The following is a 112,586-nucleotide window of genomic DNA, read 5'->3' on the forward strand; positions in this document are numbered from 1 at the left end:
ATATGATCAGAATGATCACTGTATAAATAACTGGATATAGAGCTGTGTATATGAAGGAAAAAGCACAGAAATGCTGCAAAAAGATTTTGTGATGCTGTGTCTGCTGGCTTCTCAGCAAAGCACGAGTAGAAGAAAAGGATATGTATTTATATATTCCCTTGGCCAAGTAGCTGAGAATGTATTTCTTAGTAATCTTGCAAAACATCATCAATCTTGCCTTGTTTTTTTACCAGACTTATGTTGTATGTAAAGTTCTCCAATCATACAGAAGCATCAGACAGAAATCAGTAAATTTAGATGGTTTTGGATGAGCGAGACCAGCTTGGAGCCTAGTTAGCACAGGTAGGGCATGACCCATGTGAAACTCTGCTGCAGCAAGGCAATTGGTAGAAAGAGGTTTTTCAGAAATAACACTTGTTCTTTCTTTTGTTATAGATGTCCGAGACTATCTGACAACTAACAGCTGAACGTAACCAGTACTTAGAGAAACTGAAGGAAGAGGGGTCTGTCTGGTAGTGAAGAGTCCAGCTTCTTTCTGAACAGGTGAGAGACTGGAATGGGGTTCTGATTTGTTAAATAGTATAGAAATTGTAAATTACGCTCCAGGCTTTTGCCGGGTAAAGAAAACATTTTTAGGTAAACTTGTATTTTTCCCTTCCCTGCCTAAGCTGCGTCCGCTCATTCCATCGTGTTCACTGACATTTTTCTTTGGGTTGAAGGAAAATGTTGCTTTTCTTCTGGCTAGTTTTTAGAATAGGGATGTGAAACTGGAACACTGGAACACTTAAAAATTTGAGAACCATCTATTTAATTCATCAATACATTAATATGACAGTGACCTTGCTGTAATTCTATAGTTTTAGGGGTATCCAAATCAACTTCTTACTTCCTCCTAGATTATCACCATAACTACCTTTTATATGGGGAACAACCACAAAAAAATATCCAAACACAACATACTTCTTTAAGTGAAGGTTTCATGCAAAAATCCTCTGTAGTCATTTTTATATTTAGGATATCTGGAGCTGCAGTAAGAATGCTATTCTCTCCTTCATAGATCCAGACCTTGGGCCAGGAGAAACAGACAGCCCAGCTCGTGTACAGATTGCAGCACAAGGAGGTGTAGGGGAAGGTAAGTGCAGAGATGCACCTGAATGAGTTGCAACACAGTAGAGTAAGTGTCAACTTATGCCTAACAGCATTTTATCTGCAGTCACGCAGCATTTTAGGTAGAAAAGCATTTCTGCACGTTTCCCATTGTACTCAATGGGAGGCACTCAAAATGGTCTTGGTGATTTCTCTGCACCTGAAAAATGCTATTGGAGAATATCTATCATGAAGCTATTGTACATAGACGCTTATTGTGTTGCTCGTTGAGAGAGATGTCATTATTCTGACAACCAGTACTTTCCTCCTAAAGGATTTTTCCTTCTAAATATCTGTTACATTATTTCCTTATGAAGACAGTGGTTAGCAGCAAAAATGTACTTTTTTAAATGTTATGATAGACATACAATTCACAAGCGGGTGTTGATGAAACCAAAGGAGCAAGAGAGGGGCTCATGTCCCACCTTTCATTTGTGAGTGATCTTTCCATGTTGCGAGTGTTACATATGTGTTCCATGCCTACACAATGCTTAATGAAAATAAGTAATAATAAGTAAGAGGCTCAAATTGGTTCAATAGTAACATTTTTGCTTTCTCTTTCAGGAGAACCAGGAGCTTCTCACCAAAGAAAGCCAAGAGAAGAGAATGCAAGTGCTACAGATCCGTAGTGTGTCAGAATTTGTACTATTAAAATAAATCTCTGATTTTGTGGGGTGAATCTATTGTTTGTAGAAGTTTTGGCCTTGGAAAACCTTCTTTTAACAAAAGTGGGATTGTACATAAATTATAGATTTGGAAAGCTTAAGTTGTCCCAATAAAACCTTGATATAGTTTTTTTTTAATTTTGTAATTTTCATACATTTGTCTTTATCAGGAATATGCCAGTAAGAAGCAGAAGAAGAGAGAAGGATAAAGCAGAAGGGATGGAATTGAGATCAGAAGACAGAGGAAGACAAGACATTTATCTCTGACACTCTCACGGTAAGTATAGCTGGAATGGGGTGTCACATAAATCAAGAAACTTTCCCTACACGCTGTTCCCACCGGACTCCTGCCCCAGTAACTAGCCCACAGTGCACATACACCATTACGACAGAGCTATGGGGCTCTGGGCTACAGCTCCAGCCAACAGCAGCACCAGGGTTCTCTGTTCTCGGCTGCAGTCGCACACAGGGAACCTGCCCTCCCCTTTACCCACACAGGGAGCCTGCCCTCCCCTTTACCCACATAGGGAGGGAGCCTTGTGTGCAAGAGCATTCGTGTTCTCTCTGTGGACTTTGCAGTTTGTGATCTATTAAAAAAGGGCAAATATTGATACACAAAACAAAATTACACTCTGCAACAGTAACACAAAATAATTTAAAGAACAGGTAAGATGTTTTATCTCTTCAGAGTGACAAACAAGATTTCTCCAGGTTGGCATTTAAATGACACAGTAAATGGTCGCTAGGGTTTCTAGTGGATGTTGTTCACTTAAGTAAAATAAAAATAAAAGCTTTTGTTTATTGTTTACAGGAAACAATAAAAAGGCAAATGCTAAATGTATTATTTCCCTAAGCACATAAAATAGACAGAGCCTGTTCTTCTCCTTCTATGGGGCAAAGCTGAGAACCATGTGTCAAGTGACGCTTTACCAGTGGAAACAAAAAGCTGCGTCTGGAAATTTTAAGGGCTGAATTACTTTTCAAAAAATTGTAGTATAATGGGCTCATTAATGTAATGCTTTGTTATCATTAATGCCTTCCTCCCAATGAATTTCCTACAAACACAGACCAGAGATATTTAAATGGTATAGGCATTTTATTTGTCCTGTCAGGTATTCTGGAAGATATGAAGGCTGTGTCAGACAAAGAGTTTCCTCTACCAGAGGATCTACACCACGGGGAAAATGCCAATCCACTTCCTTCGTGCCCGAATTCACTTTGACAGGCACAACATCTGCCTGTGCACAGACTGGGTGGATTTCATCATGGATTTTCTGTGCATTTTCGCCCGTCTGTACACTAGCAGGTAGATGACCTGCCTGTCAATGCACAGTAATTTCGGGCGAGGAAGGATTTTCTCCCCCAGTGTAGATTTGCTTTGTAGAGAAAACGCTTCTTCTGACAATGCATTTATAGGAATCTTAGCATTGCTCAGAGAGCTCTTTTAAACACTTTTTTTCATTCAAAGCTATTAAGCTATTTTTAATCTTCTTATATAATGAATTTTGAAACAACAGTGCCACCAGGTTAGTTTTTTAACTGGGAGAACATTTTCAGAAAATATGGAAAACAGAAAGGATCTGATGCTTCTCTGCTCCGGAAAGAAATCCAAAGCCTTAGATTTCCTTTCTCGTGTCTTTCTTGGGCAGAACAACAATTCTCTGTTTTTTTTTCTGATCATAATCTCACCAGCTGTACAACTGGAAAACTGGCCACTAGATGGCGCCATTGTTAAATTTATTAAAATTATAAACTCCCCTGGATGGGGTTTTATTGTTGGGGGACTGGAGTGTATAACATTTGACAAAACAATCCACAGGCAGATGGCACTTCTGGACACCTGGTCAAGGGGAAGAGCTGTGAGCTGGAGCGGTCATTTTTTCTGAATTCCTACTGACTGTATAACATTTGATCTAGGACCTTACTTCATGAAATATATATGGTGCAAGATTGGAAATATTTAAGGCATGTTTACATTATTAATTCCCCATTGTTTTAGGATCGCTGTACTGTAACGGTTGTGATGCCATTTATCCTGCTTGGTTCCCTGCCAGAGTAGAGCCCAGTACAATTGAGCACAGATTCAGTTGGCATTGTAACACTGATTATGCCCCCATGGGATTATCCAGTAATAGAGTAATGTTATATTTATTCATCCCGGCACATCTAAGGACTTTTTAGTATTGCTTGCAGGGGGACAGGGCTTTTTTCCTCTTGACCTATATACACTGATGTTGTATATGTAATTACATCTATGTTATCATTTTGTCTCTGCACTGGCAGCATCCTACTCAGCTGTCAGGTTTTTACCTATTCCAGAATCAGTAGAGAACAAAACCCTGTACTTGTTCCCAGTAATGGAAAATTGAGACTGTGTTTGCTGTCAGGAAAATGTTTTTTTGTAGTTACATTTTTGCATTGATCAGTAAATAAAAGTGTATTTATTATTTTACTATTGCATCACATAGATACAAAGTGCATAGTGATCAGAGAGATTTGAATGTGGGTTCAGTACATGAATAATGAAACATTGCTTTATGTGTGCACTAGACATTTGTGGGTAACCAGAAGTTCCAGGTATATTTGTGCCGAGGGAATCAGTCCATTTGTGTATACCTATACCTCACTAGTGCAAATTGGCTATCCATATTGACGCACCAGGCTTCAGTTTAACATAACATGCCTGGGGGTTAGAAAGGGGCTATGGAGAGAACGTTTACTTTGTCTGCTGGAGGGAGCTGTTGGTAAAGCATTGTGTTTAACAGGCATAGTTTGGGGCAGGGTTGATCCCGTTCTACCGGTAGATCCCATTAATGTTCCTGGTAGACTGCGATCGTCCATAGAGGAGGGGACGTGGAACACTAATAGCGTCGACAGCATACCTCCCAACTGTCCCGTCACCCGATTTTTGGTGGCTGTCCCGGATAGTTGCAGAGATGTCTCGGATTGTTGTAGATATGTCCTGCAGAGTCCTGGTCATCTCTGGATATTTACGGCTTCTTCTGGAGATCTTCTTCTCTTCGGGTCTTCCGCTTTTTCCGGCACTTCGGGTTAGAGCAGCTCTATCTGATGTGTTTTCTGACCCCAAATCTGGCATGATGGTTTACAATTTGAAGTAGTCAGTGAGACAGATGATCGGATGCCACTGTGCTTGTGCTGTTCTGGCATCTGCTGCTGTAGTGTAGGCTTGGGTGAACAAACGCTGCTGCTGCTGGCTGCTAATCTTCTTTGCTAGGCAACTGAACTCTGCACTTCTTCTCTACTTGACCCCCCCTAAAGCTGCTTTTAGGTGCTTTTATAGAATGTATGGCCCTGTGTGACACTAGATGCAAGTTAGCTAGCTGTTTGGCGCGTGTATGGCAAATTACCTGTGTGAATACTTTTCAAGAAAGTTTTTTAGAACTTATATTTGTAAATGTGCCAACCTGAACTGAAACCTGCCCATGCAGGCCATACTGAGAATCATTCACTGACTTTGATAAGTAGCAGACAGACTGATGTACAGCACTTTGAGAACAAACTTTCTTCAAGCAAAGCACAGAAAGTGTAATTGTAAACGGGGGTAAATTAGTAGTATAAATTAAGAAGGATTATATTGATTCCTTTCCTCTTCCAAAAGTTCCATTTTGGAATTAAATTAGATTAGTTAAATTTAATTAAATTAAATAGTTCAATTAAATTAGTTAGATTTGAGTCACCATCTGTAATGGTGTAGATTTGGTGATCAGTACGGACACTCCTGATGAGAAGGGAGAACATGTATTGTAGTAACACAAGCCCACCCAAGGGCACTTAAGCACCAACACCTAACTTCCCTGTAGGTGGGTCTTGTGCAATAAATATAATTTTGGTACTGGATTTTTTTATCATGTTCCATGCTGCACGTTCCATGTAATAGTTTTGTACACATCACTTACCTAGGGTATAATAGTGCATCAGGTTCTCTCTTAACCTTCCAAGGAGGGCATGTCTGACACTTACCTGACTAGGAACAAGGAGACAGCTCATACTTAAAAATGTTGCCACTTGGTAAGAAACCCAAACCACCATTCTTTCCTTAGTCCCAACGCCTTTCCTTTCTAGAATACATCGGTAAAGGTATGAGCTTCGCTCTTACAAGGAGACAGCTCATACTTGTGCTATCATTTGGGACCCTGTTGGACACTTGATCACACCTATTTGATTAGCCATGTATGGTCAGGCCCTATTTTCTATATAGACTGGCCCCAAAGCTGCCCTGAGGTGGCTTTCACTATGATGCCCCCTTCACCCCTTTGTGTTACATTTACAGAGCTTATTTGCTAATGTTTTGTTTCCCCAAGCAAAATGGCTGCATAGTAACCCTACACGGTGTAAACTTTGTACACACAGGCATCTTCTTATCAGCCCAATGAATATTGTGTAGTGCATTTTATCCTTTACTGATTTCGTCTCAGGGTTTGAGAGTGAGTGAAGACAAGAGCCAGTTTGCTCATGTGCATTATATTTCCTAAGGTGTGGTACCTGATAAGCCAGACTATGAGGGGAAAATTAGCTCTGTTCCTCAAATATAGCTACTGAATTTTGTAAAATCCCTTTGCACTGATTTTTTTTGGTAATTTTTTATAGGATTACTCTTACTTGTAAAAGTTGAAGTGTAAGTATTCTATTAAACTCTGGTTTTGGGTTTATATTATTAATGCCTTTTTTCTTTCCCTCCAGCTTTGTGATGTGTTTTTCAGCGGGTGCACTTAGTATACATAACATGATGGGGAATGGTGCCAAGAATAACCATTATACACAGAATTTCCAGTCTGTTAGCCCAGGGTGAGTACGCTTGTTGGAAAAGCCATTCCCACAGAAGGACTGTGTCTCTCATACCCACAGGTACTGTTTCTTTATTGCAGATTTCATCCATTCTCTCACTCCCTCTATGTTATCATTGCCAAATGAGACAATTACCCAGAATAAAAACACACACAGTGGCTTTGTTGTTAATCTGTGAAATCACAGTTTTATTAGTAATAGAAATTTAGCTTTTTGATCCTGAGGAAGGCAAAAACCCTTTTCAGAAGCGTGGACTGATCTACTTCACTAGAGGGAAAAATTCCTTCCTGACTCCTTAACGGCAATCGGATTTTCTCCCAGGATCAATGTGCCATATATCAAGGGAAGAAGGGTGAGGGAAACAGAAAGGAATATGGCAGAATAAAAAGGGCGCGCAATCAAGCTGCTACGTGAATACTGCATTCCGCTTCATTCCATGGGACCTCAAGCAGCCTGCAGACCCGGCTTCTACAGTCTGAGGGATGGAGTGAAAAGGAATGCAGGATCTACAGAGTGGCTTAAAGGTGCACCAGTGTATAAAATCATATTTTGGGAGAAAGAGAAGACACCTTTTGGGGAAATGCAGTAAGGACATGGGAAATAGAAAGCAATATGGATGCATACACAGGAGCGCCTTAAGCTGCTCGGTGAATACTGCATTCCACTTCATTCCATTGGACCTCAGACAGCCTGCAGACCCGGCTTCTACAGTCTGAGGGATGGAGGGAAAAGGAATGCAGGATCTACAGAGTGGCTTAAAGGTGCAACTGTGTATAAAAAACATATTTTGGGAAAAAGAGAAGGCACCGCTGTGGGAAATGCAGTTAAAACAAGGGAAATAAAAAGCAATATGGAAGCATACACAGGAGTGCCTTAAGCTGCTAGGTGAATACTGCATTCCTCTTCATTCCATGGGACCCCAGGCAGAATGCAGACCCGGCTTCTACATTCAGAGGGATGGAGTGAAAAGGAATGCAGGATTTACCAAGTGGCTTAAAAGTTTTCCTGTTTATGATGCCATATTTTGGTAGAAAGTGGAGGTACCTCTGATGTAACCACAGTTAGTATAGGTGGGGCACTGCTGATATTGCAGTGGAGTAAATGAGAGGCACTGCTGGTTTGTGAAACAGAAAGGTTATGGCTGCATACACATAAGCACCTTAAGACTGCTTGGTAATAGCTGCATTCCATTCGATTAGATCCCATGAAGCTTACAGATCCCGGCTTCTGCAGGCCGATGGATGGAATGAAAAGGAATGCATTATCTACTGAGTGAATTAAGGGTGCTTCTGTTAATGATGCCATGGAGGAAGTACCACAGGAGGATCTGCAATGGCAGGGGAGGCACTGTTGGAGGAACTGTAGTGGGTGGCAGGAGACACTGCTGGTAGTATTGCAGTGTAATAAGAGGAGGCCCTGCTGGTATAATTAGAGTAGAAGGAAGGGCATACATTGCTGATGGAATTGCAGCAGATGGAAATTGAGGCATCACTGTTGTAATTATAGTGGTAGACGGAGATGTTACTGAAACTGCAGTAGCATAAATGGAAGGCAATTGTGATAAGGGAAACATAAGGGATAGAGGAGAAGGCACTGGTGGAATTGGAGTATTCTTACTTGAAAACACAATTGATGGAGCTGACGGTTGGTGCCTTTTCTGAACACAGCCTGTAAAAGCCAAATAAAATAACTTCAAACTCAATGCACATTTTTCTCATCTTGACTAGTGGTATTTGTGTAGAAACCCTATAACACTTATTGGCACATTAATCACAATTCTAGCATTGTTCTACTCGGTGCCCCTTCACCCATAACACAAGGAATCCTAATACAGAGTTATAGTTGTCTCAGGGATCAATATTCCCATTGAATCCACTTCTCCCTGATATACTGTATACCCAGTGTACCTTGTTCTCAAAACCACTCTGCTCTGACACGTACCCCTGCAACCATAACTCAAGGAATCCTAATGCTAGACATTTCTTCTTCTGATTTGTGCTACTTGTCTTTCTACTCAGGCCTTTTCTTACCCATCATCCCAGTAGGACTTAAAATGCTGAATAGTCAAAGTCCTGAAAGGCTTTGTCGATCTCTCTCGCCATTTCAGCAGGGGGTCCTTTGGGCTGCGTCAGATTTGCCGGCAGGTTGGTATACTTCTCATCAAAATATTTCACATCCTCCGGTCCGTCCAGGCTGGGAATGAACGGAGCCATTACCTTCCTCTCAATTATATCATCCCAGTCAATGTCCTGCAAAGTAACAAATGCTCATTATTAGATGTTCTTAAGAAAATGGGGCTTTACAGCCATCATTAGAGCTGAGGATAATATCTAAAGGTATAGCCCAGCAGATCCTAGATTTATTTAAACAATAGAGACACGGGACTTACATGGAAGAAAGGATGTTCTGCTACATCTGCAGCATCTCCTGGGGTAGAACCCAGTCTCTCCTCGGCATTCTTCTTCAACAGCTACAAGAACAGAAAATATCATTTACATGTACAGAAGCTTTAGGCAAACTCACGAGAATTAGAAAGAGGTCATTGTAATAAACATAAAGTGTAACACTACTTACCTCTGATATAAAGCTTAATGCTCCAGAGTCCATGGATGCGGGGTAGCATGGTTCATCCTCCACGATGGAATCATAGATGAAGTCCCTGTCATATCCAGTGAAGGGTCTCTGAAATGGTTTATGGGAATTTATTAGGAGGCCAGGTTTTTAATACAGAGTGTTTTATGAGGTTAGATAAATAACAGCAAATATATTTCTTTCTGTGAACTTCCAGCATAACTGGCCATTGGTGCTTTTTGCTTACCGTCCCGAGGAGCATTTCGTATACGATGACTCCAAGAGCCCACCAGTCGACGGCTCTTGTATACTCCTCCTCCATCACTACTTCTGGCGCCATATAAGCGGGACTTCCGACCATGGTGTTGGTGCGGTCTCCGTATCCGATGCCTTAATTAAAAAGACAAATTGTAAGTGTTTTTTATGAAGGTGTTTAGGCCAGAGTATGCCCTAAATGAGTCCCCTTTGCTCTGGGTAAATATACAAGGCCATCCTTACCGGTTTTGCCCATTCCAAAATCTGCGATTTTTATGTATCCATCTTGGTCCATTAGGAGATTTCCCGGTTTTAAATCTCTGTTTTGAAACAAAAGATATTGTGACACATTAAAACTGCTGTGCTAAGCCAAGCACAACAAATCCTTTCTTCCCTCAGATGTCCAAGTAGTGGCTTTCAACCTGAAGCTGTCCTGCTACTAAATTGCACAAGCTACAAACCCTAGGTTGTACTCACTACTAAAGGTACCTACCCCTTTATTAACTCTTACCTGTGGATGACATCCTTGGTGTGTATGCCTTCTAGACCGAGCGTTATACATGCAGCATAGAACCTGCAAAGATAAGGAAAATAGTACATTTGGTCCTTATATGCTGCATTCATATAGGAATTTTAATATTTAGTGTAGCATAACAATCTCCCAGTCCCATCATCCTCCCCAAGTCTTCAGTCTCCTGTAACTCTGGGACATTATGTATAAAAGTAATTTATTCATACTTAGTTGTCGCTAGGTCGAAGTGGCCACTCTTCTGCAGGTGACTTCTTAGGCTGCCTCCTGGCACAAACTCCATGAGAAAGAACAGCAGGTAGTTGGTGTTGAATGTCGCATATAAATCCACTATAAAGTTGTGTGGATTGACCAATTGCCCGATATCCTTCTCTGCTAAAATGCTGAAAGATGAAAGAGAAAATGAGTTCAGCATAGTGTTAAATGCAATGGTAACAACGGTGAAAGGAAGAGATGTGAGAAAGAAAAGTAAAAGAAAAGATTGTGAGTCAGAAAGTGCTAAATAAAAGGCCTATCAGATTTTGGAATCATCCCCATAAACTCACTCTTCTATTTCTTTGGTGGAGGCGATGTTCTCCTTCTTCAGCACTTTCAGGGCACAGAAGATTTGTGCCGGTAGATACTCTACAAGAAGGACCTGAAATAAGAGAGTTAATTTAGTGTCATTGTTACCCTGTATGTGCAGCTAAATATCCAAGTCCCAATTAAAGACTGAATCAATTACCTTTCCAAAACTTCCCCTGCCTACAACATTAATTCGCCGAAAGTCTCTTGGTGCGAAACTGCTGAACTGTAGCACCCTGAAAAGAAATAAACAGGAATTGTGTTTTGTGCAACTTGAAAAACTTTTATTTATATATATATATATATATATATATATATATATATATATATATATATATATATATATATATATATATATATATATATATATAATGACTGTATCAATTTATAGCGTCTTACTGTGTACTTTCAGCCTCCTCTAATGGTGTCTCTTCTTCCTTGCAGAACTCTGATTTTGGAATATCCTGAGGGCCCTGGGATGTTTCGTCTTCATTGGCTGGAACATCGCTATTGGGATTAGTTAATTGAGGTAAAAGATCATTATAATGCAATTGTACAGTTACAGAAAGCAGGCTAAGCTGTGGTCTCATATATAAAATGCTATCTTACTTTTCCTCCTCTCTCTCAGGCTGTTGTAGCTCAGGGTTGACAGATTCTGCCTCCTCAGCTTCTTCAGCTGCAGGTAAGTCACTATGAAAATGTATTAAAATTATTTATTAAAATGGTATTGCTCTTATTTGATGAAAGTATGGGGGGGATACAGGGATTTAATCTGGCCTCTGAGAAACTCCAAAAAATCCTTACCTGTCTGATGGCACCTGTGGCTGTTCTACCTCTGGCTCAGGTTCTTCAGCAGAATCATCCTGTTGATGCTGCATCAAATCAAAAAGGGACAAATGTGCAATTAATGAATGTGGTGATGAAAAGGGCAATGCTTGTGTTCAGCCCAAGAAATGAATGACATCAGTGTAATGTACTCACTTGGGAGGAATCACTGGCGGGTTCTGAAATAACTTGAACCTCAGTGACCTCAGTTGGGAATTCTACACCGATGTCTCCAGCATTCTCTGTTGTCTCCTGTACTGCTTCTGAAAATAGAGAAAATTTGAGAGATATAAGGATGTGCTGCTATGATGACACACAGGTTCCCCACATAATGGCAATAGGAAAAAGGTCAGAGACCGTTGTATCTTACTTGGAGCATTCTCTTCTTCCCTCCACTGCGCTATCTCCTCATTCAGCTTGTGGAGAGAGGTGTAAAGGTCTTTCACCTTTTTCTCGCTGCTGTTCCTCAGCTCCTTCACCCGGGCTCTAGTCTTGCTGTTCTTGGTGACACGGAACAGCTTTTCCGCCCCTGCTGCTATCCTCATTTCTTTCTGGATCTTAATTAGCAGCTCCTTCTTCATATCTAACAAATACTTACCCATACTTACAGAGGGCCCCAAAAATTCAAAAGACTGACTGATGTCAACAGTCTATAGAGAATGGAAAAAATGTAGAAAAAATTAATAAGCTCTTGAAATTCTACCAAACTATAATTAGTATTGTACAATAAAACATTATGTTTGTGGAGAAATGTAAAAAAAAATATTTATTGTAATCTGAGGCAATTCTGTTTGCATTGACAGTTTGCTTTTATTTTATCAGGTATGAAACAGAAGAACAGCTTTATATTTCCATCTGCCTTACCTCAGTATGCCGGTCCCGACATGAGATGCCACACACTTTGGCGCCCATCTTGAAACTCCTGTACAAGAAAAGAAAGGTTGTTATAAGTCACTGCTTTAGTGGAGATAAAGAATACAAGTGTGTGTTGCTGCTGGTAAATGACAAGCTGAAGACAAGCACGTCTCTGTAACCTCACAGCTACACACCTGAGCAGGTAGGGAAAGGGAAGCTGATATGGAAAAAGTGCTAATAATATGATCATAGGGGGGCGTGGTCTGCATGGAGACCGGATAGGCAGCACAGGCCGCACGCTCCGTTTCAAGGGAGACTCAAACTGCAGATAAACTGCGCTCACCTGCGCTTTCAGCAGTTTTACCGGACGGGTGAAGCTCCCGGGATAACCGCCGCAGCCTCCGATGGTGAGGAAAAGCAGGCGCAATCACTCTGTGCGCACCTCACTATCTCCGCGCATCATGGCCAATAAAGATGGCGCCGAGCGCCATGCGGCGCGTCAAGCCCCAGACGATATGCAGGGCCCTGGAGGAGCTGCTGCAGAGAAGCTAGCTCGTTTTGCTAGGGGTCCGCTGTCACAACCTACACCAGCAGGTATGTCCACCCCTGACAGCAACACACTGGAGTCTACAGCCCTAGAGCCAAATACTGCTGCACTCTCCTCCCCTGACAACTTGCAACCTCTCACAGAGCCTACCCTAACAGAGGTCCTGCAGGCTATAACTTCAAACCACACTGCTCTGGTTGGAAAGATAGATGAACTCAGGACAGACTTTGCCATTCTGAAACATGATGTGCACAAGTTAAGGGAGAGGACAGGGGAGGTGGAACGAAGGGTCAGTGACATGGAGGATTACACTACACCACTGCCTAACAGGTTGCTGGCCACAGAAAAGCAAATAGCGTTGCTGGAAAACAAAGCAGATGATTTGGAGAATCGCCTGAGAAGGAATAACATAAGGATACTGGGCCTTCCTGAGAGGGTAGAGGGTAATGCCACAGAAAATTTTGTTGAAAAATGGCTGGCTGACACGTTTACCCGTACCACCTTCTCTCCAGCCTTCGCGGTAGAGAGGGCACACAGGATACCGGGCAGACCACCTCCACCGGGGGCCCCTCCACGCCCTTTAATTGCCCGTCTTCTGAATTACCGTGACAGGGACTCGGCCTTACAAGCGGCTAGGAGAGCGGGAGAAATACTTTTTGAGAACCACAGAATATCACTTTATCCAGATTTCTCTTCAGAAATTCGGAAACAGAGAGCAAAGTTCAATGAAGCCAAGCTACAACTCCGACAAAGGCAAATTCCATACGCCATGATGTTTCCAGCGCGACTGCGGGTAACAGACAAAGGCAAAGCCAATTTCTTCACTACACCAGAGGAGGTCATCCAGTGGCTGGAGATGAGGCCACGGCAGTCTCCACGAAGAGAATAAGGAGCTTCGTTATTCTGCTTCGAGTCGGCTTGACACAAGTTTACTCTTAGGATTACAATGTCGTTGTGGCTGCAGTGGACTGTATACTGGTTCTCTTTTTCTCACTGACTGTACATGAAGGAACTTTTCTCCGGAAAGGTAACGATACGGTATTTTTTGCAAAGCAGGACAGTTGTTAAATCATTTTTTCCTCCCTGAGCGGATGCGACAGGCCCAATGACATTTCCGTGCGCCTAGTAAGGGCGAAGTGTGAACACTAACCCCCCCTTCACAGTTCAATTTATTTTAGTTAGGGGTTAAGAGCAAACTCACTCTCACAAGGTTATGGAGTGCGTGGGGTGGGAATGGGTAAGGGTTAAAGTTATGGGGTGTGATAGTAATGTTAATTTTTACGGTGTCTTGCGATTCATGACCTATTGTGATTCCATGTCAATGTGCAGTTTTCTTTTTACTGTATCTCCCCCCGTACCCGTCACATTTCCTATCTGTAGGACTGATGGCTACCATTAGCGTAATGTCATGGAATGTTAGGGGTATGGGGGATGGGATAAAACGTAGACTGGTTTTTGATTTTATTAGAAGGTACAAGCCTCAGATAATTTTTCTTCAAGAGACCCATCTACTAGGTACGAAACTGTTATCCCTGAAAAGACCCTGGGTAGGCTCAATGTTTCACTCGTATTTTTCCAGTTATTCTAGGGGAGTGTCTATCTTGTTGGCCAAAACCTGCCCTCTAACGGTAGAAAAAGTAATTTCTGATAAACGTGGAAGATTTATCTTCTTACACGGCAATGTATTTGGCAAGAAATTTAATCTAGCGAACATATATGCCCCCCCTCCACCTACGGAGGAATTTTTTAGTGAAGTGACAGACACAATGTTACGTCTGCCCATGGCACCATTTCTCCTTATGGGTGACTTTAACTCGTTAGCCGATGCTGAACTGGACAAACTGCATCCTCCCCGTGTATCTTCAGGGCATTTTAACAGGTGGGTCTCCTCTATTAATCTGGTGGATTTATGGAGAGTGCGCAATCCCACTATCAAACAGTTTACGTGTTACTCCCCTGGTTCCAACAGCATGTCAAGAATAGATCTTGCTCTGGGTTGTCCTGAGATGAATAAATGGGTTAAAAAGGTTGAAACACTTACAAGAGGCATCTCAGATCACTCCCCCCTGCTTCTTACTTTCACGTACTCACAAGCTCCCATGGATAGATTGTGGAGGTTGAGTCCCTACTGGGCAAAGCATACTCATTTAAATGAAATCATCAGTACTAGTATATCAAACTTTTTGGCTGTAAATGGTGACGAAACCCCCCCGAATGTAAAATGGGATGCTTTCAAAGCCTATATTAGGGGTGAATTTATCAGCAATATTGCAGCCCTCACAAAAATTGCACAAGCAGACATAGCCCAAAAGACAGCAACAGCACAGGTTAATGAAGAGTCCTATATCAACTCTCCTACAAACCAATTGTATCAGAGTTGGCAGGCTAGTCAGAATGACTTGAAACTTGCCCAAGTGGAGCTTGCAAAAAAACATATGCTGTATCAGAAAGGTAATATATTTGAGCACGGGGATAAAAACGGGAAGTTATTAGCGCTGATAGCAAAGGAAGACATATCTAGCATGGTCATACCGGCTGTACGGCTTCCTGATGGAACAGTAGTGTCTTCAATAGACAAAATAAATCAGAGGTTTACGGATTTCTACACTGACTTATATAGCCCCAAAATAACCACCACCCCAGAAGAAATAAGAGAGTATTTGCGAGACTTGTCTATACCAAACCTGACTGAGCAACTTTCTTTGGAGCTAGCTGGGGACATCACGCTAACAGAGGTTGAGACGGCCATAGCTTCATTCCCAGCCGGGAAAACTCCAGGTACTGATGGCCTACCAATGGAGTGGTACAAACAGCATGTTAAGCTACTTGCACCTATCCTGGCAGATTTATATAATGGGGTTCAAAAAGGGGCTCCGTTGCCGACCTCGATGAGGGAATCTTTAATAATCTTATTGTTAAAACCAGGTAAAGATCCGTTAGAATGTAACTCGTACAGGCCCATTGCACTTCTTAATGCTGATGCAAAAATCTTAGCTAAAGTCCTGGCAACACGCTTAGCGCCCATACTCTCTACCCTAATTTCCCCTGATCAGACAGGTTTTATGCCTGGCCGATCCACGGATATAAACATCAGGAGACTGTTCACAGATATTTCCATTACACACGATAACTCTGGTAGTAGACTGATTGCCTCTTTGGATAACGAAAAGGCCTTTGATTCAGTTGAATGGGAGTATCTGTGGGCCACGCTGGGCAGGGTAGGCATCCCCTCATCGTACATTAACTGGATCAGAGCATTATATCAATTACCTGTAGCAAGAATTCGCACCAATAGCAAATTGTCCACTCCATTCCCGATCCTTAGAGGTACTAGGCAGGGCTGTCCTCTCTCTCCGCTGTTGTTTGCACTAGCCATGGAACCTATGGCCTGCCGGGTCAGGTCCTCCCAAGTAATTGAAGGGCTGAAGCTTGGCGATCTAACTGAGGTCATCTCAATGTATGCTGATGATACTCTATTATATTTACCGAACCCTCACCGGGCATTAACAGAAGCTCTAGCCATTATAAATGACCATACCAACTATTCTGGACTCAGGATCAACTGGTCCAAGTCAGTGCTTTTTCCGGTAGACCCTCTCCCTCCGGACAATCCCCAAAGGACTCTGGGTCTTAACTGGGTGTCCACCTTTAAGTATCTAGGGATTTGGATCCATGCTGATCTAACTAAATACACAGAACTTAATATTTTGCCTCAAATAAGATACATGGAACAGAAAAGGAATGCCTGGGCGAATCTACCGCTATCTCTAATAGGTAGAATAAATCTACTTAAAATGGTAATACTGCCGAAATTAACTTATGCATTTCGTCAATCCCCCATGAGAATTCCACACACGGTCTTTTCTAAACTAAAAAGCCTCATGCTCATGATGTACTGGAACAATAAAATTCCCAGATTAGCTCTCACCACTTTACAACTTCCAATTCGGCAGGGAGGATTAGCAGCCCCCAATCTCTTCCTTTATTATTTAGCAACACAGTTGGTGGTTGTGAGGAATTGGGCCATTTCTGATGGCACGAATGCGTCCATAATACTTGAAGCTAAATTGGCAGGATCCTTTGAAGGATTAAAGAATTTGCCATATCGTGGCGCCTCTTACAATATTAGTATCTCCCCCCTGATGAAGGACACAATAAAGGCCTGGCAGTTGGCTCTTAGTTATTATCCTAAACATCGACATCAATGCTCTAGCTTTGCCCCACTATGGTGTAACCCCTATCTAAAGCAGCTGGAGTTAATCCCAGACCCTCAGCTCTGGGCGAGATATAATATAAAATACATCTCTAATGTCATAGCAGACGGTAAACTTCTTGATTTTCAAGCCCTGAAGGTAATCTATACTTTACCGAATACTATGTTTTTCAGATATCTGCAATTACGACATGCCTTTGTAACTCAATTTCGGAGTGACACTGTAGACATTGCACTGAATGGCTTGGAGGCTGGGTTACATAAACAGGTGTTGGGCAAGCCACTGTCGTATTTTTATGCGCAATTACAGGATGCTAGGAGTGCCCCACTTAGCAAACTTCGAATAAAATGGCAACGTGACATTCCTGAGCTCACGCAGGAAAACTGGGATGAATCACTTAATTTCATTTTTGAGGGAGTGATTAGCAGTAAAGACAGAATGACACAAATTAATTACATGCATAGAGTTTACTTTACCCCACATCGTCTGCATACGATAAATTCTTCCATTAGCTCGGAGTGCCCCAGATGTCAGCACTCACCTGCGGATTTTTTTCATATGGTGTGGATCTGCCCTGTGATAAAAACGTACTGGAGAGCAGTTGTGCAACTCATAACAGAAAAAACTGGTATCTTTATACCATTGGAGCCCAGAGTACTTTTATTGAGTCAGGTAGAAGACGTGTCTCCAAGGAGGGCACACTGTACCTTAATTTCTATACTCTGTATGTATGCTAAAAAATTGATTGCGCTAAACTGGAAATCTAGGGGTGGACCCAAGGTTCATGACTGGGAACAGCTTGTGGATAATTCTCTTCCAATGTACAAACTTACATATATGAAAAGGGGCTGTCCTGAGAAATTTAATAAGGTGTGGGGATTGTGGATTGAACAGGACCCTGAGCTTGATCCACCTTGATTTGTTAACTGTATGCTCTGTGTTCTCATTTTCCTTTACCTGTATAATAACATCCAGGGGCAATTGAAGATGTTACGGGAACGACTGCTGGTTTACTTAACGGTAACATGTTGCACAGTAATAAAGTAGTAAATAAGGTAATGGATACTCTGTGGATACCTAGGATTGCTGATGATAGAACTGTATTGTAATGACATTCAGTGATATGTTTAGGATTTGAAGAATCTCACAGACACCAAGTTATTGCTTTTGTTGTTTATGTTTTATTTTTAAATCTAAACTGTTTACATGATACACATAGTATGGAACAAAAATTGTATCTATGGCAGATGTGTTAACCGACTGTACCATATATTTCAATAAAAAGAATTGTTAAAAAAAAAATAATATGATCATATCAAACTTCTCATCCCTATTGGTTTAAACTGGACTAGTCAGAGCAGCCAATCATTTCCCAGCTGCCATTGTTAATGTCAGAAATGTATGTTTAAATGTTGTACATTACTGCAATTGGCAATGTATGCCAGTGTATGAGCCCCTCATTGATTTACTTTGGAGTTAGAATGATTAGCATTGCTATTTTAAAGTATAATGTCAATATGGAACTCCTACCGCCAATAGTGACACCGTACACATATTATAGAGGGGGAAATGATGTCAATAAGAGGTAGTTAGAATTGTATTGCTTATAATGTCATAATTAGGGCTGGCTTGTAACAAGACAGAACCCATAATGCACTTCAGTCATATTAATGAAGGAATCATCTTAATGCTCCCATAGAAGCCTCTTCTCCCTGCATGTACCCAATGTGCCTGCTTCCCATAACCAGCTCTGTTCTGATTAGTGTCCCTGCACCATAACATAAGACATAGCAAATGGAGTTAATAAAACAGACAGAAAGATGTTTTTTTACTTGCATAATATTGGATTAGTGGGTTTAATATTGGAAAAGTGGCTGTTAAACCTGTTAAAGGTATGTTTGCATATCAAGAAAGAATGAGTGATAATAGGAATCCTCTAATTAAAAAACTATTATTTTATATCACTTCAGGGCTGTGGAACACAGGGGCATTTGTCCCCTAACTAAACCATTGATTTGTGGGCAATCCGGCCTAAACGCTAGAAGTACAGAAGCAGAAGGCAGTTTCCAGAGATAATGGCGGATCCCCTCATATGTTTTACATGCAGAATTGTACAGGTTAGTAAAGGGAAAGATATTTTTGGGAAATATTAAAAAATATTAGAATAAGTTATTGCACACGTATTGAGTGGCGGTGAGTCAAATGTAGAGACATAAAATATCTAATAATAAAGGTTGTCTTTATTTCGGTACAAAGTGGTGCTATCATTTTCACGTTGTGATTTTGTTACTGGTGTCATTATTTCTTTTCAGACCATCTACTATTCATCTCCCAATGTTATTTCCAAACTGCTGTGTGATTGTTAGGGCAATTAAGCCCTAGCAACCAAACAACAGCTATCACTCCAAGTCGGGAGTGATCATACAAAATATCAAGAACTGAGTCCATTTTTAAACTCTTTCTAATTCCCATGTCCCTTTCTGTTTTAATTCTGCCCCATAGATGGCCAGTTAGAATGCCAGTCTGACCTGCAGAAAACTACCCTGTGTAGGTGTACTTCATTTTTTTGAAGAAGACGAGCACAGGCCTGGGAAAGAGATGTGGGACATTACAAATTGCCCCTCCCGAATTTAGGGCAGGTTTGCTGTAAAAGAAATCATAAACTTTATCATTTGGATTTGCAAGAATACCTCTTACCTCAGTTGTCAGATGAAAAAAAAAAACCAAATGCCTGAGGTGTTCCTGGCTTTTGGCCAAAATAGAGGGGCCGGCACAAGGCCGGGGTACCCTAGCGGGTCTCCCTCTTTAAAAACTGGCTCTCCTTATATCTGTTCAGCAAAGAATCTTAAAATCTGAACTAAGTAGATGCCAGTATAAAAACAATCCAAAAAGCGCTGGTTATTTGCCAAAAAATAGCAATCCGCCCACTGTAGCAATCTGTATAGGGAAGAGAATAAATTGACAAATTAGTTTCAAGAAAAAATATTTCCTATAAAATACAAAAGAAAGCAGAGATCTGCCCATTTTACCCTACACAGGCAGGCACTTTATACAATACAGTAGCTCACAGCAGCCAATCAGAAATGAGCATTGGTATAGTGAGAATGAATACATAGTACATAAGATCACTGGCTATGTGCAGATTTCCCAGTGTTCATCTTTGCCTACCCCCTGCTATAGGAAGTATTTAAGGAATAGCAATTGTTATTATAATCAATACTGCCCCTACCATGTACCCTGTTGCCCCCCACAGCCAGGACATTTGAGGGGAAAGGACATGAGACATGAAAGGAAAAAACATTGCTATGTATTCCATGGAATTCATGTTAAGGTTGGTATCAGAACAGGTTAGATACCTGGGGCAGAAGGACAAAACTCTAAGGAGCCTGTTAATATTGGGCATACAAATAAAGTATTTATAGTGAGGCACAGGGGTCCCCATATGTTATCTGGGCTCCAAGGGAAAAAGTTTATATTTCCTGTCAGCCCCTGCATAACTGCCAAATCCTGGGTCTGTCTCTCCCAATTAGCACTAAGATTAAAGTCCTCTCCAAAGCCCATTTCAGGGGAAAATTCTCTAAAACCAGTAAGAGTAACAACATCCGCTAGTCTGGGGGGGCATCACCCAACTATTCCCCCCCCTTTTTTTTTACTAAAATAAGGGTTTTTTGTCTACAAAGCTCTCACATTTACCACTCCAACCCTAGGGGTAACGTCTCCTCTCATCTCTGCTCTTAAATCATGAGACGTATAAATAAATGTTTGTGTGTAAATGGAAGAAGCATTGCTATTTATTCCATTATATTCAACTACATGTTAAGGCTGGTATATAAGAGCAGGGCAGATACCCAAGGGGCTGAGGTGCAAAACTCTAAGAAGCTTGTCAATACTGGGCATAAAAATAAGTATTTGATCATGAGGCACAGGTATCCCCAAATGCTACCTTTTTATGGGGTTGTAGAAAATGTGTACATTTGCTGTCAGCCGCTGCATAACTGACAAATCCTGAGTCTGTGTCTCCCAATCAGTACTAAGATTCTCGGCTTCTCCAAATCCCATTTTAGGGGAAAATTCTCTAAAATCAGTAAGAGGATCAACATCCGCTTGTCTGTCCCCCCCTTATTTTACTAAAATAAGGGTTATTGGTCAAAAAAATCTCTCACATTTACCACTCCAACCAACCAACGGACCAAACCAACTGTCAAATCCCTTAGAGCAAAGTCACCTATCTGTGCACTAAGATTAAAGGCATCTCCAAATCCCATTTTAGGGGAAAATTCTCTAAAATCTCTAAAAGCAGTAAGAGGATCAACATCCGCTTGTCTGTCCCCCAACTGTTACCCCCCCCCCCCCGAATATTTTACTAAAATAAGGGTTATTGGTCAATAATTCTCTTACATTTACAGTCACCACTCAACCAACAGACCAAACCAACTGTCAAATCACTTGGGGTAAAGTCACCTCTCATCTCTGCTCTTAAACCATGAGACTTATAAATAAATGTCATTGTGTAAAAAGAAGAAGCATTGCTATTTATTCCATTAAATTCAGTTACATGTTAAGGCTGGAACATAAGAGCATCGCAGATACCCAAGGGGCTGAGGTGCAAAACTCTAAGGAGCTTGTCAATACTGGGCATAAAAATAAGTATTTTATCATGAGACACAGGGGTCCCCAAATGCTACCTTCTTATGGAGTTACTGTAGAAAACATGTAAATTTGCTGTCAGTCCTGTATAGCTGCCAAATCCTGAGTCTGTGTCTCCCTACCAGCACTAAGATTTAAGGCATCTCCAAAGCCCATTTTAGGGGAAAGTTTTCTAAATTCACTAAAATCAGTGAGAGGATCAATATCTGTTAGTCTGGGGGTGTCACCCAACTATTTTCCCTCTTTTCTCATTAAAATAAGCATTATTTGGCAAAGAATATCTCCCAGAGGGAATATACACTTACCACTCACCACGATGGAAACCAACGGACTGAACCAACTGCCACAGCCCCAGGGTGAAGTCAACTCTGTTCCCTGCTCTTAAAGGGGAAGTGTACCCTGTAAGTAAGGTTCATAAGAGTAAGGTTCATATGGCATTTATTTCCACTTAGATGTGCAGTACATGCATAGCTTATTACGTACACAGAGCATTGCTTTGTATGTGTGGCCTATTGGGTCAGTGCAGTTACTGTGCTGCCATATCTTTTTGATCCATACATTTTTCAGCCATGGATTCAATCACTGCTGCTGCTCCAGTTGTTTTTCATTTATAAAACATTATTTCCCTTTTAATTGTGCCATGCAGAGACTCATTGGTCAGACAACAGAACCATGGGGACACAGGAAAGTACAGAGGGCATGGGAGAGATTAGTTTGTGAACCTTCCTTCATGTGCCATCTTGCTCCCCAAAAACTGTTTCTGTCACTGTTATCCATAAGAATTTATGAAGGTTCACAGAATGGCAGTAAAAATGATTTGGGAAGGGATGATGTCTGAGGAGGACTTTGTGGAGGAGGCCAAGATGCTTATATAAGTAGGACCGATCATTTGCAAAATCTGATCATTTGCCCAAGCCCTGTAACCCATAGCAACTAGTGATATATTTGTGACCATCACCTGTCCATATCCTGCCTTTATAATACCTTCAGAACCTATAAAACTGTTTTTTTTTCTCCTGTGACCCCCAAACATAATTTTCTCTATTTCTCCAATAGGCTGCTTGCAACTGCCTGGTGGGGTAATCATTGGTCATCAAGGTTTCAGATTTTGGTATGGCCAAGTAAGTGCAACTAATTTTACGTTCAGAAGCCACCATAATGAGACAATTTCAAGCTCCACCATAAATGACTGTATAAAGCAGTGGTTGTCATGCTTTATTAATACAAGCCTCACTTGAAGGTCCATCCTCTGGTCAGGGTCCCCTTAAGATCATGAAATGGTTACAGGAATAGGAAAATTTTGGTGTATCGTTGTTTCATCATATCATGGTTTCAAAAATATGAAGTGAAGTGGGGGACAGCGGTTAGCCAAGCTCTCTGGTGGATCAGTCTAATCACACATTACCTTTCTTTTCTCTCTCATTTAGGAGTGTTCGTGTGGGAGGTGTTCAGCAAGGGCAAGATACAATTTCCACATTTTTTCAACTCCGAGGCTGTGGATAAAATCTCAGCTGGACTGAGGCTCTTCAGACCCAAGATGTCTTCCGAAAGAGTGTACATGCTGATGAACAACTGCTGATAAGAGGTACGAGGAATAAGGCTTTTCTCTAGTCGGCCCTCCTGTCAGTGCAGACGTATGAGCAGGGCCGCCATCAGGGGGGCACAGGGAGTACTACTTTACTGAGCCTAAAGGGGGGACCGGCTGTGCTGCACTTTTTGAAATAGCCAGGCCCCCCTTGACAGCGCTGAAGCTGTGCCGCATCTTCCCTAAGCCGCCCTAATCGCATTCCCTGACGTAAAAAATAGAGAGTATGACTGTTCACGTTGCTACACATCATATTATCTTTAACGCAATGTCTCTACACCAGTCTTATCACCATTTCCTGGTGTAGTGCAGTTAGTAACGTGAGACACCGCCCCTGGGGTTTTAGGCCGCGCCCCCTGGAGGGCACGCATGCTTCCTGCAAGTTGCGTGAAACTTTGAACCACGAGGGTCATAGAGCCGGTAGGCTGCACTTACCAGCAGTGTGCTAGCATCCCACACCATCGGAGCTTCATGGGTGAAATCTGCATGAGTCCGGAGCAGCACAGCATTAGCCAGCATGCTTGATCAAATCCTCAGTGGCACTCTCCGGGTGAGTTCAGGCTGAAACCTGCAGCCTTATCCATGTCCTGGAAAAGGGGGGTCGCACACTATTCACCCACCTCTAGGCATGAGACCATTGTGTACTCCTTAGCCCAGTAACTGCAGCCTGAGGAAGATATTTTAGAAGTAGGCTATTTGTACCATTGTATGTATGTATAATTTTATTTGTAAAGTGCTCCTTGAGGGTAAAGCACTGTACAACAAAACACCATTAAAATAAAACTGCCAATTATAGGGGTCTCAGACCATAGGCGGAGGGTGATTTTTTTTGTTTGAGGAGGCTGAAGGTGGCCATACATGAGCTGACTTCCTAACCCCCCCCCCCCAAAAAATGTCAAATTGCTGTAAGTGGTTTTCTGAGCATTTTTGTATTTCTTTTTTTTGAGCTCCTGAGATTTTAGTAGTTGAAGGGGTACAATAATTTTTAGTATGTTATAAAATGGCCTGTTCGAAGCAACTTTTCAATTGGTCTTGATTTTTTATTTTTTATAGTTTTTGAATTATTTGCCTTCTTCTTCTAACCCCTTCCAGCTTTCAAATGGGGGTCACTGACCCCATCTACAAAACAAATGCTCTGTAAGGCTACAAATGCATTTTCACTGCTACTTTTTATTACTCATCTTTCTTTCAGGCTTCTCCTATTCATATTCCAGTCTTTTAGTCAAATCAATGCATGGTTGCTAGGGGAATTTGGACCCTAGCAACCAGATTGCTGAAATTGCAAAGTGTAAAGCTAAATAACTAAAATAACTCAAAAACAATAAATAATAAAAAAATTAAAACCGTTGCAAATTGTCTCAGAATATCACTCTCTGCATCATACTAAAAGATAATTTAAAGGTGGACAAACACTTTAATGTAGTTGTAAGTGTTAATACCAGTTCTCTGTGAAGCTCTCTTTGAGTGTTTCAGCCCCAACTACCTATGCAGTTTCTATGTACTACTGTTATGCAGTTAACCCTAGTTAACCCTATGCAGTTGTTGGCTTTATGGTATTATCAGTCAAAATGCAAATATTGCAGAAACAACTAAAAATAGAAAAATAATGTTAAAAAAATGCTCAACCCTAACTTAGTCGTTGAAGGGGATTTAAACCTCACAGAATAAACTACTAACTAAATGGTTAATTAATGTGTAGTTTGGCTAATCACACGTATATGATTTAAAGGGGAAGATTACTTTTAAGGTATCTCTTTTGTGAGTTGCAGAAAGTTTATGCTCAATATTATATGTTTTTTTATTATTGCCCTTCTTATTTTGTCTTTTCCCTAATCATTATTATAGGTCAATGGCCCTGGCCACCCGTTTTAACCTCAGCCCCTACTGCTTCACTACCACCTTTCTTTTTTAGTCTGGCCCAGCAGTGAGTGAACCACAAAATATATAGTTTTCAAATTGTGACACATACCAGACACTCAGCAACTACTGTCTGGGCGATGGCTTGACTTAGCCTGGCTTTTTTGCCTAGGCTTCTCCTTCACTGAACGCACTGCTTAGCGCACTGAAGAATGCCTCTATATTCAAAGGAGAGCAGAGACCTTTGATGTCATATTTCATTCACCGACTGAACTCTGAACGTAAGTGCCTTCTACTTCCTGCCTGCTTTACCTTGCCTGCAGTTTAAGGGCGCTATTATTTACGAGCAGGCAACCACCTAATACAAAACAGGCGGCCTATTTCAAGAAATTAGCAGTGTTGCACGGCTCACAAAGGTGTTTTTTAAACACAATTTTTTAAATGTATCAGGGGGGTTTGGGGAGGCTTAGCCTCCCCAAGCCTTAATGAAAATCCGCCCATGTCTCAGACCCATGTGACATTAAAGTTGGTAAGAGGTGACCCCTTTGTAAAGGAATTGCTTGAATCTCTCACATGACTGGCTTGTTTTGCTGACTATGGCATATTGAACTGTTTGCTTATGGTCACATGGCTTTCTGTAGCAATTAATAATTATTTGGGGTTGTGAGGGTGGCTGCGGTCTTATTTATTTATTTATTAAATAAAGATGTTTTGGGAAAAAAATAACTTTTGCAGCTGGAATGGATCAAGGGACCTTGGAAATGTGGATTACTCTTTGCCACATGGCAAGGGAAAGGGTAAACAACTGACATCCAAAATGTTAAGAACATGTCAAATAGGATCCATCACCTGTTTCTTGTATGGTCACATGGCCTTCAGTCTATAACCAGTAACACATTCAGATTAATAGGAAATTCTGCATTGTATCATAAAACATCTTATAAGTTAAATATCATCCTACAAGTTTGTGTAATGCAGCGGACTGGCGTCAACATTTTTTATGTATTGGGGGTCCTGAAAACCAATGATTTTTTAAAAAAAAACTTTTATGGGGGTGCCAATGTTTTTATGGGGGGCCCTGGCAACATACTCTTTTTTTAACTTATAAGGGGGATTTAGTTTTACAAGTTACAATAATTTCCAGACAATCAACATAAGAACATTGCCTGACCTAAGAGGAGAAAAAGAATAAAAGTGTGAAGATAGAGAAGTAGAACGTACGGTTCTAGAGGGGAGGGAATGGTTTATATATTGTCCATGATTCTGCTATTGGAGTACAGCTGCTGTCAGCTGCATTTTGTGGTTATCTGGTTTGACTGGACGTTTGGTTTTAGGATGTGGTTTGCTTGTTTTGTTTCCAGTCTTGCCATCTTTGTTGGGTTAGGTCTTTTTTCCTTGTGGGGGTTAGTTTATGGTTGCCACTTTTTGGAAACAGCCATTTATTTGGCTTCCACGTATTCATATACAGGTATGGGATCCGTTATCTGGAAAACCGTTATCCAGAAAGATCCGAATTGCGGGAAGGCCATCTCCCATAGCCTCCATATTATCCTTAATAATTATTTTTTTTTATATGATTTCCTTTTTCTCTGTAATAATAAAACAGTACCTTGTAATCCTTATTGGAAGCAAAACCAGCCTATTGGGGTTATTTAATTGATAAATGATTCTTTATAAGCTTTAAAGTATGGTGATCCAAATTACAGAAATATCCATTGTCTGGAAACCCCCATGTCCCGAGCATTCTGGATAACAGGTCCAATACCTGTATAATTAGTCCTTACTGGAGGCAAAACAAGCCTATTGGGTTTAACCCTTTAAGTGCCAGTAGAAATTCGCATTTCATTTACACTCAGTGCCAGACGTTTTTTGAACTTTTTGTGGTCTCTCATTTTAGGGATATTTCATGAGGGGATTTTTAGTTCACCTAGGAAAACTATACATTGTTTTTTTCTGGAGAACCTGAGCTTTCTAAATCTGCGTTTTGTGTATTTCCACTTTTGGAACTAGATTTAAATCTCTAAATACCAAAAAAAAGTAGGCCACAACAGACAGGTATTTTTCACACGTCAGCTGCTCTATAGAGGCCCCTGGGTGATTGCGCCACAGGGGCCACTGGATGCCATCTTTTTCTCATTGCCTAGGAAGGAACGGGGAGCAGGACCGCCATCAGAAATTGCAGGGCCCCATACGAAAACATTTCCTGGGCCCCCTGGGCTGCACCGACCACAAGCCCCACCTACAGGTCCGCCCCCCACCACACAGTAAAAAAACAAAATAAAATATTGGTGGCTAGGATTCCCACATGTTAATAAATGTTAACCACATGTTAATAAAAAATATAAAGATATTGGTGGCCAGGCCCCCCCCATTAAAAAATATTGGTGGCTAGGACCCCACATGAGAAAAAAATTGGTGGCCAGGACCCCCCCCCCCCCCCCACACACACACACATTATGAGAAAATTGGTGGCCAGGGCCCTTTAAACATCCATGCCTTCCCTAAGTCAGCAGCTCTCAGAAAGTGTGGCGGGCCCCCCTTACCCTCCGGGCCCCATACAACTCTCCCCCCTGTCCCCCCCTGATGGCTGCCCTGACGGGGAGGGAGCTGGCAGCTTTAAAAGCCTCTCCCCAACACTCTATGGCACTGAGGTACTTTTTCCACAAAATGTAGATTCTACTATCTGTGGCACTTCATTAATTAATGTTTCAATGTTTTTTTAGTAGACTTAATGTATGGAGATCCAAATTATGGAAAATCCCCATATCTGGAAAACTCCAGGTATCAAGCATGTCCTCTTACCTGTACTCAGCAAATGTAATTTATGACAGCAGGTGCAGTGATTAAAGTGTTATTTTCAACACCAACTGCTTTTTTTACCCACAATGCAACATTTCCCCCAAATTCCAGTGTAATTACAAATCTGCACGTATGGGTCATACCAAATCAAGTTGGGGCTCACATATTCCAAGTCCAATTGTATCACATTAAGGGGCATATTTATCAAGGGTCGAATTTCAAATTGAAAAATCTTCGAAATTTGAATTCAGACCAAACTAAATTAAGTCGAAGTTTTTTTTTCTGGTCGAATAGGCCCATTTTTGATCGATTTGGTCAGTATTCGGCCGAATTTGAAGGAATATAGCATTTGATCGAATTCGATTAGAAGATTTTTCAAAGTCCACCAATTAACTCCATATAGATTCTAGGAGGTCCCCCGTAGGCTAAAACAGCAATTCAGCAAGTTTTAGATGGCGAATTGTCAAAGTAGAAATTTTAAAGAGACAGTACATGATAAATTTCGATATTTGAATTTTTTTTAAATTTGAATCAAATTTGGACTATTCCCTAGTCAAAGTCTCACCTCGACCTTTGATAAATCTGCCCCTAAAAGTACGTTTACATGTGATTATTTGGGCACAAGTCTATTTTCTCTACCAACGCAGTTCAACACAGGTTCAGGGTGGTAATAGCTCCAGCGTTCCCTTGTGTCAATAGGTGCACTTGCACACGATTCAGCAGAAGAGGCAGGACAGATGCAATGCTGCTTGCTAGCAAGGAGTGGAAACAATTTGAACTACATACCTCTAATGCATAGCATCCATAAATACAACTGCACTGATTTTAGCGTGACCACACTTGCCTAAATGACCCTCAGCTTAAACGGGTGGTTCACCTTTAAGTTAACTTTTATTATGTTATAGAATGGCTCATTTTGAGCACCTTTTCAACTGGCCTTCATAGGTTTTCTAATTATTTGCCTTTCCAGCTTTCAAATGAAGGAGTCACTGACTCCATCTAAAAACAATTGATCTGTAAGTCTACACATTTATCGTTACTGCTACTTTTTACTACTCATATTTTTATTCAGCCCTCTCCTATTCATATTCCAGTCATTTATACAATTCAATGCATGGTTGTTAAGGTAACTTGGACCCTAGCAACCAGATTGCCGAAAATGCAAACTGGAGAGCTGCTGAATAAAAAGCTAAATAACTCAAAAATCACAAATAATAAAAAAATTAAATTGCAAATTGTCTCAGAATATCACATCATACTAAAAGTGAATTTAAAGATGAACAATGGATTTAATATTCCAACCCATTTAATATTCACTATTCATTATGTATGTGTTTGCCATGCAGCTGAGTGCAAACTATTGGTTTTAAAGGTGACCTGTAGTGTCTAGTACACCCACATGCCATTAAATTATACACCTCTAAAGGAATGTGCTTTAAAAATGTGCATTTTGTTCTCCCCTTTCTATCAGAGCACAGAGACGACTACACTACACTCCGGGGCAGCTTTTGTCAGACAGAACGCATTCTACAAGCCAGATCCAGTCTCATGGGTAGGGATGTCACGGAATGTTCGCCCGCGAACTAATTCGCGCGAACATCGGCCGTTCGCGTCCGCCGAATGTTCGCGAACGTCGCGTGACGTTCGCCAATTTGGGTTCGCCTTAGCTGGCGCTTATTTTTGCCCTCTCACCCCAGACCAGCAGATACATGGCAGCCAATCAGGAAGCTCTCCCTCCTGGACCACCCCCACACCCCCTGGACCACTCCCCTTCCATATATAAACTGAAGCCCTACAGCGTTTTTTCATTCTGCCTGTGTGTGCTTGGAAGAGCTAGTGTAGGGAGAGAGCTGTTAGTGATTTGAGGGACAGTTGATAGTAACTTTGCTGGCTAGTAATCTACTTGATACTGCTCTGTATTGTAGGGACAGAACTCTGCAGGGATTTGAGGGACAGTGAGTTTAGGTTAGGTAGCTTTGCTGACTAGTAATCTACCTTCTACTGCAGTGCTCTGTATGTAGCTGCTGTGGGCACTGCTTCTGATCTCATCTGCTGACTGCTGTAATAACCCAATAGTCCTTGTAAGGACTGCTTTTATTTTCTTTTTTGTTTTTTTACTTTGCTACTATAAGAGCCCAGTGCTATTAGTCTAGCTGTGTTGGGGAGTGGGACTGGTGTGCTGCTCCTCATAGTAGTTCACCACTACCAGCACCAACCAGAGTCAAAATTGTTACAAAGTATCTTATTTGCACCTGTTAGCTGTTCTGAGCTCTCTGCCAAAAGCTGATTAAGTTAGAAACTGTTTTTTTTCTGGCTGTTCAGTTCAGAGAAAAGAGGGACTGGTGTGCTGCTCCTCCTAGTAGTTCACCACCACCAGCACCAACCAGAGTCAAAATTGTTACAAAGTATCTTATTTGCATCAGTGCAGAGAAAAGAGGGACTTTCCAGTACAAAAGAGGGACAGGGGGTTGAGTGGTCAAAAGAGGGACAGTTGGGAGGTATGCAAGTGCCACCTAGCTGTGTGAGCTTTTTCACATTCTGTCTAAATAACAATAATAATTCCGTGTCCGTAAACATCACCTGAGTGATGTTTTTACAGCAGCAATAATATATTCCGTATCCACTACTGTATACGTTGCCCTTGCAGGCATTGTTTGCCCAGTCTTTAACCAAGTGCCACCTAGCTGTGTGAGCTTTTTCACATTCCGTGTCCAGAAACATCACCTGAGTGACGTAGTGTGATTTCTGCCCTTTACAGCACAAAACGCAGCGCTGTGTCAACAATGTATTTTTCAGATACATTTTTGCCCTTGATCCCCCTCTGGCATGCCACTGTCCAGGTCGTTGCACCCTTTAAACAACTTTAAAATCATTTTTCTGGCCAGAAATGTCTTTTCTAGCTTTTAAAATTCGCCTTCCCATTGAAGTCTATGGGGTTCGCGACGTTCGCGAACCATTCGAATTTTTGGACGCAAGTTCGCGAATATGTTCGCGAACATTTTTTCCGCCGTTCGCTACATCCCTACTCATGGGTCTACATTTGCCATCTGATGTGACAGGTCAGTCGGAAGGGAACACTGCGAGCTGCATCGGCATCCAACAAGATAGAAACTTACAATGTTGAAAAAACTTTTTTCTTATTGAAATACATTGACTGTTGGATGTATATGCATGAACCGAAAAAAAAACATGACAAGATTAGATCATGGAGATTAGTCTCCCATCGACAAATCTCCTCTTCTTTGGGGCGACTAATCTCCCTGAACTGCCTCCCGCCGGCTAGAATGTAAATCGCCGGCAGGATGGCAATTGTGCGCTTCGTTTTCCGAAGTCGCCCAAAGTTGGCTCACGTGGAAACTTTGGCGCGACTTCGGAAAACAAATCTATCCGAGTTCCACCCCTCTGGCAATTATCATTCTAGTCGGCAGGAGGCAGTTCAGGGAGATTAATCGCCCTGAAAAGAGGCGATTTATCACCGGGCGACTAAATCTCCCCTAATCTGAGCATGTGTCTCTGCCCTCAGGGATTCTGCTCAGCAGGGACAAAGATAAAAAATGTATCAACTAAATGTATCAATTTAGAACAGTTTACAGGGTCAGCAACCCCCCCTCCAAGAGCTGCTTTAAAAGGTGAAAAATTACACTTTACATTCAAAATTAGAAAAACAGTTACACAGAAAATAGAAAGTAACTGGAAAAAGTCTTTATTTCTGGTAAATTATCTGAAATCAACTGAACTGAAAAAAGTGTCGGAAGGTGAACAACCCCTTTAACACCATCTATTAAAAACTTAATCAGACCTCACACCAGAGGAGACCCTCAGTTTCACAACCCTCTATGCTGCTTCATAAAGGGATTCTGGGAGGGATATAGCTTCCTTCTTTTATTTTCCCAGTAATCATGCTACATATAGGGGCAGATTTATCAAGGGTCGAATTTCGAGCTCATGGGAGTTATTTAAAACTCCCATGAACTCGATATTCGACCAATTGCAATCGATTAAAAAAACATCTAATTGCAAATTCGGTGAATAGGATCAACCCGAAATTTTGAATCGAACTTGATTTGTTTTTTCTCCGAAAAAAACTTGAATGTCAGGAAGGCTGCAAATAACTCCAAATTGATCCCAGGACATCTTCCATAGGCTAAAAGGGACAGTGTATGATAAATCTCGAAAATAGAATTCAAATTTTCTAAAAAAAAAAACTTGAATCGAATGTTAACAATTGCCTAGTCTCATTTCACAGTTTTCGCCATAAAAAAACTGGAAAATTCAAATACGAAATTTGAATTTTCACTCCGACCCTTGACCCATAGTGTCAAAACTCAAATTAGATTACAGGGTATACATTCAGTTTCATATTTAAACTATTATTTTGCAAAGTTTGGCCTTATTTTAGATAAATATAAAATATGACATCAGACATAGAATGACATGAGTTACATCTATGGTTGTTTATGTAATTTACTATCCTTGTTGGCTACTTTATTGTAGCCCCCCGGGTGAACAACTCCCCCTAGGACACAGTTTTTGGATAAAAAAGGCAGCAGAGGACTTTATTAAACAAAACACAATTTATAAATAATAACCAATGTATAAAAGTTTGTATAACAAACCAGCAAGGCCAAATTCTTGTACCACCTCATTACAAATACTCTCCTCCTCCAACCACACCTGACTCCTACTAAGTTTTAACCCTGTCCTGCCTGATTTACAGTACCAATGTTACTTGATTTACAGGTTCCCCTGACCTATCTGTTATATTTTGGGTAGCCAAGGATGAGTAGAGTATAACAATGCTTTATTATTATTAGCTGGCTCATGCAAGCATTACACAACAGTAAGCTTTCACTTTTAAGCTACCAGGAAGTATGCACCATATAAGTATGAGCACAGTGACATCTACAGGCAATTTGCATGAACACCACATATTCCCCCTATAGTAGGAAAGCATTTGGACAACTATAATAAACAGCAACATTAAACAGTATGCATTTTAAAGCGATAATATACATTATTCACATCACATAGTCCTTGGTCCATGCAGGTAGTTTTCTGATTCTCTCAGTACGCCTTATAGGTTCACTTTAATATATGAACAGGAGGACGGCACTCCGGTAAAAAACAGGTTTTTATTGTAGAGTACTGCAAGGGTACATAGGCCTTACGCGTTTCGGGAACACCTTCCCTTAATCATAGGCATACAAAATGGATTGAACACATGCATTATATACTATAGATGTCTAGCGACCTCTGTTGGTTATCAGAGTCCTTACAGCTAAAAAATATATACATATATTTTCTTGTACTTTATTATGTTTTGTAAATCAATAAAACCAACCACACTCTGTTAAAATGTATAAATGTATAAAATGTATAAAACCAAAGAAGGGAAGGGAATTATCTAGCCTTGGAAATTGCATATAGTTGTCAATTGGAGTTGAAGTGTAGCAATGTGATAATACCTTAAATCCTTACTATAGGGTTTATCCTAAGGCAAATCAACTCCTATATAATTTAATTTAAATCTTGTTATTTTGATTTTTTTTTTCCTCTATATGCTGTATTTATATTTGAATGTACTAAAAAATATAGGTTCACTTTCCTCAGGCCTATTGCAGTTGACATCAGGAGTAGGAAAATGTCCTTCTCCAAAGTCATATCTAACAGGAGCAAGACGACTTGCATTCCATATGCGTCCATCAGACAGTTCATATGTGTATGTTCCTCGCTGGCGTCTCACTTCAAATGGTGTAGTAATTTTTGTCCTTGTTTCAGTATTCCTGGTTTCTTAATTCTGTCTTAAGATCCAGGCTGAAAGTGCACTTCTCTGGCACCACGTTTTCTGTCAGTATAAGCCTTACATTTGGCTTGTTGACGTTTCACAGTCAGCAGTAGATGATTTTGTAGGAACATTATTTTGTGGAAGTTTGATGTCTGCAACATGTAACTTAGTGCGCATCTGTCTGCCATGTAATAATTCAGCTGAAGATGATTGGGTTGTCGCATTGCGCGTTGCTCTGTAGTTATGTATGAACTCTGTTGTAAATACTTTCCAAGATTTCCCAGTAAGATTTGCTGTCTGTAGTGCTTCTTTCAGACTTCTGATGAATCGCTCGATTTCTCCATTTGCTTGTGGGTAATACACTGAAGATTTCCTATGCACAATTTCTCTCAGAAAGGATTCAAACTCATATGAGACAAACTGTGGTCCGTTGTCTGATATTAACTCCTCTGGCTTAACTTCTCTGCTGAAGACTGTAGACAGAAATGTTATTACTGTAGCTGATGTTATATGAGAAACAAATGCAATTTCAGGCCATTTATTGTAGTAGTCTATCAAGGTTATAGCAAATCTGCAGTCTATAGGAGCATCTGCAAAAGGACCAACAATATCAATAGCAAGTTTTACCCATGCTGAATCAGGAAATGGTACTGGTTTTACATCTGGTCTCAACGTAACTTTGTGTACAATGTTCTTTGCACAACCCAGTAAGGTGTTGCTTTGTGGTGAAATTTAAGACACTGGCTGTGTGGCAGGTACTGGTGCTGTAGTAATGAGACCATCAACTAATTGTAGGTTTAATGCAGCAAGTGTGGTGTGACTCACCACCAACCAAACCCAAGGCCTATTCAAACCCTTGTTCAAGTTAAAAAGATCTAAACCAAGTTTATTTATGGACCTAACTGTAAGTTTGGCATATCTTCCCCACCAAGCCACATCATTTGTACTGCATATACCCCCTCCATTTGAAATAGTATAAAATTAAAAGGTTTAAGAAGCAATGTCCTGCCACAAAAGAAACTAGGATTTATACAATCCAAGACGGGACTACTAAATCCTAATGGTACAGTAAGTGGCACAGTGCATCACTTAACCCCCCAGCAATGGGCACAGTGCATCCCCTCATCCTCCCCCCAGCAATGCGCACAGTGCATCCCCTCACCCAACTCCCAGCACCCCCAAGTGGTACAGTGTATTCCTTCACCCCCCCACCCCACCAGCAAGTGGCACAATTAGGGTTGCCAGCTGGCCGGTAAAAATGATGGATGATCCCAATGTTATTAATAGGAAAAAAGCATAAATATATAGGAAGGCCGGTATTTTTTTCCAGAAAAGGTGGCAACCCTAGGCACAATGCATCCCTCACCTCCCCCCTCAACAAGGGGCACAGTACTTTCCCTCACCCCCCCCCCAGCAAGGGCACAGTGAATGCCATCAGCCCCCAGCAAGGCACAGTGTATCCCCAAGTGGCACAGTGCACCCCCCCCCAGCAATGGGCACAGTGTATCTCCTCACCCCCAGTAAGGGCCACAGTGTATCCCCAAGTGGTACAGTGCATCCCTTCACCCCACTCCCAGTACCCCCAAGTGGTACAGTGTATCCCTTCACCCCCCCCCCCCCAGCAAATGGCACAATGCATCCCTCACCTCCCCCCAGCAAGGGCACAGTGCATTCTCTCGCCTCCCCCTCCCCCCCCCCAAGGGTTACAGTGTATCACATCACCCCACTCCCAGCAAGGGGCACAGCAACACCCTCCACAGCCGATCGTCCGAGCATCCAGTGGAACCATGAAATGATGAAGTTAGTAGTGGCGCTCCGCACCCAGCCTACAACACGAGTTGGCAAAGCTCATACCATGGGAATTTAGTTGCAGATTCCACGAAGAATTAGCCACACAACATTTTCCGAAGCAAAGCAGCAGCCAGCAATGCACAGATACGCTCTAGTGTAATTCTAGTGTAACGTTACCCCTGCTTGTGTCCACCCACCTAGGCCACAACATCTGGTTTATAGCGAAGCATCAGCACGGCCACATATACGTATTGTATTAAATTGTATAGACAATGCGCCTATTTACTAAAAATCTGTTATACAGTCAGGAAATGCACTACCTCGTGCCTTTTAAATGACGTGAGAGGTATTTAATACCCAGCCCCTCCCATTTCTTAAACCGGCAGCCAATGACTGTACCAGACCTCAGCGTTGCATTTTGCCACGCCCCCCGCGTCCCTGCTTTTGGGACTGCGTTCAAATCTTTAAAAAAAAGTACACATCGCCATAGTAACGGCATTCCAGGAGTCTATCTGATTGGATGGTAAAAGGCCAATGGGAGCATGGATGGGACGGGTCACAATACTTTCAAAATTGTCTGTGTAAAATCCATACGCTGTAGCGGAGCTGCTGGGTGTGTGTGGATCGCTCTGACCCGGGGAAACATAAGGGCTTGGGATATAACAGCGAGGTATAACAAGGGACCGGGCTAAGTACAGGTAAGTGCAGCTCCCCGATCGCTCTCTGCATTCAATCGTCTTCTACCGCTGTGTGCAGGAGTATCTCTTAGCCATATATAGGCTGTTTAGAACTACAATTCCCATCATTCCCGGCAGGATGAGGGGGGGGTTAGTTCAACAGCAGGAGATCCTCAGGTCGTACATTTACGGCTTATTGTAAATAACGTATATAGTTACTCCTTCTGGCTTTGGGGTTTGAGCACTTGGATGTTTGTTGGGGATATAAAGTAGCCGTGCCTGTTAATAGCAATGCCAATAGGTATTGCTAAAGCTGTTGTACAAAGCCACTGCTGTGGTTGCTGGTGTGAGCATCCCCATTATTTAGCATTTTCCTTTTTTATTGTCTATGATACTCCTTTGTTTGCAAAGTCTGTAACCAAACCATAGTGCCTAGATCATTGGCCCTTTATAAAAATGGCACGTGGTACCTCATCTAAAGTAAAGCTGCCATATTTAATGTTTAGGGGTCATTGATCTTTCAGGGGTGCCACGGCTCCCACAATCTGCCAAGAGCTGTAGTTCAATATCCGCTAGAAAAGAGTGAAGTGCTGTCGTGCATTGCTTATTTAGTCTGAGCAGAACTGAATATACAACAGAAAACTCACAGAGCCCAGAATCAACTGGTTCATAATACCCAGTAGAACACTGTTAGGGCAATGGCAAAAGGGAAATAATTTAGTCTCTTTAATTTTTAATGTAGTGCCAAAGTGCCCAAAAGCAGCACCACACAGATCTGATTGACAATTGACTCATGTTTGACTGCTATCTCCCCAAAAGTGACATTCTTGGCTTTGGTGTTGTATATACAGGGTGCTAAAATGTGATGCCCCCGATACCATTGCCCTTAGATTGGTGTGTGTACATATATATGTATGGCCAATGATAAAATTGACTGGTCTGCATCCCATGGTCAAAAAAATAGACCAGCCTCTAGAGCAGTGATCCCCAACAAGTAGCTCGTGAGCAACATGTTGCTCTTCAGCCCCTTGGATGTTGCTCTCAGTGGCCTCAAAGCAGGAGCTTAGTTTTGAATTCCAGGCTTGGAGGCAAGTTTTGGTTGTATAAAAACCAGGTGCAATGCCAAAACGAGCCTCAATGTAGGTTGACAAACCACATAGGGACTTCTAAATGGCCAATCACAGCCCTTATTTGGCACCCCAAGAACATTTTTCATGCTGGTGTTGCTCCCCAACTCCTTGTACCTCTGAATGTTGCTCACGGGTTAAAAAGGTTGGGGATCCCTGCTTTAGAGAATAGTCCCCAGGAGAACTGGAGTGTGAGGCTTTGCTAATGGGGGGGGATTCTCTCAGCCTGGTATCAGCTGACTGAAAAGCATGCATTATTGTCATTCGTGGCTCCCTATTACATGCATAGAAAATGCTGGTGGTTGGTACAAAAAGCACTCCTAACCACAATTGAAGGCCACAACAGATTATCATGAGCACTTTTTGGGCAACTCAAAAGTATTGTGTGTAAGTTAGCCATAAAGAATTTATTCCCTGTTTACTGGCTACTCGGTGCACTTAACCCCATACGATGTTAATGGAGATGAAAACTCACATTTATTGGGTTGCCTATTTTATTGACACCACCCAAAGATTAACACCTCCAAGTGGATTTGGGGTTACTTTTCTTTTAAGGAAGAAGGGAAGTTTTTAACACTATGGGTACCATGATATTGAACCATGGCCAGTTTAAATGGCAAGTCAACCCAAATGTACTGATAGGTGGCAATGTGGTGATGTTCGTGCTATAGTTTGATGCTTTATTGTGCTTTCTACTTGGTTATTGTTGTGGTACAGCAAATACAGGTATAGGATCCTATAGTAAATAAAACCACTAACCCTAGACCCAAGGCCATCTTGTTTGCCGAAAAGGGCACAGGCTCGGGTACTATCCTTTGAAAACCATGCCACCATCTGTTCCGATTTCTTTGTGATCCTTTTTTGTGGTCCAGGACAGCCTGCATGCTTAGTAGTATAAAAATCTTCAAAAAAACTTCCAGATTTTTATTCTACTGCACATACGCACTGTTCAGGAATGCGCAAAGCATCCATGCGACATCGGAAGATATATCACAAAGGATAATACCCCGGGTCTAAGGTAAGTGATTATATTTTATTGGATCAAACATGGGGGTGCTGCCCATTGCACTACAACATGGGGTTGTAAATTTTTTTTAATGCAAGGCATGCACTGGCCTGGGCAACAAGAATAGCGATTTGACTCTCTGGGAGTGGCCAATATGATGTGTTTTAACTTGACTTCTCTAGAAACAAAACAAGGCTGAATTTTGTAAAGTTATGTCATTTTAAGCACATTGATTGTGCTAAAATATAAAATAATGCTGTCTTTTGTGCAGATTTTTTGCATCTTGTGCAGTTTGGGATCAGAAGCCATCCTTGTGTCTCAGTGCTACTGGCCATGGGGCAGCAAGGACCGGCTGGTGTTCTCTCCAATGCAATGTGTACCATTAATACTGACACTACATCAGTGATGAACATCTGGCCACCTTCAGCGACTGTTGAAGCATTGATAAATATGGAAGGGCAAATGTGGGGTTTCAAGTTCCTCTTTTGAACAGCTAAAGAGTCATAGGTGGTGCAGTGTTGCCTTTATACAGTATTGCTTGAATCCCCCCCCCCCCCAATGTTACTATTGTATTTTGAATTCATCTCCATAATGTCATTGCTTGTTCCAGCTGTATCCTTCACCATGATGCAATCTCTTCGCCCATCTCGCCCAGTGGCTTCCAAACTCCCAAAACTGGGGAAGCCGGTTCTTGCAGAAAATAATCAACCCAGCAAGGTGAGCCTGGTGATGTTCGTGCTATAGTTTGATGCTTTATTGTGCTATCTACTTGTTATTGTTGTGTTACAGCAAATACGAATGCAGGTATAAGATCTGTTTTCTGGAAACCCATTATCCAGAAAGCTCGAAATTACAGGATGGCCATCTCACATAGATTCCATTTTAATGAAATAATTCAAATTTTTAAAAACAATTTCCTTTTTATCTGTGATAATAAAACAGTAGCTTGTCATCTGCAGCTGTCAGCCTGCATATTTTTTTCAGGCTGAGAGAATCGGATCTGCTCCATGTCCTATCTCCATTCAATTGAATAAGTCCCACTTGTGTGCAGTCACACTCAGCAGAGGTCAGCCCAAATACACAATAGGCCGACCTTTGCTCTACTGTGTCTTATTCAATTTAATGGAGATAGGGCATGGAGCAGATCCGATTCTCTCAGCCTGAAAAGAATACCCAGGCTGACCGCTTGAGAGACAATGCTTTGTCACCCCTTGGCCCTAAACCTTAGTAGCAGTTAGGGCCCTATTTAGTTTACTTGTGACTCATTTTACTCGCCAGAGGTTGAATTCCACCTTTGTGTATGGTGGTATTGTGAGAGCTAATTCTTTTTTTAAACCAATGCTAACAAGATTAGTTTTAATGTGTACATTACACATGTGATCTTTGTAAGAGCAACAAAGGACTAAGGCTTATCTGCTTAAAAGCGTTAATTCTGACAGATGAAGCTGCAGAATGATGTGCTGCCTTCCTCTTTCTAAATGTGGGACACTGAGCATTGCAGTATTCTCCTATGGCAGCAGCCAAATCAGAGTCTGTAACTAGAGGTGTATCAAGAGAAACCATAATGTTTTTTAAGCAGCTCCCTCTAGTGCCTGGGGAAACTCTGTGTTCATGTGCAGCTCCAGTGTATTTCCAGCATCGTTCAGATTGGCATTAGCAATACTTTGTGCAATTTATTTTATGAGACGTTTATATATTTTTTGGTTTACAGGTGGAGATCAATCAGACGAAGCGTTCTCCTTCCTCTCCACAGGGAGGTGCAAAGAAGAGAGCAGCATTTGGGGACATTACCAATGTGAGTATCCTACAGTGGAAGCATATTCTAGTTTATGGCCAAACATGAGAACTTTCTTGGCACCAGACCAGATATTTTGTAACTTGGCTCAAGACCACCTTAAGTGCTCAACTATACCAGAGCTAGGGCATATGGAATCTGGCATGACTTCTCTTATCCTTTGTTCTTATCATGCATGTTTTGAGAGGAGCTTGATGTTTTGCAGCAGTAATTAATTGTAAACTTCCTGATCTACAGGGGGTGCCAATAGATTAGTCAGGTTTAGTTGCATCCTACCTTATTTTCGGTATGCTTATGGTCTAACAATACTCAGCAAAATACTAATATTAATTGAAGACACTGGTTCTTTTTTAATATTATTTTTATCTGGGATTAAGCATATACAGTACTTAACATTTTTGCCTATTGTAATAGGACAACAATACTTTTGTGTTCCAAATTGCTTGTTATTTTATGTATTTAATTTTTTTGTGAGAGGAGAAGGCAGTTTTATCATTTAAACCTCCTATGTAATGAACTCTTTCTTATCTGTTGTTTTGATCCATCCAGGCTCACAAAAACCCACAGTTACTTCAGAAGAAGAAGGAGGGAAAGAAAGAGGGACAGAAAGTTGCCATCAAGAAGACTAAAAATGCCCCCACAAGTGATGTTACTAAGAATAATGAGCTGAATATCAAAAAGTGAGTTTCTAATGTTATGGCTGTCTTGAACACTGATACTGAGAGGTAAAGTGATGTCCTTGCCAGGGGCTGTTTAATATCCACCTGTATCAATATTTAGGTTGAATATGGAGACTTCGATTTTTATATGAAGCAATCAGTCACTCTTAGAAAACTCTGTAACTTGAAGTAGTAATTTTCTCATAAAACCTCTGCTAAAAGGGGAAGTATGACTAATATTTATAATTACTACATTTATATTTCAGTTGAATAGGAGCACTTCCCTTACTTAACATTGAAGAAGTAAGTTAGCAAGGACATGTGTCTGCAGCCACTTAAGAAGCTCTTCAACTGAATGTGATAGACCTTTTATGTGGACTGGCAGCCTACAGGAGGTTCTGCTTGCCAGTACATCTGTTTTTTATGTAACCAAAACTTGCCTTCAAGCCTGGGATTAAAAAATAAGCACTTGCTTTGAGGCCACTGGGAGCAGCATCCAAGGGGTTTGTGTTGCTCACAAGTCACTGTCACTGGTAGGGAATCCCTGCCATAGACTATACTTGTATTTACTTAAAGGGATACTGTCATGGGAAAAAAAAAAATTTCCGAAATGAATCAGTTAATAGTGCTGCTCCAGCAGAATTCTGCACTGAAATCCATTTCTCAAAAGAGCAAACAGATTTTTTTATATTCAATTTTGAAATCTGACATGGGGCTAGACATTTTGTCAATTTCCCAGCTGCCCCAAGTCATGTGACTTGTGCTCTGATAAACTTCAATCACTCTTTACTGCTGTACTGCAAGTTGGAGTGATATCACCCCCCTCCCTTTCCCCCCCCCAGCAGCCAAACAAAAGAACAATGGGAAGGTAACCAGATAACATCTCCCTAACACAAGATAACAGCTGCCTGGCAGATCTAAGAACAACACTCAATAGGAAAAACCCATGTCCCACTGAGACACATTCAGTTACATTGAGAAGGAAAAACAGCAGCCTGCCAGAAAGTTTTTCTCTCCGAACGTGCAGGCACAAGTTACATGACCAGGGGCAGCTGGGAAATTGACAAAATGTCTAGCCCCATGTCAGATTTCAAAATTGAATATAAAAAAATCTGTTTGCTCTTTTGAGAAATGGATTCCAGTGCAGAATTCTGCTGGTCTAACACTATTAACTGATGCGTTTTGAAAAAAACATGTTTTCTGATGACAGGATCCCTTTAACTAAATTGGCAGCTTGTGAACCTGTGTATGACAGCAAGTTGATTGCCTTTGACTATCTATCTAATGTGATAGTCTAGTGCAGTGATCCCCAACCAGTAGCTCGTGAGCAACATGTTGCTCTCCAACCCCTTGGATGTTGCTCTCAGGGTCCTCAAAGCAGGAGCTTATTTATAAATTCACAAATATAAAGTTCGCAAGGATCGATCAAGACTGCAGGTTAACTGGTCAAGCTTAGTGTTTGTTTAACACAACATGTTTCGAGTCTCGTGGGACTCTTTTAACCTGCAGTCTTGATCGATCCTTGCAAACTTTATATTTGTGGACCTATTCAGCAGCACACACGGCGGAGGTGCATCACAAGGTTTCGACTTAAAAGTTTTTCGCAGTTTGTTTGAGGTAACAGCACCATTTGTTTTTTGACTTATTTTTAAATTCCAAGCTTGAAAGCAAGTTCTAATTGCATAAACACTAAGCGGCACATTCACCAAGCTCGGGTGAATGAATAGAGTAGTTTTTTGTGCTCCTCGACTATCGAATTGGTGTAAATTCGCCTGAGTAGAACGATTCGAATAGATCAATCGAAAAAACGCTCTATCCTTCGATCGAATATTCGATCGTGCGACTATTCTCCCATTCGAATATTCGCCAGCGCGTAAATTTGCCCGAATTCCCTATTCGATTCTATTCCCCAGTCGAATTTTGAGGGATTTAACCCCTCGAAATTCGACCCTTGATACATCTGCCCCTAAGTATAGTGCCAAGTAGAGTCTCTTGTAGGCTGCCAGTCCACATAGGGACTACCAAATAGCCAATCACAGCCCTTATTTGGCACCCCAAGGGACTTTTTCATGCTTGTGTTGCTCCCCAACTATTTTTACATTTGAATGTGGCTCACAGGTAAAAAAGGTTGGGGATCCCCGGTCTAGTGCAACCTAGATCCAAAGTGGGTAATTGTTTGGCTACTGATGAATAAAAAAAAAAGTAAACATTAAAGAAAATAATAAATAACCAATTATATTCATGGTCTGTATGTAAAATCTTGCTTTGGTCATACAGGACTCAGAAGAAGGTAATAGTAACTGAAGAGCCCCTCCCTGAAGTAAAAGAAGAGAAATTAAGCAATGAGGAGAGAAAATCTGTGCCTGCCAAGGAAATACCTGCTGAGAAGGTATGTGGTGTTGCTTGCTCAGTCAAAATGCTGTTCCACCAAACTCAATGTACATATATAACTTTTCTCTCTGTCTCTCTCTGTAGGTTCTTCCACCAGGTGTTGAGGATATAGACCAGGACTCTCTTGACGACCCATTTTCGAACTCAGAATATGCAGTGGATATTTTCAGCTATATGCGGGACAGAGAGGTAATGGATTTATTGGTAATAGCCTAGGGCTCTGTGGCTTATTTACTTGCTTACTATGAACAGCCTGCATTCATTCATACTTATTGTTCCTTGCAGGAGAAGTTTCTGCTTCCCAACTACATGGAAATGCAAACAGATATTAGCAAGGACATGAGGGCCATCCTTGTGGATTGGATTGTGGAGGTTCAGGTAAGAGGCAGCTTGGGATTTGCATGACCCTTCCATATTCTTTATGGAGAACCAATTTTAGGCATGTTGCACCACAGGCACAAATACCTAGTTGTAATATATGTATTAATATGATTATTCAACAGGTTGCGTGAGATGGGACATCTTGCTAGAGGCCTAATGTTTATTTATTTATAAATTACACATAGCAATATGGGTGATTTCTAATGTTGGCCCTCCCCATATCACCAGAGCCGAGCTGGAAAACTGGTCTGCGAGTAATTCTGCAGTAACATGACACCCTTTATCCTATCCCCTTGTCAATAAAGTCTATTCTGGCAAAACAAACTGACATAATGACTCAAACCCCCAACGTTGTCTCTCTTTTGTTTCACTCAGCATGCCTCTGCTTGCACCATTGTGTTGCTCTGAACTCCTATGTTGCGTTCAACACAATATTTGTAGGTCCTTTCAATAAGGAACTGCCCTATAGCTCTCTGTCTTTGCCACCCCCAGCATAACTCAAGGGCAAGGACCCCAACCTTTTGTATTCATGAGCCACATTCAAATGTAAAAGTATTGAAGAGCAACACAAGCCTCTGATTGGATGTTTGATAATGATCTGGCAGCTTTGTTTGGCAGTACACCTTTTTTATGCAACCAAAACCTGCCTCCAAGCAGGAGCAAAATCCATGGAGTCAGTTTTGCTGATTACTGGGGATCACTGCTCTAGGGGTGTAATATAAGCTGCGGTGGTGAGAAAACCTGTCTGTAATTCAGAGAACATGTGATGGAAATATATCCATTTTCTAGCTGATGAAAGAAAAGATAATATGTTAACATACAACTGCTGTTATTTTTATCTGCATGATTGTGTGCGATTGGGACTCCAACCAAAACGATGGCTTATCCCCTCTCTTCTGCAGGAGAACTTTGAGCTAAACCACGAAACCCTATACTTGGCAGTGAAACTGGTGGACCATTATTTAGCAGTGTCTGTCATCATGCGGGAGAAGCTCCAGCTCATTGGTTCAACTGCCGTGCTCATTGCATCCAAGTTTGAGGTAATCACAAGTGAACGTGTAGTAAGTGGTTATTTATTAATAGTGGGCACATTTCTTGCTCGTTTCTTGCTTTGTTACTAAACAGTTTCTTAGAATATTCCATTAATGTGCTAGTCTTGTTTTCCTGCAATGTTACTAATGTAACTTCTCGTGTCCCTTTTTCAGGAGCGTTGCCCACCCTGTGTTGATGATATCCTGTACATCTGTGATGATGCATACAAAAGGGATGAAGTTGTTGCTATGGAGATGGAAATCCTGCAAAAACTTAACTTTGACATCAACATCCCAGTCCCATACCGCTTCCTGCGAAGATTTGCTAAGGTACCAGAGTCTGAGTGGCCATTCTTTTCTTAAAGGACCAGTATCTAAAAATTCCATTCCAAATGCTAAAATAATAGCCATACCCTAATACATTGATATAAATTACCAAGCTGTTTTTTTCAAAAAAAATTCAAAATAGCCTTTCTCCATGACTCTCTGTAAAATGACGAAAAGGCGACCTGTTCCCACATTGTGCTCGCTCCCGACGTGTTCCTCCACACAGAACCGGAAGTGAGGAACAGGAAGTGCTGGGCGGGAGGGAACCAAATCGCTGGGCAGAAGAGCGGGGCTAGAGGCTGCTCTAAGAAATGCTTCGTGGGATCAAACGGAACAGCTGGACAAACGAGCGGGGAGAGATACAGAAGGGCTGCAGGGGGGGGGAGACATAAATTGTGAAAGGCTTGTGAAGAGAGTCTGCGGGGCGAGAGAGCGAGACATGCTGTGTGGAGGGAACAGAACGGCTGTTTGTCCAGCCGTTCTGTTTGATCCCACGTAGCATTTCTTATCTTAGAGCAGCCTCTAGCCCCGCTCTTCTGCCCATTAAATTCTGTTCCCTCCCGTCCAGCCCTGTAGTCTCTCTCTCCCTCCCCTCGGCAGTTCTCTCATGGTGCTCGGACTGTCACCACCTTACCTCTGTGTTCCGACTTCCGGTTCTGTGTGGAGGAACATGTCGGGAGCTAGCATGCTGTGGGAACTGGTCGCCTTTTCACCGTTTTACAGAGAGTCATGGAGAAAGGCTATTTTGACATTTTTTGAAAAAAACAGCTAGGTAATTTATATCAATGTATTAGGGTATGGCTATTATTTTAGCATTTGGAATGGAATTTTTAGATAAAAAATGTTAGTGTTTTTTTTGTACTTAAAAAGTGATCTATTTTCTTATTTAATATCTAATTCAGTGCTGACACTTAAGAATATGATCTCAGTTTTACTATAAAACTTATTTTGTTTTATTTTCATTTTTCTAACACAACTGATTATAAGCAGTGCCTATGTACAAATCTGTTCTGGCAGAGTGAATACGTTCCCCAAAAAGCTTACAATCTAAGTATGTCTCACCATGTAAGCATTTTTACTAAATCTCATCCGAAGTGACTTTCACACTGGAGCCAATTCCCATCTGCTGTTTTGGGAACAAGCGCCACTTTTTAGAAGAAGGCGGCTCCAAAATGTATATCTGCTTTTCTGAGCACTTTTGCAATTAACAATTTTATTTTGTTCTTTCTTCATATTAGCAGTTTTTATGTTTACAAAATTATATTATGAGTAACAAGAGAGCCCCCAGCTTGCGGCTTGCCACATTAAGCAATAGAACGGAGTAGAGAAGAATCAGTAGAGGCTTCCTACATATTAAGACTTTGGTGTCTATCCAGACAGAACAGCAAGGGGCACTCATGTCAGAAAACAACTGCTAGCAAAATGTTTGTAAAGTGCAAAAGTGTTGAGAGCACACTGAGATAAATTGCTCCTCCCATCTGCAGAATCATTTTCTGTAGGTAGGGTTTTCTGTATTGGCTGATAATATTTCAGTCTGTCACACAAATTGTAGCTTGGTTGCTAGGAACAGAGACCCAAGCAACCAGTTAACAATGTTATTGCCAAAAACCACAGTCTGCATCATTCTATTGCTTCCCCTTCTTTAATCTCCTCTGTGTTTGTTTTTTTTTTATAGTGTGCCCATGCCACTATGGAGACTCTGACGCTTGCCAGGTACATTTGTGAACTCACGCTACAGGAATATGACTTTGTGCAGGAGAGTGCATCTAAGGTGGCTGCCAGCTGCCTTCTGCTTGCTCTGCAAATGAAGGGGTTGGGTGGATGGGTGAGTTCTTTAAAGTTGCTTATTTAGAACATTTTAGGCAAAATTGCGTGTTGCTGCAAATATTTGATGCAGATCTTTATTTTTTTTTACTTCTTATTTCCCCAGACTGACACATTACTGCATTACAGTGGGTATCAGACCAAGGATTTATGGCCCCTAGTAAAGAGGCTGAATTTCCTGATCACATATCCAGCCAACGAGACGTTAAAGGCAGTGAAGGACAAGTATTCACACAGGTATGTACTAACCTTGTCCATTATGGATGTTCCTCGTCTCAGACGGTGTCTCTAAGCAATGCCTTTCCCTTTTATTTGACTGACAAGTGACAGGGACTCGCATTTTGACTCACAGCCCCTTTAGCACTGCTGTGGTAAGAATGCAATAGGCCTGGTGTGTGCCACTGCTGTAGCTTTGGCTGAACTGTTCGACACAGAAGTTAAAGTGCCCATCGTAGAACCATGAAACCTGCACATAAAGCTCCATGTTTAAATGATGTTGGCATCCTTATCTTACCTCCTGACCTAGAGATTGTTTTGTTTTTTTTCCCTGATTTATTACCATTATTACAAAGAGTTTAAAGCTGTGATCAGAAGCTCTACATATGCCACCTCTGCATGTGACATACCCATACAACAAACATAACCCATATTCCCAAACAATAAATACTGGGAGCCATCGAGTTAATCCTTTTAACACTTTAGCTTGTCTGCCTCTCCTTCCAGAAACCTATCTGCCACCCTTCAATGGCTTTGTTTTAATGTTTACCTGTTTTATTTGCAGGGTCTTCTTTGAAGTGGCAAAATTGCCTCCCTTGGACATGCAAAGATTAGCAGAGCCCCTTCAGAGCTAACACTTGGCCACATTGTCCCAGGATCTCTTCTCCTTGCCCTTGTGTATATATAGGCTGTAAATATATTTACTTGTATGTATTTTCTGTCTCTAGGCAGGTTTTTTTTATGCATTTTATATGAACTGTGCATGAGCTTCAGATATCACAGAGCCTCGTGAGATGCTAATGTTAAGTAAAAAAAAAAAACTGAAGTCTGTAATATCTGTGTTGGCTATATTTATTTCTTTGAAATCTACATTGTTTCTAGTTACATACATAGTTACATAGTTGAATTGGGTTGAAAAAAGACAAAGTCCATCAAGTTCAACCCCTCCAAATGAAAACCCTGCATCCATACACACACCACTACTCTCACATAAATAATATATACCCATATCTATACTAACTATAGAGTTTAGTATCAGAATAGCCTTTGATATAATGTCTGTCCAGATCCAAGAACAGAAAAGGATTAAAAAATACGATAACAATTACATATGGAAATAACTTTAAAACCAGTAAAATGTGTTGTGAATGTACAATGGGAAGTTGTTGAGAATTACATATTTTAATTGCGTAAAAAAAAAAAGTTTTGGGTGGCGTTCCCTTTTATCAGAATGCTTACAGAGGTGTGACAGTGACTCCATCTGCCGAGGGCCTTGCAGATGGGCTGGTCCCCCAGTATTTACTCCAAGAAGGAATCGTCATTTAGAGGAAATCAGCTCCCAAGTCACCAGCCACAGGCGTGCCATGAAACATCTAGACATTCTTCCTTCCCGTGGGCCAAAAGCATTTGAAGTTTTCCTGGATTCTTTACGTGAATTTCCCTGGGTGAGAACTTGGTAAAGCTTAGTAAAGATGCCGCCATTGATATTCCAGGAGGAAGGACGCTGGAGTTTCCATCTAAATTCCATCACAGCTGTCCTACTGAAAAGTAATTGAACCTCCTGGCAGGGAAGTTGGGGCCAGAGTGGGAGCAGATACTTGTGCATCTGGGCTTGGACCAGACTGACCTGTACAGGTGTAATGAGCAGAACTGTAACAGTATGCAATCGCAAATAGTGGAAAGTCTGGTGTTGCAGCTATGGCAAGCAGCAGAGGCAGACTTGTCTGTTATGCAGTATAACTATAGGCAAAAATGTGCCCTTGTCTGCAACCCATCAGTGTGCTTTAACTGTATTAAATGCCTATAAGCTGGTTGCTATAGGTTAAAAAGGCGAACCTTTGACCATGATTATAACCCTCTATATATGAACATTAATGTCACTCTCACACCTGCATAAGACTGTTTGTAGGACCCCTACTAATCCTCAGGTAAATGCATCCCATTGTTTTTACCCTGAAGCTAGTCCATGGACGGTAGTACATAGTAGTATGTAACAGGAACAATCCTTTACATTTACTAACATGCTGTACAGAAAGATATTCCAATCCAATTCAAGTTTAGGTATTCCCCTGTACTGAGCTGAACATTGTCATGATGACTTAAAGTGGCAGTATATACCTATATACACCACTGTGCAACATGATAACATGAAATGGAACTTGTGGTTCTTCTATTTCAATGGAAAATTGTTTTGTTTTTAACTTAACTATCTTCCCTCGCCCTCCCTAATCCTCCAAGTTTATTGAAATATTATAAGTGAGCTCTATATAAAAACCCCAGTCATTCTCCCAGCTGCAAAAGGTTCAGATAAGAAGGGGTTCATTATACAGAGGGCTTATCTGTTTCTCACAAAAATCAGGAATTTGCAAAGTGAAAGAGCTTTAATTTTCAGTCATTGATCTTTTTAGTGCCAGATATAACAAAACCATAGATACAGTATTTCTTCACACCATCATTTATTTTTACATTTTTTTTAGTTATCAGAAATATAATCTTACATCATTGTACATGGAATCAATAATAAAACTTGCTGTAATTACAACCTTTACGTGCCCATTGTCTTATTAGGAAGGGGAGGGGAAAAGTAGTGTTAGCCGGGGTCTTTCTCTTATAGTCCTCTGATTTAGGATTCACTTGGTTGCTGTTTGACCCTCGAAAGGAATGCAATAGGAATAAGAAAGGAATAGGATTTAGTGGGTGACCTTAGCATGGTTGTACATACCAGGACTAGCCAGATGAGAGATATACAGTAGGTATGGGACCTGTTATTCAGAATGCTCGGGACCTGGGCTTTTCCGGATAATGGATCTTTTTATAATTTGGATCTTCACACTAAAAAGTCATGTAAACATTAAATAGACCCAATAGGCTGGGTTTGCTTCCAATAAGGATTCACTATATCTTAGTTTGGATCAACTACAAGGTACTGTTTTATGATTACAGAGAAAAAGGAAACCATTTTTTAAATCTGGATTATTTGATTATAATGAGTTAATGAGAGACAGCCTTTCCGTAATTCAGAGCTTTTTGGATAGCAGGTTTCCAGATAATGGATGTCAGGAGTGCCCGTTGGGGCTCCCGTCTCCAGCAGTGTTGCGTCCAAGAAGGTGGTGGCCATGACCCACGTGGACCGACGCCTGACGTCACGCGCCTGGTGCGAAATTTAAAAATAAATGGACTTCCAGGTCACAGGTTCAATGCCCGATTATAGGAATTGCTGAATCATTTTCCTGGTTTTCCTAAGTTTCCTGGATTCCTGACACTTTGCTAGACCCTGATTCTTGTTGCATGCCTTATTGAACTCTTGCTTGAACTTGCCTATGCTTATGTCTGACCCCCTTGGATACCGCAGACTTGGATTTTAACCCCTAAGCTTCCTCCTTGGTCCAGACTTCTCCGCTAGAAGCTAGGCCCCTGACATTATAATCAGGCCATGGACCCCACTGAGGAAGCTCCGCCTGCTGTGGAAAGAATGCTCTGGGGGTTGGCGACTCGCATGGAAGCGTATGAAGCTTCCATGCATACGGCAAGTACTAGAGGCGCTTCTCTCCCACATGCCTTCTGTGTCTCTGGTCGCTGGAAATCCTCCCGCAGCAGTGACTTCCCCCACATCGGTTTCATCGGCTGGTGAGCTGCGCATTCCTCCTCCACCTCCCTATAATGGGGATCCTCAAGCCTGCAGAGGTTTCGTCACTCAGTGTTTGATCCAGTTCGAGTTTCAACCATCACAGTACTCCAGTGAACGAGCCAAGGTGGGGTATGGGATGTCCCATTTGGAGGGTAAACCGCTAGATTGGGCAACACCTCTCTGGGAGAAGAATTCTCCTCTGACCTTTGATGCTAAAGATTGATGCCCCGGGTTGTGTTGCTAATGCCTGCTCTGGCACCACATTTCAGAAACCCCTCCTTCCCGCTCCTGTATCTCCTCCTCCTGTCACACCCTTAGAGGAACCTATAAAGATTGGTCGGATGCACCAACGAGAGAAACTAAGGAGACGGCTGGCTGGACTGTGTCTATATTGTATCGGTAAAATCCATTTTGCCAACAACTGTGAAGCTGACAAGTTCTCCACTGGTGAATGTTACACGCAGGCAGAGCAGGGCACATGCAGGCAGAGTAGGGCATGCGCAGGCAGAGTAGGGCACACAGCACAAGCAGGCAGAGTATGGCTCAAGCAGGCAGAGTATGGCACACGCTGGCAGAGTAGGGTACACACAGGCAGAGCAGGGCACACACAGGCACAGTATGTCACACAGGTAGAGCAGGGCACATACAGGGAGCATATGGAAGACAGAACAGAGCAAGAGACAGGGAAACCTATCAGGACCACTCTAAGATGTACAGTGACACAGTGCTGGTGCGAATAGGTGAACAATGTGGGCAGTTTCAGTCTAGGTCTCAGGTGTGAACAGTACAGGGCTTTAAGGGTGTGAACAATAGATGTGACACGTGTGAACAAAAGGGGATTACAGGTGTGAACAATACAGGGGATTTGTTTGAATTTGAGGTTTAAACAATGCAGGGGCCTGTTAATCTCTGCAGTGATACCATTTAAATTTTACACATAGTAAGCAAACACAGCAGGTAGGTGGGGGGCCACACAAGGGCAGGCCACCAGATGGACAGCCCTGGTCAGGATGATTAGGTTGATCTACTCCCCTGGGCGGAATTCTCTCATAACGATTGTCACGCCTACACTGGTAGATCATCCTTCTTGACCGTGTATGGGCAACATCCACAAGCCTTCCCTCAAGACTTCATCTTGTCTGATGTTCCAGCTGATGATCATGTAGCTCACTTGTCTGCCACTTGGTCAGCTACTGAAGCAAATTTGGAGAAAAGTTCTTTGTCCCACAAAAATTATGTTGATCAAAGATGGAAAACTTCTCCTTTATATAAAGTTGGGGACAAAGTGTGGCTTTCGACAAGAAACATTCACCTCAAAGTTCCTTCCCCCAAGTTGGGTCCAAAATTTGTTGGTCCATTCCCCATGGATATTGTTAATCCTGTGGCTGTCAGACTTAAGCTTCCCCCTGAGTTGCAATCCCTAACGTGTTCCATGTATCTCTGGTGAAACCGGCAATCTTTAATCACTTCTCTTCAGAGCAATCTCCTCCCTCCTGCTCCGTGGATGGTCAACAAGAATACAAAGTGGAAAAGATTTTGGACTCTAGAATCTCTAGAGGGTCTTTGCATTTCCTGATCCAATGGAAGGATTTCGGCCCGAGGAGTGCTCTTGGATTAGACAGGCTGATTCCCGTGCTCCTCGACTGATACATGAGTTCTACAAGTAGTTTCCAAAGAAACAATGTGATGGTGGTCCAGTGCCCCCCCCTGGGGGAGGGGATACTGTCTGGAGTGGTTCTGTCTCCGGCGGCGTTGTGTCCAAGATGGCGGCGCCCATGAACCATGTGGCGCAATGACGTCACGCCCCCAGCGTGAAATTTGAAAATAAAGGACTTCAAGGTCACAGGTTCAATGCCCGATTATAGGAATTGCTGAATCGTGTTCTGGGTTTCCTAGTTTCTTAAAATACTGTTTCCTGGATTCCTGACTCTTTGTTAGACCCTGATTCTGATTCTTGCTGTCTGCCTTATTGAACTCTTGCCTGAACTTGACTACACTTATGCCTGACCCCTTTGGATACCGCAAACTTGGACTTTAACCCCTAAGCCTCCTCCTTGGTCCAGACTTCTCCTTAAGGACCCGATAGCCCCCTGACAATGGATCCCATACCTGTATAAGTGAAAGGACAGTCAAGGTTGTTTGCAGTAACCAGTTCTTGGAACCATTTGAGTCCAGGAACCAAGATCAAGCAGAAATCACGATTTAAAGCTCAACAAATAAGAAAAATAAGTCAAAACTTTGTTCTCCTAACAAATAAACAATTGGTTGATATGGTGCTTCCATTAACTCCTACATCATTTATTTTTATAGCAACATCAAGGTAAGCAGTGCTTGCATTAAATTACCAAGTAAAGTTTACAAAATAATAGGGATGCTCTGAATCCAGGATTCGGGTTGGGATTCGGCCTTTTTCAGTAGGATTGGGATTCGACTGAATCCTTCTGGCCGGCCGAATCGAATCCTAATTTGAATTTACAAATTAGAGGCGGGGAGGGAAATCACGTGACTTTTTGTCACAAAACAAGGAAGTAAAAAATGTTTTCAATTTCCCACCCCTAATTTGCATATGCAAATTCGGATTTGGTTCAGTATACGGCCAAATCTTTCACGAAGGATTCGGGGGTTTGGCCGAATCCAAAATAGATTCGGTGCATCCCTAAAAAATAAAAATAGGATGGGAGAGGTCTCCTTACAAGAGCTTACAATCTATAGGGTTGATTCAAACAATATGCAAAACATATTTTCAGTACAAGCCTTGTTCATTGAACTTGTGTTAAACTAAAGGTTGTGCCGCCCCCCACCTTTAACAGAACAGTATTGTTGAAATCACAGTTGCCTATCCGTCCTTTTGGCAGAATGGTGCCTCATCACAGACCTGAAAGGTTTGTTGTGTTTGTCTAAATTTGTCTGATTTATCTAGTACTTTGTGTAGAGGACACCCATATCAATATATTTATTTTGTTACTCAAATCTGTGCCCTACATGTATCAACTGCTGTCCTCTTACATCTTATAATAATGATTACTTATTATGATTGCTACAATATAATCAATATGAAAATAATCAATATGAAAATAATCAATATAATCAATATGAAAATAAGCTTTAATCAGCTGAAAGTATGGTGTTGGCTTATAGAATACTGTGTAGAGAAAATCCCCTCTATGCATGTGACTCTCTTCAAAGAGCAGAATGTGGGTGAAATTTTTGGGTGGATTTGATTTTTATGGATTTTATGGACTGTAGTCCTGTGCTTTTATAATTTACTGTATGTTTAAAGTGAAGTATAAATCGTACTTATGTGAAGATTATATTTTTGGCAAAAGTGAATGTTCACTGTAACCAGATTTCTACAGCTAAACAAAATGTAGAGCAACACAGAAAAGTATAATTTCCATCATTTGATTTCCATTTCTTACCACAAGATGGCAACAGGTGGAAAAGGTTTTTGAAACAAGAGGAAAGCGTCTCACACTACTCAGTATCAGCAATGAAACAAACATACACAAAAATATTGCAGCAGGGGCATGAGTTAGAGTCGTAGTGCTTTACTAACTGTTAACGGAGACATATAATATAAGTGCCAGCCCTCCCTCAATCTTGGCAATATTGAATAATATATGGTGCTGATTTCACTATGGACAAAGAATTAACATTATTTTTAAAAAATGCCCCATTATTAGATCTTCCCATAGATCTGCTACAATTGCTGTCCCTGTTTGAAATGGAGGGCAGAGGGGGTCTTAACAGTCTCTGCCAGAAGCACAGTACGAGGGGGATAGCCAATAACACTTGGCTCAACAAAGAAGGACCGCTCAAGGTTCACTCTCCCTTTTTGCTGCTCCAGTCGGGTGCTCTGTCCGCAGCGTCCCCACTGCTCAAATCCAATTAAACACCAAGAAAAAGGACGGCACTCCGGTACAAAAGAATATAGTTTTATTCCATACTCCTGTAAGGATCCAACGCCCTACGCGTCAACGCATAGGGCGTTGGATCCTTACAGGAGTATGGAATAAAACTATATTCCTTTGTACCGGAGTGCCGTCCTTTTTCTTGGTGTTTAATTGGATAGCCAATAACAGCCTTGTAGTCACACAAGCTGTCCAGCTGATGATTCCTATCCTACAGTGCAATGTGCTGAGTGCCACCAGCGCATCCGCGCAGCCTGGGAAAGGAGGCAAAGCCTGGGAAAGGAGGCAGCAGGAAGTGGAAAAGATGGGTGGGATTAATAGAGTTTTTGTGGAAATTTTTGATAAATCTATATTTTGAAGTGTATACACTGGCACATTCTGTTTTTTTACACAATATGTCCTCCATAATGTATTGTAGTTTCCATTTCAATAAATGCTATTATCTCATAGTTCTCCACACCCCTTTAATTTGTGTACGTGACATAGCACAATAAAATAGTGATTACTCAGCATCAATATCAAATATGAAAAAATACAACCTGTTAAGGACAAGCCATCATTCCGGTCCTAAACAGAACATTATCACTTTGTATTATAAGGGATAATGTACCCCCTACTGTAAATGATAAGGATATTAGAAGTCCCTGAGGGGTTCTGTGACCATATAAAGACACAAGGCTGCAGGCTAAGTTATATTGGGAACTGAGTATCACTCATGTATTATAAGGAATATTATACCCCCTACTATAAATGATAAAGATATTACAAGTCACTGAGGATTTTTGTGACCATATAAAGGCAATTATAAAACATATATCAAGGCCATATGCTGTCTATGGGTGAGCACCATGCCTAGCTCCAATAACCATAAGTAAATAATTAAATAGATATGCATGGTTACTCATTTAAAGCATTTATTAGTGAACAAACACCATAACAGTTAATTACAAATTAGTGAAAAATAAACTCATATCATACCACATGGCAGTGTCTTCCCCCTGTCTGCATACCTCTTGTTAACCACTCCTTCCAGACGCATTTCACACCATTCACAGGAGGTGATGAAGCACCCAATGATACGAAACATGTCAGGAGGGAGTGGCTAACATGAAGTATGCAGACAAGGGGGAAGACATGGTGCCTCTATGCCTGAGGCAGGGCAGGCAATTACTTTCACTTTCCATTCAGCACTAACTAGATGTCACTGCTCTCTCCACATTCCCCCTCTCTCTTTACCATTTAATTGTGTAGTCAGGGCATGGGGATGGACATCAGATCTCCCATTCTGGTGAATAAACAAGATTTTGAGATGATGCAAGGCTTGAATCAATAACAGTGTCCACAAAATGGCGCCTGCCTGCTTGCTATAATTTTGAGTTCCCAGACTGAACGAAACAAGATTCAACTAATTTATATAGTATAATTAAAGTTTATATTGCTTGGCTGATGTCATGAAATAGTATTTGGAATATTTTTTTTGGACAAAAGAGATACTGACACTAGAAATGAAATCTTTATTTTACATCTATAATAATATTGTCTTTGCATTTTATTTATAATGTTGCCATACAAAGTATTTACAGATACTTTTACATTACCCATCTGATCCCCCATGTTTCTCTCTGAGAGTGCTGCCATATTTGAGCTTCAGCAGTCAACATGTCTAACTGACATGTTGAGAAGGGACAGTCGGGTTGGCAAAACAGTCAGGTGTAGGAACTTTAAGTAACAATTACTTACAAAAACAGTCCTATCAGTGAAAAATGATCAACATGACCTATAGGTAACTTTTGATGTACATTAATATTTTGAATAATAATTTTTTTGTGTCAGTATCACTTTAAGTTAGTTACCTTTACCATATAAAGGTACAAGGCTACAGTTATACAGGGAACTCTGATTATCACTCATGTATTATAAAGGATAATGTACCCCTCTTTTATTTTACAAAGATATCAGATGCCACTGGTGCAGGTGGGGTGCTTTAGATCAAGGTTTAGGTCAAGGTTACTGCTAATATCAGTATCAAGTATAATAGAGGGGATAATATTCATTTTAATGTACAAGAGAGAGTTGCAGTTGCTGTTATGAGCAATGGCCTTTGTGGTGAACGCAGAAACGCTAACACAATATTTGAGCAAATATTAGCATGTTTGCCTGGTGCTGGTAGTGGTGGTGGTTTGATGGGCATAGGCAATTGGTAGTGTTGCGTATAAAGGTCTGAAAACTACATTTCCCATAATTCCTTGCCAATTTTGCACCTGTGCCTCTATTCTAGCTCTGGTTTGCTAGGTGCTTATTATGTACAGCTGCAATTTGCCATTGCACATAGCAGAATACTCCATTCATGCTGTAGAACAGGCAAGTCCAACTTCGTGCCCTTCAGAAGTTGGAGCCTTCAGTCCCTTCCAATCCAGACTGCAACAAAGCTGTAGTGAGCGACTACTCAGACCTCATCGTCATCAGCTCCCCATAGCCTGGGCATTTGAAGGGAAAGAGAGTAATATTTACTAATAAATGTTATTCTGCAAAAGGAAAAATATTTGTATTGTTTCCATTAAACTTTGTTACATGTTACGGTTGGTACACAAAGCAGGGCAAAGTGTTAAGAAGCCTGTCAATTATGGGAACAAAAATGAAGTATTTTATGGTGTGGCCCCAGTAATTATAATTCAAGCATCAGGCTATGATAACATAGTAACATAGTAAGTTAGGTTAAAAAAGACACACATCCATCAAATTCAAACTTTGAGCTCTATTTTAACCTGCCTAACTGCTATTTGATCCAGAGGAAGGCAAAAAAACCCATCTGAAGCCTCTCCAATTTGCCTCAAAGGGGGAAAAAATTCCTTCCTGACTTTTAAAATGGCAATCAGACTAGTCCCTGGATTAATGAGCTATCTTCCATAACCCTGTATTCCCTCACTTGCTAAAAAGCCATCCAACCCCTTTTTTAAGTTATCTAATGTATCAGTCTGTATGAATGATTTAGGGAGATCTCACAGATCTCACTGTAAAAAAACCCCTTCTGAATATTTAGGCGGAATCTCTTTTCTTCTAATCGGAATGGGTGACTTTGTGTCAGCTGGAAAGACCTACTGGTAAATAAAGCATTAGAGAGATTATTATATGATCCCCTTATATATTTATATATAGTTATCATATCACCCTTTAAGCGCCTCTTCTCCAGTGTGAACATCCCCAATTTGGCCAGTCTTTCCTCAAAGCTAAGATTTTCCATACCTTTTACCAGCTTAGATGCCCTTCTCTGTACCCTCTCTAATTCTGTAATGTCCTGTTTGAGCACTGGAGTCCAAAACTGTATGACATATTCTAGATGGGACCTTACCAGTGCTCTATAAAGTGGAAGAATGACCCCCTCCTCATGTGACTCTATGCCCCTTTTAATACAGCTCAAGACATTGTTTGCCCGTGATGCTGCTGATTGGCATTGCTCGCTACGGCCAAGTTTATCATCTTCAAGGACCCCAAGGTCCTTTACCAAAATGGATTTGCCCCATTAAGGGTAAAAGTTGCTTGAATATTCTTACATCCCAGGTGCATGACTTTACATTTAACATTGAATCTCATTTGCCACTTAGCTGCTCAGATTGCCAGTTTGTCAAGATCCTGTTGCAAGGATGCCACATCCTGGATGGAATCAGTTGGGCTGGATAGTTTTGTGTCATCTGCAAACACTGATACATTACTTACAATACCCTCCCCTAAGTCACCACCCTCTGTACCCGATCCTGTAGCCAGTTCCCTATCCATGTGCAAACAACTTCATTAAAGGAATTGTTCAGTGTAAAAATAAAAACTGGGTAAATAGATAGGCTGTGCAAAATAAAAAATGTTTCTAATATAGTTAGTTAGCCAAAAATGCAATGTATAAAGGCTGGAGTGATTTGATATATAACAAGTCAGTCAGACCACTACTTCCTGCTTTTCAGCTCTCTTGGTTTACACTGACTGGTTACCCTGGCTACCAGGCAGTAACCAATCAGAGACTTGAGGGGGGGCCACATGGGTCATTTCTGTTGGTTTTGAATCTGAGCTGAATGCTGAGGATCAATTACAAATTCACTGAACAGAAATGTACCATGTGACCCCCCTTCAAGTCGCTGACTAACTCAGAGTTATAGAGCTGAAAAGCAGGAAGTTGGATTCTGGCTGTTTTATTAGACATCTGTTCACTCCAGCCTTTATATATTACATTTTTGCCTAACTAACTATATTAGAAACATTTTTTATTTTGCACAGCCTATCTATTTACCCAGTTTTTATTTTCACACTGAACTATTCCTTTAAGCCCAATAGACCTTAGTTTAGAAAGAAGTCATTTGTGGGGCACGATATCAAATGCTTTGGCAAAATCCAAATAGATCACATCTACTGCCCCCCCCCCACTGTCCAGAATCTTACTTACCTCATCATAAAAAGCAATCAAATTTGTCTGACATGACCTATCCTTCATAAAGCCATGCTGATTGCTGCTCATAATGCCATTCACTAGGACAAAATATTGAATGTGATCCCTTAACAAGCCTTCAAATAATTTGCCCACCACAGATGTCAAATTTACTGGCCTATAATTGCCAGGCTGAGATTGTAATCCCTTTTTAAATATTGGAATAACATCAGTTTTTCTCCAATCCATAGGTACCATACCAGATGAAAGTGAATCTGAGAAAATTAGAAATAGGGGCTGGTCTAAAACTGAACTAAGCTCTCTTAGAACCCGGGGGTGTATGCCATCAGTCCCTGGAGCTTTGTTTACATTAATTTTTATTAAAGCTTTATAAATCATATCCTGAGTCAGCCACTGACTAGATTGAGCTGAGCCATAAGTGCAGCTATGAAGTGAGCATGTGAGCTCAGACTCCTCTATTGTATACACTGAAGGAAATACCTGTACTCTTCTTTCCTATTAACTTCTTTACTCCAATATTAAGCAACATAGGATGATTCTTAGTGCTTCTAAATTTACCCCTTAAGGGAATAAATTGAGAACAGTAACGATTTGATATAATTTTAAATGACAACCATTTCTGTTCTGTGGTTTTTAGCTGAAAACATAATGGCCAAATCAATGTGTGAGGACTCAACCTGGTGGTCTAGCAGGGTGGCGATGACCGACGTGTTGATCTGCTCCTCTTTTTTGCCAGTTTCTCTATGGCGCGCACTTGTTGCAGCTTCTGTGAGTCCTTCTACTTCAGCTGCTGTGGTTAGTAGGAGTAATCTCCATGAACGGAAGATTTCCTTCCCCGACAAATTTAGTGGGGATAGGTGTAAATTCTATATTTTTCAGGAGGCATGTACGTTGTACCTCTTTTTCCCTCATTCCTTCATTACCGGTGAGGAAAAAGTAAGGTTCGTGATGATCTTGCTATAAGGTGACCCACAGGTTTGGGCACTAAGGTTACCCCCCTCTGACCCTGACGGCTTTTCCCTAGATGTATTCTTTAGTACTATGGCATTATTGTACGATGACCCAGATCGTGCTACCTCTGCAGATACTACCATCCGTAAACTCCACCAGGGGAAAAGGGTAAGAGAGGAGTACTGTACGGAATTTACGCTGCTGCTCTGTTGAAACAGGCTGGAATGACACTGCTCTTCATAGCCAATTTCAGGTGGGGCTCTCTGAGTCTGTCAAAGACAGTTTGGTAAATTACCCTCCTCCATCCACTCTGGATGACCTTATGAGGTTAGCCATCCAGATTGATAGGAGACAAAGGGAAGGCAGGCTGAAAGAGGTACATATTTTCCCTCAGCTTGTAGTGCTAATAAAACTCCCATTCCTTTGCCACCTATTCCTCAGGATGAACCCATGCAATTAGGGGTCATTCATCTGTCCTCTAAGGAAAAGGCTCGAGGGTGAGCGCAGGGTCTTTGCATGTATTGTGAGGATAAAGGCCATTTTATGAACCAATGTCCTAAGAGGCCAGGAAACTTCAAATTCCAGTCAATATCTGCGTTTTAAAATCCGCCATTATCATTACTTTACCCAAACTAGCAGCATTTTCTATTTGCATCAGGAGCTTAGCCTCCTTCTCATTTATATTAGGGGGTCTATAGCATACTCCTACAATTAATTTGCTGGACTCTTTACAATTGGTGAAGAACTCCACCCATAAGACTTCTGCCCCCTCATTTTCTAACATAACCTCCTCCTTTATATAAACTTTTAACAAGTCATAAGGTTTTTGGTGAGGTGAGTTAAATTAAGATGTCCACACACAGGCCTCTCTCTCACCAATTAGGCCATGGGCATAATAGACATATGTATATGTTGGGCAGTACAAAGAATGGTCATTTTCCGATCTTTTATGCAAAGAGTATGAACTCTCAGGCCAGCAAGACCCATACCAAAGGCTATTCATAGATTTAATTGGTCATGTATGGCCAACTGTAGCCAAGTCCTCCTCCTTCCTCAATAAATAAATAAATAAATATAGTAAATCCATTTTTCATTTGTAACCAAAAAATCACTTATCTGCACTGTAGAATTTTAGTGTGACCATACCAGTGCAAACAGGACAAAACCAAACATCAAATTTACTAAAACGTGGAGAAACCTCACTTCTCACTTCTAGTCTCACTATGAGGAAAATACTTTCTATCATTATTTAGTGCCAGAGGCATGTTGTGAAATACAGTAGCATTAGACAAATACTGAAGAAGTTATGCGGAAGAAGGTACAAAGAGGTGTGGGGAGAGTATAGGGTTTCATCCAAAAGACCATAAAATTGGTAAGTTACCATCAAGGTAAACTCCATAGGGGGTCCTAGCTGTTTAGCCCAGTCATATTTTTCATAGGCTGGTGCCTCCCTGCATGGTAGTATTTTTTGGGAAAGTTCCTGCTGACCTGGGTTTTGGTCTCAGTCACAGGCTTGATCCTCCTCCACCATTAGCATTTACAAAGGACAAAGATTGCCAAGACCAAAGCATTGGTTTCTCAGGCTCAATCCTCCCCCACTAGAGACTTGAGACCACCCAGACAGAGACCACCCAGAACAACACCCATTTTGAAAGGAGACATATAGGATTGGTGAAGCTAATATTGTAGGCAATAATGAATAATACATACATACAGTGCTGGTTTTACTTTGCGCTAAAGATTAACATAATCTTTACAAATGGCCCATTTATTTGTCTGTATTTCAAATGAGTGTAATGTAATGTCAGTCAGCAATTTAAAGGGGGCCACATGGGACATAACTGTTCAGTTAGGATTATGTGGCCTAGGGGCATCTACCACAGAAATCTGGGCATGAATGTCTTGGTCAGGAGCAGATCAGTATACAGTATAGGCCTGTGTTGTAGGCTGTAAGAAGGATGTGGGGTAACTACTACTACTACTACTAACTAAAAGGATGGTTGGACCCTTGTATGCTTTACTGTTTTATTGCTTATCATTCTTTGCAATATGAAACAGAAAAAAAATGTATGAATTTAGATTAAGTGGAACACAAGAGGAAGATGCTGCTTGCCAACAAATAAGAGTCATTGCTGAGTAAGCAACTTGTGCAGGCGTGTTAGAGGGGCATGCAGCTGTGAATAGATGAAGGCAAGGAGTTATGGAAAACAAATGCATTTGATAAGGATACCTTTAACAAATGTTAATGAATGTCTGTTACAAATATATTTTTTTAACTTAACTTGTTAACTATTGGCTCAGCTACATCTACTTTACCCTCTTATCCTATGTAACAGTAACAGAAATTAGCATAATTCTTACCTTCTCTTACCCCACAACATGCTTTCTCAAGAATGACCTTTACTCACTTTCCAACATTAATCAAATAAGCCCTTGCCTTCGCTTGGAAACAGCCAAAAATAACTAACCAAAAACATATTTAGTTTCTTATTTATTTCCTGTCCTGATTACTGCATCATACTCCTAACAGGCCTTCTAATCCAATGCCTATCACAACCTTAGACTGTTCAGGTGGTTATAATGTTTTATTTGTTAAAGTTCAGCATGAAGGACCCTTCATGACGAACGGGCTGCTGCTTGCCTGGTGTTAAGGTTCAGCATGTGATGGAACGAGTGGACAGATTATTGGGGAAGGGGTGAAATCATCAATAAGGATTTTAAAAAATGAGGTGTAAAGTTGAGGGTGAGGAATTCCAAGGTCAAGATATTACCTGTGTGGTACCTGTAGGGAGATTAATGTGGTGCAGCTGTTTTGGGGGAGATGATAGAGGATTGGAGGAGATTTTAAAAGGGTGGTTCACCTTTAAGGTAACTTTTAAAGGGGCATATTTATGAAGGATCAAATTTCAAAAACTTCGAAATTCAACCATGGAATTTGAGTACTTTGATAGTCGAAGCATTTTTTCCAGCGAAATCAGCCGTATCCAAGTATGATCGAAGTAAAATCGTACAATCGAATGATTTAAATCGATTCTGACATGTTCCTAAAAAAATCATAGGAATGTGTCAGTATGAAGAAAATGCTACACACAAAATATTTCCTGCAAAGGCACCCCGCAATGCCCCCCTCAAATCCGCCCCAGCCCTGCGCACCTTTCTCAGCCGAATCCCTCCCTGCACTGACTGATCTTCCGGGTTGCTTCATTGATGCAGGGCTGGGGGCGGAGCGATCCTTCCATAGGCTGAAGTCCTGTTGTGATACGTAATCAGCCAATGGAAGGATCGCGCCGCCCCCAGCCCTGCGTCACTGAAGCAACCGGAAGATGTAGGATGTCAGCATTTGAATTAAGTTGAAGAGAGCTTTTAGGAGGTTCGGAGGGTCGGGTGAGTACGGGTTTGGGGGGCTGGTAAAAAGGTAAGTTGTGTGGTACTAAGCAATTCAACTCGCTTGGAGGCAGTAGGTTAGTTTCACCTTGTAGTATTGTGGCTATTGGGAGGTCTGTGTTATGCACCAATGTTAGGATTCTTTCTATTCCTTCACTTTCATAGGGGGAAAGGTACTTGATCGGCTTGACATATGGGAAGATTAGGGGGAAAATATTACAACCAATTTACTTGGTTTCGATTTTAGTTTCTATACTTTACTTCTTGTCTTCTTCAGTCGCTAATGAGGTGTTATGTAATATGGCAGTTAAATATTCCATACGTGTTAGGAATTCAATGTAGCTTTCAAAGTGAATCCTGTATTGTGCAGCAGAAGAAAAATACACACTTGTAAATTAAACAAAAGTCTCTTTATTTTCAGACTTTGAATAAGGAACAATTCCCAGGAAGGCTATCCCACATTAAGTCCAGAAATTAGCAGGAACTTCCAGGAAAGTATAGCTGTATTGGGAGAAAGTTCTTTGAGAGTTAAATAGTCTTAAGTGATAATTTCTTCCTACAGGAACTCAGAGGAATGAATCCGGCATCAGATGAATCCTCCTTAGGAAAGAAATGGAGTGAACTGTACAGCTGAGCAGGGAAGGATTAATTCCTCAAGGTAAGTAATACTGGAACGTGGTTACATAAATGAGCATTAACTTCCAGAATTAGGGAGCAACAACCTGTGCCCCCACTTCCTTGAATTGGTAGCGAATAGCCACTGTTTCTAGACATGCACAAATAATGTGGCAAAAGAATTTCACGGCAAAGTCTTAAATTAGCCAAGCAAAATGAAAAGCAAGGGTTAACACAAAGTCTTGAGCATAAGGAGCCAGGCAGGATGCAAGCAAGGGTTAACAACACAGTCTTTAGCATAAGGAGCGGGCCATGCAGGATGCAAGCAAAAGTTAACAGCACAGTCTTTAGCATAAGGAGCCAGGTAGTAATTATACTAGCTTAGATAAGACTTAGTAACTCACTCAGTTGTAGAGGAAGGACTGCAGAGCCTTTGCCATGGAGGAAGAGCTGGTTGCTATGGCTGAAAGCTGTTGCTATAGCCGAAAAACTATTGCTGTGGCTTGAGAAGCTGGTGCTATGGTTGAAACCTGTTGCTGTGGCTTGAAGAGCTGGTTGCTATGGCCCAAAAGCTGTTGCTGTGGCTTGAAGAGCTGGTTTCTATGGCTGGACTTCCTAGCAACGGACTTTGACTGAAGTTGGAGTGCGCTTGAGGCAGTAACGTGCTGGAAGACTGCTGGGCTGAAGCTGGGGAGCGCTGAAAAGGAGCCAGAACTGGGAGGCTGAAGAAACCGCTGAAATCCGACAAGAGGAAACTGCAGCAAAGAGATGCCGAACTTACTTCCTGGTTCACGTAAGTATAACTGCGCAGCGTTAGTGCGCCTGCGCACACTTAAATAGGCTGAGGGGGAGGAGACCGCAGGCTGTGGCGCCTTACAATACGTCTCACATGTTCTGTTCTATTAATTAGGTCCCATAATGATGGAGGTGTAGGGTCTTTCCATCTAGCTTCAATTAAGCACCTTGCTGCTGTAAATATACAATTTAGTACCTTCTGTATTCTTTTCCCAACTCCTAATACTGGATGACCCAGCAAGTGAGTCAGGGGTAGGGATGTAGCGAACTGCCGAGTATGTGTTCGCGAACGCCGTTCGCGAACACCGGCAAAAAATGCGAACAGTTCGCGAACTTCGAACATCCGAAAATCGTTCGATTCGAATGATCGAAGGATTTCATGATTTCATTCAATCCAATGGCTTCGATCGTTCGATTCGAACGAAAATCGTTCGATTTTAGCGATCGAATGGTCGAACGATTTTGACGCGAACGCCTATTGGCGAACGTCGCGCGACGTTCGCGAACTTGCGGCGGACGCGAACAGTCGAAGTTCGCGCGAACTAGTTCGCCGGCGAACAGTTCGCTACATCCCTAGTCAGGGGGTCACTATGTAAATCTAGGCAAGTCGCTTTTGTCACCAGGACTTGTACCGTGGACCACAGAGGGGGGGCATGTCCAAAACATATGAAACAATGTTTCTGGTGTGGCACCACATCTCCAACAGTTCGGTGATACAGTAGGAAAAAAATTATGTAGAAGAGCTTGGGTATGATATCACCTAAACAATATCTTATAAATATTTTCTTTAGTGGTCATGCATAGGGAAGTCTTTGTGGCATTGGCCCAAATCTGTTTCCACTGGTCAATTGTGATGTGGGTTTCCAAGTCCTTGTCCCAGAGTTGCATGTACAAATGGGGTGGTTCTCTGCGTTCTCTAGGGTCAGATCAAGTAGTTTCATGGTACCACATAACGATTTGGTACAATGAAATTTTATATTACCGCACACCTCCTTCCACTTATTCTGCGTAGTGGTGCTGGTCTTCCGTTGACCTTGCCAGGTCTCCTTACTGCTTTGTAATTTCGAAAAACGGTCCGCACACACCAATATTGCAGTCGGGGATTGTGCCCCTTTTATTAATGCCACCAACAATCAATAATCAACGTTTCGGGGGGACACAGCCTCCCTTCTTCAGGATGTCCTGAAGAAGGGAGGCTGTGTCCCCCCGAAACGTTGATTATTGATTGTTGGTGGCATTAATAAAAGGGGCACAATCCCCGACTGCAATATTGGTGTGTGCGGACCGTTTTTCGAAATTACAAACCACATAACGATTTAACATAATGTCTCAGCTGAAAATACATATAATCTTTGAGCCCAGAGAGCTCATGCCCTTCTATCATCTGTTGTTTGTCTAGAAAATTCTTAATTCACATATTAAATAGATTGACAAGCTGGTGTGCAGTTGTATGTTGCCAATTCTGGACAAATTGCTTTTCTAGTCCTAGGGGAAAGACTTCATTAAAGAGGAAGGGGGTAAGGGGGCTAATTCTATCCACAAGGACCAAAATATTTTTACATTTGGACCATATTTGTTGGAGAACATAAACTTCAAGTTGAGGCGGTCAAATGCATTTTCTGCATTAGTATATCTATTAGGTCAATTACCCTGCATGTGTTGTCTCCGGATTGCCTAAAGCAGGCAAAGCTCACCTGGACCTCACCTCGTCCTTCCTTGGGGATTACCGTAATGTATGATCTCAGAGTATGTATGGGGTCACCTTATAAATAGCCTTTATATAGGTCACACATTCTACCGTATAATTGTTTGGGGAAGCGTTTATTAATACTTATATGTCTGGTCCTGGTGATTATTTGTGATCCAACCAGGTTATTTGTCCTATTTCGGCCTTGAGGTCGGATGGCTTAATTGAAGTGAGATCAATATGTAATGTATTCGGCTATGTATGCTATAGAGGTGGGAATAGAAGGTATATTTTTTTTGTTTGGGATGTTTGATCCTCCATATATCCAAGACTGGTAGTTTTCGTATTATTTGGCGAAACCTTTGTGAGGAGATCTCTAAATCTCTCTGAGGTGTGGATGTTTTAACCCTCAGAACATCTCTTACCTGTGAAAGTGCTAGGTTAAAATCCCCTCCTAGAACTATAGGATCCTCTGGATATTTTTTGAGCTTCACACTTAATTTGTTTAGAAACCTGGCCTCTGTTTGGCGCATAGATATTGAGGAGTGTAATTTGGACTCCTTCTAAGACACCATTTACCAATATATAGTGGTATAGAACAGAAGAGGATCGGCACACAGGCATTCAAATTGCAGTGTTACCTACTCGTTTATTGTGCGGACTGCAACGTTTCGGGGTCATGCCCCTTTGTCAAGCATGTACCAATATATAGTGACCATTTGTGTCCACTTCTTTGTGTATCAAAGAAAAATTAACTGTATTACGCATTAAGATGGCTACGCCTGCTTTTTTTTGAGGATTTGAGGAGGAATAATATTTAGGATATCTGACATCTGTTAGCATCCAGGTCTCATTTTTTTTGTGGTGCGTCTCCTGGAGAAAGGCTATATTCGCCTTTAAATTTCGTAGTTCTTTAAGCAGCAATTTACTTTTCAATGGGGAGTTTGCACCCTTAAGGTTTAGAGAGACAAAATTAGCCATCACGGTTTACATATATTGTTCTTTTGATACCTACTGGAAGTGCACACTGATTGCTGTTTTGTATTAGGTCTTTCAGGATCATAATCGTTCTATATGTTCGAGTTTGGTTACATATGTCTAAGTACCACATATTCAACAATAAACAAAAAATTAACCATGATGTTAAACTGAAAACTTTGCAGCACTAATGCAGGAAAAAGCACTTTGCAGCACAATAAAACTTTTGTAAAGAAACAAGTAAGGCATAATATGAAGGAAGAGTGGAAAGTTTGTGTACTCATCTACTCTCCAAGGCCGTACTAGGCGGTCAGATTGGTAATGTCAAATGGCAGTGTTGTGAGTCATGGTCCACTAGTTGTTATCCTTCTATGTAATTTTGCACTCAATAGGATAGATTTAGCTGAGGAGGTTGGTGAATAGTCCTCAGACTCTATCTCGGGTATAACCTAGTCTCGGTTATCAGAATAGGTAATTGTGTATCCAAATTTTTGCTGAGTCCGTCTCAGCGGTGTGATGAAATACTGAATTTCCAGCGGCGAGTTCTTACATCTGAGGGTCTCTGAAGGTAGTTGTTGCTCTATCCCTTACTCTTTGAGGAAGAGGTTGTACTGATCTGTCATTGGTAAGACCGTTGTTTAGTCGATGTTGGTATTTTGTCCCATAGGGGTTGTATCTTGTCGGGAGTCAGTCATCTCGGTGGCTGTATGGATATGTCCTTAACTGGCAGTTCCAAGGCTAGTAAGAATTGTTTAGCCTGAGAAATGTCTTGCAGTACATATGACCTGCTGTTTTTGACAGCAATCAATTTGAAGGGATATCCCCATCTGTAGGGAATATTATTCTCTCTCAGTTGTTGGGTAAGTGACTTCAAGGCTCTCCTTGTTGCTAAAGTGATGTCTGAAACATCGTTGAAGACCTGAAGAGTTGCTCCTTGGAATGTGATGGACAGACGACTCCTAGTAGTTTGGATAATTAAGTCTTTGCTTTCAAAATAATGTAAACATATAATGACATCTTTTGGTGACTTAGCCTCAGGTGGTCTGGCCCCTAGAGCTCTGTGTGCTCTGTCCATACGCCAGAGATAAAAAGGATGATCAGAGGGATGATCAGGTACCAGAAAGGTGAATAGATTATGCATTGAATCAATTATGCCTGCAGTGTACTATCTGTCAGGGTGTTGTATGAATCTATCAGCTCATCTAAGGAGTTTTCTACTTTCTCTATGCGATTGCCTAGTTCAGCGATATCGGCTTTTACTGTGGTGAGTGCTTGTGCCACTGTGTCAGTTATTGTATGAGTAAGGGAGTATTTTAAAGTATTCAGATGCTGCAGTAAAATGTCCTCCGTTACTGGAGGTGCATCAGGTAATGTGTTTATTAATTCTTGCATGTCCGCATGTTGTGCCTTGGGCTCCATGAACCTATCATGACTGAAATGGAAGAGGACTGCGGAATAGGTGAGTGTGGTGCTAGGCCTTCCTGTTCGTCGCCATCTTGTTGTGCACATTGAGAGGACAGGCCGGGGTATTACTTAGGTAAGGGGACATCATACCTGCTGTCTCCTTTAATTTTTTTTCCCCCATTGTGTACCATCGATGCGGTGCAGTTCCAAGCTGTATTGAGGCTGATATACCGGCTTTTAGGCCGGGAGGTCACAGAGCTCAGTGAAGTTGCATCTGTCTCACTCTGATCCGCGCATGCTCCCCCAGATTAGCTTTATCTTTACCCCTGATTAGGGATAAATAATGGGACATGTAGCTCCTTTGTCCTTTATAGAATATTATTATTATTTGACTGGTGGTCAGGTTTCCTCCGACAGTCCAAAAACAACTGGCTATTGATTAAAGTTTCTATGCCTGTGGCAGGGCAGTGTACCAAGTTTATTGTGGCCGGGACAGGTGTGAATGATTTAAAAAACATACACTGAAAGCTTCAAAATATGTTGGTGTTCTATAAATAATGCCTAATAATGATTGCATAGACAGGAGTTATACTAGTTATGCATTCATGGATGTGTGTGTGCCAACAGCTAGTTTTAGTAAAAGTTGGATTAAGCTGATGCAATACCAAGTATGAGACGTGAGGACTGCAAATGAGTTTGAAAAGCAGCTTATAAATTACCCAGACGTATGAGTAACCGTTTAATTGCTAATCAGTAGATACCAGAAAGGCTGACTCAGTTTCAGACTGTCTTTAATGGAATACCGCTGTTCCACCTCTTCCCCAGCACTCTGTAGTGGTTTATATTTAAACCAGCCAGGTGAGAGGCAAACACTTCAACAAGAAAATATACATTCTTTCAGTGAAGGATTCCCAACTTTAGTTCAAACATTACAACATTTCCTCATTCCAGACTTCTTTCAGAAAGACTTTAGCAACCAACCGAGAAAATAAAAGCAGGAAATACCTCTAACCTTTTAAAATGAGAAGATTATAGCATTTGCAATTTGTGGAAAAAGGGACTGAAGTGATAAATTGCTTTCTGAATGAGTACCAAGGGGCATGATCTTGCACTTACATCCATGCACATGGTTTTCTGTAATTGACTTACTACGGCATTTTTGGTATTGCATATTTAGATAGTAAGACCTTGTTGAGAATTCGGGTAATAGTGACCATTATGTTTTCTTATTAGGTCAACAAAGACTCTACATTTTTGGAAAGTAAACCTAGAAAAAGAAAAGTAGCACCCTAAAAATATTACTTCAGCAAGTGGATTGCAACATAAGCGTTTTAAGTAAAAATGCAGAATAGAATGGTTGTCATTTAAAATGACATGCACGTGCGAAAGGGGGGTTTGGACACTGACATAGGATGTGGTACACAAATGTTTAAGCAAATTTCATGTGAATAAGGCCCCAATTCTTAAAAAGGATATAAGTGAAATAGAATATTTTAAAGAAGAGCTGCTAAGCTGATAATAAGAATGGAAGGTCTCAGTTATTAGGAAAGATTGGCCAAATTCGGATTGTTTTTGTTGGAGCAGAGCCTCTTAAAAGGGTTGGGTAGGGGTAAGATAACTATCTATAAATATACAAAAGGACACACAATAAAATCTCCACCAGTAGCACCTGCCAGCAGACATGAGGGCACCCATCGAAATTATAAAGGAGGTTTCACCATAATATAAATAAAACCTCTCTGCCTGAGGCTGTTGTACTGGCAGATACATTGGATTCAAGAAAGCGAATGGCTTTTTAGAAAGTGAGAAAGTACTTGCTTAAATAACTAACAAACATAACAAAGATGGTCTGGTCTATTCTTGGAGACAGGAAGAAATTATTTTCCTCTCTGGGGAAAATTGGAGAGTCTACAGGTGGGGTTTTTCTGCCTTCCTCTTGATCAACTAGTGGAACAATGTGTGACTTTTTTTAACCTCTTCTACTATGTTATCATACAAAACAATGAAAAAATTTGGCAGCATTCGGTCTGACCCACACTGTAGCATTGATCAACTGCTAGAAAAACCCTAGTGCCAGTGCTCTGTCCAACCTACATTCTGGAGTTGACCAGCTGGTAGAAACAATAAAATGCCATTAATTGAACACAAAAAAAATTGCCAGCACACAGTATCTGCCTTTTAAATAATTGTTGCAAAAAATATATAGTTTTCCTAAGAACTGACCCTAAAGTGAAAATGTTCAATAACTGGCTTGCATTTAATACAAATGAATAGTGAATATTGTCTGGCGCTTAAACAGTTAAAGGGTCAGTAGTGCCCAAAAAGTAAAAATATTTACTTTACTTTTAAAGGTTATGTGTTTTTGCGTGACTCCTTTATTAAATAGTGCCACAGATTCTCAGCTGGAATGAGATTTAGGCTATGACTGGGCCATTGGCATTCATTGTTTTGTTCTTGAGTTGCTTCAGTGTTACTCTGGTCCTGTGTATGACTTTAATGCTCTACAAAAAGATGGACTTTCACCCAAACTTTGGATTTTTTAGCCAACTGAAACTAGTTCTAGAGCAGTATTTCCTGATATTTTGCACCATCCATTCTTCCTTCTATTTTAACAACATGCACTGTGCCTGCTGATACAATGGTTTCAAATTACAGTATTATCCAGAATACTCAGGACCTGTGGTTTTCCAGATAAGGGATCTTTCCATAATATAGATCACCATACCTTAAGTCTGCTACAAATAATTTACAGTAAATATGAAATAAGCCCAACAGGATTCTTCCCATACAGGTTTGGACTGGTGGGTGCAGGGCCCACCCGTGGCTGTCGCCCCAGAGGCCCACAGACCCCCCCAAGGAGCACAGGCAATGCCCCCACCCCCTACAGGGGCCTCCACCACCCAGCCTCCCCCAAGTGCGCGTAAATTAAACGGAGTTTGGTCTAGGCCAGCGGCGCTCATTGGGTTTTTCCTGGTTTCTCGCTGGCCCAGTTCCAGTCTGTTACCATAATTATTTTTTATAACGGGTCTCTGGTTAAAGGATCCTATGCCTGTATCAGGATTTGAAAAAAGTACAGTTACAGCCCCTTTCTAGGAAAATGGGTTGACATTTATTGTTCTTGTTGAACTCAGCATAGAAAGTGTAGAGGTTAACTTCCACATTCCACTCCCCTTATTCTCACTGTCCACCCATAAAGCTGCCTTGATGTAGACACATTTTGTCCCATTGTTCTTATTGCTCTCTTTAAAATGTATGTTTTTAACAGGGTGGTACGCCTTTAAATTAAATTTTAGTATGGGGGAGGACCAATTGAAAAGTTGCTTAGAATTAGAATTCTAAGCAACTTTTCAATTGGTCCTCCTAATTTATTTATTTTTATAGTTTTTGAAATATTATAATCGCCAAATTTAGGAAAGGTTTGCAAATTGGTGCTTTGGAGTAGAAAGACATTCATACCAATTTGGATCTGGGGGAATGTGTACATTCCAAAAAGATATGATTTCCTGGGGTGAACATACTTCCTTCTATCTTTGCCCCCCAAAAAATTCTGTAAATGTGTAGATTTTGCAATATCTGGAATTACAGAACTGATTTTGAGGCCCCTATATGTCACATTTGGAGGGAATACAGGGTTATGGAAAATAGCTCATAGTACAAGTTGATCCATGGACTGGTCCGATTGCCATCTAGAAGGATTTTCTCCCCTCTGAGGCAAATTGGAGAAGTTAGGAAGGTTATATAGAGAAGTTGAACCTGGATGTGTGTCTTTTTTTCAAACTTACTTACTATGTATGTTACTATGTATATTTGTATGACATTTGGGAATTATATCAATCAGGTTTTCATGGATTTCTGATGATTGGTGGTGGTGGGGTATGTAGCCTAAAAACCAGATATAAGGCCTCCTACACAATTTGAGACCTTGTCAGATGAGCAGATCTCTGGCCACCCATGAACTGAGGCAAATCAGGCTAATTTCACAGGGAATGTTTAAACCCGCCGGTAGATACCTGCCCAGTTTTTGGCCAGATATTGATTAAGCAAGCCACCCTGAAGACCTTGTACATGAGCCAATAGGCTGCATACTTGGTCTGGAGTCTGCAGTTTATATTGTCTGTGGATGGTCAGCTTGACTAGTCTGAGGGAAAATGGAGTCTACTGTATACTTTTTTTTTTAAAGCTATACTGTATACACACTACATACTTGCTATATTGCCGGAGCAACCATAATATGAAAAAAAGGCATTTATAAATGATTCATGAGCTGGTCTGAAACCCCGAGGACCTGCAAGCCAAACTACAAGTCTTGCAGTTTTAATTTTCAAAGTATATTAGTATTATCTATGAAGATTAGGATGGGTGGTGGTTGGACCACCAATAAACTCTCTTAGCCGTATACTTTTGCCTATACAAGTATGGGACCTGTTATCCAGAATGCTTGGGACCTGGGGTTTACGGATAAGTGGTCTCAAGGCAGAATTAGGGGTAGGCAGAAGAGGCAGAGAGGTTGCCAGTCGGCTTGCCTAGGGTGCCCGGATGGCTTGGCCCGGCCCTGAGTGTTCTTTCCGTAATTTTAATCTCCATACATTAAGGGGCAGATTCACTAACTTCGAGTGAAGGATTCGAATGAAAAAAATTCGAATTTCTAAGTATTTTTTGGGTACTTCGACCATCGAATTGGTTAAATTCGTTCGAATTCGAACGAAATCGAACGATTCGAAGTAAAAATCGTTCGACTATTCGACCATTCGATAGTCGAAGTACTTTCCCTTTAAAAAAACTTCGACCCCCTACTTCGGCAGATAAAACCTACCGAAGTCAATGTTAGCCTATGGGGAAGGTCCCCATAGGCTTGCTAAACTTTTTTTGATCGAAGGATATTCATTCGATCGTTTGATTAAAATCCTTCGATCGTTCGATCGAACGTTTAGCGCTAAATCCTTCGACTTCGATATTCGAAGTCGAAGGATTTCAATTCGAGGGTCGAATTTCGAAGTATTTTTAACTTCGAAATTCGACCCTTAGTGAATCTGCCCCTAAGTCTACTAAAAAAATCATGAAAACATTAAATAAATCCAATAGGATTGTTTTGATTCCAGTAAGGAAAAGTAAGTAAAAAGAAATCATTTTTAAAAATATGAATTATTTCATTATAATAGAGTCTATGGAATATTGCCTTTCTGTCAATCTGAGCTTTCTGGATAACTGGTTTCTGGATAACAGATCCTATACCTGTTCTCCTCTTTGGACAAACACTCTGGACTGCTTCATGTATGGAGTTTATGGTTGTGTAGGTACGTGTGGGGTCAGGCATCAGGGCAGACAAAATATGGACTAAAAAGTTCCAACATTTGATTCTGGAAAAATATTGACTTAAATTATATTTTCATGGAGTAAAATGCTGACTACTTTTCTCATGTAAGACCTTTGCCCAGGAATAGTCTGGGTACGATTCACCTGGAAATGCAAATGTTCTCTCAACATAGCATGCAGATATTAAAGTTCCCAAATTTAAAGCCTGGAATGCTAATAAATAGCTTTCATACCTTAATTACGGCTGCACCCAGTTATTAACATAATATTTGGTATATAGGTCACATGCCATAAGGTGTTAATTAGTTATAGAATATATTAGGTTGTCGAAAGAGAAAATATGCTTGGAATTTAATGCACCTCGGGAATAGTCTACTCTGGCTGGCACAGACACAGTTTCGCTGGTGGAATTTGCAATTTTAACAGTGGCAACTGTTTTTGTGAATACACTCTAGAAATTCACCATGAGGATGTCGTTATTATGTGCCACTTGTCTGCCATGTCAGTTAACCTGATCAGAGCCCTCCCCAGCCTTACCCATGTCTATCTAAGAGGCCATTTGAGTTTGGAAGAAAAAAAGATTACAACTCGTAGCATAGTGAAAAATAGGCAGAGCAATGTATATGCTGTTGTTACGTGCAAAACAACTTAATGTAACTTCAATGTAATGTCTCCTTTCCAAAATTGTACAAGCTTTTAACACAAATTGTGATGTTAACTATTAAGGGGGCGCAGCACAGAGCCCTTAGACTCAAGTGCATAAAATTCCCTCTAATTTTGGATTAGTCTATGCATGTACCTGAGAATATACAAGAATATACCAGTGCATGGCTGCACTGGGGCCTATCAACCATCATTTAAACCATCATTTAAAAATTGAATTTGGGACTTTTTAGGACAAACTGTGATGTGCACTGGCTGTGTCAGCTTTGCCCAGGGTTGCTCCTGACCACTTTTACTAAAGCAGGTATGCTAGGGGGAATGACGTATCTATAGGAACAAAGGTTAGGGTCTGTCGGTGGGATTTTTCAAAGCATATAGGATAAGTGACCCCCCCCCAATATTGTAGACAATAATGAATAATACAGTATATGGTGCTGGTTTTACTTTGGGCTAACAATTTATATTGATCTCTAAAATGGCTCTTTTATTGGGGTTCCTTATAGATCTGCGATGGTTCATGTCAGTGTTTCAAAAAAAGTTAGGGCATGTCCTAACGGTCCCTGCCAGAAGCACAGTAGGAGGGTCATAGCCAATCACAGCCCTGTACTCACACAAGCTTCAGTTCCCTATCAGGTCAACCTAGCTGCTGATTGGTTCCTATCCTACAGTGCAGTGTGCTAAGTGTGACTGGCTCCTCTGCCCAGCCAGGGAAAGGAAGCAGCAGAAATTGGAACACATGGGCAGGACTAGTAGGTTTTTGCAGATTTAATTCAGTGAGAAAAAGATATCTCAAGGATTATCACGTGAAACTAATAAACGAATAAAGCATGATAAATGTATATACAGTATATTTGAATAAACCTGCTAATTTTTGAAAATTGCTTATATTTCTTACTAGACAATAAATGATATAATCTCTTCTCTCTTAAAAAAAAAAAAAGAAAAAAAAAGAAAACACGCTGGTGGCATCTGAGTTATGGAGGACTTCTGCTATAGGCGGAAGCATTAGCTGAGACCAGGACCTTGGGGTTTGTTCTGGGTTTTGGGATACCATACGTTACATTACGTTGGGCCAGACATGGATGCTGAAGGAGTAGTTGCTTCCCCTGCCAACAAGAAAGCAACCTTGGCAAATCTCCTCCAGTGTCTTGGGGAACAAGAATCCAAGCAAGACCAGATTGTCCAATGCCTCCAGGGACTCTCTGCAAGGCTGGATCTTATTCAGCAGCGACCTGCTGCTCCTGCTTCAGCCTCTGTCCCGGCAAGTAGACCGCTACCCTCTCCCTCGGATAGCTCCATAGTGGAGCCTAAGATCCAGTTTCTTGAAAGATTCACAGGGGATCAAAGCAGTTTTTTTGCCTTTCAGGAGGCCTGTAAGCTCCACTTTGGGTTCTTACCTCACTCCTTCCCTATTGAGGAATCCCGGGTGAATTTCATTATCACCCTACTCCAAGGGCATCCTTAGCTGTGGGCATTCAGTCTGTCCCCAGCCGATCCAGCCCATCTCTCTCTCTAGAGGCCTTCTTCAAGGCAATGGCAATTATTTATGATGATCCTGATCGTCCAACTTCTGCTGATGCAGCAATCCATAACCTCAGACAAGGCAAATGGTGGGTGGAGGATTATTGTTCGGAATTCAGCTGGTAGAATGGGCTAGAATGCTACAGCATTAAAAAGTCAATTGCAATATTTGTAGGCGATTTTCAGAAATATCATAAAAGCCGCTACCTTTAACGTAGCTTTGCAGTACAGTAGTCTGGATTAGAAAGACATAATTACTTATTTAGAATTCATCAAAATGTGTACTTTCCAAAAATATATGATTTTTAGGGGTCACCATAATTTTTTGCAGCATTTATCACACATAAAAGTGGCGGTATTTATAAAATAGTGTAAAGGTAAGCCATCAAATAAGTGTGCACAAGGTAGATTTTGGGGTCTTTACATGCCATGTACGTCAATAAACTTATGTACAATGAGCATCAAGCTGTTCGGACCCCAGGCATTCATATTTAGGGTGTTTTATCTTGGTACCTAATAGTATATGAGAGATAAGATGCTGCCAGGTGGAAGATTTTCGTATATGTCACCAACATCGCCAGGAAAGGTTTGCAGCTTGGTGCTTTGGAGTAGAAAGACATGCATACCCAATTTGGATTCAGGGGAATGTTTACTTTCCGAAAATATATGGTTTTCTGGGGTGAATGTACTTTTTTCTATCTTTGCCCCTCAAAAATGATCGATGTGTTGATTTTGCTGTATCTGGGATTACAAAACTGATAGCATGTATGGGGTGTCTTCATTTCGGGGCCCCTACATGCCACATAATTATGTAAACCAATACATTTTGGGCATCAAACTGTTCAGTGGACTTCTGACATTCATATTTAGGGTGTTTTGGTAGCTAACGATATGATATATAAAGACCCACCCAGGAAATGCTTCTAAAGTGAAAGAGTGCAAAATCTTCAAAAATTATCTGGCAATAAAAGTACCAAATCAGCCAAATAGGTTGGCAATGAAAGGGTTAATAGCGCTGCAATGCTGGTCTTATATATGTGTCAGATGTGAAGAGTCCATAGATCTGGGTTGTGCATTGAATTTGACAGGCTGACAACTGTCTGCACAATAACATGTTCATTTATCAACAATAGCTCTAAATATAAGACAGGCTTGGCTAGTTTTACATTGTTCATTTGCCCTCTTGAAATCTAGACATATTTACACTTGGCTTAACTGGCTCATGACCGCTGCTGAACATTAAAGGGATGGTTTACCTTTAGTTATGTTAACTTTTAGCATGATATTGAATGGCCAGTGCTAAGAAACTTTTTAATTGGTCTTCACTTTTTCTTTTTCTTTTTTATTGTTTTTAAATTATTTGCCTGCTAAATCTTTCCAGCTTTCAAATGGGGTCACTGATCCCATAAAAAAACAAATGCTCTGTAAGGCTACAAATATATTGCTATTGCTCCTTTTTATTGCTCATCTTTCTATTCAGGGTCACTCCTATTCACCAATGCATGGTTGATACAGTCATTTTGGACCCTAGCAACTGAAATCACAAACTGGAGAGCTCCCAAATAAAAAAAAATGCCAAATTGTCTCAGAATATCACTCGCTACATCAGACTAAAATTTATGGTATACATAATAGCTAAAGTGTATAAGGACCACCATATTTTTCACCAAAACCTTGTGCGACCTTGCACCGGATTATCATACATAAAGCACAATGAATTCTCCACTGGCTACAAGAGGAACATATAATAGCAAATGTAGATGCCGCTAATATAAAAAGCGATAATATACTTTATCATCTGGGAGTGATCATGTGTCTGTTCATTGAGGAAACAGGCCAGGCTTTATTATGGAAATGAAATATTGAGGGAAAATAACTTAGACGTTGAACAGGGTACCTGTAGAGATGCACAGCTAGAAATTGTAGTGTGGGCCCTTTGGTGAACCTTGGGGCCAGCCTGTTCCACAGTCAGCATTAAAATTACACTAAAGCTGAAATACAAGTTTGTCTTGTATCTAAGCATTCATATGTTCTTACAATGCCATTAACTATGCAGCTTATGACATTTGCTGCCATAAGGATAGAGAAAAAAAAAACACAGCATGCAAGCCAAGATGCAGAAATGAAACTGGAGTTTGTTCACTAGTGTTTGAGAGACAATTTACAGAATTAAATTTACACTAAATAGCTAGTCCAGTTAAAAACCAACATGAGACTACAAAAGGTACTGCTATAACATAGCCTGTAACTTGTGGCATAACTACAACTACAGGTATGGGATCTGTTAACCAGAAACTGGTTATCCAGAGCTCAGAATTACGGAAATCCCATCTCCCATTCATTCAATTTTATCCAAATAATCCATTTTTTTTTATTTCAATATTTTTTATTGCTTTTTAGTCATATGATACATTGTGAGTATTTGGCCTACTTGAGGCCGACACAAAGCATATAAATTTTACATTTTGATATGACGTTGTAAAAGAATAAAATATAAGAAACAAAAACAAAATAAAACAAACATAACAAAATTGCACCATTGTCTCTGAGATTCATACTCTGGTTCTAAAAATTGTAAAACAAGGTTTTCAGCTAGGTTAACCATACCTTACGCTAAATATAGGTCACTTAGTAACTAATACTGTGGGATCGATCTTAGTTGGAATCATGTACAAGGTACAGTTGTATTATTACAGAGAAAAAGGGAATCATTTTTAAATAATACAATTTTTTTTTAAAATAATTGCCTTTTTCTCTGTAATAATTAAACAGTACCTTGTACATGATTCCAACTAAGATATAATTAATCCTTGTTGGAAGCAAAAACTATGATTTTCTAGTAGACTTAAGGTATGAAGATCGAATTACAGAAAGATCCCTTATCGGAAAACCCCAGGTCCCAATAATTCTGGATAACAGGTCCCATACCTGTACCAGTGCATGCTGCCCATCCATGTTCTAAACCCCAACCTAGCACATACCCGTAGTTCCTAAACTGCTTTCCTAAGACAAGGAACAGGACCCAGCCTGTATCCAATACAGGAATGTAATCATTCTCTCTTTGGCACTCTTAGTTGGCACTAAAACTAATGTTTAAGCAAATTATATAAAATGAGAGCAGGGTGTTTTCTGTTTTATGGAACAAAACAAGATTAGGAATAGAAAAATTCAATGAGATATTTAAAATCACAAAACCCCTTCTGTTATATAATGGGCATTTTCAAACCAATTCAAATGAACTGAATACGAGCATAGCAGAGCAGGTTAGAAGTGGAACCCCTGTAAATGGGTGTGTGTCCCAGAAACATTCCAGTATGACTGACTGAATAAACATGCATAGGTTCTCTGGCAGACTCTCTTTCTCTCTCTGCTGTGTCAGGATTCTTGCTTCATAGAGAAGAAGCAGCCCAAATTGCTTCATCTATGAGGGTGGGACAAGGTGCTGAAGTGTGCACTTTTTTTGCACTTTGTACCTTCCCCATGTTATTTTGTGTGGGTGTCCAGGGTAAGAACGGAGAAAATAAATCAGTGTTCATCAAATATTGGTAAACCTATCACAGTAACTACACAGAATCAACACCTCTGTGAATTTCAGATTTCACCTCCAGTTGTGTTTTTGAATTACTTGTATTAGATATACCATGATCAGGATGAATGAAAATTTTCATAGTCATATTGCCATTCATTTTGGAGAGAATACTCTCAAACTGGTTCGGGAATATGACAGAACAGCAAAAAAAACTGGCGGACTATCGAAACCATTTACGATTTAATCACAGATGCCACATCAGGGAATCACCCCTTGTAGCCTACACCTGGGTTCCACCATAAAAAGGTCACAGAGCCAACAAGATTTTACAAAAAGCCCAAAAACATCTACTAAATGAACGGGTCAGACAGATCAATTTTACCATTGAGGCCCTTATGCAGGAAATTGAACATCGGAAACAGAGTCTGTTTCCGAGTCTATGACACCATCCGCTGGAACACAAACTGGGTGTCATTAGAACTCTGCACCACAGGGCAGAATGTGTGGCAACTGATATAGAGTCCAAGGAGCATAAACATCTTAGAGGAGCTTTGAAAGTGTGTGGCTACCCAGACTGGGCCTTTGTCAAAACAGCAGCAACCAGGCCCAACAGGAACACCATAGTAGACGAAACATAGTCATCCCATATGTAGTGTCGGAGAAACTCAGGAGGATTTTCAACAAACACCACGTCCCTGTGTTTTTCAAACCTAGCAACACACTGAGACACCCAAAGGATCCAACACCTAAAGAAAAACAAAGCAATGTGGTATACGCAGTCCAGTGTAGCGAGGAGTGCACTGATCTATATCTTGGAGAAACAAAACAACTGCTCACCAAGTGAATGGATCAGCATAGGAGGGCTAACTCTACAGGGCAAGACTCGGCTGCCTTTCTACACCTTAAAGACAAGGGGAAGATAGCAATGTCCAAATCTTGGATAAAGAAGACCGCTGGTTTGAAAGAGGCGTGAAAGAGGCGATTCATGTCTTTGACACCAGTTGTCCCACCCCATACTGAAAGTACCAATCATACAAAATGCTGTCTCACATTAGTGATTAGTGATTAGTGATAGTGATAAGTGCATGTTTCCCCCCTAATGCTTGCTTTAAAATGTTTTCTTCTTGCTGAGAAAAAACACTTTATTCCTTGATCTATTTGATACATTTAGTCAAGATGGCACTGTTTTCAACTGCCCACTAGATACCAGTTCCCTCAAACAAATAATGGAAACATTTACACATAGAGATATAAAATCAACCAATGTGTCCACTTCCAAAAAGGCACATTCAAGAATAAAAGGATACCGTAAGCAAGAGTCAGACGCATTGCAATTGAGTCTGATTCAACGCCTGCCTTGCGTGTGCAGTGATGCCAAAATTCCGGGGAAAAATGGTACATTGTAGGAAAAAATCATGGGAAAAAACACGGAGATTGCATTCTGAATGGCACTTTTCTTCCTGCGTCAATGTGAATGAATGCACCCTACAAAGTTGAATTGTTTGCCCACTGTTAGTAAATGAGGCTCTGTTCTGTGACCATGTAAAGGCAAAGGGCTGCAAGCCGAGTCATACAGGTCAGGGAACAATGAGCATCTTGCATGTTTTATAATATTAAAGAAATCCCCTGTACTGCAAATGATAAAGATATTAGAAGTCACGGAAGAGTTCTGGGCTTTGATTTTGGAGAAGGCAATCGTGTTCTGTACACAGAGGTCTTCCTGTGTAAAATGACAAGTACAAGAGGAGTCACTCAAACTCTTACATGACACTTATATTATAGCTCCCGTTAGTGATGGGCAGTGCACCTCCTCACAGTCTTAGCCTAGAAACCCAGTAGGAATCAGGGGTAGCCAACCAAAGCTTCTGTTGTGTGCGAATAGCCAATCACAGCTCCACTGCCTTTACATAGGGAAAGATGTGCTATAGTCCCCTGTTAGGTCCACCTAATTGCTGATTGTTGTGCATATCTCTGGGAGCCTCAGGTTCCCCTATTCAGCCATGGAAAGCAACCAGCAGAAGGTGGTGATGTTGGTTGACTCTAGTTAAGTTTGGGGGAATTATTTATGAAAGCAGTACAAAATGCACATTTTAAAGGCACATTCCTTTAGAGATGTATAATGTAATGGCATGTGGGTGTACTTGACACTACAGGGGCCCTTTAAAACCAATAGTTTGCACTCAGCTACATGGCAAATACATACATAATGAGAGCTATCATGTCAAGTTAGGGGACACACATGATTTCTGAATTATTTAGCTCCTCCATCAGCAGGCTTCCAATATGGAATTTCAGAAGCTATATGGTTTCTAGAGACCAGTTTACCCTAGCAACCAGGCAGTGATTTGAAAGAGAGACTGGAAGATGAATGGTAAAGGACCTATAAAGAAAGATCATTAATAGAAAATAGCAATACCAATAAAAATGGAGCCTCACAGAGAAATAGATTTTTTGGGCTGTCAGGGTCAACTATAAAAAATTAAAAAATAGACCTACTGAAAAGTTGCTGCTATAAACAACAAAAAAATTAAGACCAAATGAAAATTACAATAGGCTATTCTATATTAATTATATATATAATACTAAAAAGTTATGCTAATGGTGAACAACTCCTTCAATAAATCCTGATCTATATGAAGTGTAAACAACGAATAACCAGGAAACAAAATTACATACATCCAGTTGCAGGGTTCACTTGGCTTTCTTGTGTTTGTTTTTAAAACCATAAAGATTTACAGCCAGGATATCCAGCTGCAGCCATCCACTTGGTAACTGCCGGGAGCCATAGTTCATGGTCTGTATTGGAGAGATATTCTTGAATGTTTTTATTTATAAGGTGGATCCACATCCCTCCACCGGGCAGAAAAGGCATCAATTCTTCCAGTGCAGGGAGTTTCTTGAAAAGGCTGCTACCAACTCTGGCAGAAATCTTCCTGATTATTTATGAGGTGTTTTATGAACCCTGCGGTAACATACTGCCCGAATGGTGACACCCCCCCCATATGCCTAAAGCACAGTTTCATATATTATATAGCCATGAAATCGAATTTCACCTGTTTTTTGTATGAGACTCAGGGCTTGTAACATATAGGCCCGTGTACAGAGGCACAGCTTAGTACCACAGAAAATGATGCACAGTTCTGCATCATGCTCTTGTCCCCTTACATACATAGTACAGCCCTATTCTGTGGCACCTCAGTGCTCCTTATTCCCTTCCTGTCCCTGCCAGTTATATACAGAGTCCTCACAGCAATTTTGGGACAGCTGCTGCATTTCCCTGTCCCATAGGTAAAGTCCCAAGTACAGACATAGCATGGTGACTTCTCATGTAAACCTTGAACTTGCAAAGCCTGCTCTGTTTCTTCAAGAAAGGGCATAACCTGACAGCCTTCTAGTCCCTCCCACCCGCCTATTTATTGTGTGAGAGAAGTGCCTGTGTTTAGTATATCCAGTGCTGGGAGCAGAGTGGAACGGAGGGGGGGAGCCCAGAGAACAGGGGAAGAGGGGAAACTGCCTGACAATGTAAGATGTAAGTGGAGAGGACCTGCAAACAAGAAAACAAAAAAAAAGTGAAAAGTTCAGTTTATGTGTAACGGCTGAAGGTGCAAATGACCATGACTTGCCCAGTGCCCCAACAGTACTACCGCACGGAGAGCAGGGAATCGGCTGCCAGCATGCTGCCCAGGGCGGATAGAGAGGAGAACGGATCGGAGGCAGGAGGGAAGCAAGGGCTGAGCAGAGAGGGCAGCAATTTGTGGCTGGCAGTGGGCATCATATTCATCCTGGCACTGCAGATCGCTTGCACCACTGGGCTCTTCGTCTATTTCAGCGTGTCCATCTCCAAGGTGAGTGCGTATGTTGTGGGGCAATAGCAGTGCTCACAATGGACATTGTAGTTTATTGGCATATTGTCATCACTCCCTCTGTACATGAAACTATCTATCTATCTATCTATCTATCTATCTATCTATCTATCTATCTATCTATCTATCTATCTATCTACTGTATCTATCTATCTATCTATCTATCTCTATCTATCTGTCTATTTATTATTTATTGTTTTCTTGTTGTTGAATTGAAAACATTTCATTCGTCTTCCTTCTCCAAGAATTGCATCTGTGTGTGTAGCAGAAAAAGTGGCAAGATCAGGGGCTCATAAGTTAATAATTATTGCTTTACAATACTGGATCCTTGAGAGAGAAGAAAAGTTTGATTCTAATGTCCCACACAGTGATTTAACCAGCACGACAATGCATTTCACAATAACCTATTTTCTGCTAAAATAGATCTTAAGGTAGTCATACATGGGTAGGTTTAAGCTGCCGAGTTGGCCCCTCCATGTTGTTAATTTATCTTCTGTATTTGGGCCCCATCCAGCCCATCCAGGAGAAAATACTCCAATTATCTTCAGCTTTAACCAGGGCCCCCTTTATGTTAGCAGTTAACCCAAGGCAAATATACTATTGGTTGTCCCTCTGGCGGCCATCCTAAAATATTAGTTATAGACAGGCAATAATCAATTGGTCTGCACTAAGTAGACTTGAGCCAACAACCTTGGAAGTGGAGAAACCATCATTACAAATTGGGAACATTGCTAGAAAAAACATCTTCACAAAAAAGGGGAGTAATTTCATAGCCCCAGCAAGAATTTGTATCAACCCCCAGGATGGACATAAGCACATGGACTTGTGTGTGTGCCCGTGCGCCTCAGGCTCCATTTCTGGCCCCACTAATGTTAAGCCACTTCCACAAAAGATTAAAGCTTAGTATTTGTCTATTTTATCTATGTCAATGGCCCCCTACACGTTTACTGTCACGTATAGAATTTTAATGCTGGTGTAGAAAACGCTGTGCCAGACAATGGCTTAAAAGTGATGGTGAGGCAATCTGTCTGAAATATGTACAACACACCAACCATATTGCTTCATGTGTGTGTGATTTTCATATATTAAGTCCAGTTTGTCTTTGTCTTCAAGTATTGTGTTTTGTGTATGTTTGTTCACATGGATCAATGCTCACAGCTTGGTGTCTGCCAGCCTGCAGATACATATGCCAAGTTTTCTGTTTTTACTTCTGTATTTCCGCGTGCCTACACCATATAGCCTATCACTGTACCACAATGACTTCTGTTAGTGTCTGGGATTTGCCGGTGAGTCAAGGACCAAAATATTGATTCCATGTGACTCAGGTGACTCCATTTTTGTTTATTTTTAATATTGTATTTGGAGATTAAAAAAGGAGGGATACTGGTCAGGGTTTCTGCTTAAGTAGAAGGAAAAGGAACCAGACAACTATTGCCCCCTATCAAACATATTAATAACCAGGCAATGAATCTTTGTTCAGGTCCCAGCTGATGCTTTAGCCATTGCACTAATATGGGAAACCCTGTAGCATGCTGGTATGCAGTTAATTGTTACCATATAAGCGCTTTAATCTTGCTGTCACTTGAGCCATTTAGCAGTGCAGGGGAGCTGTTAAGCAGTGCCACATCCATCACAAGTAGAATAAAAGCATTGCAGGCATGCAAACTGGATTAGCTGGGAAGCAAAACAACAACTTGAGAAATGAAAACAAAAACGTGGCATTGCTAAGAACCACTTGTAAGCAACATCTACAGGTGTACATACACATATGCAAAGGTTTTCATGGCTTTTCTGATCCCTTGAGTGCTGTGCTGCTAGTGCAGGTATGGGATCCGTTATCCGGAAACCCGTTATCCATAAAGCTCTGTATTAGGCCATCAGTAGAAGGCCATCTCCCATAATAATTTACATTTTTAAAAATGATTAATTTTTTCTCTGTAATAATGAAACAGTCCCTTGTACTTGATCCCAACTAAGATATAATTAATTATTAAGCAAACTCAGCCTATTGAGTTGAATTTATGTCTAAATAATATTTTAGTAGACTTAAGGTATAGAGAGGGAATGCTTTGAACCCTGAATGTGTCCCCTCCTTACCATACATCCCATTTATTTGTTATTCATTATTACTACCACAGTCAGCACAAATCACATTACTGTATATTCCCAGAACAAGGATTGCCTTTGTATCATCGGCAAAGCATGTGGAAATTCTCCAGCACTTCGAGTTTTTAATATGTCTGCTGAGGGAATGTTTGGCCTGCTCAAAATGTCTGATTCAGCAGATAACGTCTGGAGACGGGTGTGGAGCATACAATGCACATATATACAGGCACATTTGCCCTGCATGTGAATGCAAGTTGTTTTGTTTCCCAGCTTATCCAGTTTGCATGACTGCAATGCTTTTATTCTTCTTGTGATGGATATGGCACTGCTTAGCAGCTGAATTCAGTTATTAACAGGTAACACAAACAATAGGGAATACCCTTTTGTTTGTGTAATTTGTTAAAGAAGAAGGAGAGGCTTGGTGCACTTGGGGTGCCAAATGTTAAAAACCCCTAATTGATTGTATTTACTTACCTGGAAACCTTTGGTTGGTGCTCCTATAAGCAGAAAACTGCACCGGCCCGGGGTTTTACCAGTGAGCACCATGGAGCGATCCACTTCCACCTTCTTTTTTCAAATTTCCCGGGGGAAAAGCATGCGCACTTGAACAAAATAGCCGACTTTTTAGTTAAAGTTCGGCCTTTTGTTCTACTGCGCATGTGCGCGAAGAAGTAGGAAGACGGAAGAAGATCACTCCGTGGTGCTCACTGGTATAACCCTGGGCCAATGCAGTTTTCTGCTGATAGAAGCACAGGCCCAGGGTGCTCCTATCAGCAGTTAGGCACCCCCAATCACTTGCACCAAGCCTTTCCTTCTCCTTTAATGACTGAATTCTTTGATTTCCTAAAAATGTTTTACATGTATAGGAGTGCAGCTTTGCTGTTCCCTGTCCATAACAACACGCAGGGTTATAGGATTAGTGGCTTCTCTGAAGAGAGAGGGCTCACATTCTCTAAAAGTTTAAATCCTAGTGTAATGAGAACTGCCATGCCTATGTATCAGCTGTGTAACTTTGTAATTATGTCTGCCTTAGCTAAAGACTCACACTCAAGGGATGTCAGAGGAACTGCGTTGCCTTCAGATTATCAACAAAATGGAGGATTTGTCAGACCCGGTGGACTATGACCTGGATGGACTGATACCAAATGAATCATGTAAGAAGCTGACCAACAGCATTAAGTCATACATAAACCAGGTAAGTTGAGGCAAGTGCAACTCGTGAGGCAACTTCGGGCGATTTCTGAAAACTAATTGCCGCGTGTGATTAACGCCAGCGATTTTTCATTTTAGCCAGCGCAGAGTGAGGGAAGGCATTCGGGGAGATTGGTCGCCGCAAAGACAAATGATTAGTCGCCAGGCGACTAAATCTCCCTGAAACGCTCAGTGTGTCCTTACCCTTGAATCCACTTACTAATCTCTGACGACTCCATATTACTTTTACCATTTTACTAATTAACATTAAAATGACACTTTAGTGCCGAAAGCAATCTGCCCAAAAAAAAAGAAAGTATTGGTACACATGTGTAAACTTAGGGATGTACCATGAATAAAAGAGTGTGTTGAATTTCAACTCTTGAAATGTCTCTGACTAAACTAAAGGTTCAATGAAGCCTGCTAATACTGTATATAGAAGGCTAGTTGTACAGTTTGTGAGGTTATGTGGGTACTTACTTCAAATGAACACCACCCAATTTCTTCTGCCCACCAGGTAACTGGGAACATCCTTCAGAGAACAGCAGTGAAAGGTGAGTGTAAATAAAATGATCAGTTCACAGTACACAGGCAATTTAACTGACCATCCCAGAATTCTGGTTGCTTTGCATTGGGCAGTTCTTGTACCTACTTCATATAAAATGTACTGTTGTATACCAGTTGAATGTGTACAGTTCTCTGCACACAGGGGCGTTCCTGGCCCCTCCGCCGCCTGAGGCAGCAGCAGTTGCTGCTGCCCCCCCTCCCCAGGAAATTCCCTCTTAAAGTACCAGGAGCAGCATTTTTGCTGCCCCTGGTACCTAGTGGGCCGCTGCTGCCTGAGGCGACAGCCTCAACTCGCCTCATTGGCGGAGCACCCCTGTCTGCACACTAGAATGTTTATGTTGGTTTCATGGTTACCTAAAACCAATTCCGAGCTTTATAAATACACCGGATTTTACATAGTTGCGCCTGATGCCCAGATAACAATGTATGGTGTATTTGGTTGGTTTTTTTTTTACAGCTTTTTACAGCTATATAATTAGGTCTAATAGCTATTTAGAATTAACTTACTATGACAGGGCTGATTACAGTTAAACCAAAGCAAACCTGAATCAAATCTGCACACCCTGGATAAAGAGACACCCATTATATATAATTATCATTCCAAAATGTGCTATGCCTGATAGTGCCAATGCAATTGTTCATGTGTAAAACAGAGTTAATTTGCTTTTAAAGGGGCTAACATGTAAGATATGACATGGAATGAGATCACAGAACACAAATATGATGTAATTTCTTCATTCATTTATAGGTCATGGTAATGAATGGAAAAAACAAATTGCTTTTATAATAAAGCAACCAGCTGGGTAGGGGCTGAAATGCTAGAATACAAGTATATTCAATTGATGATATCATATATTTACTATATCTGCAGAAGCTAGAAGGAGCTTTATTAACATCTCAGAGACACAATCTCACAGAGGAGAGTACATCAAATCATCAGCCCATCTGACACTCAAGCAGGGCTCCCCTTTGGGTAAGTTATAAAGCTGTGTGTGGGGGTTAACATCTGTGGTCCCTACTGTTCAGGCCCGCACAAACACAGTTTCATTAGAAGTTTGGAAGGAGAAAAGTCACAGTGATGGGCATATAGTCATGTATATTGTACACTGGTTAGAAATGAACCCAGGATCCCAACACTAAAGCTAAATCAGTGCACCACCACTTTCTCCCTACTTTGGTCTATTTCTGATTTTACAAGTTTCCTTTTTCTCAGTAGATAAGATATTAAACTTTGATTTCATTTTTCGGTAGGACCACCAGGAGACTTGCAGTTCCAGTCATGCCGTAATCCTATCCGCCAGTGGGAGCTTAAGAATGCTTTGTCCCACATGCAGAACATGACCTACCATGATGGGCACATTAAAATTCTACAAGACGGCTTATACTATGTATATTCCCAAATCTACTTCCGATACACAAAGCACCAAGGGTCTGGCACCTCATCGGGGCAGCAGCTGGTACAGTGCATTAACAAGAAAACATCCTATGTCAATCCTATACTGCTTCTAAAAGGGGTTGGTACTAAGTGCTGGGCACCCAATGCAGAGTATGGACTTCACTCTGTCCACCAGGGTGGTGTATTTGAGCTAAGGTCTGGCGATGAGTTGTTCGTCTCTGTCTCTTCCTTAGACACCGTCTATACTGATTCTACATCCAACTTCTTTGGGGCCTTCAAACTGAGCATGTGAGTCTCCTCAAACTTTAAATATGAAGGAAAAGGGTCTGTAATCCCCTGAGGAGCATTTCCCCAAAATGATAAGGCAGTTTGTATGGCAATAAAAATGTGAAAATTGTGCACACCTATGGATGTTCTGGAAAAGTGCACAGATATTAAACCAGCACTTTTATAGCTGGTTATGTAACAAGTTGTTATTGGGGTTAAGGGCACTGATCCCTCCCTGACATTTGGAGTTACATTTCGTAGTTGGATAAAATTGAGTCCGGTGGCTCCTAGGGGAGGAAGCTATACTACATTAAAAGGCTTGTCACAAAGGAAACATATTAGTAGCTGATTATAAGAAACAGTGACCAAAGCAAACCTATACAGTATACAGAGAAAATGAACAAATTATATATACCTCTGCCTATATATCATGAAGGCAGGGGTTTCAAAACTGTGGAGCTGGGAGCCTAAAAAAAGAAAAAGGGGACCTAGTCTGTTAGGGAAACTTGAGAAACTTGATGCCTCTGTTCTCTTGGAAGTCCAGCTTGAAGATAATTTGGATTGTAGGTGAGATTTTGGGGCTGAACACTTATTTGCTAGATAATTTTAAATCTATTGCTGAATGGCTGCTATGGAAATGTTCTCATATATCTGTAAACTTGAGCAAATGGGGCCCCCATGAAATATTGCACCTTTAAGGGTATGGGGGCTAAACCAAAACTGTCTAAAAACCACATTTCTATGGCACAAGTGTTGTTACACTTAATTTAGTTCCTTTTAATTATGACCAATACTTAATGCAAGAATGTTGTATGATGCTTCAAAAGAGGCTTCCAACCTTCTGTAATTTGGATCTTCACACCTTAAGTCTACTAGAAAATCATGTGAACATTAAATAAACCCAATAGGCTGGTTTTGCTTCCAATAAGGATTAACTATATCTTAGTTTGGATCAAGTACAAGGTGCTGTTTTATTATTACAGAGAAAAATGAAATCACTTTTTTAAAATCTGGATTATTTGGATAAAATGGAGATGGCTTTTCTGTAATTCAGAGATTTCTGGATAATGTGTTTCCAGATAATGGATCCCATACGTTTTTTTTTTTTGTAAACATCCTTTGAATGACAAGCAAGAGTGTGACCTTTCAGCACGATTCAGTGTTTGATCACATAAGAGGGAGAGTGTGTTGCTCTTTATTATGTTTGTTCATTGTGGCATTTTAGACGTCTTTTTTGAGAAAAAAAAATCAAGTGGCAGAGCCACTACTTAAAGGATATTCATTAACCAACCAATGATGAAGGATTTTTTTATACAATGTAAATAAGAGAAACGTGACTTCTTGTTTGCTTTGGAATGAATCCCATAGTGCAGATAGTTCTGAAATTCTCTGCACAGAGGGATTTCATTGGCTGTCCCTTTATAAACCCTTTCCTTAAACCGTTTGCATGTTTTGTTTTGTTTTATTTTTCAAGGGTGATATTTACATATTCTTGGACTCTCCATAAAAATGATTGGAGTTCATGTGGATATTATAGCCATTTACCCAAAAGTCTAAATGATATATCTGTATATACTTACCCTATAGGCACTGTGGAAAACATGAAAATAATAGCATGTGCTGTTTTAATGGATCAGAAGGGGTTTTCAGTGAAATGTTATAAATTTGAGATTATAAAAGAACCACATATTAATTGTACCCACTACTGACTATTACTGTCCAGTAACATTACTTTGGGGGGGAGACAATAATGTAGAAAAATCTTTGTGACTATATAAAAATCATGATTTTAAAGAAATATATTTTGTAAAGGTTATATAAAAATCTGCCAAACACAGAGCCGTTTTCAAACTGGGGGACAGAATTTCATATTTTGCTGATCCATTAGTGCAGAATTTGTAGCAAATCATCACTGTCAAAGTTTTTTTTTTACAATAGTTTTGTACTGTGCAGAACTGAATAAAAGATTTATTTTTGAGTTAACAGTATTGTAAGTTGTGTCTGTTCCAAGGCTTTATAAAACATAATGTGCCATGAAAATACTCCAACTGATACAGTGTTAATGTGCTCATGTTGCCTGTGGGCTGAACAACTGGCCCTCAGCAGGCAGTAGGGCCCCATACATGTAGTGAAATTGGAAAGATTTGGTAACATTTTAATGTTCTTCAAAGGGATTCTATCACAGAAAAACATTTTTTTTTCTTCTCAAAATGCATCCATTAATAGTGTTGCTGCGGCAAAAGTCTGTTTTTCAAAAGAGCAAACAGATTTTGTTATATTTAATCTTGAACTCTGACATGGGGCTAGGCTTTTCAAAAACCTGTGCCTTTTCTTTTTTCCAGCTTGAACCAGTCCCGGGATCAACTTGTACTATGAGCTATCTTTCATAACCTTTTATTCCCCCACTTGCTAAAAAATCATCCAACCCCTTCTTAAAGTGATCTAATGTATCAGCCAGTACCACTGATTCAGGGAGGGAATTCCACATCTTCACAGCGCACACTGTAAATAAACCCTTCTGAATATTTAGGCAAAACCTCCTTTCTTCTAATTGGAATGAGTGCCCTCTTGTCAGCTGGAAAGACCTACTGGTAAATAAAGCATTACAGAGATTATTAGATGATCCCCTTATATATTTATACATAGTTATCATATCACCCCTTAAAGGAGAATTCAACCGAGAATTCAACCCCAGGGAAATGCCGCTAACTTTATACTTACCCCTCGGCGCAGAGTCAGGCTTCGAAGTTCCATGCTGCTATCTTCCGGGTCTTCGTGTCTTCTTCTGGCGCTTAGGCAATTTTCGTGAGTTTTGGTGCATGCACAGTTGATGCAAACCGGCAAATTGCTCCAACTGCGCATGGACCACTTCACCGGTCTCCTACTCAGCTTAATGAAGACCCGGAAGTCCAATGCCTGACTCTGCGCCGAGGGGTAAGTATAAAGTTAGGGGCATTTCCCAGAGGGCAGATATGCTGGGGCAGAGGAGAGAGGGGGGTCTACGTGGGGGCGGAGATAGGATTTTTTTTAAAAAAAATGGTTGAATTCTCCTTTAAGCGCCTCTTCTCCAGTGTGAACAACCCCAATTTGGCCTGTCTTTCATGTCAAAGCTAAGATATTCCATGCCTTCCTATAGCTTAGTTGACCTTCTCTGGACCCTCTCTAATTCAATAATGTCTTGTCTGAGCACTGGAGACCTGTTTGAACATTAAGTAAAGCCAATAGGACTGTGTAGCCACCAATATGGATTTTTGCAGATTAGTATCCTGTGCAATATCCTGTTGAATCACTACAGAGAAAAGGTCATCCATCATAAAATAGGAATTGGTTGCTTAAATGGCACATTATGAAAAATGGGATTCAAAAGTTGCGAGCTTTCTGGATAAAGATAATAGATTCCAGACCTGTAGAAGCATAATATGTCTAATCCTTAGTGTTCTTTGGGCACCCTATAAAGCAGTTGTTTTAAACAATATTAAGAAAATCTTTAGTACTAAAAATAAAAAGATATATTTAGACAAAGACCAATTGGAGTGCAGCATGCAACTTCACCAAAGTTGAGAACAGACAGGACGCTGAAGCAGAATTACTGCTGATATGCTCTTTTATTTTCCTGGAGTGCAGCATGCATTGTTTACTGGAAATGCCTGGTGCGTGTGCTGCCCTTTGAACCAAAAGAAAGCCCTTTGTGAGCACTTCATTGCTTATGAATCAAATGCAGGGCAGTAAGGCCACAACAACATAGAAGAGAACAAGAATAAAGTCAACTTTCCGGCCCCACCTCACTTGGTTGTGTCGACAACCTTATACCATAGGAAAATGAGAATTTACAAAACAAAACATTAGCTACAGTTTGTTTTTAATTGCTTTAAAATACACATTATAAAATGTGAACCAAGCCTTTTAACATTTATGTTGCAAAAAAGTAAACTGTAGTGAACTAAAATAATCTTGCTGCTGGCAACACACGGCTGGTAACATGAATCCAAAAATATCATATTATTAATATAATATTTATGAATGGTATTGCTCAGTGCCGGACCTTAGACCAGGGGCCCACTCTCAGTTCTTTTATTCTTCCTCTCCTCACTCAACCTCTATTCTCCTAGCCTCTTTTCTTTACATACTATAATCTATTATTCAAACTAATTAGCCTCTATGTTCTCATAGAAATAGGTAATAGCCATGAAATAGGCCAAAAATTTAGCAGCATGAGGGCCCACTGACACCTGGGCACACTGGGAGTTTACCTGGTATCCCGGTGGGCCAGTCCGACACTAATATTGCTATTGGAAGTAGGATTTGTTCTGTGTGTCTGTTCTGACTCTTCAGATAATATAGCAGTAATCAGTTCTCCTCCAGGTCTGCTACATTGTTTCATTAGTCACTGTTGCAGACAATAAAACAGTCATGTCCAGTTAAATTTACTAATGACTGACAGTTTAATTAATATATATACTTTGGAAAGTTGCTTAAAATAAAAAAAAGTTTTTGGGTGTATATTATACTTTGAGTATATCATATACTATAAACTATAGACTGAATATTGCCCTTGTTTTAAGGTGCCCATACATAACTAGATTTATTTTACAGGAAGGGAGACATAGCATAACTTAAAAAACTCTCCAATCTTGTAGGCAATAATGAATAATACTGTATATAGTGCTGGTTTCACTTTGGGCCACAAATTAATATTAGCTTCAAAAATGCCCCCCTTTATTGGAGTTCCCTATGGTACCTGTCTGCCTCAAACAAAAGGTGGGCATGTCCTAATGGTCCCTGCCAGAAGCACAGTAGGAGGGGATAGCCAATCACAGCCCTGCACTTACACAAGCAAAGACAGATTTCAGTTCCCTATCAGGTCCAGCTAGCAGCTGACTCAACAGAATGGATACATGTGAAGCTTTTATTAATCAGTTATTGGTTTTCAATGGAAGGCATTGAATCCTTGCTATAGCTAGGTAACTGCTGCTCTTCCATTGGTTTGATACTTAAATTCAAGCTAGTGAAGACAAATGAGGAATACTGGGAGTAGGGGTTTACAACACAGACAAAAACCTCAGCTTTTTATTCTTTGTATCATTGTGCAATGGCTCACAAGAGTTAGATATTAACAGATCAATACAGTTCATCCAGTCCTTTAGCTTGATATGTTATAAGGATATTGTTATCGTGTGGCTAGATAATTAACTAGAATTGATCTTGTTGGCAGCTGAAGCAAGATCTTGGCAGATCTTGGAATTATTTAAGCTTATCTGTAGTTTCCTTATAACCTGCTGGACTTTCAGAGACACGGCTCAGGGGAACAGAAGTGAGAAGGAGTGGCCCATGCGGCCTCTGAACTCAGCACAGGGTTTCATTTCCCTCCATGATCTTCATAACCTTTCACGTTTCTCCCCAGGGCTCTGGGCAAAGGTAACAAAACAAAGTAAGCCTTCTATAAAACTTTCTATAAAAGCTAGCAGGCCAGTTAAATAACAAACCTGCTGCAAAGTAAACAAGTCTGTGTGTGAGCATTCCCAGTACTACCTTGGCTGGGTTTTGTAGATAAGTAGATAAGCCAATTTTCTGCTTTCCCTTATAGGAGCCAAGTTTCACATTGATTCATGATTGCCCTTGCAGGGACATTGCTAGGCAGGTGTGACTCATATATGTATGGAAACTAGTAGTGTTGGTTGCATTTTCACCTTCTCCTTGGAGTCCATGAAGATTGTGACTGTGAACCTATTTCAGTATCTCCTCTGCATGTAATGATGCCTCTCTGTTTACTACCACTCTAAGTACCCTTGCAATCCTAGTCCCACCCACAGATTTTCCCTCCTCTCTAGCAGCCTATTGTTTTCCAACAGAAATCCCCCCAGACTGGTCTCACCACCTCCCCAGCAGCCACCTTACAAACAAGAAACCTCCAGACTAAATTTCATTGTCTTTTTCAGCAGCCCATTGTTTCTACAAAACCACTATGGCATGTTACTACACACAGCCCTTATTGGGCTTCGCTTGTAGTCAGTGCATTCAGCCTCTTATTTCAGTATCTCCTCTGCATATCCACAAAGAGGGGGTTCTTTTTTTAGTCCTGCACTGCTAATCCCTCATGTGCTTTGGCACCGTTTGCCCTAAGATCCGTCTTTTTGATTCACATATCCATTCAAACCATTGAACTAGGGATGCACCGAATCCAGGATTCGGCCTTTTTCAGCAGGATTCGGATTCGGCCGAATCCTTCTGCCTGGTCGAACCAAATCCGAATCATAATTTGCATATGCAAAGTATTCGGCCGAATCTTTCACAAAGGATTGGGGGGTTCGGCCGAATGCAAAATAGTGGATTCGGTGCATCCCTACATTGAACCATACCCCATTTCCTCCAAAATGAATATCTGCTTCTGTATGAAGGCTTCTATAGTTTTCTCATATACAGTAATTATTTGCATTTTCTATCTGCCCCCCCCAGAGCTCAGGGTCCAGTAGCATTTGCAACTCTGCATACCTCTGCATACCTGGACTAGGGGAATGCACAGTGTCGGACTGGCCCACTGGCCCATACCAGGAAAACTCCCGGTGGGCCCAGATGTCTGTTGGCCCTTGTGCCATTCCCTATTTTTTTCAGAACACAGTGGCTAAATAGATGGAATAATAGATTATAGTATGTAAATAATAGAGACTAGGAGAATAGAGGCTGAGAGAGTAGAAGAAGAATAATAGTACTGAGAGGGGGCCCCTGGTCTAAGGTTTTTGGGTGGGCCCCTAGTGTCCCAGTCCGACACTGGGAATGCAGGCAAGAGGTACATGCCCAGTGCTCCACCAGCGTTACACTCTACCCCTATTTCCAGCCATGAATGCTACTATGTTAGTAAAATGGCAGCTATTCTAGGTGGAAACTATCCACTGCCTCCTGTTATAAAACAAGCATGCAATATACAGTGTACAGGACTTTAGGGTCTTTAGGGCTGTGGCACATATGGTGTTTTCACCACCACCTTCATTCGGCAGAAAACAGAGATGGTCTAAACCTAAACACCCCACATGTATTGGGTTTCATGGACCTGTATGGTTGACAGCTGTGCTGAAAAAAATATTCAGTAAGTGTATAATTTACAACAACGGTCAATAACATGCGTTACAGAATACTATCATAAACAGTAGTGAGCATAGTATCATGAGCAACAGAACAAATGTACTTACAGCTAGTCTGTAGAAAGTTGAACAACAGTGTTGCAATACATGCTGTCTACCGAGCCATATAAATTCTTGCTGGTTAAACCAAGGTCTCTCGGTATTGGAAACACTGACTGTATTTATAATGTGGAGATGAAGCAAACATGGATATCTGGCACACATGGCACACTACTGGGCAGATGTATCAAAGTGTGATATGAGGGCTCACCACAGAAAAACTTCTATTCTACTCTATTCTATTCTATTCAGTCTTATCCGAGTGATTTATCTGAATAAGAGACTGTAATATGATTAGGAGAGGACCTGAATAGAATGATGAGTAATAAAAAGCAGCAATAACAATACATTTGTAGCCTTAAGAAACATTTGTTTTTTAGATGAGTCAGTGACCCCCCCCCCTCATTTAGGGTTGCCACCTGTCTGGTTTTGACCTGGGCAGCCCAGTTTTTTGAAGGAATACCCCGGTCAAAACTGCCTGCCCGGTTTTCCAAATTAGAAAAACCTGGCAGGATTCCCTATGATTGAAGCATCGATTGGCCAATCACCACCATTGTGTCAAGGCCCAGCCCCCTGCCCGGATTCAAACGGGCCAAAAGGTGGCAACCCTACCCCCATTTGAAAGCTAGAAAGAGTCAGGAGAAGAAGGCAAAGAAATCAAAAATTATAATAAATGAAGACCAATAAAAAAGTTCCTTAGAATTAGACATTCTATTACATAATCAAAGGCAACTTAAATAAGAACCACCCCTTTAACAGGTCCCTTTATTAACATAGAAATGATCAAAAAGTGCCCTTTCCTGACAAAGTTGTCCCGCCCTCCGTAACATTAACATAAATAAACAGCATTTTTTTTACCTGCACAAATAAACTCATAGCGTTTTGGGCTTTTCTTTTGGATTGTGCTGCACTGTACCCAGGAATAAAATAAAACTCCATAAAAGCAATATAGTGAGTAGAGATTTGCTCTGTAAAACTGGGATATATTCAGGAATGTGTCCAGCATCCGAACTAAGATATCACGCTGACAGTTTTCCGGGCCTGTAACAATAACCAAACTTCCTGAAAAGGCCGTAGGGAAATTGTTCTCAAAAAACAAAATAAAAGCTTTATCAGTTATAAAAGTTTTAAGTTACAGAATTTGTAATGGTGATAATAACCACACTCGGTATATTCCAACTGCAAATATTTGCTGCTTTGTTTCTCTCTTTCCTGCATTATTATGTCTGTTAGCAACACCACATGTCTGTGGTTTCAGATTGTCACTGTATCATTTTAACATCTTCTTATTCTATACAAGTGTATCTTGTTCCTGTCTCATATTATTCCTGAAGTCTGTATGGTCTGCCTTTCCCAAAGTTGAAACTTAAAATGATATCTGCAGTGTCGGACTGGGATGCCAGGGGCCCACCAGAAAACCTTAGGTTGAGGGCCCACTTTTCAATCTATTATACCTCCTCTCCTCACTCAACATCTTTATTCTCCTAGTCTCTACATAATATACTCTATTCTTCCATTATTAAGCCTCTTTGTTCTCATAAAGAAATAGGGAATGACCATGAAATAGGTCAAATGGTTAGAAACAAGAGGCCCACTGACACCTGGGCCCACCGGGAGTTTTCCTGGTATCCCGGTGGGCCAGCCCGACACTGGATATCTGGTTGTTCGGATCAATCAGCACAGCAACCAGCGGAAAGATAAAAGGAAAAGGAAAGTCCAAAATCAAACACTAGTAAACAATCCTGTTTTAATGGTCAAATGAATCAAAATATAACTCCCCTATATTTTGCTTTATTTTCCTTTATTTTGAAGCAACAGTGCTGGAATCATCCTGCTATTCTTTAATGTGTGGTGTAAATTATCATAAAAGCTCCTTTGCTTTCGGTGTGAAGCCAGGACATATGGATATGGGATCCGTTATCCCTGTAATAATAAAATAGTACCTTGTCCTTGATCCCAACTGGGTTAAATTAATATTTAAATTATTTTTAGCAGACTTAAGACATGGAAATCCAAATTACAGAAAGACCCCTTTTCGAAAAACCCCAGGTCCCAAGCATTCTGGATAATAAATCTGGCTGCATACAACAAGATGGTGTCCACAAACTTATAAACCACCCAGAACAGAGTATCTCTTGCTCTTTACAACGTGCAATGTAATGTGTGCAAGATGAAAGGCTGTAGAGAGAGAGAGAAGAAGAAAGAGAAGTGTGATATGGGATCTGTTATCTGGAAACACGTTATGCAGAAATTATTAACATTTTTGAAAATTATTTTGTTTTTCCCTGTACTAATAAAACAGTACCTTGTACTTGATCCCAACTGGGTTGAATTAATGTTTAAATTATTTTTAGCAGACTTAAGACATGCAAATCCAAATTACAGATAGACCTCTTTTCCAGAAAACCCCAGGTCCCAAGCATTCTGGATAATAAATCTTGCTGCGTATTGCAAGATGGTGTCCACAAACATTATAAACCACCCAGAATACAGTATCTCTCCCTCTATTATGATGTACAATGTAATGTGCGCAAGATGAAAGGCTGGAGGGAGAGTAGAAGAATGAGAGATAACATAGTAAGTTAGGTTGAAAAAAGACATACGTCCATCAAGTTCAAACTTTTAACTCTATTTTAATCTGCGGAAAAATTCTTTCCTAACTCCAAAAATCGGACCAGTCTCTGGATCAGCTTGATCAAGGTGTGAAGGTGTGAGAAGTAAGAGGCCTTAGCTGAATGTTTGTGGCAAATTGAAAAGGGACCCCTGTGGCAGCAAAGTGTACTCTTTTTGGGGTGTGGAAAAAAAGGGAGCATTTGTCATGGTTCTGCAAACCATAGTGTGCTCTTTTCAGGGAACAGAACCCAAAATTAATTCATTTTCTAGATCTCTGAAAAAAACGGCACTTAAAGGGTGGTTCGCCTTTAAACAAACTTTTAGTATGATGTAGAGAGTGATATTTTGAGACTTTATTTACATTTTTTTTTTTTGTGGTTTTCCAGTGATTTATCTTCATGTTCACCAGCGCTCCAGTTTGGTATTTTATCAACTATCTGGTTGCTAGGTTCTTATTTACCTAGCAACTAGTCAGTCGTTTGTATGAGAGACTGGAATATGAATAGGGAAGGGTCTAAATAAGAAGATTCTTTTGGTTGCTGGTGACCCCCAATTTGTAAGCTCGAAAGAGACAGACGAAGAAGCCAAAGAATTAAAAAAAACATAAAAAATAAATAATGAAGAGCAATTGATGAGTTCACAGGACATAGAATAACATACTAAAAGTTAATGTAAAGATGAACCACATTTTTATGTGTGAAAAGAAGTTCCCAGGATGGAGTTCCCAGACAGGAGTATTACAGCATAGTGCTCTGACCCTGGGTGAAGTTATTATACCTGCTCCTTATATAGCTGTGACACAGGATTCCTGTAGTGCCTAACAGAGGAGTCAGTGTGGGGCTTCCCATGGTAGCAGAAGAAAGCTACATCAAGCAAATCACAGAGGGACAGAATCAGAATTACTAAACACACAAAGAGAACAAGTTTCTAACAGAGGCTAAAAAGACAGAGGAAATCAATTCTCTGCAATTCTAAGCAGTCCCTTTTTCCTACAGGAATCACCCTTTAAAATCAAGGACTTAAACCACATCACAGAAATACAAACATTTACTCATCTCTCTCACTAGAGACTTCTATAACTCAACTTCCTTTACAGTAACAAAACACATCCTATGCTGCCCATAAACCCCCTCTCCTCCAGTTTCAAAGTATGTCCTGTTGTTACTGGTAATGATAAAAATCTTTTTTATGGGCCTAGTAAATATTACAGGAGATCCTATGGGCTCAAAGGCACCTTCAGACTTCAATAAATAAAACTTTATACGAACTGCACATCCATGTACCCCTTTTCCATTTCCATTTCATTCCAATAAATGGTAGTGTTTTGCATACAGAGGTGTAACTAGTGGTGACTGGCCATCCCCAAAACATTATTGGAAAGATTATCAGTGATTCTGGGAAGTGCATTATTCTCTTTCTTTGCCAAAATGATTAGATTCTCAGTTAACGTAACGACAAAGAACATCCACAGGAGATACACAGAATGATCCTTAAATTTGACTCCAATTTGTTTTGAGAGAGCCCACAAAATGAGGACAGGGAATGGGACTGTAGAAAACATTGTTTCTAGAAAAAAAGGCAATGCGCCACAAAATAATCAATCAAAACGTTGCAAATATTTTGGCAAAACTCTCCAAATGTATTTCCCATACTTATTAAATTCCTTCCTGCATTTGTGATGTACCCCCCCCAGCGCTCGACAGCAGACACAATTAAGCAAAGTCTGTGTGGGTGAGCAATAGGGGAATCTTTGGTGACTAAAGGATCAGTCTGAGTCGAGAGGAACCTTGAATCATCACAAAGCATTAACAACAATAGTGAGAAAAATAGAAATGCATTTGAATTTGTGCCCCCCTCAAATTTACTCAAATTTTACAATTTACTTTTACACATTCAATAATGAAGATTTTTCTGCAAATATATTGTGCAGTCAGTTTCACATCATAACAATCAGCAATTAGCTTTGAATGGCCTAATATAAATTAGATTCCGAAAGCAAAGATCTGATTTAGCTCCTATATTTTTAATTCAGCCCCCCTTCAGTCTATTGTCTGTGGATCAATGCTGAGTATGCTTCAGAAAGAGAATATAGCTATTTGGGGGTCAGAGAATGCTTCTTCTCTGAATATCTGCATCTATACTGACGACTGGAACTGTTAGGGCAGGGCCGGGCCAAGGTATTTTGGCTTCAATCAGTGCCCCCCCAAACAGGTCCTGCATTTCCATTCCCACCTTACCATTCATATTGCCCCCTGTACCTGTGCCAGCACCTATCATTTTGCCTCCATTTGTACCTGTGCCAGCACCTATTATATTGCCCCCATTTGTACCTGTGCCAGCACCAAGCATATTGCCGCCATTTGTACCTGTAACAAGACCTATCATATTGCCCCCATTTTTACCTGTGCCAATTGCAGTCAATCCTTCATATTGCCCCCAATCTGTACTTGTGCCTGCAGCAGCCAAAAAATCCATAATATTGCCCCCATATATGTACTTGTGCCAGCAGGAGCCAAAAAACCCATTATATTGCTCCAAGCCCACAATCTGTATCTGTGCCAGCATACCCTAAAACATCCACCATATTGTTACCCCCAATTTGCACCTATGAAGGGGCGATCCTGGCCCCTCTGCCGCCCAAGGCAGCAGCAGTTGCTTACCTTTTTGCACCTGAGGGGGTCCGGGGGGGGGTCCACCAGGGCAGCAGAGAGGGCCGGTGCACTAGTGCAGAGAGCCTAACTGCACTCTCTGCGCTAGAAGAGCCGAATTTCCGGAAATTCGGCTCTTAAAGTACCAGGAGCTGCATTTTTCCCGCTCCTGGTACCTAGTGTGGCGCCGCCGCAGCCAAAAAAATCCATCATATTGCCCCAAACGTGTGTATCTGTGCCACCAGCCACCATATTGCCCCATGTACCTCAGCCAGCAGCAGATAATTCCTCATATTGCCCCAATCTGTACCTCTGTCAGCAACAGCCAAAAAATCCATAATATTGCCCTTAAATGTGTACTTCTGCCAGCGGGAGTCAAAAATCCATCATATTGCCTCTAATCATCTCTTTACCTGTGCAAGCAGCAGCCCAGATATTTCCGACAAAGCTGTACCTTTGCCAGCAGCTGCCAATAGTAAGGCGGGAGTGCCCACAGTATGAATCACGGGCAAGAGGGAGTTGAAACAGCGTGTTTGGAATTGAAAAACTATTAAAGGCCAAACAAAACAGGGATTTAAAAAAAGAAAAAAATTCCCCTTAAAAGTGTGCCCCCCCCATGATTGCGCCCTCGGCGGGTGCCTACTCTGCCTGCCCCTAGTTACGGCCCTGGGGTTAGTTGCACTGCATATATTAGTGGAAGCAGAAATAACAGGAATCCCCAAAGCTGAGGGTTGAGCAGCCTAAAGTCTAATTTGATGCTCTAGATACCACTGGAACTATAGTATGGTGAATGTTACACCAATATTTTTATGTTCCACAATATTTTTAAGGAGATGATGGTGCCCTGAGTAATTGTCCTTAAACTCACTTACCTAAAACATTATAGGAGTTATGTAATAAAAGGCACTAAGTTTGCCCAGAAGCAAACTTAGTTCATTTTATTATATATGGGCAGCACTGGGCCAGGCCAGCCAGGCACCCTAGGCAACCTGGCCGGTCGTGGCACAGAATAGGCACACTCGCTCACAGCCAGTAATGAGAAATGGGGACCGGACTAGGGGTAGGAAGCAGGGAAGTTATGTGCCTGCCAACCCCCAGCTTTGCGCCCTAGGCACGTGCCTACTCTGCCTACCTCTTTTTACGGCCCTGCACATGGGGGTATGACTTACAGTAGCTCTAGGCTAGGATGGCATTCATCATAATTCTGGATTTACTTTGTTAAAGCAGTGGTTCCCAATCTATGGCTCTGAGCAGTTGCTGGTGGTGAGCAGTCTGAAGACCAGTTAGGAAGAAATTTGGGGAGAATGCTCTCCTAGCTACTCCTGGAAGCCTAGCTCAAACTGTAATTTATATATAAATGGTTAGCTGAATGAATGATACAGCAATATTTTCAAATACTGTAGCTATAATTGTGTTTTGATGCATCCCCACCCAATGCTAGACAAAAACAGCCCCAAACCAGTGCAGTAAATCATCCCACATCTCTCTATGTTGTGGGCTCAGATAAAGGCTCATGCACATGCAACTCATTGCCTGGCATTTCCCAGTAGAATCATTTGCCAGCTTTATACATTTGGTTCCATTGTCTGCCCTTTGGATGCGCTAAGAGCGACACACAATGGGGCAAATTCACTAAGAATCGAAGTTGCGCCAGGCGCAACTTTGCCGCACTTCGCCAGGCGTTTTTTCGCCAGCGCTCCGCAAATTCACTAAAATCTGAAGTTGCGCACAGGGGTAGCATAAGTTTGCGAAGTTGCGCTAGCGTTGATTTGCTAAGTAAAGCGAAGTTACGCTAGCGAAGGCTAATTTGCATACGGCGCCAAATTCAAATTTCAATGGAGGAATACGTATCAGCACTACATATGCCTAGAAAACCTTCAAATCATCAAATAAAAATTTTATTTTGCCCTACACATGTGCCCACTGTCTAGGTAAGTTGCCATGAGTCAGGAAATGTAGGGGGGAAGGAGGGGAGCCCCAAAAAATGTTTCGATCTTTTTCAGCCTATCACCCATAATGTAGAAAACACGCCAGCGTTTTTTGGGACTTAGAAAAAATTTTGACTTTTTTTTAAACAATCCCTATCTACTCTATTGCGCTTCGCCAGGTCTGAGGTGGCGAAGGAAGTCTAGCGTAAAAGGTAGCGTTCAGTACACTGCGTAAGTTAGTGAATTTGCGTAGTTACGTCGCTAGCGAAAATTCGCCAGGCGTAAGGGTGCGAAGTAACACTAGCGAAACGACGCCAGCGTTCGTTAGTGAATTTGCGCAGTAACGAAAATGCCAAACACTAGCGAATTAACGCTAGCGTTCGCGCTTCGGCGCTTAGTGAATTTGCCCCATTATGTCTTGGAAACCAAAGTTAAGACCCAAAAAGGAAGAGCAAATATGGGCAATAGTTCAATGAGTCCAGATCCGGTGGGTGCTTCCTCTTACATATCATCCTGTAGCATATTACTGCAGTGTGTACATAGGCATAGCATTATGTGATCTCTTATATTAGTACTTTTCCCAAACTTAAATCTACCCATGGCCAATGGATAATTACAAATAGAGGGATTTTTAGAGCATGATATAATAATGAGCAGTATAAAAGTGAAAAAACAAGCAGATGACATGGCAATCAAAACAAAACTTTTAATTCCTAGACCAGCCTCCCAGGCGATCCTGCAAAAAAACACACAATCAGCATTATACATTTTTAAGCAGAACAATATCTGTATTAATGTTACAGCGCAGCTGTGTTTCCGGAGTATCATCCATACAGCTGCCTGTGGTCTTTGGGTTGTGCAATTAAAACTGTGAAAGGGGAACAGCAAATTCAGACATAAGGAAAACTATATTTTGTAAAGGTTTAACAAAACACCAGTGTGTTGATGTGGTACCATGGCACACGCCACTGACCACGGGACCTTAATAATTAGATGTCCCTTGCACAATGTGCCTGTAGAATTTATTGTTAAAGGGGTTGTTCACCTTTGCGTTAACTTTTAGTATGATGTGGAGAATGATATTTTGCGTTATTTAGTCTTTATTCAGCAGCTCTCCAGTTTGCAATTTCAGCAATCTGGTTGCTAGGGTCAAAACTACCATAGCATCATTGCTTTAAATAAGAGACTGGAATATGAATAAGAGAGGGCCTAAATAGAAAGATAATAAATGTGTAGCCTTACAGGGCATTTGTTTTTAGATGGGGTCAGCCCCATTTGAAAGCTGGAGAAAGTCAGAAGAAAGGGGCAAATAATAAAAAAAAACCTATAAAATACTATTTGAAGACAAATTGAAAAGTTGTTTAGAATGGACCATTCTATGACATACTAAAAGTTACCTTAAAGGAGAACCACCCCTTCAACTTGAATATACATAGGTTGAGCATGTTGTGCATATACTAGGCAGTGCTTCCAAGTTCTATTGTATAGTTGAAGGAGAAAAAGAAAATCTCTACCTATAACAAGGTTTCATTTTGACGTCAAGGAAGTGATGGCTGCAAGTAATTGCTTATCAATGCTGTGCCACTCCTTGTGTGGTTTGCCTGATACAGTATATGTGTGTTTGGAGGAAATCAGAGATGCTGTTAATAATGCAGAGTTTTTTTCTGAACCTTGAGGTAATGCTATTTTTGGGTTAATGTGTGTCATGCCATGATTTTACAAGAAACTGTCATAAACCTAGTTTGAGATATTCATGGCTTGTGTGTATTTTTCATGTGCTTCCTTGTCCAAACATTTTCCCTGCTGCAAACTATCATTTGGCAAGAGGACATTCTGGATTCAGGGATGTAACCAGCTGGCACCTTTCCACCTACCATCATTTTAGAAGGCTTATTTAAAAAACACGAGTGCAACTGCAAAGTGCTAAATGAATGCAAAATTGAGAGTGCATTGCCACTATTCATAAAGGTACTTGTGCCAATACATGCTATTAGGAAATTTGCAGTGTCGGCATACAGTATGTGCCAGTTCAACGCGATCTGATTTATTGCAAGCAATTTTATGGATAGAATCTAGAAACGTGAACCTGGTGGTAACGTCACGGACCCCTAGCAGGTTGAGTCCATGGCAACTGATTTGCCCCAAGGGCTATTATTGACATGAAAATTGGCACACTGGAAGTAATGCCATTCCCACTATAGAGGCATGCATTGCAAAGTATGCTGAATTCATAGAAAGAGAATGCTAAATGACATCCCTAATGCTATAGCCTTTATGCTTTAAAGGAGACATATTGTGTGAAAAGCAAGAAAGTGCCAGTGCATTATAGCCTTTTAAATATAGAAGGAAATTTCTCAAAAAAGTAATGTTTCGGACTGATTTATTGAAAATTTCTACAAAACCCCTACTAATGCCGCCCATCTTTTCCACTTCCTGCTGACTCCTTTCCCAGGCTGTGAAGAGACATCAGCAGGACTCAGCACACTGCACTGTAGTATAGGAACCAATCAGCAGCTAGATGGACCTGACAGGGATCTGAAACATGTCTTTACTTGTGTGATTGCAGGGCTATGATTGGCTATCCCCCTGTGCTTCTGGCAGGGACCGTTAGGACAAGCCTACCACTTATTTCAAATATGAACAGGGAACATAGCAGATCTAAGGGAAACTTAAATATGGGGGCCATTTTTGAAGATATTACAGTAGTTTTTAACCCAGAGTTAAACCAGCACCATATATTAACCATTATAGCCTACAAAATTGGGGGTTTTCACTAATTGTATATGTCTCCTTTAATTCTGGGGGGAAAATTATGTGTAGAAAATTAGCAATTGTTGCCCAAGTTATGCACTTTGCATAAATGAGCATTAAATATGAGTGGGTTGGTTCCTAGGTTCCTACAGGTAAAACAAATGTTGTATTGAGAAAGCCCAGTAAGAAAACTAAGTATCTCAAAAGCATTAAGAAGAAAATGATACAGAATTATGAAAACAACAAGTTGGGGATTTTGTTTATCTCAACAAGAGCTCCAGTTTAAAGCTTAATGTTGTGATGATGTGGCAGAATTGCCAATGTTTGTAAAAGTGTGAAGCAACTGGTTGTGCAACATGCTTCTTGAATCTGCATTCTTCAAATAATTTTAAGGGGAAAAAAATGATAAATCGTAACTTTGAAAAATATTTCACATACACTGCACTTTTGCTTTGTTTGTGCAAATCATAAGGTGACTGATCTAATTTTAGATAAAAATATAATTGTATGTCATATAAACAGCAATTCAAGAAATGCCTTTACATAAAGACAGTAAAACATTTGGCTAACATCTAATTGTGCATTGCAACAGTGCTTGGCGTCCCTAGGATCACGGTAGCACAGGGGGTCTTGCCTTTGAACTCACCTTTCTTCCATGCCTGGACTGGCAGGTGTTTTTATGCCATAAAAAAAGAGCAAAAGCAAATACGAATCAGATCTGAGGATATCTACAACTAAGAGTTGCAGGTCCAGTTATACATCATGATCTCAATAGGAGGATTCATAGGTCATAAATGGGTGACTGAAAGTAAGTCTGGATTCTACCTCTGGTAGTCATTTGGCTAGAAGAGGTGATAGTGCTACAAGGGGAACACCAAAAATAGATCTCCTTCTTCTCCACTTAAAACCAAGTGATATACAGTTCAGCTTCATTGCTCTATGACCAAAACCCAAGGGTGGGAAGAGGTAAATTTTGTCAGGGGCTCTGGGTCATGCAGTTAGCAAATATCAGTGGAGTAGTGAAGCTCCCTCAAGTCCCTAAAGCCTGAACTCCCCCTTAATGATGGTGGTAGCCAAGTAAGGGTGAAAGGGACTCTCAGTCCCAATATAAAGTACAAGCTAATGACAAGTACAAGGTTGGACTGGGCCAACAGCAGACCAGGAAAAAACCCAGTGGGCCCGCCAGCTCGCTCGCTCCTCCCTACTGGCCCTGATTTCTTCACATCTCGAACGAGAAAAAGTACACACAGGGCGGGGCTGTTGAAAGGGGGATTGTGGCTGGGGGGTGTGGGAGCTCCTGACATAGCAACCTGGTGGGCCCCAGACCCCCAGTCCCACACTGGACATGTACCCTATTATCTGAGCCCTTCTGTTCAAAATCAGTGTGCAGCATTATTGTGGGCACACAAATTAAGACCTACGCTGTGACAAAGAATATAGTTGGGAATAGGGGAATATGTACTTTGGAGCTAACTTCATCCCCCTGAAGCTGTTGTAGTTCTTCAGGGTTACCATACTACTAAAGTCAATCCCTATCCAGTGGATGCAGTAGCCAAGAGCTGGGATGGTTATAACTAGAGATGTCGCGAACTGTTCGCCGGCGAACTTGTTCGCGCGAACATCGGGTGTTCGCGCTCGCCGGAAGTTCGCGAACGTCGCGCGACGTTCGCCATTTTGGGTTCGCCATTGTTGGCGCTTTTTTTTGCCCTCTCACCCCAGACCAGCAGGTACATGGCAGCCAATCAGGAAGCTCTCCCCTGGACCACTCCCCTTCCCTATAAAAACCGAAGCCCTGCAGCGTTTTTTCACTCTGCCTGTGTGTGCTGAAGAGATAGTGTAGGGAGAGAGCTGCTGCCTGTTAGTGATTTCAGGGACAGTTGAAAGTTTGCTGGCTAGTAATCGTTTTGATACTGCTCTGTTATTGGAGGGACAGAAGTCTGCAGGGGTTTGAGGGACATTTAAGCTTAGGTAGCTTTGCTGGCTAGTAATCTACCTTCTACTGCAGTGCTCTGTATGTAGCTGCAGTGGGCAGCTGTCCTGCTTCTGATCTCATCTGCTGACTGCTGCAATAACAGTAGTCCTTGTAAGGACTGCTTTTATTTATTTTTTTGTTGTTTTACTACTACTACTACTACTACTACTATAAGAGCCCAGTGCTATTAGTCTAGCAGTGTTGGGGAGTGGGACTGGTGTGCTAATCTGCTGCTCCTAGTAGTTCAGCAGCACCAACTTTAATTTTTTTTTTTTAATATTCATTTTTTTTTATTTTACTTTTTTTTATTTTACTACCGCTGTAGTAGTGTATAAGTTGACCTTTTAGGCATTATTTGCCCTGTAGGCATTATTTGCACACTGTTTTCTTCAACCCGCCATCGAGCTGTGTGACCTTGTTCACATTCTGTCTAAATATCCATAATATTACCGTCTCCAGAAAAAACACCGGAGTCACTTTTTTCAAGCAGCCATAATATATTTTACGTAATCCGTATCCACCGCTGTAGTAGTGTATACGTTGGCCTTGTAGGCATTATTTGCACACTGTTTTCTTCAACCCGCCATCGAGCTGTGTGACCTTGTTCCCATTCTGTCTAAATATCCATAATATTACCGTCTCCAGAAAAAACACCGGAGTCACTTTTTTCAAGCAGCATTCATATATTTTACGTAATCCGTATCCACCGCTGTAGTAGTGTATACGTTGGCCTTGTAGGCATTATTTGCACACTGTTTTCTTCAACCCGCCATCGAGCTGTGTGACCTTGTTCCCATTCTGTCTAAATATCCATAATATTACCGTCTCCAGAAAAAACACCGGAGTCACTTTTTTCAAGCAGCATTCATATATTTTACGTAATCCGTATCCACCGCTGTAGTAGTGTATACGTTGGCCTTGTAGGCATTATTTGCACACTGTTTTCTTCAACCCGCCATCGAGCTGTGTGACCTTGTTCCCATTCTGTCTAAATATCCATAATATTACCGTCTCCAGAAAAAACACCGGAGTCACTTTTTTCAAGCAGCATTCATATATTTTACGTAATCCGTATCCACCGCTGTAGTAGTGTATACGTTGGCCTTGTAGGCATTGTTTGCCCAGTTTTTTTGGCCGCAGCCACTGAAGCACAGAGGCCAGAAAAAATATGCCATATAAATGCTGAAAATAGTAATTTTTTGCCATACGTTGACTCAACGTATATGGCAAAAAATGACTATTTTCAGCATTTATATGGCATATTTTTTCTGGCAACTGTGCTTCAGTGGCTGCGACCAAAAAAATGCATATTTTCTGCATTTATATGGCATAATTTTTCTGGCCTCTGTGCTTCAGTGGCTGCAACCAAAAAAATTTATATTTTCAGCATTTATATGGCATAATTTTTCTGGCAACTGTGCTTCAGTGGCTGCGTCCAAAAAAACTGGGCAAACAATGTCTACAAGGTCAACGTATGGCGAAAAATTACTATTTTCAGCATTTATATGGCATATTTTTTCTGGCAACTGTGCTTCAGTGGCTGCGTCCAAAAAAACTGGGCAAACAATGCCTACAAGGTCAACGTATGGCAGTTGTTTAAAGAGAACAGTAGATTACTAGCCAGCAAAGCTACCTAAGCTAAAATGTCCCTCAAATCCCTGCAGACTTCTGTCCCTCCAATACAGAGCAGTATCAAGCAGATTACTAGCCAGCAAGCTTACTATCATCTGTCCCTGAAATCACTAACAGCTCTCCCCCTACACTATCTCTTCCAAGCACACACAGGCAGATTTTTCAGATACATTTTTGCCCTTGATCCCCCTCTGGCATGCCACTGTCCAGGTCGTTGCACCCTTTAAACAACTTTAAAATCATTTTTCTGGCCAGAAATGTCTTTTCTAGATGTTAAAGTTCGCCTTCCCATTGAAGTCTATGGGGTTCGCGAACCGTTCGCGAACCGCTCGCATTTTTGCGCAAGTTCGCGAATATGTTCGCGAACTTTTTTTCCGACGTTCGCTACATCCCTAGTTATAACAGTGGCTCTTACAGTCCTTGACCAGTTAAAACTAATGGCAGCCAATCTGTGCCTACCTACAGAATTGGGAATTGCAAGTTATCTAGTGATTCAAACCATTTATAATATTTTGATGAAATCTAAATGTGTGATCTCACTAATGCACCAGCAGACATATCCAGGCATGGGTTCTAAAAATATATACTCCCAGTTCCTTTCTGCCTGTTAGCTGTTACAAAGCGAGTCAGCTGAAACAACATACCGTACTTCATTAAGTACAATGCAGTAAACTGAAGCTTTTGTTTGTTTATTCCCAATGTACAATTATTGGAAGAAATGTTTTCCTCAAGGGATAGCAAGTGAAAATATTATCTTTTGCACTAGAATTTCACAAATTTTTGTTAAAAAAAAAATTATATTGAGAATTTAATAGAATGCTGATAAACTTGTGATAGTGTGGCATGTGAACACTTTTAGATAGCATGAACCCAGAGAGAAAACCAAAATATTATTTTGTAAATAGAGGGGAAAACCAAAAAAAAATTTTAAAATAAAAAATATATACTTACATTGGAAAAATGTTTTTATAAATAGGAATAATATTACTATATAATAATATTACTAATTCTGCTACGTGTCTTTTATTTTATGTTGTGAAGGCTTGGCAGGGTGTGGTAATCTTGGCCAGACCCGTATCCTGTGAAATGTTTAACAGGAAAGTGAGTTTCAGCTTTCGGTTTTAGGTTCTTAGAATTTCCTGGCTGAGATAACTGGGAAATGCAGGAGAGGAGCATAAGGGGAGTGGCGACAGATGAGGACACCGTCTATCAAACTCTAAAAGGAACAAAAGATACAGAGGCCGTACTGACCTCCTATCCACATGTCAAAATTGATATTTAGCATAATAATAATAGCAAATGTGGTGCTCACCACTATAAGGATGCAGTAAAGATGTGAGTGCACAATTCATGCAGACAAAAAAAAAGACCTTTGGCACTCAAAGGTTAATTACATTACTGTAAAGAATAATAGCATTATATGTTGCAATGTATTTATTTTATCCTTGGTGTGGCCAGTCTTTTAATTTGATTTGATAATAACATTCATTTGATCCATTAACAGTTTCAGCATTTTACCATATATGGAGTTATATGGACTGGATGTTTTGCTGCAATTTGCTGTATTATGGTTAAAACACCCAGAGGGTCATTTATCAACACTGGGCAAATTTGCCCATGGGCAGTAACCCATGGCAACCAATCAAATCACTGCATTCATTGTTCTTCTTACAGTTGGCTTTAAAAAGCGATTCACTGATTGGTTGCTATAGGTAACTGCCCATGGGCAAATTTGCCCAGTGTTGATTAATGAGCCCCCCAGTTGGTTGCCTTGTATATTGGACATCTCACGTTTTATAATATTAAAGAAATCCCCTGGACTGCAAAGGATAATGATACTAGAAGTCACGAAGGAGTTCTGGACTTTGATTTTGGAGAAGGCAATCATGTTCTGTGTAGGTTTGCACTGGACATGGGCACCTAACGGTTTACGTTAGACTTGGGTGCTGCCATGATCCCAAAAGGGTGAGGTACCAGGGTGATCGACGTGGGACATGCCACCCTTCAACTGGGGACCCAGCACTTCAAAATGAGCCCTGGAACGCCTTAGCTCACATAGGCATTAGCCTAGAGACCTTCAAGGAGTATGGGGAAGATGTCTACCTGTACAACAAGAGCCTTGAAGAGAGATTTATGGCTTTGAACTTTGAAAAGTCAGCCAGAAATCACCTTGGCGTCATGGTATGAGTTCACCAGCCTGCTGATCTTCATGCACAGAAGCCTGAAGTTGGACTTTAGGTCTCTGTGCTTGACTGTTAACCTTCTGGAACGGTTCCTTGCCTGCACCGCTCCCATCAAGATCACCGACCTGAACAGAGTGGGAGCCACTTGCTTCAATATAGCCTGCAAGTTAGCTTAGACACAGCAATTAAGCCTATGGAATTGCCTAAAACTCTTTGATGACACCTTTACAAAGAAGGAAATGAACCAACTGGAGCGAGCCATCATTTGCAGATTGCTTTTTCAACTGGCAGCACTGACCATTGATGATTTCTTGGAGCATTTCACCCTCCGGAGAGTAGCCAGCCAGAAGAAGCCTTCAGCTTTCCAAAAGCAGACAAAAGAAGCCATTGTCCTGACGGCTGCTAGAGGCAGCACTGAGCCTGACCCACCATCATGAGTTTTGTATTTATGCACCATCCATGATGGCGTTTTGGTGCCTGAAAGTAGCCACAAAATTCCATCCTTCAGGCAAACCCGTCAACGTGGATCCCGCTAAATACCACGTAATAGAAGAGTATGTCAGGAAGATGATCGCTCTGATATCATTCAGGCAGATCTTTTTACACAT

At 41.0% G+C, this 112,586-nt stretch overlaps 2 protein-coding genes, 2 long non-coding RNA genes and 1 pseudogene across 5 annotated transcripts; all 5 read left to right on the top strand.

The window, feature by feature from the left end:
- The first annotated feature begins 225 nt into the window (after positions 1–225).
- LOC121396915 lies at positions 226–7,417 on the top strand. The gene is made up of 3 exons (XR_005963263.1): positions 226–1,132; positions 1,711–2,088; positions 6,513–7,417. It is a non-coding gene; the product is annotated as an uncharacterized LOC121396915 (long non-coding RNA).
- A 3,541-nt stretch (positions 7,418–10,958) lies between these two features.
- On the top strand, positions 10,959–12,413 carry LOC108698260. Its single transcript, XR_001932602.2, has 3 exons — positions 10,959–11,065; positions 11,165–11,218; positions 12,184–12,413. It is a non-coding gene; the product is annotated as an uncharacterized LOC108698260 (long non-coding RNA).
- A 23,647-nt stretch (positions 12,414–36,060) lies between these two features.
- Positions 36,061–47,709, top strand: ccnb3.L (cyclin B3 L homeolog). Its single transcript, NM_001097022.1, has 12 exons — positions 36,061–36,139; positions 38,862–38,968; positions 39,963–40,046; positions 40,596–40,726; positions 42,983–43,094; positions 43,181–43,285; positions 43,382–43,474; positions 44,380–44,517; positions 44,683–44,838; positions 46,511–46,660; positions 46,766–46,896; positions 47,441–47,709. The coding sequence occupies exons 2-12, from the start codon at positions 38,879–38,881 to the stop codon at positions 47,508–47,510; spliced, it is 1,260 nt and encodes a 419-aa protein (NP_001090491.1). The 5' UTR covers positions 36,061–36,139; positions 38,862–38,878; the 3' UTR covers positions 47,511–47,709.
- Positions 47,710–48,072: 363 nt separating this feature from the next.
- LOC108698876 lies at positions 48,073–49,417 on the top strand (annotated as a pseudogene). The gene has a single exon (XR_001932726.2). The product of XR_001932726.2 is annotated as a death domain-containing protein CRADD-like (transcript).
- A 33,877-nt stretch (positions 49,418–83,294) lies between these two features.
- tnfsf10l.L (tumor necrosis factor (ligand) superfamily, member 10 like L homeolog) lies at positions 83,295–89,101 on the top strand. Its single transcript, NM_001170445.1, is given in 5 exon segments — positions 83,295–83,531; positions 86,689–86,850; positions 87,364–87,400; positions 88,285–88,386; positions 88,665–89,101. Coding segments are annotated over 5 exon segments (975 nt in total).
- The last annotated feature ends 23,485 nt before the right edge of the window (positions 89,102–112,586 follow it).

The sequence above is a fragment of the Xenopus laevis genome, chromosome 8L (assembly GCF_017654675.1).
Source record: "Xenopus laevis strain J_2021 chromosome 8L, Xenopus_laevis_v10.1, whole genome shotgun sequence".
NCBI classification, from domain to species: domain Eukaryota; kingdom Metazoa; phylum Chordata; class Amphibia; order Anura; family Pipidae; genus Xenopus; species Xenopus laevis.

Coding starts and splice junctions, on each gene's coding strand:
- ccnb3.L (NM_001097022.1), top strand. CDS start 38,879: ATGCAATCTCTTCGCCCATCTCGCCCAGTGGCTTCCAAACTCCCAAAA. Junction 40,047..40,595: donor CATTTGGGGACATTACCAAT/GTGAGTATCCTA, acceptor TGATCCATCCAG/GCTCACAAAAACCCACAGTT. Junction 44,518..44,682: donor TCATTGCATCCAAGTTTGAG/GTAATCACAAGT, acceptor TCCCTTTTTCAG/GAGCGTTGCCCACCCTGTGT.